The 106,972-nt window shown below is 36.5% G+C and overlaps 2 long non-coding RNA genes across 2 annotated transcripts; one reads left to right on the top strand and one right to left on the bottom strand.

Annotated features, from left to right (window-relative positions):
* Positions 1 to 226: 226 nt before the first annotated feature.
* Positions 227 to 85,836, bottom strand: LOC135314582 (uncharacterized). Its single transcript, XR_010374092.1, has 5 exons — positions 85,643 to 85,836; positions 58,242 to 58,322; positions 14,741 to 14,824; positions 2,891 to 3,011; positions 227 to 349 (listed from the first exon to the last, which is right to left on the bottom strand). It is a non-coding gene; the product is annotated as an uncharacterized LOC135314582 (long non-coding RNA).
* LOC135314581 (uncharacterized) lies at positions 40,656 to 41,632 on the top strand. Its single transcript, XR_010374091.1, has 2 exons — positions 40,656 to 40,804; positions 41,066 to 41,632. It is a non-coding gene; the product is annotated as an uncharacterized LOC135314581 (long non-coding RNA).
* Positions 85,837 to 106,972: the final 21,136 nt, after the last annotated feature.

The raw sequence follows: 106,972 nt of genomic DNA, 5'->3' as shown, positions 1-106,972 counted from the left end.
TGAAAGTTCTCACAAACTCAAATGTGGATATTAATAATCTCTTTTTAAAATGTTTGATGCCAGCCTCCAAGGAAAGTTGAGATACTCAGAGGAAAGATTAGAAGTATAATTATAGTGATATTGATATGGCTACAGCCTTATACTTTGTACAAAATGCGAATGCTTTATCGTTTGATGCAGTTCTTAAAAAGACTAGATAGATGCATATTAATCAAGCTTATTCTGTGCTCAGCAGTATTGTAGTTAAAAAATATCTACTGGATATTTAAGTAATACTTACATTTCCTGCCACATTGCTCTCTGAGGCCCAGATAATCATACTGGTCTCATTTATCACCTCCAAAAAATGCTATATAAAGAAAAAAAAAATCAGACACTTATCATTGCAGGGTTGTAATGTCATTTGAAGAGCAAGTAAAATGCATTCTAGAGTAACACATAAATTTTGTATATTAATACCATTCTGTTCTTACATTTCCTGTTTGGCACCCTTAAAGCAACACATCAAGTTTAACCTTCAGTTTGGAGAGAGCACAGATAAAGAGTACCTGTGCAAAAATCAATAGAATCTGATCCACCACTGTATCATTCAAATTCTATATTGTTCTAACAGCACGGAATACAAGAATAAAGGAATAATGAATCAAGGTCATGATATCTGACAAAGACTTTACAAAATTACTATTAAAAAAACCCTCTCATAAAATATACAAAACATATACATACAGATGTATTAGCTATGTCACATACCAGAATTCTTTGCTTCTCATTATTATAATATATAGTATACTTCCAGCTTCATATTATGCTTTTTTATAGCTTTCTTAGTTTTAGAATGGATTAAACCAATCCTTTCTTTATTCTGATCTGGGGAAAAAACACATCTCTTCAATGCAATTCATCTTTGCCCTGCTTTCCTCTATCTTTTGTGCCAAACTGTTATACAAAACAGTTTTGTCACTTTGGTTATTATTTCCTGAGGTAACATATGACTACTGGACATAGGATCTACAGAAGATTCTGATGTGAGCCAAAAGCACAAAACTTACACAAATAAAAATTACAGGACTAAGGAGCTTCGCATCAAGCTCTTCAGGCAGGCATGACCTCCACCAAAATGAAGTTCTGCTAGCAAATAAAAATGCCAATGGGGAGCTGCATCATGGTCGAAGTCACTTTCAATTTTCAATTCTACTTCACAAAAGGAAGTGCCACACTCCCTCCTTAGGGTTACCTTTGAGTTTCTGCAGTAGATGCTTTAACCCTATCCGTAGGCCTTCAAGAAATCAACATTCAGTAGGAAAAAGATTTTGTAGTGTACTGCCTCCAGGAAAACAAAAGAAAATGAAAATAAAAAACAAACTGCAAGAATGCTTTTCCTCCCACAAAAGAAGTAAAATGAAGGTGACATTCTGGGATGCTAGTGAACTGGCTGCTATTTGACATGGAGTCTTTGTCAAATGACTGACAACAGATTTCAGAAATATGTGAGCAGTAGCAAATATATAGAAGCCTTTGGAGAGCCCTAGAATTTATTTTTAGGTATTTTTATACCAAGTATATGGAATAAATGCATCCAGAAAATGATTTAGAATTCCAGACATACACGCAGCTCTCTGATTGGCATCTCAATAATGCCTAGGAAACACACAGGTTTCTTTTCTTGATTTTTATGTATGGATTCTGCCTCACATTAGTAATGAGCTATCCCATTCCAGCCAGCACATCTCAAGGTTGCATGGAACTCCTTCAATTATTAGTGTCACAACTTGAGCTTCATGCTTTAAAACATCTTATAAACTATGCAGCAGTTACCTAATTTAGTATCTTGTATGGACTATATATAAATATATGTTTGTATACACTGTATGTGCATTTGCTACTTAGATTCTTTTGCCTTTTGTAAAAATAAATACATAGCAAATCCAAACTATTTGTAATTCTACAATTTTAAGGAATTGTTAAATGACTCATCTGTATTATGTCACAAAAAACAATAATAATTTTTAATGTAATTACTCACAGGTAACAATACTTCTATAGAATCAGTGGGAACCTGATAGCACAACATGTTGAAATGCAAAGAATACATTGAGTTTTGTTGAGCTAATATCATTTGTAGGAAGGAAACTCAGAACAATTTTTCCAATGTAGCATACAAATGTCAGAGGCCTCCCCTATGCTATATACACAAAGAGGTGTGTGATGGCCATACCATCTCTACAATATCAGTCCTGCCAAAAGATACTGACTAGAAGCCAAAGTCACAGCCTGTTCTCTAATGAAAATAGGAGAGATGATAAGAGAAGCCCCAGTCAACACCAAATGTACTGGCATAAATCTTTACAAATGCAGTGCAAGTGCTTTAGACTTGTTCATTGTTTACTTCTAAGGCTTTCAAGCAAGCCTTCTTGAATCCACCAGCTTCACACTGGCTTCAGACACATCTGGAACTACTATATTACATATTAAAAAAAATTAAAAAAAAACAGAGCTCACCAAAGTACTTCTGGTCCCTTTACATTTCCTAGAAAACTAAATAAAGAAATTAAATGCTTTACAGAATATATGACATAATGAGCTTTAGTTACAGCCAGACCTGTGAAGATGATCTTTGAGGCTAGTCCTTTTTCCTATTGTTCTCTTGTTATCAAGTTATCAGCTGGGACTTTTCAACCGCACACAGTCAACCAGTTATAACTAGGAGCTCTGCCTTCTCCCCACAGAATATGAATATTTAGCTGGCTTATCTGTATCAAGGTAGATGTTTGTTCAAAGATACAAAGCAAAGATCAACATGCATTATAAAATATTTATGTCATGTTTAATTCTATGTTAAATTTGCATTTGTCAAATCACTACAAGGCCCCTTTGAATGTTTCAAGCTTACCTATAATTGGGGAAACATAGATAAACGTCAAGTTCTTCTAAGTCTTAGTGATCTTAGCGTTAATATGGTGTATTTACAAATGTTTATGTGAGAGATTAATTCTTCCATCTGAAGAGAAAACCTGGGAGAAATGACAATGAAACAATCTGTAAGTTCATCCTTAAAATACTTACAAAGACAGTACTGTATTTACTAGTATATATCAAAACAAATGTGATGTTCATGTTCTTAACAAGGCCAAATATATAACAGGCTTAAAGGAATTCTCTCTACATCAGACTCTACAAAAGACTATGTCAGCACAAATGTAAAGGATTTGAGGTTTTGAGATAAACCAGCCTTGAACAATAATCTTCTGAAAAATCTCAAATTCCAGATGGTCTTTGTGGGTTTCAGACAACAACTGTATTCATACAGCATCATGATGAGGTATCTGGCTTATTTTTAATGGTAAATGTAGATATTGGTACTGTTTTCAATAGTAATTAAAATAATATCCAGCATAAATATTATTTTTAAAAGAACAACTTGAGATCTCCTGTGAGGTCATATCACAATATCCTCACATAGCTCTCAGTATTTTTATATAGGTATTTGTTGAGCAATGCAATAATTTAAAAGCAATTTTGTAATTTATTTAGTCTTCCACAAATGAACAAAATGTATTCTTCCACGTTACAACTTCTGTGATAATGTTCATGGCTAAACATTGTTTTTAGTGCAAATGCAATTCTCAAATAACCTTAAACTAGCACTATTTTTTCTTTGACACAAGTTCTTAATTAATTGAGCTTCTTGATATTATAAGCTATAGAAGATCAACTATATAAAAATGAGATGTCAAGCCTTCCCCATACATCAGGCATAATGCTATTTTCATCGTATCTTTACAAGACATCAGATATGTTGATATTTATGGAGTATACACGGAGGAATACTGCTAGAATTAATAAATAATAAAGCTAATATTTTTTGCAAAAATAAATCATCAGATATCTCATTATAAACTGGGTGTCTTCAGTTGTAGATAATTTAGAACAGTAATAAATAACAGTGGTGATGGTATTATATTCCATTATTTAAAATATCTTGCTACTCATAAGAATGTATTCTTTTGTGTTCAAAATCATGGAAATGGACAGAACTGGTTTAGCATTAAGGGTACTTTCAAACAACTAGAAATGAGGTTGCCTCTAACATGCCATCTAGATGTTACTGAATGGGTGTATATAGCACATACTGTTTCTCAAATCTTTGAGAAACTTTGAAATCATGCTGGGCCGTGTCTTTGGTAAGATGTAGCTCAGAGAAGTTTAGCCCATTGTTCATGTTGTCTCAACAATAACAGACTTCTTCCATCTTGAACTAGGTGTTACCTTACAAATTCTAATGCTGCCACTTTGAGTCTTACCTGTAGAATGGAAATAAAGAATCATAATGGGTGAGGGTTTGGGGGCTTTTTGTGCAACTATTAATTAACAGAAACTTTTGGGTAAGACTTTATAAAGGTCTTGCATAAAAGTTTGTTGCACCTAATGGTACAACAAAAAAAAAAAAAATCAAAGAACTTGGTGTATGTTGATACTTGCATTCAATACACTTAACAAGTTTGTCTCATTTTGGATGTATCTAGGCTTATGGTTCAGTTGTGTAAAATCACTACGAAACTTGTGCAGTGCAGTCTTTTGATCCAGTGCAGTCTTTTGAGACTACATGCCATGTTCAGGATTCTGAGAAGTGCTGTAGGATTGGCCCCTTCACTCTATAGCTAGGATTTTCAAAGCATGCTAGAGAAAGCAGGTATCGAGTTCTCGTTGAAAGTCAGAGAACTGATGCTGAACTCTATTAGACCTCTTCACTTGTAAAATCCCAGACTATTCTCCTTGACATGGGACATGTCTTCATTCTCTTTCTAATCTATGCCTGGTATGCACTGTAAAAGTGTTAAATAACTGATAGTAACATAATTAAGAAAATGTTACTATGGATTATTGTAATTCAGTTTCAGACACTGCCAGTGAAATAGAATACTTTTTTAAAACAACAACTTGCTGCCAAGCACAATGGAAACAGGAATATCAACACGAGGTTATGACTAAAACTCCAGAACCTTCAAAAGTAACTCATGGCTGTATTGCTTTATTTTTTTACAGCTCTCTTACTTTTTCTGTGGAGTTCCTAATCTATACACAGTATATGCCTGTGAGATTTACACATGATTTTAGTAGATCACTAAGCCCATTCTGCTATTGAATTTCTCTGTATGTGACTTAGTGAACAGGTTTTATGTCAAAAGCACCTTAAAAAGAGATAAGCCTAGACAGCATTTTCAGCCTATAACAGATAAGTTAACATTGTATTGTTTAGCTTTCTGGGTCTGCACCTAAATGACAAGGTGATGATTTGTTTAAGTGGTAGGAGTTTTAAATATATACTGAACATATATTATCTAAGAACAGTTTAAAGGGAAGTGGTACATAAAATCGATGTTTAATTGATTAATTTACTTCACGAGTCAGGGACTTATGAGACTAGAAGCTAATATAAAGTAGAAGGCATAAACTAAATTATCCACCAGGTGGATTCCATTACATTTCTATGTCTGCAAAATTAAAATCCTGATAACACAAATAATGTTACAAGAGACAGTAAAACGCCACCTAGCCAGTAGGAAAGTAACAGAATGTTGTTTACTTCAATTGCCATTATTTTCAATGTGCTGGGACAATTTACACACAGTGAGGATGTGGTTCTCTGAAATCTACAAGATATCTCCCTTTATTTTTCCATCATCATTTACTAGGTTCAGGTTTGTTCTTTCTAGCCTATTTTACTCACACTCTTGAGAGGAAAAAACCACAACACATTACACTGAATTTTAATTACATTATTATGTATATGAGCCAAACTTCCATATCCAAGAAACAAACTTCTAAGCCAAGTTTGCATTTAGGATGAAAGGAACAAGCCCTCATAGGTATTTAGTTCCAAACTCCTAGAAATGCCCAATAGTCCTATTAGTGTCCTATACAGCCCTTTTGCCAAGGGTTCTCCTGGTGCAGCGTCTATATGGTAAGTGGGATGAGAACAACATTGAGAACATCAGGGAAGCTTAAAAGAGATGGACAGAGTAATAATAAAAATAAGCATTTTGCTTATTCTGCTTGTGCTATAAGCTGCAAACAATGCCATGACAGGAACTTCCAGAGCTATTTTCAGTGGTCAGTAAGGTTACAAAAGGGGTCTATATAGATGGCTCAGAGCCACTTTCTATTTTAATCTTCCCTTTATTTGCCATTGGACTCAATGCAGCAAAGAAAGATTTTGCAAAATATTGATTCCCACATTCAGAAGCTGGATCTGGCTTTTAGGATCTCTAGTTTCTGTATCTTTCCACATTTGACCCTCAAAGTTCTCTACACTGAAATATAAAGTCTATAGCAGAAACCATGATTCCTACAAGAGTCACATAAGGTGTTTGAACCATATTGGGCAAATAACTGTGCACATAACTATGCACACAAAGAGTCCCACTGAAATTAACAGAGCAGGCAAACTACAAAGTTACATGAGTAAGTGTTGCGGGACTGGGGCTTTGAGCATTATACATCTGCTTCTTCCCAAAAGATGAAGTACATTATCTTTTCCACCTGTACATTGTGTGAAAATAAAGCTCAGGGGAGCAAGCATCCTAAAAAGATAAGTGACAACATCAAAAAGATGCCATTCCTGACAAATATATTCTAAAATTATTAACACGTTCCCTTATGGCCACACAGCTAACATCTACAGATGACCGATATGGAACACAGAGAGAAATTGTACCAAAAAAATGTGTTTGTTATAGATGCAATTTTTAAAGACATTACAGGAAAGATGACAAATCTTTCTTGTTTTTGTTATCAGAAAGAGGTTATTTTGTGCATTTTTTTTAAATGTAGGAATTCTGTGTGTTTATCCAAGGTAAATATGCAAGTATTTATAAAGTAAGAACATGGACATTGTTTGGGATTAAATTAAAACCATTTGCCTTATGCATGCTCATTTCCTTTTTTACTACTCAATTCCCCTATGATGCCATCTGATCACTTCTTGAATGTCCCCTGTGCTTTTGCCTTAACAATCTTGCCTGGTAGGCCATTCCACACGTTTGTGATTCTCGGCATGAAAAAAATGCTTCCTGACATCTGTTCTGAATTTGTTTCTCTTTAATTTCCATTTATGCTTCCTTATCCTAACATCTGTGTCATTCTGAAAACGGTAATTCAGACTGACATTATCTATGCCGTTTAAGATTTTTACATTCCCTAGCTAAAAGCTACTCATAACCATGTAGTGTTTTTGTAGTTCTTATTGATAGTTGGTTTAGAAACAGTTCCTAGTTATTATTCATATGTCTTAGGTTATATTTTGGCTTTGTTATTGGGGGTTTTATTATCTTTTCAGGCACATTTCTTTCAAATCAAAGGCTAGCACTGTACTCAGCCGGCCAATTTCAGCCCATTGGTCTTTCTCACAGCTGTTTTATAGGAAGAAGAGAAGTAGAATTTGGCCCAATAAGCTTAATGGGGGTATCTAGAGGACTGCATATTATGCTAATTCCTGCTGTGGGTTATTAGTGTGCCTTTGGTAGTTCTACAAATCTGGCCCTTAGGAAACTTCAATTGTTTCTCTTGATAGCTTAAACATAGAGGTTGGGGGACCAAATTGTACTCAGTGAATATTATGTTTTGATAATTTCATCCCATTTTGTCCAGACAGCCAGAGAGGCAAAAAGATTATGAAAATTACTCTTACAGTTCTCTCAAGTCTAGAAAAGAATCTGGGACTGCTTTTTTATTCCTTTAAATCCCTAAGACTGACTCAGGTATCTTCTTTTACCTGCCCTTAATGAAACAGATTAATTCCAAGAGATAACTGCCAGAGCCTAGACTCCCAATGAGGAAAGCAATTAACAGCATGTTTAACAGCAATTTGCAAACAGTCCCATTTTATATGGTCAGTAGCTATGATTCAGGTTTTAAAATGTATACTTTCTAGTACTTTTGAAAAAAAATAGAAGTAAAGCAATATGTTAGCTGATTATAGCCTGGACTAAGGGTTTATGCTGGAGAACATAAAACGTCAACTGTTTATCCCTTTTTCATGGTAGTAAAGAGTTATCATTTATACAGAGCTGTGTCTCAAGTCATAGACAAGGTTTGGTTCCAAAATACACAAGCTACATTATTTGAAATTATCAAAGAATTACTAGTACTTTAGGTGGGGTTTTTTAACCTTATTTATTGTTGACTGTAGAATTAGTATCCCTAGCATGTGTCCCAAAGGAGCTACTGAACAATGAAACTGGTACTGCCTAGAAAGGTTCAAACAATAATTGCTCTACATAAATTCCTCCCCAAGTATAAACTTTTACAGAAAGTATTTCTGAAAAGATTAAAAAAAATATTCTATTTTATTCTACCATACTAGTAGAGTGTTTTGGAAAATGCACCTAGATACCGGGAAGATTTTGATGCCTAAGTTTCAGTTTTTCTCAAGTTCATAATTTTCTTTCTGGATATAGGCAGATAATACACTTAAGGTATTATTATTCTGTTTAGTTCTTATAGCAGAGTAAGAAAAGAACAGTCTGTTTCTCTATACTTAGAAAGAGTGCACGATCAGCCTAACTAGGTTACCTAGGTTTTTGTAATGGAAAACTCCATGTCCGTCATCCAAAAACTGTTTATTCTACACAGTAAGAAAGAAGCTAAAGGTGGCATTAATCTTATTTTATAGAGGATTACCTCCATTCATCTAGATGAAGCAGTGGGCTTTGAAATACCCAAATATGACCCAGCTTATGTCTCTAGAATATGCCCCATGAGAGTAAAAAACAAAACCACAAGATACTGTGCAAGTAAACATGGTGGAGGTGTGTGTGAATGTGTGTAGGAGATGAGACTGATTTAAAAAATGAGGTATTCAAGAAGTAAAGTGTCACTTAAAACATGTTTCACATCAAAGTAAAAATCCTACTCTTTATAGCCAGCAGAGAACTGCATATTGAGCACAGTAATGGGGGGAAAGGTAGAAGAAGAAGAAGGAACTGATATCGATATCTGTTTTAATTAAAGGTGAGGGGGGAAGAATTTTTACATATTATCTACAGTTTGTGCAGTAGTTCAATTCCTTTTCTTTAAACAGGGATTGCAAACAGTAAACATGGCATTCTAATTACTTCTGCTGAAGAGTGTGAAGTTTTTTTAACAGTACTCAATATTTTCTCAAGTAACATGAGACAATTATTTTACATCATGTCTTTTAGGTTGCTTAATTTAGGCAGGGAAAAATGGTATTTTCCCAAAACGTTTGATATTCTGGAACACAATAGAAATTCCTGTACCTCTAAGTAATGCCTCCCATTTTAAAAAGCAGGCCTGGGTTACTGACCCTGCTCTAACTAAGCTTCATCCCTGATTAAAAAGTAAGTTTCTTTCATGGTTATATAATTTTAAAACCTATTCAAATGTGATAACATTTTTGCTCCTGTATCTTGGCAACATGATTTATTCCGTTAACACTGAGTGTTACAGTCTGAAAAAGCTGAACCATCTGGGTTGACTTAATAGCCTACCCAGAGAAATAAATGAGAATGGTCTGCTATAATTAACATGTAGGTAAAGTATATTTAACAGATTATTATAATTAATATGTCAGTTACTGATTTCATGCTAAAAAGAGTTGTGAACACAAGATATTAAGATTAGTTACCCTCTCTGTATGTGCCTAGTAAAAAAGCAATAGAATAGATCCAAAGAATCAATAAAATTGTCCTTAACATTAAGAACATCAGGTATGACATTTCAAGCAAAGAGAGGCAATGTAGGGAATTATGGAATAGCAGTAGAAAATTACTAGCTTCATTAATTTAGAATTAACACCAATAAAATTCAAATATGACCTTAAAAACAAAACAAAACAAAACCCCACCCCATCATGAGTGATGAATTTAAACACTGCGAAAGACATCTATCTATGAAGATGGACAGCACAGATGTGTTTCTTAAAGCTCTCTTGGTTTGCATTACATAAAACGTAAGATAGAGTAGAAAGCCAACAAGAGATGTGGATTTGATCAAAACTCCATACAGAATTGTCATCCACACAGCAAAACCTCTGTTTTTTATTGGTAGGCTTTTCTTAAGACAAAAATGCTGTTTACGTTTTTACAGATTACCAAATTTTCAGTGGTTATTTAGTGACTTCCTCAAACTCTGTGTCCCAAGAATAAAAATTTCAGGTTTTTTAGCTAACCCACAAAATGCATATACCTTTATTCAGAGTCTTAGATGTCTTTTCAGCTGAACTGGTATCATATCGCCAAAAGCTATCAGAAAACCAATTAAAACTTCACAATTACTATTTGTGCATCTTTACCTTTCTTATTGTGTAGTAACAAACCAGAAACTCATATACAATTGAAGATTAATATCTAAAACTAATGTTACTCTTGTTTTGTACAGAAATTAAGTGGGGTTTGTTGGTTTTGGTGTTTTTTTTTTAAAAAAAAGAGGTTTCCAGCTCCCCCCTCCCCTTGCATAATTGGGCCTTTGTGTCTCCAGATTATCTTTAAACTCATGTTATTATAAATCTTGTTTATTACTGAAAAGACTAAGGGTCATTTGACAATGGCGTTAGGCACATTACAAATGAAGTCTGTAGGAGAATCCATTCCAAAAGGCTTGCAATTTAAATACGAAAGACAAAGAGGAGATGAAAGGGGCAAATTAAATTCAAATGCAGTTAGAGAGCCAGGGGAATCCTCTGTTTTTCTCCTGACTTTCACTTTATGCACAGACACAAAAGTTAAATGCAATACAATAGTAATATTTTTAAATACATTTGGGATGACAAAATCATGAAACACTTACAAACAAGGCTGTAGAAAATAACACAAAGAAACCTACACCAGACATTGATATTCAGCACATAGGCCTTGTAGAACAATAGGGAAAAGCATATTGAATTTAATAAGGTTAAAATTATTTTTAGAATTCAAATAATGTTTGGGGGAAAAAAACCCAAAAACATTAATTGGCACAACTTTCTGCTAGTGGAATCCTTCTTGGCTATCAAAAGGTTGTGGAGAAGGCTGAACACAAGACTGGCACATTGATCGCAGGGAACATTTGGTGCTTACAGGATTTTAAGATTGCATAGCTGAAAAAGAACGCTACAGTATTCTACAGTAATTGTCACAATTTAAATAATTACTTTAGCTGATTACTGTAGAATAGGAAATAAAATCAGCCAAAAAGATAATTACAGGCATGGCAGAAAAAGTTTCAGAAGCTTCCATGTAGGAATTATGATAAAGGGCAGCACTTTTGCATTCCTTCCCACGTTCATGTCAATACAATGCTGCTGTTAACATTCTCCAAGACTTTCATTTCCAACTCCAAGAGATATTCCCAAGCAATTATATTCTCAGCTCAATCAAATTTGCATTCTAATGTAAAAATGTTAACAATATTGTCACGTTATTATGTAGATAGATTATCACATCTAACTTTCGCAAAGTAACATTAGGGAAGCAAGTATTATGATTTTGGAGAAATCAAATAGATTATAGGATTTATGTCTTACTCTGGAACATCTGGTGTTAGTTTCTGACACAATTCTAAACAAGGTGGATCTGCAACCTCTTCCAAACTTTTAAGCCCACGGTTCTATAATGCATCAAGACTCTTCTGAATTAGTAGAACAAAAATATACAGTGACACCTAAGTGAAAAGCAGTCTAGATCATTAGCAAGTATTCTTGGACATTCTAGAAGTATATTAATGTTGCTAACAACTAGCATCAGGTTTCTCCCTTTCTGTATATTTATCTGCTTTAAGTTAAAATTTAAAATAAATATTTTAGAAACATTTTTTAGTATAAGTTTTTACAAGATTATTGGATGGTAAAAGTTGGCATATTTGCCATAATTGCCTGTTTTTTAATTGTCTTTATATATAAATGCTTTGAGAAAGGTTTTACAAGAATATCACTGACACTGATGAGGACTTTAACATGCTGTGACTACTGTAACACAGAGTCACCATCATATATCCCTTAATATGCATAGGGCACAGGATGAGGGAAGCAAGGTCATATCTGAAGGAGAAAGAGTAACGGTTTTGGGTGAACAGTTTGATTAAAAAATAAAAACAGGCAGGGACTTACTGATACAAAAGTCTACAGTGGCAAAGTGAAAATAGGAGGAACACAGTGCAAAAGCACAGGCTGGGTTTTTTGATTGTTTGTTTTTTCAAACTTAAACCAAAACTTCAGCAATTTAAGTAGCTACTGTGGCAGATATCGAGACTTGCTCTCAACTAACAAACCTCTTCTTTCAAAAAGCATTAGAAACAAGACAGAGAAAAAGGCTTGTGTCCTTTGACTAGTGAAAACAGACATATCAAATCAGACCAAAAGTCCACTAAGCCTCTCTAATAATTCCCCTGTATGTTCTCAAAACTTCCAGCATTTTGCAACTCACCTGCTTCTTGGTGTTTAGTAGACATTTGAATGCATCTAGTCACTTCTAAAATTAATCTAACTTTTAGTATAATGTGTGGAACAAGGCATGAAGATATGACTCCTACTCCAAATAAATTTTCAACCACCTAGTTGACAGTAATTATTTGCTTTCTCTGAGCCACCCATAATTTAATACAACTGTTAAATCTATGTTGCTCATCTTCCTCTGGCTCAAAGTCCTCAACTTACTCCTTTGTACAGAAGCTTATTATTTGTATTTAGATGTTGTTTCAATCCTTTGATTACATTTCTTATAATTCTTTGTGTATTTTCTATTTATGCTACAGTCTTTTTAGTTGTGAAGACTAGAACTGCCTGTAGCATTCAAATGTACTTTCCCCCCCCCCCAAGAATTTCTCATTCACCTTTTAAGATTTTGTGTTTTGTTCCTGGTTTTGACATTAATAAGCCAACATTTTCATAGAATGGCCTACTGAAATCCCAGCATCTCTTTGCTGAGTGGTGATCACATGCATGAAATACAGGGGGGTGCACATACAACCCCGTAAATGATGTTACAGTCAGATCTCAGAGGTCAGTTACTTCACTCTGTCTTTTGTGATGTTTCTTTGGTGGTTGTACAACTTCCTATACTGAGTGGTTACTAGAAAAAGCTGCAAAGAGATTTGCTTTATTGTACGCATTTGCCACACTTTTCACAAATTCAGTGTTTCTTGGACAAATATGTTCCTTGCATTTTAAATAGAAAAGATGTACTGACTCTTATCTTCTAAGACCATTCCCAAATAGGTCACCTGCATTTCCTACTTTAACTCATGCAGTGTAGGATTTTACAAACTTGCCACTAAATCAAAAGCTATTCTAGCTGACTGATATTATTTATTTGTAGAGAGCATATGAGCATCATGCAATGAGTGAAATATGCTAAACAAAGAGCATAACTGCTTTCCTGGGCATATTACATACGGAGAATGGCAAAAAAGGCAAAGAACAGCTACTTGACAGTTCTCTCCAGTAAAGGACTGTAGGGAAGGCTCATCATAATGAGCAATATTGTTATGAAGTGCCTAAGTGTTCTTTGTGGAAGTCAACTAGTTTACCTAAAGGAAAGATACACATCTTCTGTTCTGGTCTGTAATGAGGTTCAGCAGCCATATTGGGAAGGTCCAGTTACATGTTGGTCATACATTGGAAACTTACGAAGAATGCAGATGCCTATCGGACATTTAAAGAGTCAATACTCTTTGCCTGCTGTGCATTTTCACTGCAGGAAGAGGTGAGAATAACAATTGCAGCATGGGCTACTAGCTGAGCCATAATGTAAAGTTCAACATCAGTAGTGTCTTTTTCACTTTATCATAAATTAAACACATGCACTTAATGAGTTTTTATGAAGCTAAAAAGTGTCATTACATGCTACTATACAGGCAATGATCCACAAGTGAAGAGATTTTTCTTATGTCATTGTGCGAATTCCCACTGTAAATATTTTATTTTCTTCAACCAAAACCTTTCCAGAAAGGTTAAGGTTGGTTTTTTTTCTATCAGGTCTTATTCTCTATTAGAAAGATTATATAGGTAATATTTTTAGCAGTATTTTATTCTAGGAAAAAAACCTGAGAGGCATATTCCTGATCGTAAAGAAGACATAGGCCAAGACTCAAGATATCTTAACCTGACAACTTCATACAGATGAGTTGTGTTTCTTCCACAATCAGCACCCCCTTTCTAAGAAGTGGAGAAGTATTACTCTAATTCAAGAACAGAAAGGCTGACATTACAATATGATCCCTATATGGCACAGTTCCAGTATCACTAAAATAACGTATGACATATCTTTGGCATTTGTATAAAGGATCAATGGTAGTCCTTATACTGGATCTGAAGCCCTATTGGAGCAAGGACAATACACATCTAACAATAATAAGATTTATTCTTGAAGACACATCAATCTAAGTGAAAGATGAGAAGAGCAGGTGAACAAAATAAGGAAGAAAAGGAGAACAATGAAAGATAAAAGAAGCAGCATGATAAACTTAGGTCACAGCACACAGCCTGCTTAAGTACCACAAGTTTATCAAGAGTTTAGACAGGCTTTGGTTAAATACCACCAAGTTTTAGCATATTATTTTGGCCACTGGAGAACTCTTGTATTTTTTCCAAGAATGCCATGGTAAAGAATCAACATTGTAAATGTCCATGTTAATAGAGAGTTGCTACTATGACCAGCATGTCTGCACAATTTCATGCAAATCAGATTTAATTTACAGTGCTTTTACTTCATCTGCAATTAAAAGTTGAAAAAATGAAGAAAAAAACCTCTCAAGTAGACGCTATCCATTTCTTCATAAATAGGACACCTTTTCAGAGACTCTCTTTTGTATACAGTGGTAGGGATGAGATCTGTACAAAACACAAAAGGAATGAAGTATCAGTGCCTGGTATTGTGAGGGCATTACCCAGATTCCCTGTCAAGTTTCAGTCCTGTATAGGCAATAATAACCATTACTGGGCTTTTTGGTTTTCAGTCACTGCTGTGACTCTCAATACAATGAATACAACACAGAAAACATTTAAAAATTGATGATAAAAATCCTTTATTTTTCCACCTTTGAAGAAGTGTTGGGAGAGTTTCTGACAAAAGAAGGAAGTAATTTCAATGAAATGGATAATGGGAAGTACATTGAATGAGAAAGAGGATGGAGGGCAGGAAATGCAACAATAAAGTTTAATTAAATTAAAGAACAAGCTCCAGCAGGGAAGTATATGCTGCTTTTTTTTTTTTCCTAAGAACCAACAGAAAAAGTTTAATGTAGGTTATTGAAGATAAAAAAAATAACCATTGTATATTATATATTGATCTTTGACTCAAAAGCATTTGTTCTACTGAATACTCCTCCCCCCCCCTTTTTATTTTTTTAACATTTCACTTTCTGTAACATTGTTGAGGAAACCAAAAGGAGTGTAATACATGGAGGATCTAAAATAGCATCCTCAGAAGTATTACTTATTTTGGGTCATGGAAGCCAATCAATGCCAGAAAGAATAAGGAGGTACCCTTACGAGTAACACATGATTCTGAAACAGGTATTTGAAATAAGAGACCATTCTGATACCAGACGCCACTTCAAGCTACATCCTGTGTTTACAGCCAGAGATCTTATTATTCGATAACCCTTGAGTTCCTCCAGATCTAAGGGAGGGTAGGTAGGAAGGAGTTAAATAATAATAATAATAAATAATAAATAATAATAATAATAAATAATAAAACAGACATCAGTGTTCAGACCCCAGCACTCCTGCAACTGAGACCCCCGCTTAACATTGTCTAGAAGAGGAATAGGTAAGAGCCAGACTTGATACCCAGGACTAAGAGGCATGGAAGCAAACAGTAACTTCTACCAGCTTTGCCTGTATGCCCTAGGGATTTACAGTGGGAGAGCTGCATTGCTAGTTGCCTGGCAATAGCTAAAAGCTCAGAAAGACAAGTCACTTGAGCTGCAATTTGATTTTGAAATTTACTGAAGACAATATTTTTCCCATATATTTAAACTTGTGTCTTTAAAACAATTTACACTCCAAGACTTGCAGTTATAAATGGGGATGGAAATTCAAACTGATTTTAAGATTTGAGTCTGGTCTTGCTTCTTTTTCCTGACATCACCCAAATTTCTATCAGCTTCATTTCGGTAGCAGTATACAGTATGGTATTTTAACTGCCAGCAGTCTGGAGCCAGCACTTAACATACTGAACTGCTGGTCAAACAAAAAATTTAACATTATAATTGAGCTCCTCTCAACAGAGAGCATCACAGACTAGGTTTACAGTGCACCTGACAGAAAATGAGTATTTTGTAGGTCTACTGATTAATTCATAAATAAATATCTATGTGATATAAAGTCACTGTTTCCACTCATGCAACCAAAGGAGCACTACTTACAGAAAGATTACCATACTGTGGTTGAAAGGTAAAGTAGTGGTTAAGAGGATATTCCATATAGACTATTAATCCTTTTACACACACCTAGCTTTTTTACAACTGCTTTCATTACTTTTCTTTAGAGCAGAAGTAACAAATCAACAAACTCCTATGGACTGACCCTTTAGGAGTGTATTACCTGCACTTGCTGCTTGCAAATAGTAGAAATGTTTGGCATATGAAATTTGGGAAAATATTTTTATATAGATATATATATTTGTGTATATATATCTTTCCAAGAAAATACTGGCAGAAAATTTCATATCAATTCTAAATTGTACTAAACAAACTGAAAATAGCTTTTAATTTTACTTGTCAAACTATAAAATTGTCGTATTTTTCCTTAAAATGAATAAGGAAGGTGACAGAATAATAGAAGATCAACATGTCATAAAGGACATAATGATTACTCTATGGAAATTAAAGCATCTTCAATACTAGAGCATCTAGGAGCTGTAAACAAGTATGGGGACAATGCTGTGCAAGAAGTACACAAAACACCCTGTCACCAAGACAATAGCACTGCCATACAAAATAAAGAAATAACATACCCTTTCTGTACCTCATCATGCGGCTTTTAAGAGTATATATACTCATATTTGTGATTCTTGTGAGAAAAACTAACAACACACATGAATATATGTATTTTTAAGCCTGTGGTGCCAAATTTGAATTGTTGATCACACTGACTTTTCTCTGGCCTCCCACACAACTTGAGAACAATAACTGGCAGCTATATCATAGCCTTTGGCTGTACTTCTATGTCAAGTACCACATCTTGCTTGTTTCTTCATTTGGAAAAGTTAACTCTACTTCTCAAAATAAGCTGTTCTACTAAAATGTATACATTGATTATACTGTATTATATTAAGACATCTGGAATCAGAGAGCATATCTACCTGTATCCCACCAGGTACCCTCTGGCAAATCCATCTTTATATACAGAGCACCAGTACAACATGAAGCAGTATCATCTTGTGACCCAAGGGCAATACAGTTGCCTTGATGTGCGCTGCACCTTTCCAATTAGCTGAAGCACTCCTATACTATTTCTAGTTCCCAGGGTGTTAGTTCCTCATATTGTGCTGTGTGATATTTATTTTAAACCTGATGTGATTTATTACCTTTTCCACAAAAGGGCTGCTCAATGTTCCCCACTACTCAGTCTAAGCGATCTGGCCCAAAAAATCCAATTCTCACTGACAGCTTCAGTTCACAACTCATGTGATTACAGCAAGAATGCTAAGCACTTACAAACAGGTGTTTAGTGTCTAAACACTATTCAACATAAGAATAGAACTATCCCAGATTAACAGCTACTCTTGAAAGCTTTGGCTTTACTTTCCACAATGGACTCATTCTGCTGCTTCTCCTCAAGTGAGGTGGAGCTAAATGCAGTCCTCCAAGTGAGTTTTTATGACAAGGATTGGTATTTCATTCAGGACACAGGCTCTAAGACTCTAAGATTTAAAAGCATTTTTTTTTTTCCTGAAATAGGACGCAAGTACTGCATTTTGTAAGAAATTAAGGGTTAAAAGTTAGCATATGCAGGAAGAAATTTATGTCCTTCATTCAGTTCACTTAGACCATTTCTAGTTAACAAGATCAATGTCATTTTGGAAAACAGAAAAAAAAAACAAAATTCTGGAGTTGCATTCTGGGTAAATACAGCCTTTAAAAAAAAATTTAAATTTTTTAAAGGCCTCTGAAAATGTACTCTTCAACTAGCATAGAAAGGGGAAATTGAATATCCTATGTACTCATGTTTCAGAAAGATAAACTGAGTTTTGTGTGAGCAAACAGGCACACCCAGGAATGTTCAGAGATGTGTTCAAGACACTGAGAAACCAACTTACTCAATACACTGTGACAACATGCCAAACCTATTAAGCTATTAGCATATGATTAAACTATAATATCTCTTCCTTTTTCGTGCTGGAATTACCATGATGCACTTCTAATTAGGATCCCTGGATCCTTAAAGTAGATTAGGTGTACATAAAATGCATGCTCTAGGAAAGCCAAAAGGCAGATGTGCTAGATCAGATCAAAGCAAAGTCCCTTCTGATTGTCAGTAGAAACGTAAACATTTAAAGCACATATTCCTGGGTCATATAAAAATAAATATTATCTCCTAATACCTGTTAAACTTGAATAGAATTCAAGGACAAATGTCTTTGATTAAATAAATTGGGTATTTTAATTTTTATTAATACGTAATATTTATATTTAATGATCTATTGTTATAAATGATAAATGGAGTTTCAGCATGCATATAATAAGACACTATTAACTATACCATAACTGTTTTTGTCAGGCAGTAATTTGCATTTAATAATTTCAGTCATTTTGTTATTCAGAATTTGTATTTTCCCTTTTGGGCTCTTTTACTCCCCTGTTCCTCCAAGCTTAGGTTACTTTTTTTCAGTGCAGCAAACTGTTGGGATATAATGGTTAAATAATGTGAAATTGCACTGATGCCAGTGAAATAAAAGTGAGTTCTACAAAACCAAGTTCCTTCCCTGAACATAATAACAGTAAATTTCTAGTGTCCTGTAGTGCAATATCCATTAGATTTATTATGTTGCAATTCCCAATCCCACTAGTTCTGCCTGAGGGTGAGTATATTACATTTCATCACAGTTTCATTTTCTCCTACAGATGAGAAATGGGAATGCTATTGCAGTTATGTAGTATGCATGTGTTAAATCTGATCTCTAATAAAATCAAACACATCACAACTCACAGCACTTTAGCACAGCATCGGCAAAATGAAACACCATCTGTCATCATGTAGAGACTGCCTTGTTGTAACACAAAATCAAACTGCTCAGTGTGAACATTGTTATTTAATAAATGGGTAAATGGAAACTGATAATTATGACCTTATTTATTTTAAATGGCTGGTTAAAGCTACAAAAAATGCATTATAACTTATCAATTAGATGTATGGACATTACACTAACTCCAAGGGCAAATATCCATAAGCCAAGTCAAAATTTTAAATGCATTTAGTGAAAGAGTGAGATAAATATGCGACACATACACTTAAACAAGGACCTGCCAAAATGTATGCTAAAGATAGGAACTGATGAAACAGAAATTCATTGTCTGTACTAATGAGACGATTGTAGTTTCTGATACAAAAACAACTGAAGGCTAAGTTGTTAAAGAATAGTTACTTGTAGCAAGCTGGAAGGTTTAAAAGGAAAATGACATCATACTCTTGTCTGAATGGATTGCAATGCTAAAAGTTAGTCATCATCCCACTAAAAGCTGGACTTCTAGGAGATTCTAGTTTGGCCAGTTTAATTAATATCAGAGTGAAGAATGATGCAACGTATTTGCTGTTAGTATGAATTAATTGCCTTAAAGAAAAAAAAGCATTTGTCTGCTAAACTGTTCCTTTCAATTGGCAACAACAGATTAAGATTTCAGGTTTTTAATTACAAGAACCTGGATTTGACAGTTTAAATGCCAGCTTCTAGTTATATAGGTTTGGTTTGCTATTATAACAAAAACCTGAGTCATTTGTCTTCAAAGGGATCTTCATGCACAGAATACGTAGTTTTCAAAGAGCTGTTACTGTATCTGCAAAGTCAATAACATGTTCTGACAAAATCTTAATAGTCCCACTGCCCTCATATCATATTTAAAGGACCCATGAGCCTGGTAAAATGTCAACAGAAGTGTCCAATGCAGTAGCACTGACATTGTGTGATGTCTAAGGGAGCAAACAGAATGCCAGTAGAATCTCACATGTTTATGAATATGATAATTTTCTGTGTTCCATTGATATTGTATCATGACTTGAACAACCATTAGGCATTCAGCAGAAATGCACCATACTATCATTTATGATTATTTTGTTGATAGTTGGACTCAGGTTATTAGATTAAACCTAAATATATCACAGAATTTATCATCTGTTCAGTTTCATATTTTTCTTCTTCAAGGCTTTTTTTTTTTTTTAAATAGTGTTTCCCTTAAAAAAGATCAATTGAAAAATTCACTCTCCCCTGTCATGAATATGCCATTTTTGGAGCCAGTATGTAAAACAGGTGCAGGCCATACACAGATCCCTGAGGTCCCTTCCAACCTGTGATTCTGTGATTTTTACAGTAAAAATTGGATCCACATGCAGGGTTATATTTTATGTTCCATTGATCAGGATTGCAGTTGCAATTTAAAAAAATTGACAGACCAATAAATATAATCTCAAAGAAAATTCTCAACATTTAGGACGTTAAGAATCAAGGCAGTTATCTCTTCTTTGGCTTGCCCTGTTGCACTTAGGCCTTGAAACACGTGTATGTCGTACAGAAATACCTATAGGCAAGACCCCAATAAAACTTAGGTGCCAAGTGGTAAAATAAAAACAGTAAGTGTCCTTTATCCTGCAAATTCTCAAGGCACTGTATGATATAATAATTTACCCACCACTGAAATGCAGCCACTTGCAGGGAGAAACACAGCAGCTGTTTAACAACCCACATTAACACTACACAGCAGTCCAGGACAGGCAGCAAGGAAGAATATCCTATTGAGATGAAAGTGGAAAGAGAAATTACAAAATCTAACTATAATTACCAGGGTTGGATTTGGGCCAGGAAACAGTCACTATAGCATCCTGAATAACCACAATAAGCCTGCAACTTGGTTTTATAGCTCAGCCAGGAGATGGCATCTCAATCAGCCCAGAGCTCTCTAAGACCATACTGGGACACTGCTTTTAGTGTAGAGCAAAAGGGAAATTAAGGATAGAGTGCCAGATTTGTGTGTAGTTGTCATGGTTCTTGTTGACTAAAATTAGATCTTGAACATTAATTTAATGTAGAGTTTTTGTGTTGATTATATCAGATTAGGAAATTATACAATCATATGAGGCTTTTGAGAATACTGAAATATTTTGCACACAGGGAACACTGATATACTTTCCGTATGTGCTTCATTTATTAAAGCACTTATCCAAGGGAGCCCTTAGAGAAAGAACATCTTTCCAGGGAGACTCTGGAGGTTTGGTTGCTAGGAAGTTACATATGCTGCTGGTTTTAATGAGATTTAAAGTATCATCCATTATATATTATTTTCTACATTTAGGATGTTCACCACTATTTGGCTTATTTTGTAATTCATTTTGCATTTCTGGCATGTAATCTCTCTGCATAGAAAACATCTTTTATAAAGAATTCCACAAGAAATTTCAGAGAGATTACATTTCACATTTTTTCCTCAAAAAAGAAAGCTAATATAGCTTTTTCCTTTATTGACATGTCTGCTGCAGGCATTCATTCATCGAGAATTTGTTTCTACCAACTTAAAAAAGAACTAATCTTTGCCCATACCACAGTAACCATTAATGTGGATACTGTGTGCCTTCTATCCATTCTCTTCTGTTGCATATAATAAGAATCATGCTAGCTTTGTTTTCAAAAGAGATTTTTGAAGCCTGCATGTTTTATTTCCCTAAAAATTACAGGTAGTGTTTAAAAAGAATTTTTATAAGAATAAAATACTCAACTCCTCTTACCTTTAAACGTTAAATAAAGGGACAACCATTACACAAAAGAAATTTTAAAACTATTTAGTTTTAACTGTTCATCTTAAGAAAGCAGAGCCAGCTTTTTTACATGGCCTTCTCTTCATTTACATAATAAGTGATGCTAATCAAAGGTCAAAAAATGGTAGCAAACTTTTCTGTTGAAATTAGAGACTGATAAGGCAAATTATTATGTCAGTTTTAGTTTAAGAAACTGTTTTGATCTGCAAATAGTTTTCCATAGTTTTCAAAACTGCACATTTAATATTCATCAAAGATGATAGGATGTGGTTTTCACCAGCTATTGTACCAGTATTGGATTTCTATCACATTTGGATCACATGTAGAAAGAAGTACAGCTATTTCAGTATTCTAAACACAACTGAGAGGTGTGAAAAAGGTAGTTGACCGGTTATAGTACAAGTTGTACGAATATTCAAAGTGCAATAATAGATATTTGAATCACTGTAGTATCACTGCGTAACTATTATTCAACAATCAAATCCTATTACTCTTCTCTCTAGTAGTTCCTGTCCTTCTCCACACTTCCCAAAGAAACTGCAGTTTCTCCTTTCTCTCCATTACCTACTGAGGCTGTAAATTATGTATCTATGTTGCTAAATTATCATTCATGTCTAGTTACCAAGATCTAAAAGCAACAGGGGCTTAAGTGGGGCTAAATTTCTATGCAATGTGTATGCCTGTACCTTTGCAAGTTCTCAATAAATTGGATTCTTGAGCAAAGCGTTACAAAGCATGCAAGCTTTGAGGTGTGCAGCTTAATATACATGAGGCCACATCTTTAAACTATTCTAGACTATTCTAAATACTGTGATTTTCCCAAACTCTCAAAGGGAGTATCTAAGTAAACAACTTGCCAGGTAACTAATGACACTAAGCTGTTTAACTAATGGAAGAAGAGGAAGATGACTGGAAAAAGACCAGCCTAAAGAAATGATGTGCATTAATATTGTTTGCAGATTAACTGTAATGTTATATCTGAAGAAGCCACAAATATTGGACCAGTAATAAATCCTCTAAGGACTGGGGGATTTTGGGGGGGGGGAGGTGTTTTGGGTAGGTGGTGGTTTTTTATTTGTTCATTTTGTGTTTGTTTGGTGTTTGTTTTTTGTTTGGTTTTTTTTGTTTGTTTCATTTAGGGTTTGGGGCAGGGTGGGGGGGAGGTTGTTTTTGTTTTTAAACAGATAATACACATATATTTGCATGGAGAGTTTCTTGCTTCATTCCTTTCCATAAAGTCAGGCAGAAACATACAGAAATTTCTGTTACTACAGAGCAACTCAGGTGAATCACAATACAAAGCTCAGGAGACCATATCCAGCAATTTAAATGTACTTATCTGTTTAAGATAAAGATGAGACTAAGTGGGGAGCAAAAGTCTCCTCTATGAATTTCAGAAGAAATTTAGATATGAATCATGTAATCCAAAACTATTTCTACAGTTTTGTCCCAGTTCAGGAAAGAATCTGATTTCCAATTAGCAGATTTGTGGTTGAAATTTCCATAAAACACTAGAGTGTGATTTTGTATCCAAGCGGAGAAAATAAAATTCTATAAAGTATTTGCATGATATTTCCACTGAAACATAAACAGAATTCAATCACCTCTAGTCCAATTGTTGAAAAAAAAGAAAAATACAACCCACCAACCTCCCCCCCCCCCAAAAAAAAAAAAAAAAACCCAAAAACAAAACCAACCACCAAACCCAAAAAACACCCAAACAAAAAACTACCACTGTGATCTGGCAGCTACCTAGATGTTTCACAAAATTGATCCATTTCTTAATTATAACCTGATAATATCAGACTATAATTATCTGGATCATCCCATTTACCCTTTTCTAAAATATTGGAAGAACACTGTCTTTCTTGCACCCACATGAAATTTCCTCTATGGTACATGACTTACTGAAAATCAAAATTGATCACCCAGAAAGCTTCCCAGCTGGTTTTAAAATTCCGAGTTGATTTTAAGATATCTAGCTTTAGTAGTTGTTCATTATCCTTTGTAGTTCTTCCTTATTCCAAATCAAACTGTATTTCATTATCACCATATGATGAACACATTATCTTTTTCTTCCATAAGCAGAAAAATTCTGATCAACATTAGTTCTATCACTTCCATCTCATAGTGGCTCAATGCCTTTTGTTTGAATTTTGATTATTCCTAATTCATCCTTTCTTATGGCATATAGCTCTGCAGTCTTAAAATCATCTGCCTGTTTGCTTTCCTTATAGTTTCGCAGCCCTTGTCTTCATATTTGTCGTATTATTTGTTATATCTTTATACTTGTTTCACAGCTTAAAGGGAGGTTAATACTGTAGATAGTACTGCCATTTCTCTTGAATGCAGCTTTTGGACATTCTAGAAAAATGTTTTAAGGAAATTCTAATTACAATTCCTTGGTTTAAAGTACATCATTCCCAGTAATTTACCCTACTGCTTTGGGGGGGAATCAATCATTTTGAACCACCAGATGTGCTACCTGCTCAAATTTATGTTGTTTACATGTTATTTATAGTATCTTATGACAACTTTTGCCTAAGTGACCATATATTTTTCGTTGTCCAACGAGCCGTGTTTTTATATGTTTTAATCAACACGAAGCTAAATATAGATGTGTTTCTTTTTTTGAATGAACACTGAGTTGCTTCAGACTTGTTATGACTTACAGGATTTCCTATTTCCTATGCAGTACATTTCTACTTTATTTACTTACTATTATTATTCACTTAAAAAAAGCACACTTGTTTCTTTCACAACCTTGTGAATCTCCCCTACAACTTGCATAAACTTTCGGCATTCACAGAACCCTTTCGCAAAGGATTCCATAGCTCAACTATCATAGGAAAAACCTACATTCTATTGTCTGCCCTTCCTGATCATCTATCTCAAAAATGCATGCAAAACAATATGCAAATCTGATCTTTAAAACTCAGTTTATACCTGGCCTGGAACATATTCAAATGCTGGGCCCTACCTTTCATTTTATAGCAGGTAAGAGGGCACAGACTATAGTATCTACGTATTACAACAGCTGAGGTACTAAAAATCTCCTGTTACAAACATCTCGTGGGCAATTTGGTATCTTAATTGCTTGATATGTGACAGGCAGTCAGTATTTCCACTGTTTCATCATCACAGTGAGAAGAAAAAAACTTTAGAGGGTTTTAAACCAGCACCTGCTCCTGCCTCTGCTACAGCACTGAAAAAAACCTGATACAAGTCAAGGAGAATAGGTGAAGTGGCTTTTGAGTGTCAGATTTCTGTTTTGTTCTGAGAAACAGAAGCTTAATAAAATTTCATATGAAAAGCTGGCATGAGTTTCACTTACTCTCACTCATAGAGTCATACTCTGCGTTTGCACATGAATTTTTTTTAAGTCCTTGATGAGAAAACTTTCATGGTTATTCCATTAGAGAGACTGTCCATATATCATCCTATCAAGAATTAAGATTAATTTATGTGGGCAATCTCTACAAGTATATTTGTAGGTGCAGGTCCCTTGTGCCCTGTTCCCCGAGTTCAAAACCGTTCTTTGGCAATGCAGTTTCTATGAAATTACTAGATAAAATCTTAAAGGAAAGTAGCACTAACTCTGCTCATTTCTTCTGAAGTCTCAAAAAATCACTTTTTCTCCCATGCTGCTGCAATAAAGCATATAAAATATTTTTCTTCTATATAGTGAATAGGAAAGTAGTTGGTTTGGACCACAAGAGTGACAAAAATAACCCAACAGTAAGAATTGCTACAGCGTAAGCCCATCCTTGCTAATGGTGTTTAACTATCTTGAAGATTCTTTTCTCATTATGATTGCTTGTGCTGGAATGCTGAAGCGTGCTTAATGCACTTTAAAAACTTTGCACAATACCCTAATTTTAAGGCTATGACTATCTACAGTGTTTTCCTCTTCATTTCTAGACTTCGTTAAAATGCTTGATATTACAATGGACAAGTTTATTCTGTGGTTGGAGTTGCATCAAAATGATTTCTACTTTTTGTTGATTCAAATGAGGGAAAATATTTTTATTTATTTTCAAAAAATACAGCGCTTTAGTGTATGCTTTTATAGGGTAAAACATAGGCAATAGCTCTACAAGTTCGAGAGTACAGAAAATACTGTTGAAAAATATAATATTGTAACTCTACTTTAAAATGTCTGCTTATTTGCAAGTCTAGCTTTTGGAAACTGAAAATCAGGACTATTGGCAAAGCAAAGCTTAATTTAGTAACTACATGCAGTGTAATTTGCCCCTGGAAGTCTTCACGTGTTTAATTTTAGAAGTTTAGTGCTAATAGAAGAGGCATAAGACAGTGGAGTCTTCAGAATTCTGCTGATGTTGTCCCCACCATGGATGTGAATGCCACTGAGAGATAAATCCTTAAGTTTCCCCACAATACCCATTTCAGCTATTGGGAATTTCAGGATATTCAAGGATGAGACAGTCTTCAACAGGGGCTTGGATTGTTTATAAGTACTGTAAAATAAAGAGAACCAAAGATGGCTTATGCATGACTGAGAAGATTTGATGGTCTAGAAGACAAGAATACTAGCATTGTCATTCTTGTACACAAGGCTTCTCTAATAAGCAGCCTTGAAGCAAAAGGAGGTACACAGAATACTGTGACCATATTTTGTCTTTTGAAGACAGATTCAGAATATATAAGCCCAATGCCACCTTACAGTAGAAACACTCAGCAAAACTTAATGAGAATGCAAAAACACTGTATTCTCCAGTCAGTTAAACTGAGATTAATCATAGCATTTATAAACTGATTTCTTCCCTACTCCTTGTAATCTCTCTTTCACACCTGCCTTCTCTACATCTTCTACCTGCTTGCATAGACAAAAAGTCTTCCCTGATGTGGACAAAACATATCATGGCTTTTTTTTTTATTGTTACTGAGGATAAGCATTTGCAATGAGATGGACACTGCAATAGTCACTAAACTGCGGAGTCAATCTGAAGTCAAGAGGTTGAGCTTTTCAGAGGTATGTCCCAGCACTGATAAGGCTTGGCTGAGCAATACCAGTACCCTATCACTATTCACATTGTGAACTCAGGTTGTTCCCGATAAGCATACTTGTCAGCTGTTATCAATACAGGAAAATCTAGACAAGACATACAGAGTAACTGAAGCCTTGAGGATCAAGACTTACTAGGTCCATATTCTGGGATCAAGAGAGAGAGAATAAGAGCATTTAAGAACATGTAATAAATCTGGCTGTGGGTGGGAAGATTGTTAGCACTGAGTGCTGGTTTCCAGGCACAGGGCAAACTTGAAAAATCTCAGAGTTGCCTTCACTGGAGCTCTGAATGTCAGAGGCAGCTGAATGACCACGTCTGATAAAATAGTAAGAGTCACAAATCACTTAAGAGAAACTGTACACAGTATTCTAACTTATGGGGGGAAAAGTCTCAGTGGTAACTATGATGAGGTGCGGTTTGTTATTGGTTTTGGGGGTTTCCCCCTACCCCGCCCTGAAAACCCTCAATTTTCCTTTAAACTTGGAGGCACAGCAATGTGCTTAGGTACAGCTGCTGTTTAAAGCATAACATCCTTCCAATACCAGACTAAATTATGAAACATGATATGATCTGCAAAGTACGAACTAAAATGTATCCCATTGTATTAGAATCTTTCCTTTAAAGTTTAAAAGAAATTTGCCACTCCAGTATTCAGCCTTGGCATTTTAGTATGTTGTTATTTTCTGATTACAATATAAACAGAAGTAAAACTTATTTATGGCTACTGCTATTGTGAACTGTTTCCTATTTAGAACTCCCCAGTGGCAGCAGGAGACAATTCCAAGCATTCATGGAAACATCAACCAACCACCATATGATGTATACAAATTATGCTTTTAATTTGTGCATTCCAGTTTCTTTTTAATTTCAAACTTCATTGTTAAAATAAAATTTAAATGACAGTAACAACTGCTGTCATTGCTTTTTATCCTGTTAGTGTTTCCAAAGCTTGCTCTCACTAACTGTGATATTTGCTTTCTGTCACTTATTTCTCCTGACAAATATGAACTTTGCACTCCTGACACCCTCTAACATATGGAAATATTATATAAATTTAAAAACTGGGAAACTGAAGCTGAAAGAGATATTTAACTAAAAGTCACCCTGACAATCTATATTAGCATCAGAAATTAAACCCGGTGCTCAGAAAACATAGTACAGGCATCATATCTGAACACAGATAAATAAAAAGATAATGCCAAAACCACAAAACCATCCTAGCTGCAAGGTAGAATATTTACTGTTTGACCTGCAGCTCACACACTCCACTGTCACACATAAATCATGTTTCTGCAATACAGGGAGATTTCACTTGCAATTGCAGCAAAGCCTCATTAAAATGAACTGGCAGACACAGAATATTTCTGTCTTACAGAAAATTGGTGAAAAGCCAAGAAAAAATTCCCTGCCTACACTTTTTATTCAAAAATTTTCAACCACTCTAGCTGTAATATTTATGCTATACATATAGAAAGATAGATACATCCAAGCTGTAGAACACAAAGTCAATATCTTTCCCACAAACAAGAAAATAAGCCATGTCTTCAGATGCCTGCATGCACTTTTGCACGCTGATTTACAGTTAAGCTGCCACCACAGAAAACTGAAATAACAACTCCTGAATCACAACTCACATTTTTCCAACCAGTTTCTTGAAAGGTGGCTATTAATCCCCCTCAGAGGATATTTGATAGAAAGCAAACTGGTTATTTTTGTAAGCTGATAAACTATCTTCCCTCAATTACCAGAAACACGTACTGTACATTTCACTTGGTTCTTTGTTTGGAACTGAGTTAAAGAATACCAACCACAACTACCTTCTTGCATAAGTTTATTACTCAGCAAAACTATTCATTTTCTTCTGGTACCATAATCCCAGCAGCTTTCACAAGCACTAAGTCAGTTTTAATTAAAACAAAGTTGATTATTCCACCAAGGAATGCCTTTTAGCTGAAGTTTTCAGCTTCAATCTGTCCATGGCAGAAAGGGCCCTTTTGAGAAAAAAGTGTGCTTCCTTTCTCATAAGAAAACACCTTTTGGGATGAAACTAAAAATTTTGAACAACTGGAAAGCTGACACTGGTGCTCTGTTTTCATTGTGCCTGCAAACATGGTATTGTTTGGGAATTACACACACACAAGGGAAATGGTGGCAGCAGGATGTTGTGAGAAGATGCTATCAATTTGTGCAAGTTTCTTTCCTCTGTGAAGGAGTAACTTCTTTCCCTCTCTGAATGTTGCCAGTTGGAGAAGATCAACATCTGAAACACCACAGACTGCACACTTACATTCTCAAAATAGGTCTTAAAATAAATACTTAGTACCCCTTACCAGTTTGCTGTCAGAGCAGCCTTCTTAGCCTCCAGCAGATGAAGGGCTCTCAGCTCCCCAGACCTCAGATAAGGATTTGACCACCATGTCAAATCATGTGATTTTTGCAAATGGATTAAAGACACTTCTTGGTGGACAAGCTGCATTTTAGAGCATTTCAGCAAAAGTATGTCTTGTGACTACATCTACATAAATTATTCCATATTGTTAAATATTGGCTAATAAACTGAATGGTTGTTTCGTAATCCAAAATCTGAAATTTACTGGAGGCTTTTGACAAATGAAAGCAGTTTGAGACTCTGCTGAATATCCAGCCAGTAAGAAACCTCTACATCAGCTATGTTGCTGCTTAGTGATGGAAAAACTGGCATGAATATTTTATGTCCTTAAAGTTCATTTGAGTTGAAGACATGGTACTCGGGGTATGCAGAGTTCAGCTGCTGAATGGCCTTTTTAAATATAGCCAACACCCTCCTGACAGCAGCTACCATCATGTCTAACATACTGTAAGAGCCAAAAATCAGCAAGCTGCAAGCAAGCTTCCCCCAGAGGAGGGACTTTTGCTTGTGCCCATTGTGCAAAGGCTCTGCAGGAGCCTCCCTATAGTGTCAGCTGTCCTAAACAATTCAAGAAAAATGCACTTACCCTGAAATTAGGAAGAGCTGATTGCGGCTCTCTGTACATCCAAGCAAGAGTGGAGACAGATGACTCAGTCACCACTAGCTAACTCCCGAGTACAGAAAGGGTTCTGGGAAGGTTGCTGTGTTTCAGTCTATGCTGAAGCCTGAAACTACATCTGCACTGCACCTCATACACCACAATCTAGTTCAACGACACCTATACATATTGCAAGACCCTTTTTCTTAAGAACTGAGGAGGGAAGGTTTGCTTGGGTGTTTTCTGTTTGTTTAGGGTTTGTTTGTTTTTTGGGGGGGTTTTGGTTTTGATTGGTTTTGGGGTTTTGTTCCTTTAAAGAACCCATTAAAAGAAACCCTAATAAACATTATACTATTTCCAAACCGTCATTCTAATAAACTTAATGGGATCGTATCGTAAGTGTCCAGTTTAAATCTGCATACTTCAAGATAATTGTAGGCCAACAAGTGTATTGAATATCTGTCACATTTCCAATAAAACCTGAGTAAGACTACAAAACTGTGGGCAGGTAAAATTTTATTATCATCTCTATGACAAGAAGAGTGATTGACTGTACAGAGGTTCAGAGTTTGAAGAATGAGACAAAAAGCAAGAACTAAAATTTCAAACTAGCAAATAGGTGATGAAAGAAATGCTCCAAAAGAGAAGGGGAGACTTTATTATCTGTTACCTTGAGAAAAGAAATCAGTCTTCATCCGCCTACAGAGGGGATTTTTAATTCCAGAGAAGTATTTTGTTTAATTTAATACTCTTAGAAATAAAGGAGGAAAAGTAGGCAAGTAAAGATATCTCTGAGGCCTAGGCACAGGCACTTTACAATTTGGGGGTAGGGAAGGGGAAGACAATGAGAATATTTTGGTATAAGCACAAGAAAAATTGCAATATTCTGTCAAGGAAATAAATTTTTCCTCTGCCCTAGTGTTAAACTGTGCTACACTATCTAGGAAAGGGAGGGGTTTGTCTTTCAAAGAGGATTTTAAACAAATTGTGCTGACACCACTGTTTCCCTTTATACAATATAAGGGTGGTTTCTAAAGGTATGAATTATTTAATGGTACATTTTTGAGATGTCTGAGATTTTCTTAGATTCTCTAAGTGCAGGATAACAGCTCCAGAAACAAACTGAACTGATGACAGAAACAAAAAAGAGAAGGGAATTTCTTCCTTCTGGACATTGAGGCCTATTAGAAATCTTTTCCTAATTTTTGTTAGAACTAAACCAAACTAAAATATCGTATACTCACAATAAACATACAAATGAATTTAAATGTCTACAAAAGACAAAATGCCCACAACCTATGTGGGATAGATTATAAAGTCATGAAAATAAACAATTTGTTCAGAAGCTTTGCAATGAACCAGGGAGCCCGAAGGGTAAAAATCTCTGCGAACTCTGAGTTTGACTGACACCTGTTGGGACCTCTTCCTGTTTTTAATCAGTTTATATTGAATACACTTGTTTTTGAACTAACACAAGATAGAAACATGACTTAATCCCTGTGTTATGTTCCTAGGCAGTATGTCACCTAGTAAATTCATAGCTATACATCACCTTTTGTTTGACACAGAACCCAGGTCATCCTTTCACCTTAAGACAAAATTTGCCTCAGAGAGTAAAAAAAGATCTTTCTGCTCTAGATTCATTAACTCCTTTCCTAATCCCTATACCAGCTTTGGCACTGGCACAGAAGTGAATGGTCCCCAGCAATGTTACTGTTCAAAACTTAGTTTCTCTTAAACTGTTCATTGTAATACTTCACCACCCAAGAATAACGAACTTAATTACACACCCGCCTAAGGCAGCTGTGTAATTTATAACTCTGCAGTTAAGAGATGAGGCATGTTGTTATTTACTGGACATGTGAAAACACTCACAGTGTTGAAACACTTACAGCTTGAAATATGCAGAACTCATCTGCTCAGTTCAAATTTAATACTCAGACCAGGTTCATCCAAGTTCCTCTAAAGACTGACTCACCATGCTCATAAGAACTACAGGACATATGCAGTAATCCATGGTATGAGATGAAGCAAGGTAAAAATAGAACAGTTCCCACCACATTATTTTCCTGCAGGATCCCAATGACCCATTTAGTGTATGCTGTGTTCAGTAATCAGAGAAAGAGGAACCTGTTTCAATATTTTATTCTCCTCATTCATTGCAGAAGCCCATACACTTTTTACTTCACACTGTATAAACCCTGCACTGATTACAGAAGTATTAATTTTGTAGTCATCTTTCCCATATAATTCATAAACCAAGTACCAGAATACCTGAAAAGCTCCAAAGCAATAATTTTTCAAACTTCTTCATTTTACGTACAAGAAAAGCAAGACAAAGAAAAGCAACTTGCCTTAAGACAACAGAAAATCAGTGGTGGACTAAAGGTTACATCTTAAGACCACCTTACTCCCGAATCCAATATTCACTGATCTAGACTGTAATGAAGGACAAGGAATTAACAGCTTCTACATACTTCATATTTATAAGTACTTACCATTCCACTAGTCAAGATATAGCTTTCTTAAGTGATACCTGCCTGAATTTGCAGAACCTGCAATATCCAATCTGTGCAAATTTAGCCTCCATGAAAACGAACATGGAACTCGACTTCCATAAAAGCAATCAGCGGCATTAAGAATGATGAGGATAATGCTACCAATACTTACAGTGAATCATACATTTGCAGCCCATTCTAAAACCAGTAAATGGGCTAAATAAAGAGTTTATATTTTCCTTCATGCTCCTTGAAATTAAGGGAAAGCAGATCCAAATGACCCCAGTTAATTTTTGTGCTGTGTCAGGAAAGAGCGAAGCTACATTTGTAAATCCCAGAGAGAAAGCTAAGCATGAGGATCTCGGAGATAATGGGAATATCTGGATTCTATTGAAGGGCATTAGAGAGCAATTATGATCATATTTCAGCCATTATTTGAATTTACTATATTTAATAGGTGGAATTTGGAAAGCAGTTGTATATAGTGAGGACCTAAGCAGTATGAAAAGAACCATGCTTAAATGACATAAAAAGAAAATCTAGTGAAGATAATTTCAGGAGAAAAATTCTGAAAGAATGCAAACAGGGCTGGGTAAAATATAATCAAATATCATACTGAACAAAGTGGACAATATGGAGAAAAAAGTTCTCAGAGAAAGAGAAACATACACTTTAGAGCAATAATTGTGCTAGGATAACATCCAAAATATCCAGAGAGTAAACAATGAAACACAAACTATAAAAGGAAGAGGCAGCAACTGAGATACAAAACCAGCATGAATATTAAAAAAAAAAAAAAAAAGAGGGTGCACAGAATACGTTGAAAGATTATAACTAAAGAAAACAGTTGAAAGGCCAATAGTATACATAGTTAAGACTAAGAACAAAATACCATTCAATTACTGCACATGAAAACCAAGAGATCTGCACAGCAGACGGAACTACCACAGAACTGCCACAGGAAAGAAAATAATAATTTATTGAAACAATAATTATAGATTACTAAAAACCTCAAATTAATTTTTTAATCAATGTCCATAAAGGAGCTCCACAAAGGAACTGGTAGATACATATGACTTCCAGACAACAAGGAGGTAGCGCAGAGGTCTTGAGACAACCAGAAAAATATAGTAGAACAACTTGGAAAAGAGAAAAGTCACATAAAACATACACAAATTAACCTAGAAGGATAGAAAGAACTTTGTAGCTGTACGCTTCTACGGGAGAACTTATCTTGGGCCGCATATCTCTGGGACACAGGGCTCTACCCACCCTGGGGACAGTGATGCACAGACATCAATATGATGGATACAAAATGTCCGTTTATTTAGCTGTGTCACACGCTTATATAGCTCTTGTGCTTCCTGTTCCTGCCACTCCTATGGGGAGGAGTCTATCTTTCCGTCACATCCTGTGATCTTCCGGTCGCCGATCCCTGTCTATTCCCCTACAGAACTTTTATAACTATCTGGTATAAAACTTTCCACTGGTTAGATTAGAGCTAGTTATAACATGAAAAACACTTATTGTACACTGTCCCCTTTTCAACTTAAAATCCAGAAGTATCTGACTTCTTTCTTTTCTTGCCTCATTGACCAGGGCTAACTTACATGCTTTCAGGATAGATCGTTTAAAAATTACTGATTAAAAAGTAACCAAAAATTAGGAAATCAAAATAATATGTCTAAACAAATAATGAAATTGTAATCTTGAGCCAACAAGCTGAGTTTACCTTCAGGAGTAAAAACGGAAGGGGAAGAACCACCTGAAAAAAACCTAGATTTTAATTGAGGAGAGACAGCAGAAGGAATTTAAGTTGCATGAATTTTAGAAAGGTCACTAAGTCTCTGCTTTCTCCTCCATTTTCCCTTTCTGCCCTTCTTTCAGTCTTATATTTCCCTCTGCACCACACAATTGAAAAGAGCATTTGGTCCAAAGTCATTAAGTATGGTATTGGGGTGAGCCACATATGTGGATAGGGAACTGGCTTAAATGTCACAGACAGAAGCTGTTTATGAGACAGAGCAGTCTGGGAGAAAAGGATTAGTGGAATGCCATAAGAATCAGTATTAGGCCGATTTTTGTTCATTTTATATATCGCTGACCTAGGACATGAAATATGTATGAAGGTGAAGAAATTTGCTGATGAAACAAAACCAGAGAATAGAGCTTGTAAAGACAAAAAGAGAATGGCAATAAAATTCTGAATGACAAATAGACTGGGATCACAGGCTGATACTGTTAGTGGTTTCACTGGCATCTGCAATTCATTGTAAAGAATGATAAGGCTATTAGATGACACCAAAAAAAAAAAAGGTAGTGTTCTCTCAATGGCCATATGCCACAAAACATTTAATAGGAGTTGACTATGGTCCTGGTGCTGGAAAGAACTCCAAGACCATCTGCACAAGGATTAACAGTATTTAAATTAATAAGGTGAGAGAGATTCTAGTATACATATAGTAAACAAAAGTAAGACTTTGAATAAATCATTCTAATACTACACAGGGGACTTGAAGCCACATTTGGAATGCAACCATAGTTCTTATCGCTTTAGTAAAAGACTATTCTAAGAGTGAAGATATTAAAAGGGCAATCAAAATGTTACAGAAACTCTAAAACTTAGTCCACAAAAGGAGCGAGCAGCTAGTATTCTTAGAAAAAAGATCCTAGGTGATTAAAACCTTTTTGAAATAAACAGAATATTGAGAATGTAAGGGAAAGAATATATCCACCTAGAGTGAAGGAAGTATAGTGAGTTGAAGGGAATTTAGGAAAGCTATTTGCCTCAATAAATCTATTTACTCATTACATAAAGCAGAGAGAGAAAAACGTAAGTATCATGATGACCAGCATTAATAGAATGGCTCTATTAAGTGATGGTCAGAAGCACTAGATGTCATGCAGCAGTACTGCTGTATCAAAAGTAGTTTCATATCATGCTATACGGGTGACCTGGCAGATGATGGTCAGCAGCACAGCTACCCAAAAAAAAAATAATTGAGAGATCAGAATTACTAACTTACCTACTCCTACTACATGCTTGTCTAAGCCCATATTAATGGCATAGATACTCCATGAACAAGGCCCTATTAATGAGTTTTTGAAATTGCAAGAAATTACAACTCAGATAACATACCTTGTCACAGCACATTCTTTCATATCGTACATTATTCCACAAGAACTACACAATATGCCAGGTCACCGCTTGTCCCCTCAGCTTACTGGCTTTCTTTCCAAGATATCCTTGGTTCTTTTATCCAGGTCTGACTGAACTCTTCTTGGAAATCAGCAAAGGTTCTTACCAACTTCAGAGGAAAATAGGTTGACCCTCAGTTGTTCATGCATATTCTCAAGATATGCAATATCTTCAGAATTACTGCGTGGCATGAATGTGTTAAGGGACCAGATTTATAAAACATTGTATGATTTCTGTTGCAAGGCTGCTAAACTTTTTTTTAAATCTCCTATTTTCATAGCCTGAATAGTCTCTTCATACCAGCCTTAGTAACTACCAAAACCAGCTTAATATTATTAGAATATTATCAACTTTCATTACGTTTAATTTGAGAAGCTGACGAGATAATTTTAAATACATTTTCACCAAAATTAAAATCAGAAATTATAAAATTAATCCTAGAAGTGTCAGTTGTAATGTAATTTCAGTCTCCTTAAAGTAACTATTAACCACTACAACAGATCAGACACCCCACCCCACCACCCCTACATAAGCAGTTTTGTTGTACTCATAAGGAACAAGAATATTTTGCTACTGTTGATTCTCATTTATATTGCAGTTCTCTTATGTATCTTACACAATTACAATGTTATTTAACAAGTTATTTACCGTAATGCATTCTTTTCTATATAAAGTTTGGATTTCCAAGTGAGAATTATAAATATTATGTATCTGATAATCAGAATCATGTGATAATATCTTTTATCATTATCGCTCGCTTTGCAAGAAAATAATTTAAATTGGTAGAGGATCACAGCTCTAGTTAGTGGAATGGATGAGGTCCTTCTAAAGAATGCATTTCCTGTGCATTTATACTCTTTAGCATGGCCATGACTATATTACACATGCACCTAAAACAGGAATTAAGAGAAGACTTCCTTACAATCTAGAGTAATTTCCACTCACTTTATATTAACATAAATGACTTCATAAGCTGCAAAGGTTTGGAGATTCAGCATTTAAGTAGGCTGGGATTTGTCCATGTGTAAACTTTTAAAAATGCTGCCTAATGTGTCTGCAGGGAGAATGCATCACTATTGATAGCAAATAATTTTATACATATGTTTGCTTACAGGCAAGCAAAAGCCTAAGAGACTAGAGTGGAGCATAGTGATACAGACCAGACTTGTGAAAAACTAATTCACTAGTTTTTGATCAGGAAGTAGGTGACAACTGATGACTTTATGCAAGCTGTTCCCAAAGGCATCATGAGATGCCAAATAAAGTACAAAAGGAACATTTAAAAAAACAAAAATAGAGTGTGTGCCCTGAAAACCTTTGCAGTTTTAACACAGGTGTTATTTTTGTATTTTAAGTTTTCCTTACAGTTTACTTACAGTTCCTGCAAGACAACAAAAAGCTTTTCATTCTATTGCAGCAGATCCTTAACTGATTAAGCCATTTCTCTGACTCTCTGCCTGTATATGTCATCACATATTTTAAATGCCTATCACCATTGATATCAAATTCAAAGTATTCATTATCTGAATAATTTCTAAATAGACAAAGTTACCTTCATATTTGTCTTAAGTCTTTAAAAAACCCACCCTAATACCCTAATATCTGCCTTTAAGTTCCTCCCTTTACCTGCTGCTCCTGCTGTCTTGTCTTTCCTCTCTCCATAAGCAATAATAGCATCTCAGTAACACTCTCACCCTTTTCTGTACCATGCCAGATGCAGGGGGAGTCATGAAAGATTGCAAAACCTGCTGCCCTCTTTAGGTGCAACCTCAGGCTGCCAAGAGATACATTTTCCTTTGTCCCACTTCACCAACCTTGAACCACAAGACTGGATCTGGACTGAAGGAGACAGAAGTTCATCGCCCCACTGCCTTATCGCTTTCTACAGAAATCACAGCAGCACTTCCTTTTTCCCTGTCCTCATATTGTTGCTGGCTGATCTTACAGCTTGTTTTCCTCCAATTTCTTTAACAGGCTTCTCTTGATATCAAACCAGCAAACCCCTGATGGCACAGCTGTTTCCTTTCCCTCCTTAAATCATCCACAAGTTCTTCTACAAATAACTTATGTCACATGTTCTTGCAACAAGCCACAAACCAAGAAAAGTTTCATCACCTCACATAAGAAAATTCTTAGATAAAGCAAGTTATTTTTTCCTTCTTTTTAGGGAGCAAAAAATATATTTTGTAAGCTTAAGGATGACTTCACAAGATACCATTTAATCCTCTATATTAGAAAGAACTAGAACAAATCTGTTTTATATTACAGTTACAAGAAGATTGTCACCTTTTAACAGAAATTCAAGTTTTACCTAGAATTCACCACATATTACAAGAACGATCTGCCACCTGGAAAGTGACTTGCATTACAAATATGGTCCACAGTGCTGCAGGACTAAAACTTAACACCTCCAAAATGATAATATTAACCCCAATGCTAAAAGTGACACCAGAGAAAAGTAAGCAGCACCTGAGAGATGAAAAATAGGAGAAAAGAAAAAAGGAAAAAAATCCCCACTGAAACATGTTCATTTACTGATTATTTTGCACCATTTCCAGAGATAATCCTGATGTCAGTGTTAACTAGTCAACTAGCTATTACTAAGCTGGAAGCAATTTTAGCTACTTTCAGTATTTTTGATGAACTAGTGATTCAGTATGCCAGTGAGTGATGAATTTCAGTGGTTTCAGAATGAATCCTACAGTATATTATACATGTCATAACAATCCCACACTCTCCAGAAGTTAGTAGTCATGGAATATATCACACAGTTTGACAACCAAATCTCTCAACAAGATCTACGTTTATCTCCTATGACCTACAAAGCAACTCTTATCACAACAAATGGAGCAAGCCCAGCACATCTCAATGTAAAGACAGATTGAGACAAATCTATCTACTTTAAGGAACAGCCTCAGAGGACTATCAAAGTAATCTAAAGATATATGTGGTCTCCCACAGCAAGATTTTTAAATCTATCTTAACTCAAACTAGTATGTTCACAGCTGGGGGGGGGGGGGGGGGGGGGGGGAGAAAAAAAAGCCTGAGAAGTGCCAGGAGCTAATTAGGAAACACATAACATCTGAGGTCTTACATTCCATGTACTAAATAGCACCCTAACAGCGGGTTATGGTCAACTGTAGTTTCTGCCAGAATTAACCAAGGAAACCACTTATGTAAGTGCATATATGGGGAGAGGTAGCAGTGGAAATGGACTCAAATCCAAACTCAGAAAACTTAGAGAGCTAGCTGCAACAAGCCTCCAAAAGATGCAGCTGTTTGGAGAAACAACTTATACATATTTATTGAAACAATTTTTGGTCTAAAAATCACAGTGAAGATGGAGCAGCTTCTCATACAGTACTAAGAATAGGATAGCAGTCAATATGGATCATGAGACAGAGGTGTGATAATCCAGAGCAAGTCAAGATTCATGTTTTGGTAAATTGTGGATCTTTGATAAGTCTTGTTTACGAGGTCTGAAAGACTTAGTAACACTTAGGCAAATAGCGTCAAATAGTCAGCAGCTATGTCTATGCTAGTCTGAAAGATCAGCTTTTTGGAGAGGTTATAGACAGAGCGAACATCTGCTTCTACATCCACCTACAGAACACATAAAACCAGCCTGTTCAATTCTGTCTGCTAGCATGGTAATCCATTGGGTATGCACAGTCTCATATTCTGGACAGCAGACTCCAGTTGCCACCACAAAGGCTTCTGCCTCAGACAGATGGGTGTGATATTGAGAGCAGCCTCACAAGAGATATTTTAAATATGGGGCTGAGACGGGTCAGAAATCTTTAATCAACAGCAATTACAGGATGACTTTTTGTTTATTTGCAGCACTGCACTGCAAGCTTACTTTGCAGATCTCCCAATGGCAACAGGGTATTTTAATAACCTCAAAAATTAATACTATAGATGCCTTTTTAGAGCTAACCTTGAAAACTACCCAGAAATTTTGTTGATATAGAGTACTTACATCACCAAAACATGATCCAAATTCTTTAAAGTCAAGACATCCATAACCCCCTGTAGTATTTTCTCTACATGTTTTATAGAGCATTAACTGCTACCAGTTCATTTGGAAGATATAAATTATTAGGTTTATTTTACAAAATTGTATATAGTACCTATCTCCATCCATGCTCAAGTACCACCACTGGCAACTGAAAATATTCTGATAGTTTTCCATAGGAATTTGAGGATGTCTAGATGAAAGGATCATTCACCAATGAGAATTTAGCATCTATCTGCCTTTAAAAAGACCAAGGTTGTCTTGATTAACAGGAATTCCTTATCACTGACATATGAAGGCTATTAATGAGTAGCTCAGGGCAGAACCAGCAGAAAGAGTTGCAAGATTGTTTTTCTTAATGTTGACTACAGTACTTTTTTGGTCAGTTCTTTCTTAGATTGCCATTGTTACTTTATTAATTTACATTAAAAAATTATTTAAAACTTCCAGATTACTCTGAATTAATTTGTATATGTATAAATAATATACTAGTGGCAGAATATAGACTGAAATACTGTTTAAATGTTCTGATGCCTGTTTGGAAATGAGTAATTTAAATCAGCCACTGTATGACTGATTGCACCATAAGTAGATTTTGGTTGGGCGGGTCTTTTGTGGGTTTGTTTGAGTTGTTCTTTTTTTGTTGAGGTGTTTGGGGTTTTTTTTATTTAGCTTAAAAAAATTAGAAATAAGTTACAACACTGCAGCTATATTGGAACAGAGAGGAGAAAGAGAGATGTCTCTGTGCAAATTCACAAGCAGAGGAAACACCTTTCAACAACTTAAAACCCAGCTGCACAGCTAATTTGCCAAAACATAGAGTTATTTTCTTTTAAAAAGAAAAATTAATAAAAAATACTCCATTTTACATACAGCCATACATGACCATCTCCCAACTTCTACATGCCTGATAGTTTGAAATGGGATGCTACTGTCTCTGTGCATTTATTTATTTAGATTAAGTGGAAAAAAGTCAAATCACAACAAAGATGGAGTGGAAATCTGTGTGGATCTATGTGTAATTCAAGAGGCAATGCCACAGACAGGAAGAGAGATATTGATGTAGCAGAAGAAGAATGAAGGAAGATGGTTGCAAATATATTTCTGGAGGGTAAGGGGAAAGACACTGAGATTGCTCATTTTTTGGCCTAATGAATAAATCATTTTAGCTTCCTCCCCCCTTGTGCACCTGCTGCTTTGAAAGGCCCCTTCCACAACCAACAACTGAACAGCAAATGCTGCACAATGACTCAAATGTTGCTGGAGCTATGCCAGCAAAAATTACCACTCTTCAAACAAGATAAACATCGTATTACTTCATTACCCTTTTAAAACATATGCAAATTAAATCCATTATTCTTTTTTCTTACAGAAATGAAGTTCCTTTGGCTGGAATTCAAAGGCTCCCTTTGTCATCGTTGACCATGAATGGATGAACTTCATGTAGATGATGCCCATTTCCCATCTTTGAATCAAACATTAATACCATTTGACAGTAATAAATAACATTTATCACAATAGGGATCTACTAATGATTTTCCCACTAAGCTGGCTCATCAGAACCTATCAGCTGACAACTGCATAAATGAGATTAGCATAACAGCTGCCTATGACAAATGTATCTAAATCATTTTTAATGCCAGCTAGCTCTTTGATCTCCCTATCACATTGTTGCCAAAACTAAATTCATTTCTTCAAGATACATGTTGTTTATTACAGATACATGTGTATATCCCACACTATTATGTACTCTAGAGATTTCAGTAATTAAAAGAATTAAAAACACTGATTGGATACTGCCACTATAATGTAAACTTGCAACACTGCACTTCAGAGTACCATTCCACTGCTGGCTTAATTTCCCCCTCCCCTGAATTGTAGGATTCAATGTTTAATAGCTGTGTGTTTCTCTGGCACAAAATACATGTTTTAATGTAAATACATGTATTAGCTTCTCTTTGTGACTATTGCTTACAGAAGCATCATTTTCATAAGATTTAAACTAATTCCCAATAACATGGGACTTGATACTATGCACATATCAAAGCAATGAATCATTGTGTTTGTATAAATGCAAAAGTGATAGGGAAAGGAAAATGCCCTGATAGAGCAAATTATTTGTGTTTTAATTATTATTACAAGCAAGGCCAATGAAACTGTCATACAGTTAACTAAACCCAAAGCCAACAGCTCTTATTGCACCTCTAGAAAAACTTTTTTAAAAGAACTCTAACTTCCAAACACTTGAGTTGAAAGTCAATGCGCTCCTCTACCTGAATTCAGATTGTCAGAAGTCTTTAGGTCTTTAAGGATATGGATGGCTTCTCTGATGTCTAAAACACAGAGGAAAAGATGCCCTCAGGTGCTTCAGAAAATCCCAGTCAGATTCACAACTCTCAGATTAAACCCATGTTCCATCAGAAAAGAACAAACTGGATACAACAAAGCACAGTGAGGGTGCAGCAGGTGGGGGGGAACCCAACAAAAAAATAACCCAAAACAACCCACAAAACAGGAAAATACTAAAAATTGTTTTCCCCTGTCTGTTTCCCCAAGCTATTTTATTGCACCTTAAACTATAATTTCCAAAAAAACTTACTTTCTTAGCCATGCTAAAGATATTTTAAAAAGACTAATTGGGTCTCTTGGTACCTAGACATTTCTAAAAAGTGTCCCTCCTCCCCAGTTTTGGCCATTTTGGAGCCACCAATCTGTTGAAAGCTGAAGAAGAATCTCCATTGATTTACTTAAGCTTGGATTAAGTTTTTGATGACTTCACATATGAAGTAACAGCAGGCATGTCTGCACTTGAGTGACCTTGATTTAAAACCCAACTATGTGTGTACCTTTCCTGGACTGTGTAGCTTTACATGCATTTATTTTGTAGTTTTGTAGACATTAGCATTTGTTTTCCCACCAGTGTTTTCAGGCAAGTTCTAAACAAAAACATTCATAACTATTTATACTTCAACCATCTTAATGGCTATTCTGTGAATAAACAGAAGGCAAACTAGATATCTGTGCTGCATTTAAAATTGAAATACATATCCATTTACCCAATCAGCTAAGTAAATTCTGGAACATGAATCTTTTTACTTCCACTGAGAACCAACAATCAAGTGGCACCAGAGCTCAGTTCTCTTGGAAGTAGCACCAATCCATGGTGGAAAAGGTTTCTAAATTAATGTTTTTAAATGGAAAGTTTGAAGGGCTTTGCATAAGCATGGAAAATGTGCAAGTATGAGAACTAATGAGATTGCAGGCTAAGAACTGCTAAAGTATTCCGGTTACAGTGCTCTGTAGCAAATATCTTGTTTTCAATGCTGTTACAGTCACAAGCACTTTGTTCTTTCTTGCATTTCAATTAAAATTCATGGGATGTTCTCGCCACATATTTTTCAATTCTGCCTTCATTTTCCATATCTTAGAAAAAATTCTGGCCATTATTTTTCATGTAAAATGAACAGAATGTATGGTCTTTTGTCCAAGCCTTTTGTTTTGTGAAGCAGGCCATTTTTCATGGATGAAACTGAGGCACACACTTTCAGTTTTGACAGCATTTCTTATCATTCCTCCCAGTTAGCATTGTCACCTTTCATTATTTAACTTTGAAGTCCAAGGAAGGCTGATTTATACCCATGATGTATAATTGGATGCAGATGGAGGGCTTAGAAAGTAGAAACACTGAATTAAGGCTGTAGTATGTGCCTGTAAGCTTTCTGTGCAAGTCCTCCCTGTGCCACCAGCTAAAAACAAAAAGCCAAACAATTTAAACTAAATGAATCCATACTGTTGTAAGCGCGGAGTTAATGAAAGTGAATACAAAACTAATAAAGTACATTGGTTGTGTTTGCAAGGCAATTTAAAATGTTTTCAAGTACAAATGATGAAATGTGTTTGTATTAATCAAAATCGTCTTTGAATGTGCCCATGGTCAAAAAGGCTTTTTTTTTTAACCTCCACTTCAAATCGCTTTGACACAAGTCCACTCTACATTTTGAAGAGAGAAGCACTTTCGGCAGTTCTTTCATATGATAATGTACAATATATTTTCAGCTGCCTTTTTAAAGTTTAAACAAATGGAAGGCTTATTAAGACGATATCACAATTACATGCAGCTATTTTACTAGCTTTTTTCCGAAGCAAAAGAAAGCAATTAGTTGAGAACATAAATTCATTCAAGACACTTACTGAACATGAGGGAATAGACCAGCAGGAGAAAATAGGCCCGTTTTACTGTTTCATCTGCCCTGTAGAAAGACAGTAAACTTATTCTAGCAGCTTAAAGACCACCTCATATTTGAAAAATTAACTAATATTTCAGAAGGCTTTAAGACTGTTTAGTAAATGGCTAAACACACCAAAAAAGTCACCCTAGTAGTCTTAGATGGAGGACAGCTACACTGACAGTCAGGAGTTACTGTTGAAACAGGTACAAAAAGCATCACTGATGTAAGTGGTCACTAGTTCAGTTCTCACTAGCAGAAGCACAAGTGCACTGTAGTCTTGAAATCCCATTTTACATTCAAATTATGGATCACTGAAAAGTAATCACTAATAAAACAAAATAATGAGATTTTTGCTTCATGCTGAGTGCAGACACCAAATGGAAAATATTAGGAACACTATTAGTGCTTGTTCTATCTGATTTTTCTCTGCTTTTTAAGCATTCAATTCTCTAGAGTGCTGATCACCGCATACCCTGCCCCCAAGCATACCAAACATTTCACATATGTTTAACATTAAGCACATGAATAGTTGTATAGAAGACTATGGAAACATTCGTGAGCTTTAAAGTTAAACACCTGCTCAAAGGTGACAGCATGGAAGGAAGTACTTCAGGCTTAGGCTGCCACTTGAGTCACAATGATGGTGGTAACATGCACCAGAACATGATTCCCAATCACAGCAATCTCTCCCAGCATGTCAGAAACATCTACCCAGATTAAAATCCTGAGAGGACACAGCTGACCAGATTCAAGGTGCACAGGGGCCTGGACAAATAGCTTACCTCCAAGGGGAAGGAGCTGAAGAGGGCAGAAGGGAAGACTGCACAGAAGCAGGGAGATTATTAGGAGATGAACAGGTTCTTCATGGACACACTACTACTCTATTTCAAACCCGATGTTTAGGACACCAACATCTCTGTCATATGAAAAAGCTTTATTTAAGGGGGGGAGGGAATAAAGTCCAAGATTTTCAACAGTTACCGCATTATAGTTAGGTTGCAGAATGACTGTAATCCTTCACTGGACTTCCTCCCAGATCACCTGAGATAATTCTTCAGGTTCAGAAAATTATCATTTTGGTAATACAGATGTTCATTTTTAAGTCCTGGTAATTCAAAATGCAGTTATTACATAATGGTTACTTTGTATCCTAGCTTTACTTTTTATATTCTCATTTGATGAATAAAGTTAATTAAAAATAATTTAAAACATTCATAGAAGTACTCACCCCTCCCCTCTGCTATGGGGGTGGCCAGGAAAAAAGTAGGAGAGTATCGAAAACAAGATTTTTCCACTTTTCCTAGGAGCACATGAATAGAAATTTCTCATGCATTTAAGACAATACCTACATACAAATCTTCTTTCTCTAGAAACAATGATAGACTATTTGTGCTGGATTTTGTTAGTTTTCTAAACTAGTAGAAAACCAATGGTTTTTCTAGCAGAAGCATTTGGCAGGCACTTATGCAGAGTAATACTTCATCTCTCTACAGTTGTCTTCACTTGCAAATCTCAGTAATATTAATTCATTTTGGAGAAACAGTCTAATGCTATTTTTTTCCCCTCTTGTCATCAATTGGGCTCTGAATGTTTCTTTTAATGAATGTGACATAATTCATGCATAGTCACTACTGAACCCAGCAAATTCATAATTAGTGACAATTTTGCACCTGCTGTTATGGGTAGATGCTGTTCAGTTTAATTTAACTTGATACCTTGATTATTCATTGGAAACTGCAGGAGATGCCGATTATCTTGCATGTTTCCTGAAAAGAACATAACAGTCACAACTGGATAAATATAAAAAGCATTCTCAAGAATTTTCTAGTAATCAAGACCCCAGCCCAGTAATACACACATATTGTGTGTACATATGTACACAGATTACATTCATGAACATCATCCTCAAGATGATGGTAGCATTTCGTATGCTTAAAACTAAACATGATAATAAGTTTAACCATATTTAAGTTAAGCTACTAGCTGAAGTTGGAAGTATTATGTATGCTTTTATGCAAGAGATGATCCTGCTGGAATGTGTACCTGGCTGTCTCCAATATCAATCCCACTAGAAAGACGTATTTGTATGTTGAACCACAAATGTCATGTGGTAGCTGGGAAAGTTCTTTCTGGTTGAAAGAAGGGACATCTTAACATATAGAAGAATTTAGCACTGTCATGCTGGATGTACGTGTACTCCTGGCTGCACAGATTTCTTCTCCCTGCCCCTCCATATCCTACCATGTTCAAAGGTATTACAGATATCTGATCAACTGAACATGTTTTTGTTATCTAAGTCTATATCCCAACAGACTCACCACGGTTTTTTTTCTGGAAGCCTAAGCAGCAGCACTTTCAAAAAGGGGAGGAAGAAGATTAATCTTGTGTGTATGGACACACAAACCCAAAACAAATCTTCTGCTACCCCTTCAAGTATTTCACAAACCCAGAAAGTTAGAGGGCTAGCAAAATTTCTGCACTGGTACTACAAGACAGAACAGAGTATATTTGGAGCAGTGCTGATGGGCCTGCTAATCCAGCTAGGCAGATGTCAAAAGGCACCAAAGACTCTTTTACCAAGAATGGGTTGGCATGTAGGAGGCTTCTACAGTCAGTCCTGGATCAGCCATGAAACTGTTGTACAGCATAACAACACATGACTCTCTCAAGGTATTTTCAGCTATGCCTTACACGCCAGCATTCAAAAGCCCAAACACACACAGAGGCCACTACTAGCTGATGATTCCATCTATCATCAATAATCAGGATCTCTGTTAATTTTTTTTTTAATATCAGTGACATTAGTGTTTCCTGCCTTATCAAAGCATTTTTTTTCATCCAGAAGTGAACATTACATGGTTTTATTAAAGAATTATCCTTTCCTCCCCCACACCTTTTTTTTAAGTTCAGAAGTGCTGCTGCACTTGCTGAACCTTTTAGAAAACCTTGTTTCAATGTTATTGTAAGATTTTGCCTAGCCAATAATGACCAGAAATTACTTTTCCATTAGCTAAAAGGATTAGAGAAACAAGCAACATTTTTGCCACTTCAGCTCCAGACATTATTCAGTAGAAAACAAAACACTCAGCACTGTTTACTTGAACAACATCTTGCTACAAATTAAATTCTCATACTGTCCTACCGATGTTAAAGTCTAGTTTCTGCATCCTGAAACATACCAGTACCACAGACTAGAATGGGACGGTTCTGAATCACCTCACTTTCACAGAGGCAAATCACAGCCTCAGGCATTTTTATTGAACTCTAGAATTTCCAGCCACATACTCTCAATGCCAATAATCAATGACTTAAGTGGCACAATGCCTGTCATTTAAGTTACTCTTACACAACAGAAAATGGTGTTTAAATATTTTAAATCATGACCCTTTCCCAACTATAACCAACAAGCAGGAAGGGAAAAACAGAGCATTTCTAATCAACTTTACTGGCTGACGGACAGATACAGAACCAAAATAATGTAAAGAATAAGGTGTTCGCTTGGAAACTGAGCATGATCTTTGAGTACAAATGACATTTAAGACTTTTTAAAAAAATTATTAAAATTAATATGCTAGATCCTCAGTTACTCTTCATGCTAATCCAAAATCAAAGCAGTGACCAACCCAGCACTGGCAAGATTCTTCTTTAATTTGACCAAGGAAACCATACAATGTATACAGATATTGTTTCAGCTGCAGGATTTTGCCTCTTCTCTTTGGGGGATAAAACTCTTCACAAGAAAAGTTAACATAATAAGCTCTGTAAAGCCAAAAATACAGGGCCAAGTAGATATTTAAAAATAAATCTGATTTTCCTGGCTTGGCTTATATCCTTAATAAGCAGTCTAACGACTCTCCAGATAACTGACATTACAATTATCATAAACTGACTTCACTATTAGAATATTCATGGAAAATGCTATCATTTTATAATTATATAGATATAATAGGAATTAGACAATAAAGAACAGCATATTCAAGAATTTCTTCAAATACTAAGGAAATCTATTTAAGTAGATACAGAACCATCAGCATACATGAGCACTCCATGATCTTTTCCATAAACTATTAATTCCAGGATCTCTAAATTAGGAAAAGTATATAATTCTTGAAGAGATAATGGTGTCAGCATCAATAAGGGACATGGCTCAGGACCACTGCCTCCCAGTAAACTAGTACCAGGAACTTAATCTAGGCCATTAAATTTGCCCAGTATGTTATTGTAACCACAAGGCAATCCTTTCTGTGACAATACAGCCATATGAAGACAAACTTAATTTGCCCTAAACAACTGTCTGTATCTTGCAGGCAGATAATGAAGCCCTCATATGCCACCAAGCTACGCACTGTGTATGCTACAAAGCAACAGAGGACTATGTTGAGTGTATTAGCCTAAGAGGACATTTTCCCTGGGGCTTCTTTCAGCCAGAATGAAGTTGGGCTGGGCATAGAAGCTAGGATCCAGTCAGCTGCTCATGACAGCTTGCTTTCTTGTACCAGCCTAACCCTCCTGCTGGTCATGAGGCAAAGCTATAGCATGAGGTTTCCACTATAACATGCACTCAATAGATAAATCTAGGTCAAGAGTCCTAAATTAGCAATCCCTGCACGTACACTCCAATCTATGAAGATGGTTTCTTCAACAAGAAAACTCACAGGTACTACAGTCACACTTTTCAGACAAGCATGATATCCATTTTACTAACTGTGCTTGGGCATTTCTACTTTTTTGCTCAGAACAGTATTTGGGACCTTAATATAACATAGTTAAAACTCGATGAACCAAGTAACTATGCATACAGAATATCAATCTTGCATGCTGGCTCAGCATTACAAATTCAAGTGTCACACAGAAAATAAATTTGCATTCTTGAGTATTCCATTTCAGCTGGTTACTATGATGAACACAGACTCACCAAATACAAAAGAAAACACTGGAAAACGGGACCTTTGCTCTTCAAGCTTCTAATAAATCTATTTAAAAGTGTTTTCTGCTGACTAAAGGACTGATGATGTGGATTAGAATTCAGTTTTAGCATACACCAAAAAAGCTATGAATGTCACAGCTTAAATTCTGTCAAGATGCTAGAATTTAATCTCACTTTATTTCTGATTTGCACTATAAATTATTTGAGAAGATTAAGAAACTCCCCAGAACAAAGAGAAATCACAGACTTTGTTGCTGTAATATAGCCATGAATATGTCCTCATGAGAAATGTTTCCATCCATTTTCAATCATGTAAACATGTGTCAGTTGTTCAAACCTATGGGAGAAAGACAAGCTGCTTCTCCCACTTCATCTGTTGTTCAGAAAGTTGCTGCTTTGTCTTTAGAGCTTTGCTGATGCTGCTTTCAGCAAGCCAGTTCTCCATTGTTATAGCCTGTCTTTTCATATGCCTCTAGGGACTGAAAGGATGGTGCAGATGGTAAACAAACATGCTTTATGGTCTTTGAGCTTAGACTGAGAAATTCAGATTTGCTTTTCATTTCTGGAATGCAACTAAGCAAAGAAATCATTCAAATTTATTATCAAGCTGGTTCTCAGTCCTGTGCAACTCTTCTATGATTGTACTATCTAGCTTATATATTTCCCCTCAGCCTCAGAAAGCTGACAAGTTAAAAAAAATTCATTAGGTACCAAATTTCACCAGGGTATTTCATTCTGCTTACATGGTATAGATGCAAGCCAGAGCTCTAATGAAATTAATTTTAAAAACATAAAGCTTCATATCATATACATCCTACTCACATAAGTGACATGGTATATGAGTCCTGAATCCGCATATACCAGTCTAGTTCACAACTTGAACAAAAGACAAAGCAGATATATGCTTCCTTCATTGCATCCTGTAGCTACCTCATCTGAGACAGTTTATTCCTAAACAGAATGCTGTTCTCAGTCCTATCACAAGTCTAGATCACCTTCAAAGGCAACGCTAAACAAATAGCTCGAATTCTACCAACAGCTATGTGCTTATCTCACCAATGTAGATCTAAGCAGTAGCATGTAATTAGAAAGAAACAGAGTTTTTGGTCAAGTATAACATATTACAGAAAGATATAGCAATGAAACAAGAAAGGACTTGATTCATTTAAAATATCATTAGTATTATAATGAATTTTAGGTAATTACTACAACGTATTACATGCTTGATACTTGCTATATGGTGTAATAAGAAGCACTGAAAACATGCAACTTCCTGGAAAGGTTGCTGGTCCTTATCAACAGAGTGCTGGTGTAGAATTCAACTTTAACTTTGCCTCTGGAAATCCATTCATTTGAAACAGATTCACAAGTGTAACATGGAACAAGGTAATGACCCTAGATCCTTGTACTTTCAGATGTGAGGAGGACAGCCATAGCATTTATCCAGCCTACAAAAATAAAGGGTGTTTGCTGAAAGAGATTAAAACAGCATTCTAGATGCAATGTACATATCCCTGTGTAGTGAATTAGCTCAGTTCCCTTTACGCTTTGCACATTCTTTAGAAGCAGTCCAGATGCCCAGGAGCCTACATAACACAGCCGAAAGATAGAGAAGCTGGAGAAATTGCTTTCAACAGATTTGTTGCTTATTTTTCCTCATACAGAATTTCTCCATGATCCTCTGGAGACTATAAGTTTGTACACAGTTGGTCACTGTCCAAAGCTGATCATATCACCCACAATACACACAGCTTTTTGCTTATAAGGATTTTCTCATCCTATATCCAGGTAATCTAGAAGTGTTTTCAGATTAATAAATGTCCAGAACAAACTCCTTTTATTCAGTCTAGGCACTGGAGTACTCCTATGTGAAAAATGGTAAGGTTTTTGTTGTACTATTGATAGCTGTCGTATTATATTTATCACCAAGTCTTCAATTTTATCTCTAAATTACAGAGCTAGGACATTCTGATAGGCACAATTTCTGCTGCTCAATTTACTACCTCCTGTCAGCCCCTGACCACTTCATGACTTTTATTCATCACAGCTTCAATTTATTCCTTGTGCAGAGTGACCAGAGCCCAGAAAAAAGGGGGCGGGGCAGGCAAGAGAAGATAGCCATGGTTAACTCTTTATGGAAGTAAAGAAAACAAATGCTTACATTTAAAACATGCTCATCTAGCACAGGTCATAATAGTTGAATAAGTAATACATAAGAGTTGACCAAGTTACTTCTCTCCCTGACACATGCTATTCTGCAAACATTAATCTTTTATTTGTTCCTTTTACAAAACTTGCTTTACTGTAAGACTGTACAGAAATTCACTGCATTCCTGCTTACCCTTTACAATACAGACAGATTACACAAGGGTCATACCTGCATCAACATGTTTTTATAATACATGTTTATACAGGCTGAAGCCACTCCCCTACCTCCATAAAACCCATCTCAGCATTTACACTGTTTGAGCAGAAGCTTCAGGAGAACCCAAGAGTAGGAGGGCGCTATGTACTTATTTACATCCCCCATTGCTTAGTTGTGACTAGCCGGAGGAGCTTTCAGTGCAGAAGATTTTTTTGGTGCAGTGTGCATGAGAAGGTGAAGTGCATGCTTCCACAACGTTGGCTGCAAAGATGACTGAATGCCCTGAAGTGCCCCCCCACAGGAGAGTTATCCCTGTGCAGCTACCCATCACCTCATTACCTTGTAACTAAGCGAAGTTTTTTTGCAGAGTGGTTCTGCACAACAAGGATCATGAACAAACACTTGACTCTCTGGAAGGAAGAGTGATTAAAGCTGTCCATAAATCTTCATAACAGATATGGCCAAGCTACTTAACGTAAATCAATGTTTTAAAAGATGGAATACTCCACTGACAAGGGAGTCATAGCCTTTATTGCCCAAAAGATACATATTTCTGGTCTGACTTTAACTCCTATTAGCTTCTTATCTTCAGATCTTCTTTAGCTCCTACACTAAAGAACAAAAATGCCAGGCACAATTAAAGGATTCAAGTTATGCATTACTGTAGCAGTACTATGTAATAACACAAGAGTTCATCTATTTCAAGAGTGAAGCGTATGTACTGCCATGGTTACTGTGTGTGTAACAGAACACTCAAGCAAGTTTACAACATGTTGCTAAACTGACTAAAATTTTTAGCATACTCAATGCTCCTTCCCCACTAATACAAACTCCAAATCAACCTGTTTCATTTATTTGGGCTAACAGCAATGATGTAACAGGAGCTGGCCTATGTGATGAAGCTTTCTGTGAAAGATTAATCCTTTAACAAACATGTAAATAACTCACAAGTCACAAAAATGACACTGCCAAGCAGACATCACAACAAGGAAAAGAAACAAAGAAAACCAAAATATAAACTTCACAACTCTACAAACACACTACAGAAATAAGTGTCAAGACATTTGGCCACATTACTTATTCCTGGGAAACAGACATTGTTTGTCTTTAAATTAACGATTAAAAACTCCACTCTTTAATTATTACTTGATCAGCAATTGTTCCATATCCTAGAAATAAAGAAATCTGACACTATCCACGACTTTTAAATGTAACTTGCAATAGTAACAATGAAAAAATGCAATTCGTCATGCAGAAAGCTTATGCCCCCAAATACCTGAGATGTTCAATGGATCAGGAAATGAGTGCCTATACATAGTGGTTACAGTACTTACACTAGAGACTTTTTCTGTCAAAGTTTCACTTTAGAGAGAGAGATATATACAAAGGGTTTCCCTAGGGATACAAATTGTAAAACTGCTGCAAGCATTAGCCCTTGTAGGTATTGTAAGGAAAGGTGACCAACCAGTGTGAAAAACAGTACTGAGAAACATGTTCTTATTACAAGTAAAAAGAGACAGGAATGTCAATAAACAGACAAGTGGCTTCCATGCATTTTTTTTTTCCAGAAGTCCTGAGAGCCAGCCCTTGCACATGTTTTTCTGCAACATTCATTCTCCAGAGCCCAAAAATGTGAAAAATCCTACATGCATCCAAGGCTGAAATGGGAAAATCCCAACAGATGTACACCCTTTTGGGTTTTTTTTAGAGGCAGGTGGGCGGGGGGGGATATTCCTATGAATCTGAACCTTCTGCTACTCAAAAGTTGAAACAAGCCTGTTACTGTAAGTTTCAATTTATTAGATTTCGTAGCAAACACTTCACAAGGATGGAGCTTTTTCAAAGGGATACTAAAAGCAGCTGCTGCAAATGGGAAAGCAAGCAGTAGGATGTTACCCTACTTAAGTCCATCTTAGGTTGCTGGGGCATAAATTCCTTTCCTCCAGTCCCACGAGATGGGAACAGCATTTCTTTATTCTGAAATTAGTCTTTTATTGATGATGCCATTATAAATTTCTTGGAGAGTGAGTTATCATTGTCACCTGTTGACTATTTTCTTTTGCCTTTGGAGGCTTACTGGGCACTCACATACCAAAGGTACTTACTGAGATTTTTCTCTTGCTTTTGTTTACAATAATTGTCTATAGATTCAGCTTAACTGCTTATTATGGATTTCCCCAGGAGAGGTATACATCTCCAGTTTTCCTGTAACAACACACCAAGCATTTATGTAAAGTACTCCTGGCACATATTTTTTCTCCTGCTCAACTGTTTTTGTTAGATGACTATTTCTATTACTTTTGAACTTGGAGACAGTCTAGGGCTGGTTTTCTCTCTGTCTTTCTGATGTTTAGCAGCATCAAGACATTCTTCTTATTCGTCCCCTTAGGGAAAATATCAACAACTAAGCCTTCACCTTCTCCACACACTGAGGTAGAGGGGAGATGAGAAATTGCCAGGAAAGTCACTACCAATTGTAGGTAGTAGAGCTAAAGATTTAAGATTTTGACTATAGGTTTTCTGCGTTTTACACAATAGGACAATAAGAAAAGCCCATGGACGGTGTTTGCTTCAGAACTGCTGATTTCTAAGCATTGAGAAGTTTTGAACTAACTGGTTTCAGGCAATTCCTAAATTTTAATTTCTAATACAGGAGTTTACAGATTAAAGGCCCTTATTCCCACTCAATTAATTTTGAAAAAGAGGGCCTCACAGAAACCTCAGTGTATCCCATGTTTAAGGGCTTATCAACAGAGAAAACACTGCAGGTCTCCCCCCTACTCCTGGATAAATCATACAGTCAGTGAAAGACCGACTTATTCCTGACTCAGAACAGTACCGCAAGCACAAACACAGGACATTCAGCTGCTCTGAGTATTTAATTTCAGATACACATGACAAGCTCAGAGCTGTCCTAGGAACAAGTACAAAAGTGTATATAAGATAGGCAGGTATGAATCCTGTTGCATTCAGAAACAGCAAAGTGTAAAGTTTTTCTAGTTTGCAGACACAGAAAAGTCATCTCACCCTTCTTAACAGGGATCCTACAGACTGAGCATACACATAGATATCACTGAAGAGCATGCTTTCCTAATATAAGTATCCAGCAAGTCAGAAAATAAGGAATGAAAGGGTGAGACCATGGGGACAGTGAAGAAACAAACTAAAACATCTATAACCTCTGTTCGACAAATAGTCTTACTCAGCCAACATATAACCCACCACATTTGCAAATATGTAACTTTGAATGGAATCCCGGCATAACTGAAAGACAGGGGTAGGTGTGACACAGCAAGTGTCAGACACTATCGAAATAGCAGTTCTTCCAGGCAGGTACCACATACTTGCAGCCCACCCACCCCACAAACAACATATCAGGATCTGTCAGCTTCTGCCTAGTCAGACACACACATCCCACCACTAGGCCTACTTCAGTCTCTTTCTGCTTTCCAGGTTTTTTTAGTCATGCATATATATACACACACAGAGTACATGTGTATATATACATTTTAATAATTTTTTCTGTGTGTGTATATATATAAAAACAAAACAACACACACATCCACACACTACACTTCTATCACAACCACCTTCCTTCCCATCCCCTACAAAGTGTTCATCTTATAAGGACAGCTTTTTCCTCTGTGTTTCTTCTGAAATTGAAACTACCTCTTCAAAGTTTCAGTCTTCAAAACCCCCACCCTTTCTGGGAACTGGGGAAGAAGCAGGTTGCTCAAAGCCCCCAGTCATTTGCACACAGCTTTGGTGCTACCACCCAGTCTCACCACACTAACAAGAAGGCTAAACTGAGTGCTGCTTCATCCTCTGCACAACCAGCAGCTAAACTTTTCTCTATACAGCACTATAAGGCTGAAGTTTACATCCCATGTGACAACTGTGGTTGGCAATACATTGGAAACTGAAGGGAATTTGAGGAGGGCAGAATCTGTGATTGTGTTTAGTTATCATTAACACCTCATTAGAAGTAGGTGAACAAGAAGCAGCTTAACTGAAAATTTTATCAAGACTGCATTGCTAGGATCCAAACTTAAAATACAAGTGCCTTTGGGCACACGAAGGGTTTTATTCAAGTACTGCCTTACACACACACAGACATACACTAAAAAGACAAACTAAAAAGGACATTTTTCTTTTGTAACACAACAATATCAAAATTAATTAATAGCAGTTCAAAAACATAATTAGGTCTTCCAAAAAGCACCCCTCTGGAGCCCTATAAAAACACCACAGGCATATAGATTTATTTTTCATTCAGGAAACATTTGGCTCATTGTTTTTCTCCCCACCCCCTCCTTAAGTTCTTTGTTTAAAGATAATTTGTGTGTAATGCACTAATTTCTTCTTCACCAGTACTTCCTAAGCAAACCTAATCACAGATATTCTTTTGTAACAGTTACATGCCTGAACATGTATCCTTTTTATAGTCTTTATTGGTTATGTCAGATAGTAGAACAAGTAACCATCTTAAGCGAATTTCTATATAGTTGGGGGTGAGGGTGTATTTTTCTATTACCCTACATGGTGAGACATGCACTGTTTCTACAATTCCACTCTAGCATGTATTTTTTGTGTTTATCACCATGCATCGGTTCATACAGATTCAAATCCACATATGAGTACCTCACAGTATTTGTATATTTGAAAGGTTTTTTTACTATACTATCTGTAGTAATGTAACTTACACTGAAAGTTAGCAAAATGAGGATAAAACCTCTGCCTACTAGGTCTATCAACAAAACTGGAATACAATTGATAGTAGGCAGTTGGTATTAGCTGTTCCCTACTGCTTACATCTAAACACAGAATGGTTACTGTGTTCAACCATCCCACAGGCAACATTTCAGAACCCACAATGCAGTGATACATTGCAGTAAGTCCAGGTAGGACAAAGAAGTGTTTCCCTATATCAAAGAAAAGCACGGGAGAGGAGTTGAGCAAATCAATATGATTAGTTTTATATATGCTTAATGATATCTTGTCCTATTGCTCAACAGATTTGGAAGCTGACGTCATCAGATATTATACACCGAAGATGTGCTATGTCACTTCAATATAGAGAATGTTAATGTTGATCGGAAAGTTAAATTAATTGGAAAAATAAACAACTAATGTTTCTGAGGGTAACTTCCTAAGGAGATTAATAACAAGCAACATAAAAATTAATATGTTATATTTATTTACCTAAGTTGAATTCCACCTTTAAGATGGCATTGCCATGTAGTGGTCATAATGCAGGGTCTCTTTATCCCAACAGAACCTCCAGAGGCACTGACTCTCAGAAAGCTCATACAGCTAGAAGAAATCAAAACTACCCTGTCATACTTTCTTTGGAAAGCTTTGCTTTCTGTATAGAATGAAATGGCACCTCCCTATAAGCTCATCCAAGATTTTGCAGGTATATAGACCTACTGGTTGCTTAACAGAAATGCTCTTGAAATGGTAGAAACTCAATTTAGATTACTTTTGAATACATTTAAGCTCAGAAAGAACACTAGCTATAAGACTAGAACATCTTCAGTACCCAGACCTGCAACCCATCCTGTCATCCCCATATTTATGATTGTCATCTTTTCAGCTTCACTTGTTTTAAGGGGTTCCAAATCCTTGCTCACAAGTGCCTGGTTTCAGGTTGGAACCTGAATTATGCATCTCTAAAGCATCTTTATTACGATTTTACACCTATTTGAACTCATATTAAAAACAATATTTAAATGTGCACTTTTTCTGTTCCCATAGAAGAATTGGCAGCAATTATTTTAGGTCCAGCTTGCCTTTAATAATAATCCTATGTGTGAAAGAAGGACAAAGGTAACTTGCCAAAGGTTATTTTAGTAACAAAAAAATAATTTCATGATTGATCATTATACATATCATATTGAAGCATGGAATCATACATCATACCAGCATGGGAGAACCTGTAATAGCAATATGAAGGCACTGCTCAGGGGTTTAGTGTGTAAAGGGAATAACTGTAATGAAAAAGGTGAAAAAAAAACCATAGGAAAAAGGCCACAATTAGGGATACCTTTTGAATTGAAAGAATAAAGACTCAGAAAGTGCTATATTTAAGTACTTTTAAACGTGTTTGAAACTTTTATATCCTGCTCAAGTCCCAGCTTTTAATGAGACACATCAAATGAAAAGGGGAGAGAATTTTGAATGAACAGTCAGTGAGTACTTGAAAAATCAGGAACATTTGAGGGGGTTTAGGGAAAAGCATTTCACAGACCTCTTGGCTACAAAGGTTGAAAATGGCTTTCACATGTAATGTCACTGTTGAAATAGCCGTAATTTCATCTGCATCTTTCATACAAAACTTGTGCAAAGAAAGTGCTATTGATCTAATAGCTAAAATGTATACATCTCACTAGAAATACATGCACAATATTTGCTTTAAACTCATTTAATGTCATAAGAAAGTCCCAAAATTACTCATAGCAATTATACAAGAGATACTGCAATTTCCAATTACAGTGAAATAATATGTACCTATTTATCAATTCAGCTTCAAACATTGTCCCACTTATTTACTTCATTAAAATTGTAGTTTAGACATCGTATGTGCCCATATTCTGTGACAGGTATTTCATTTGAAATGTGTCTCACCTTCATTAGAATACAGCAAAGGCATAAAGTGCATAATCTACCATTCTTATAAGGCAAAGGGCATCTCAGAAACAGATATTCCAGTAGCAAATTGAGCTGGATCAAAATGTGTCAGTTCAATTCACAAAAGTGAAGAGATTTCGTTTTAACATACTTATCTCAATGCTCCACAGGCAAGATTTAAGAACGGATGGGACATAATTTTACAGATACAACAATAAACCTACCAGTAAAAAACTAGATTCTCAAATGCTAAGCATTCAAAACCAGCTGTCATGGCATTATTTAATCAGAAAATTTTAAAAGATCTGACCTCTTTACAATTGTGTCCCTACTATAAGTTATGACATCTTAAAGAAAACTTCTCTACAGACCTTGGAGATATCTTGGAGATACTTACCATGAGAATTTAAAACTTCACCAGTAAAGCAAGCAGCAATTTCCAGTGGCGATATCCAGCATTGTTCATGGTACCACTCTCCTGTTTAAAACAAACAAATAAACAAACAAAACCCAAGTATGAGCGATAGCAAGCAAGAGAAATAATATTTGACCTTGGGTTAAAAGAAGCACTGTCCAATTTAAATACATAATAAGTTTCCTTGTTTTGCATAAACAGCTTATCATGCAAATTCCCTAAAACCCCAATACCAGTCAACTAAGTGAAATTCATTGATATTTCAGAAAATAATCCTGTGATGAATTGATTGATTTCTCCCTCATCTATCATCCCTACATCAATTTGTAGATTTCCCATGTTGCAGACTGGCTGATAAAGGTAACATCTCCAACTCCTTGCTGTTACCCCACAGCCAGAACACCTGATGCAGATGTGACGTTGACAACTGCTGCAAAATAGGGTTCTCCTGCCTCTCGCACTGCAAACCCACTTTACCTTGTCACAGAGATCTAATACAGTTTGTCTGCTCAATCAATATCTTTGGAACACTTGTTCCTCTCTGAGGTTAAGAAATTAATGCCTAGACCCATACAACTGGTTAAAGAGAAAGTTCTGTCCGCTTTTTAGCAGAAGGAATCCAGTATATTTCAAAACATAAAAAAAAGTAGATCAATGGTATATGTCTTTTGGCTTTATCTTATTGAAAACTGATTTACTGTACAGACTACTTAAACATTCTATATTTGTGTTGTATTTAAATTAGACATTATTCCCATTCCCAGCATAGTAGAATGAAATGTAACCCTACATAACTTCACAAAATGCATTCAAAGCCTGTAAGAAATACAGTTTGTGGCTGCGATGCTCATCCTGTGTTTACTGCTCTGTGATTTTATTGTACATTCTTCTGCAAGCTAGCAGTTGCCACTCTTCACTGACTGAATGAACGGTTTTGTTCAACGAGTCTCTCGTTTGATCAGTTATAAGGCCTTGAAAGACATCTCACTCCCTAGCAGAACTACACTGACATTAAATATAGGAAGGCAGGAAAAAAAGCACTTCACTATACTCATAGCTCTTCAGTACACTCACTTACAGTCTCTTAGATGACTATGCACCAGGTACTCTGAACTATTCTGACATATCCCCTCTGAAAACCATTTTTTCCTGGAATGATTTTACAGTGTCCGATAATTAACTTCTCAGGTGTTATGTTTTCAAAATGACATTAAATTCAGGGGATGGAGCACCAGTGACTATGGCAAACACTACACTGCTCCTCTCAGGCTGGCAAGCACACGCAGGCTGACGACTGGAAGCAATGGATTATCTTGCTCCATAGTATGTATAATTCTGTGATAGAAAATACTGCTAACCAAGCTTGAAGAGAGTTTGGAAAGGTACTGAAACCTAAACCAGGGAAGACTTAGAAATATAAAAGTTTCTCAGTTGAAGGCCTTAAAAATTTTTGGCCTTGTTCTGGTAAATAAATAAAAATTTCAGGAGCTATAGAAACAAACTTTTACAATGTGTGACCTAATGCAGAAAGAGGTTCTCAGAAGCTGATTGGAAAAAGCATATTAAACAGGGATTAAGAGATAAGAGATTTAAAGATGAGACAGAGCCTGGAATAAAAATCCAGAACACCACAACTGGAATCCTAGCTCTGCCTGTATTATCACGTGGCCTTTGTGCAGTCATTTAACCCTGACTTGGAGAAGCAGCTTTACTCTCTGTGGATTATCTTCCTACGTACCTATATAAGTTTTTAAGTTAGCCTGAATTTGTGCAAAGTATGCACAATGCATTCAGTATGTTGTTTTACTGTCCCAGAGTTTCAAGCAGTGGTATTTTCTGCACATTCTAACTGTTGGAAGAATGTGAAGAAAAAAGCAGTCCCCAAAGACTAAGATTTTAAATGCATATTTAGCGCTACTACACACACATATTATAAAAAACATCCCACAAGGATCAGCTTTATTGAAATTCTAGTCACAATTCATATTAAGCCAGCTTATTGTTTTCTATTTAATAAAGGAATTACTTTAACTCAGGAACTGTTTGTAAATTTAAATACAGATAAATACAGAAGCTTTTTTATTATTATTATTATTCTAAGTGTAGGTCTTGACAAAGACCAAATTGCAGCATTCGATAATTTTTTTTCCCTGTTCCCATTGGGAACAACAGAGAGTGCTAAGGGAAAGGTAGAGACAGAGTTATCAGAAAAGTTTGCAATTGCATCATTCCAGAATTTGTTTTTGTCTCTATTCTCCACACTGTGCCTTTTTAATATAACATTAATTATATGCCTGCATGATCGTGATTACATGATACGACATTTTCTTCCAACAGACAGACCACATAGCCCACTGAAGACACTCGTATAGCCTGTGGATGGCTTATGAAAATCAGACTTTTTGTTTCCAGTGCTTCCAGGTCATTGAAAATAAGTACAGATTTAACAACAACATTCATTTTCTTCACAGAAGAGGAAACAGAATTTACCAAGTATCATGAATACTGGAGTAGATTTAGCTCCTTCTACAGCTTAAACAATAATTGTGATACAACCTCTGTAAAGATTTATGAGGTCTTTCAAGACCAGTGGAAACCCATGACACAAACATCCATTTATGCAAAGTCTAGCAGACAAACTTTCCCCTCCCTATAACTCTTAAAAGCTGAACAGGTTAATACATTGCATCACCTATTATGTGCGTCTTTTTTTAGTCTTTCAAGAATGAAAGGAAAAGAGAAGATGAAGGACAGACTCAAACAATTCCTGTGTAATTCACAAGTCTGGAAACACAAGCATGTATTGTCCATCCCCACAGGTTTCAACACAAAATTCTATAACATATTAAAAAAATATGAACTGAATTGCCTTTTATAAGATATATCTTTATTTATGAATATATGGATTCCTATTTCATTACCTGAAAGTAAACTATAGTTCAAAAAGGTGACAGAAAAGAGAATAAGTCTAGGAATAAATGACGTATTTGCGAAAGGTGCTACTGGTTCACCACCACAGAATAAGTTAGTAAATTATGTTTGGTTAAACCAACCTCTACAACTTCAGCTCACTACAAATTAAATACAGCATCCCAAGGGAGTCAGAGGGAATATCCTACTGAATTTGAAAGGAATCTGATGTTTTCTATGGTAGTCTCTGACGATGAGACTGTTTTCAGAAACACTATCATGTAACTTGGCATTTAGCAATAAGGCCAACTAATGGAAAACATTACAAAAACATGTTAGCACACAGAAGTTAAAACACAGTTTTTCTATGAACAGATTTTATAGACTTTTACACCCATCATTCAGAGAGGTACAACACATGCATCAGAGTGCCATAAAAAAAGGAGTATAAAGTTAAAAAAAAAGGGAACATAAGGACATGCTAGTATTTTGTTGTATTTAGTTGGGAGGGGGAGTATGTTTGCTTTTTTAAGATCCAATAATGGAAAAACAAAGATATGAAGTTTAAAAATAGCATCTTTGTTCAAAAATACTCACAACTGCTATTGCGATAATGCAAAATGCAAATATGCTGGCTGGATGGCAGCAGGAGATGCCATTTTCCCAAACCTGTAGTTTTCCATAATTCATTCAAATGTATGTTCCTAGTTCCACAGACAGAATTCACATAGGTAGCTCACCTCAAAATGAGAACAATAAAGTAATTAAATTATATTCTAAGTCTTATCAATAGCACTAGGTGCATTTTTATTTGGGTGGAAAAAAACTTTGAAAATTGTATTTAAACTTCCTTGTGAAATACAGCCTTATTAATTATGAAATCCTTCTTGTTCTCAAGATATAGAGCATTGTGCCAACTCAAATGTTCAGAATTATAGCCCACAATTCCTTTCTGTTTGTAGTACAAGCTTTCTGGCACATTCAATTTTTATTTTAATTATTTTATTCTGGGGAACAGAGTGGTCAGATTTATTACCAAGGTGGACTCCAAAGGCAATATTATTATAGTTCTAACAGGTGAATAAACCAATACATTCCTTCAAACCATAAAGCAACTAACTGTACTTGGAGAAAATAGATCTGAAAAGCTGAAGCAGAAGAGTTCAGAGGGGAGCAATAGCCTCATTCCAAGAGCAAAAAGGCTATATAATGCAGAAAGAAAACAGATGATTATTTCTAAATGTCTGCTCAGGTTCTAGAACATACCAGTAACCTGAATTAGGTAAATTATATTCTAGCTTTGATCCATGAAATAATTTCAGTAATTTTACACTCAACTTTTTTTTTTTAAACATTAATCTTTTCATCTTCATTTTCTCCCTGTGACATAAGGGTACAGCCTTAAATGGCAGGTCAAAAGGGTTAAGTTGGTCAAAATTCTGAATGACAATAAATAGTTCTCGCTCAAGTAATTTGAGTATCTTGAGTCAAAAAGGAGGGGAAGGATGTTAAACTGGTAAATAAAATTTATGTGGTTTTACCACATCCGAGTATGATTTACTACAAATAAGCAAAGGTATCATCAGAAAAAAACAGCATGAAATTAATGTTTCACATGTTATGACATCTCAACATTTTACATATCACAAATGCAAAATACACTCTCAGAACCTCAAAAGTGGTAGATATGATGTAATTCTAAACACCAGTAAAACTGAGCCACTTCTGGATTGGAATACAGCAGCAATTCAGCAGCACACATCAGTTTTTATGACAGGACATTAAAAATTACTGTTGTTCATTTCAAATTGCTGTAGATAATTACAGAACTTAATTGCAGAGTTGGAAATACTCCAGATATGAAAGGTGCTAATACCTTTCATCTTACAAAAAATGACATGCTCTCTAATGATTCTAAGTATTACCCACAAGGCTTTTCATACAGTACCTTCTAGCACTATGATAAGGCACAAATTTATGGCCAATTTGAAGAAAAGAGCAAGGTGTCTTATGACAATATCATTACCAACTGTGAGGAGATTTTACTTTAAGGTATTCCACCTAAGTAGATGGAACATCCAGATGCTTGTGTGGATAAGAGTATTACAGCCCAGAGTATGTGGCTGAGTTACAATGCCCTTCTGTTTAAGATAGATAAGTAAATATAGCCCTAAATTGAGCAAGCAAAATCATGGAATTATATGCCGCTTTTCTTGCTTGTTTCTTTTTTTTATTATTTTCTAAAATTAATTAATCCCACATATTTCCAAATCACTCAGAGTATTCTGAAGACATCGCTAAAATACAGTACCAAACAATGTCAAAATGATAGATTACTGTAAATACTGTAAAATAGCAAGTCCAAGAATAAGATGATACATGAGATTTGCTTTTGCAGTCCTAGCTGTATGATCCCAGCAAAGCTACTCAGCCTATGCTGGAAATATGCAACTTAAAATAGCATTTTCACCCCCTGAAAGCCATTTAGGTCTATTTAGTCTTCTGGGAAAAAAAAAAAAAACAGATTGTAAGTACCAAAAGTACCAAAAGTTCCTTCAAACTTGCATCATAACGCTGAACAATGTCATCCAAATAGTAACATGCAGGTATGTTACATTAATACAGCCTTCATTTGGTCACATTCTTATGACCTGTAGTAGCAGTAAATTACTACAGAAATATTCTGGTGGTAAAAACACCACACAGAAAACACAAAAATAAACAACACACTGAAAACAAACGATGACAGAAAAATACTTTTGGATTTCATGAGGTTTTTGAATTTAAACCAGTTGTTTCATGAGTAAGAAAAATTAAACTTTGTACTTATGGATGGCTAGCCTCCCACTGAGTCTTTCCAAGTAGGTATCAGATATATCAAACTCCATATTACTTTCAAACCAAACAGAAGTTTGATGCAGAACATTTTAACATTTGGAAAGCTGAAATGTAGACAATACACAAAAATGCAAGAAATGACAGTTTGCAAATGCAAGCTTTTAAATTAGGAAATAACTGAGTTAATGAATATCCTGTCTCATTCAATGGAGAGGGTGGCAGTTTGCTTAATGAGCAGCTCATCATTATTTTGGTTCATTGACATTGAACCAAAATGATTCCTACTTTATTTATTGCACACTATTTAAAAGAGTATTCTGGCAGTAGTTAATTTTCTACTTGATTTTTTCTTTTGCTTTCAGCAGTATTCTGTCCTATGATTTCACAAGCATGGATTAGTATTGAATTCTCATAATTTTCCCATGAGATGAGGGTTTGGTATTTAGCATGAGATTATTCCCTGATTTCTCATCCCATTCATTATAACTTTTCAGGTAAGACTTCAAAGACAAAAGCCTTTCTGACTACCCAGCCTGATTCATCACCACGAGATGTACTGTGAATGAGGCACAGGTCTCAATGAAAAAGTATGGGACTGTGTAATTAGAGTAGTCAGTGCCGCAGTCACACCAACACTCACCAGGGGTGTCAGCAAGGTTGGAATCCTGACTGTAGCCTGATAGAGAAACCAAAGAACAGCAGTAGCAAACCATCCCAGAAGAGAGTTAGAATACCCTTCAGAGGATCACACAAATTTTTTTACTTTCACCATTTTTCTCCTACCAACCACCTCAGAACTTACTTATCTCGCAGTTTTGGTATGATCTTCATCTCATCCAGTCCTTACTGACTCCCATTCCATTGCTTATCCATATCTACATCCCAATTCTGATCGCCACTGGATTTGTCATATACATCAGTCTTCTTCCTGAGCCTGTTTTCAGTTGCCCTTTGCATGGTTTTCTCCTCCTTTCTTTCTACCCCAGGCTCATTACTTCCACCATTCTTGTACTATGCCTTTTTCCTTGTGGTTCTAATTACAGGTTTCTCTCTTTAGCCTTCTTTAATCTCAGTATCTACTCTTAACAGGCAGGACTGATGGCACCAGCTATAACTTTATTATGCAGTAGGTTATGGTGGCTATAGTTTCCATAGTCTCTCCCTCCCATCCAGAGACTGAAAACTTTGTACTTATTAAGATGGAGTTATGTCCTCATATACTAGCGGATTAATTTTGGAAATCACTGTGGAAACAGCAAGATTGCTACAGCATTACAATGTGTTATAACAGTTTCAAATTCCTTCTCAAGAGATAAGGAGCAATGCTAACAGAAGAGTGCTTCAAACTATTCCCTCCTACTGAAGTTCTGCAAATAACTGGATGTTTGTCAGGGCCAAACATTAAGCAGCACTAGCTGTGGACTGAAAGAAAAAAAAAAATACAGCTAAAGAGAGTTTAAGGAGTTAAGTAAAACAGTAAAAAAGAAAAATAAGTGAGAAAAAGAGTAAATAGGAGTTTCTCCTTTTGGATACCGATTGAAATTTTATTATATTCCAGTGACGTCAAAGTTCCCTCAGCAACTTCTAAGGAAAACAAACACACTACTAAAAGTTTACACTTAGATACATATAATTTTCTATTGAAATTGATGAAAGCGACATATGTAGATCTAAGGGCAGATCTAAGCTCTTTAGTTCAAAAGTTGATGCTAATAAAAAAGCATGCCAGTAGATGCCAGAATTCAGTACAACATAAGAACTCTTTGCCAGAGAGGCATATTTTAACAATATTAACTAACAATAGTTACATTATACCCTACTAAATTAGTGTTGCAACAAATTATTTAACACTTCTCTGACCGGTGATTCAGCTAATCCTCTTCTAGATTTCTTACAGAGATGGCAAATCCATGACACCCAGACGTATCTTTATTAACTTTATAGTTTTTTAATAGAAAGTGACTGGAACAAATCATATTTCTCCCCCCCTCCCCAAAACCGGTTGAAGAACAGACTTCTGCAAGACATCAGGTAGACATGGAAGACTGATGTGAGTATCCTATTTTCATTTGCAGTTCTAAAACATTGAAAATCACCTCTGGCAGAGCAGGAAACACTCTAGCCAGCAGAGTAACTTTTCAAACATCTAGCTATAAAAATAGAATGATCAACTATATTTCCAATCCAATTATTAATAATGATGTTTGAACAATTTTGTTCCAAAAAAGCCTATTTTCACACTTTGTGAAATCTCAGATAGCAGTCACATAACATATTGCCTGTTGAATGACATGTTTTACCCCACATACTATGCATCCTTTGCTTGATATGCAACTCATTTAGCATTACATACAGACTTCTACCGAGTAGCTGGATTTACTGCTATATCCATGTTCACAACACAATGACTGTTGTCAGTTGGTAAATACATAGGTAGGCAGAAGTTTATGGAAACTTTCTAGTAAATATGGAGCAAGTAATTTTTTGCTGATTATTTATCATTATAAAGAAGAATGATAATATATAACTCTACTGTATATTGATTTTAATGATTTGTCTAGAATTGTTATTGCCAACCTTTACACAGTAATAAAAAGGATTGTTCATAAAAGAGTTCTTTGTGAAGCAAAGAGTGTATAATACTCTAGCCTAAGAAAACAGCATGTATTCCATATACCTGCAAAATCTGCACGTAAAGGCATTTACAATAAGACTAAAGTTGGAGAGTAATCCCTGATCAATGAGCCATCCAAACTGCTATAAAACTGGGTTTAGAATAGCAATTAACATTTTATCACATAAGCGTCCTGGTTTGATCATGTGCTATACTGCCATTTTCTGGCCAAGGGAAAAGTGTGGGTTTTAGATTCATATTGCTATTATGCACAGGGGGGAGAAACTCTGCAGTGGGGCTTATTGTCACTGAATTAACATGTTTTGCTGTGGTGTGAAAGATCATGAGCTTGAAGTGGAACTTCTTCCAGGAGCTGTGTAAAGTCCTGTGACCCATACATGATAAAGAAAGACAAAGTATGTTTCACGTGCATATTATTGATACCAGTTTGTCCGACCAAATCACCTCGAGGATGGATGCAGATGGAGAAACAAAACAAGAGTCATGAGGTGCAACTGTAATTTCTCTATGCTGCTTAGACAAGTCCTCCCAGGATGACTCAAGCCCATCTATTGGATCATACACACCGTTCATATTTGTACATCCAGTCACATCCTCCCTGTAAAGTTTCAGAAGATAGACTGTGCTATTTAGCATAGAAAACGCTGAGTTCTCAGAAACTGAAACATATCCCACTCCTTTTAACTGTCATTATTATTTGTTTGAATGACAATGTGTCAGTTATTTATAGCAAAGTACATACACTCTTCTCACAGAATGTTTCTTATTAAAGTATGCCTAGCTGACTGCTGGCACAAAGAGGGGTTAAGAATTAAATCAACCAAATTAAAGTTTGCAATTTTTTCAAAACAATGTACTGTACAGCTTTCTCAGACGTGTCCCCTGCAAAAAAAAAAAAAAAAAAAAATTATAAGTTGCTTTTACATTTTGATAACTTAGTTTTTTGTTTTGGTTGGTTTATTTTGGTGGGGTTTTTTTGTTCTGAAACAGTATCATGATCTCTTCACTGTTTCAAAAGATAAGTTTTTTGTGTAATATATTATGGTGGGATTTTGTGTAAGAACTAAATTATTATTAATTGCCTCAATGGATTGTGCAATTATTTGTGTGATCTCAGTGGAAACAGGCTGAACCTTTAACAACTAAAGGCAAAATTAAATTCTAACTTTTAAATGAGCTCACAAGCATATCTTAGCACATCATAACAGTAAGTAACATCTTAGACAATCCACCACAAATGTACTATCAGAATCAGCAAATTACAGTTAAGGTAATTTCTATTGATGACTGCATGCATTCCCTAAGAAAATTAAATGCAGTGCAAGATTACTGAATGCTGGCAACAGTTTAGAAGAACATAATAAATATTTATATATTATGCGTTATAAAAGGCAAAAGGATTTCATTATGCCATATTACCAAACTTTTATATATATTTCTATCACTTCAATTAGGACTATTTCTTTCGAGGAGAGAGTATGCTCCAAGCCAGTGCTGCTACAGCATCTAAACTCACCATAGAAAAGATTTCTACCTTGGTACATCAAAGTGCTTGTATACATTCAGAGCGCTAACTGGTTAAGAATGTAGGAACATCCTTACAAACTGTAGTTGCTTACTCAAGTACTCCTGTTTCGACTTGTTGTCTATGAGTGTGCTCAAATGAAGGTATTATAGTGTAGTTGGATAACTAAAGGCTGCAACTATATAATTTACCTACAGCAATTTATTCAAGGTTTCATCATCATACTGCTTTGAAACTGAAAATGAAAGAGTTTACATTTAATGAAGACCATCTGAAGTGTCCCTATTGCAGCTGCAGGCTCTACAAACTGTCATGCAGGAGGCAATATGCAGTATTGTAATGCAGATTTGCTTAAGAGTGCATCTGCAGCAACAAGATCATTTCCCATGGTCTTCACTGTATTTCTTCTATTATTCATAGAACACAATGTAAATGAAGCTATAAATTTTACCACATACTAAATGTAGAAAGAAGATAATGGAAATTGTGAATTATGAATGAATCACTGTTACTGTGATTCCTCAAGGATTCTGATGTAGATGATTACATGCAAAGACTTCTTTATATTGATCTTGAAAAATGATTCTGAGAATATTATAATTAATATACAGAATTCAGATTTGGTTTTCATGACAATGCCAAATACAACTAACCAACAAAGGCAATTATATATCAATGCTACCTAGAGGCAAGCAAGCATACTGAATTACTGAATTGGGGAGAGAAAGATAATAGCTTGCAAAAATGTGTTTCCAGCTACCCGCATGTGTTCTTTCACATTTAAATAAGCCACAGGCAAACTTTGTTAAGTATTCTGTGGTGCACACATTCAAATGCCAAGTAGTAAGCAGTAAGATAGTGCCTTTTATTTTTTTGTAGGGTGGCTGAAACAAAATAGTTTCTTTAAATGAAAGTATTCTTCTACAAACTGCACAACCAAAAAACCCTAAAAGTATGAACCTGTCTTTCTCAGTTTGATCACGATAGCAAGAAACATTAATATCACTCTTACCCATTAAGAATAAGTCTCTTAGTGATAAGATCAAAGTCAGGAACTGTTCTGGTTTGATAATGTTTAGAGATCAGTAAAATTATTCACTAAAATTGCTCTAGCTATAACCAACATCAGCAAAACGCTTGGGCTAAGTCTACTAAACCTTGGGGCAAGTCTAAATCCCACAAGATATAAAAGTAGCAAATGTACACTAAAATTAATTGGCTCCTGAAATTCTCACCCTCTGTGAAACTTCTGGAACTTCATTTCTCGTAATAACATTTGGTCTGTTTGCAGCTACAAGAGTAATTGGCTGGCTCTGTCACTCCTTTAAGGAGACTTGTTGACTTAAATACTCCTACAGGAAAAGGATGAACAAGACAATTCTTAATTTATTACCATATACGCCTATGTTCCGTACCAATCACATCTGTGCCTTTTTGTGCATTTTTGGGTCACAGATTTTAGTTACCAGGCAATATAGGCATCTCACGTATTCCTGAGTTCATTAGTTGAGCATCATGGGCAGGGCCCCCAAGTCCTTGCCTTTTTTTTTTGAGATTAGATTAACACCAAGAATAGACAGCTCTAAAGTAGTGAAAGTGAGGGATTAATAGTGGAATTTGCACACCCTTTTTATACTCAATGCAGCCTCTTTAAGTTTGTGCTAAGGCACATAGTGTCAGCATGCAAGCTGACATATTATCACTCTCCTATGGAAAAAAAAAACCTAGGATATTAAATAATGAGGGTTCTTAACCTAAGTTTATTTCAAAGGACTGAAAAAAAAACCCAAACCCAAAAGAAAAAAAAAACCAAAACAAAAACACCAAAATGAACAACTAACTGTAATCAATTATTTCTAACCAACTTGAAAATATTATAACAGACAAGAGAGAAAGACTTGAAAATTACCTAATGAATAGTCTCAGGATGTGTTTTTGGCAAAATACTCTGTATTTGCATGCAGGATGGCATGCACCCATCATAATTAGTACTATAATGATACAAGCAGATTTTCATAATTTTTGTGATTCTAACCTGTATTATTTGTTCACTAGAATACCATATTACTCATATGTTTATGTTCCTGTAGGAATTTTGTTCCACTTCAAATCAACACAGATGGACTTACTTGCACTCACACATATTCTGCTTATGTTAATTATTTTAGTACATTTAAAAAACAAACCAACCAACCTATGTTAACACACTTACAATAACACAAGTTACTACAAAAGTCTAAAAAAATTAAAGCAAGCAGAATTTCAGGATGATTTATAAGATTCCTGCTGTGGCATGAAACACTTCAGAGAAAAAGTAGTGTATGATAGTTAGCATTGCACCACTAAACTGAAAATAAAAGTGATGAAATAGGTTTAAGTGCGTTATATATAACAATATAGAACCACCAGTTACTAGTAACTTGTCATAAAATTCACCCAGCCAGCTGCAATATTCAGCGTCAACAGGTTTTCACTGTAATAGATTTTCATTTAAAACAAACAAACAAAAAACCCACAACAAACAAAACAACCAACCCACACCAAAGCCCAGTAAGTTTAAGATTCATCAACTCTAAACTGCCCTGTTCCCCTTGGTACATAAAATCTGTAAAGCATGCTAGCTACAAACCTAATCTCATTCAAAATAATCCACATAGTCACTGTTCATGAGGTACTTTATAGTACTATGCAAAAACTGCATAAATAAGTTCCAACACGATGGCAATTTAAATATTACTTTCATTTCACAAGTGGCAAAACTAAGAGGTGAGTGAAGATACTGATTCAATATAACAAGAAAACAATATCCTAAGTGACTAAGAAATCACAAGTTCCTTGGCTCATAATACCACCAACACTCTGAGGCCATCTTTTTTTTAAGAAAAGGACCCATATGAATTCATGGGAATTCATTTTGCCTACTTTTGAGTAAACAAGATTATACTATATACATTAGAGCACAAGCCATCACGAAATACATAATCATATAAACAAACATTACATGAGAATGCATTATTCACAAGGGTTAAATATAAATCTAATTTATTAATAATTCATCTGTTAAAACGTATGCAACTTTACAGAATTCATTCTAAAATATGTAATATAAACTTATAGAATTAAATATAAACCTAGGTTTTGAATGAACAGGTAACTTGAATATTAATGGTTTCTAATATTTGGAGTGCTAGGTTTTTTTATATCACAGAATCACAGGTTGGAAGGGACCTCAGGGATCATCTAGTCCAACCTGTCTAGGAAGAGCACAGGCTACACAAGATGGCCCAGCACCCTGTCCAGATGACTCTTAAAGGTGTCCAATGTGGCCAAGTCAACCACTCCCCTGGGGAGATTATTCCAATGGTTGACTGTCCTCACTGTGAAAAATTTCCCTCTGGTGTCCAATCAGAATCTCCCCAAGAGCAACTTGTCTCCATTCCCCCTTGTCCTCTCCATGTGACTCCTTGTAAAAAGGGAGTCTCCATCTTCTTTGTAGCTACCCCTTAAGTACTGGTGCACGGTGATGAGATCCCCTCTGAGCCTCCTTTTCTCAAGGCTGAACAAACCCAGTTCTCCCAGCCTATCCTCATATGGCAGGCTTCCCGGTCCTTTGATCATCTTGGTGGCCCTTCTCTGGACCCCTTCCAGCCTGTCCACATCCTTTTTCTATAGTGGGGACCAGAATTGTACACAGTACTCCAGGTGTGGCCTGACAAGCACTGAGTAGAGCAGGATGATGACTCTCTGCTGGCGATGCCCTTTTTGATGCAACCCAGCATCCTGTTGGCCTTCTTGGCCGCAGCAGCACACTGTTTGCTCATGTTGAGCTTCCTGTCCACCAGGACCCCCAGGTCCCTTTCCACAGAGCTACTCTCCAGCCAGGTGGATCCCAGTCTGTGCTGCACTCCTGGGTTATGTTTTCCCAGGTGCATGACCTTATACTTGTCCTTGCTGAACTTCATAAGGTTCTTGCTGGCCCACTCTTCCAGCCTATCCAGATCTTCCTGCAGAGCAGCTCTCCCTTCTGGAGTGCCTGCTTCCCCACTCAACTTGGTGTCATCAGCAAACTTCATCAGGCTACACTTGATGCCATTATCCAGACCACTTATAAAGATGTTGAATAACATTGGGCCCAATATCGATCCCTGGGGGACCCAACCTGTGACAGGTTGCCACTTCGAAAAGGAGCTATTTACCACCACCCTTTGGGTGCGGCCTGTCAGCCAGTTCCCCACCCACTGCACAGGCCACTTGTCTAGGCCATAACACATTAATTTCTCCAGGAGGAGGCTGTGGGGGACCGTATCAAAGGCCTTGGAGAAATCCAGGTAGACACTATCCACCGTCCGCCCCATGTCAACCAGGCGACTCACTTTTCTATGTATAGAATATGTTTGCAATTCTTATATTAATACTTGTGTAATTCATATTACTTAATGTTTGAAAGTTACATTTTAATTTATATAGAAAGCCAGTTTCACTATTCTTTTGTATCATAGTTTTGGAAATCCTCAGTAGTATTAATATTAATAATTTATTTTTACTTCTCTTAAAAATATCTACCTTTGACCAGAGTTGCTGTATGATTGTAACAACCTGCAATATGCAATGTGCAACTCCTGGTCCTCAGCTTCTGACTACCTCACTGACCGTGAGGTCAAATGTTAAGGGCTAATTCTCAAGGTAGCAGGACAGAAGAATATGCAGACAGCATGAAGAGCCGGATGTCATCACATGTAACAGTGGAGCTATATACCCAAGTCCTCCCCAAAGAATTCAGAAGTCTGCTCAGTCCTGTGGACATCCAGCCAATTCTACCAACCATTTGTAGACCTTTGCTGGTGCTGTTAACACACATGCATCTTCTACAGTCTCCATCTGCACTCTTCCTATTCTAGTAAGTCTTCAGATGGCATAAGTGAGTGTGCCACACCATCTGTCAAAGCTAAGACAGATAAGTGAGCCAATAAGGAGGGTTGCACTGCCAGCCTCATCAAGCTCAGCAACACAGGGTTCCCTTCATGTGAACTTCACCCTGTACCAGAAGCATGTCCTTTCCTAATAAATATGGCCATTTTTATAGACCATCTGTACAAAATTCTAACAATCTATACAGTTTGGAAACCTAGTATACTACAGAAAATTAAATTATCGCTTCCAAGCATCTTTAACAGCATTTCATTGATTGGAGGGGAACTTCTTAGGTAGTAAAATAAGAGAAGCAGCAAGTCTTCATTATTTCCTCCCCATGGCATTCATTACAGTTATAGAGGAAATAACTATATAGAAAATGAATTATGTATCACTGTATAAACACATCCTTTGATCTGGTATAGAGGTACACACACTAGCTGTCACAAGAAATATTTAAACAAAGTGTTTGTCTACTTTCAAGGGCTCTTCTGAAGTTAAACTTGAATTAATAGGCAATTAAATTCAGAAACATCAGATGTAATTAAAAACGTTTCCAAGTAGTTCTGTACATGGTTAAGTGATTCTCACCATATGAACTTTAAAACACAAGAGCCCTAACTACCTCCTGATTAAACACTACTTTCCATCTGTTGAGCTTATAAGAGTGAAATTCAAGAAGATAGCATGTGCCTCCAGTGGTGCTTCAAAACTAGGCCTCTGCTCCAGCAGTAGTCTCTGTTTTATGAATGCAACCATGTATTTACAAATAATGAGCCACAAATGATGAAGAGCTTTGTTGTTCTGAGGCAGATGCCCATTTGCACCAAAAAATAAGTCTTTACAGGAGAATAATTTTTATTAGAATTAAAAGAAAAAACAACCCAAAACCACAAACCCAAACATACAGTACTATCACAGAGCTGCTGTTACCAGAACTTCTTTTTGTAGTTCTCTAATTTAAATTACACCACATACTGATGTAAAGACACTGTTCTATTACTGCCACACAGTGCGTTCCTTTATTTCACGTTTTTCTCCATTTGTCCATAGACATCCATTTTGTAAAACATATTGGCAGTCTTCTAAAATGTGATTTATGGTACCATTTAAGCACTTATCACTTGCTGCTATTCATTCATCAAACCACATTATTCTTCTGGACTACAAAACACTAAGTACCTCAGCAAAGCAAACATTTTTTTAATTTATGGGGGGTTTTATTATTTTTTAGACAAAATACAATATTTTTCCTATTTAATAATAATCGTAACCAAAATAAATCTACTAATGATTTAGATGTCAAAATTCCTTGTTATTCATCAGCAGGATGAAGCCTAAGGCCTTACTACTGAAATAATACAGCCACCTCCTTAAAACGTAAAAGTAGCCTTGATTTCTTCTAGAGACTTATAGAACTGTAAACCAATGAGGCTTTTTTTTCTCCCCCCTCATTCATAAGCAGAAATGATAGTTATATCTACATAAACTAGTATAGCTAGAAAAATCAGACAAGTTTTTGGAAACAACTCTTTCCTAGGCCCCAGCAAAAGCTTTGCATTCCAGAGAGCAGTTTTGCTCCTTCTACCTATACCAGATAGCCTGACTAATATTATTTCTCTTTTTAAGCCTTTTCTCATTTTTATGCATAGACCATTGGAGCTGAAACAAGGAAAACATTACTTTTCTACAACATAATCAACCAGATTAATTCTCTAATGATGCTAACTAGCAAAGTGACAAGCAGAATGCACACCCCCAGCTTAACAACCTTCCTAAAATGCAATCAGATAATAGTTATTTGAAAATAATTGTTACATATAAGAAGCTCTGAAGCCAATATTAAAAGGCTTGCAAAGTGCAGAACATACGTTTTGAAGTACTTCCAAGTCTACTGACATCTAGAAAAGACACCAGCTCACCACAGCAAGATTCACTGTACAAATCAAAAATTTTTATTCTGTTCAATCACACACCACCATACAGATCCCTCTGAAAATACAGCCTATGACCTGCTCTGTGAAACACAGGACATGAAGAGACAAATGTGTAAAAAGAAAGTGGAAGCTTCCTGATAAGGATCTGCACACTGGAATTAGAGATAGCATGAGTCTTCTGTTGGAATTGCAGGAGTTAATCTGCGTAATTGAGCATGATAGCCTGCCATCATTTGAGAAACACATTGATGACATATCAGAAATCAATTCCAACTGTGCTGGCAAGAAAATCAGTTTGGCTTATGGGAAAAGAAACTTATGAGAAATGTGAGACCACAAATCTTTCTATCTCCTATTCTTTTCTTTTATGTGTCATGCAGACATAGAGCTGTATAAGCAAACACATTTCAAAAATTATTTGAGGTTGCTGAGTTACACCACACTAAACTAGTGCATCTTTTAACAATTCTCTACTTAAAAGCAAGAAAATGAATAGGTTAGGATTATCAATCATTAACTGTCAACATAAATGTCACACTAATCAAGTGTAGGTAAATGTACATATCACAAAAAAAACAACTTCAAAGGTATAAATCAGATTTCTAAAAGCCTTTTTTTCTTGCAAACAAAATACTACTTTTTACATATATAGCAAATATGCAGAACAAGCAACAAGTACTAATAATGGTCACCAGCCAACACTGACTTTGTTTTAATAATTTTGAATTGGCAGCATTTGTAGGGGTGGGAGCAGTTACTGAAACCTACTGTCAACCGAGCACGTTATCTGCTTTGTACTAGCAACCTACAGCCACTCCCTAACTCAGTAGTCTGTAACCCCTTTCTTCTGAGCATGGAATACACAAGATGACCGTAACAACTTTTAAATATCTTCAGTTGCAACACCTTTTCATCAAATGCAAATAGACTTTTCAAAGATATCAAAGGCTAGAAAGTTCAGACGAAAAGTGGGAAGACAATTTAAAAAAATATATAAATACAGAAACAAAAAGAAATTACAGGTTGAAGAAAACATCTTTGACACAGTGAGTATTTTTAACAGTATGTAATAGATGCCAGTTCTAAGATCCTTCTTTTCTCCTCCCCTGTGAGTCTTCAAAAGCTCTCTATTTTGAAGCCAACTAAAACTCGAGTCCAGCACTAAATCAGAGAACAAATACAAAAACTTGGGGGACAAAAGTCTAAGTGTACAGAATACATAAATTCTTTTAACATTTATTTTAAATTAGTTTCACCTTGATAATCCCATCAAGATGAACATCCCAAAAAACAAATATTCACTTTATAGCTCTGAATCAAAACAGAAAGATAGCGTAACATCAATTGCCTGACAAATTTTTCACATTGATGAGCAACTGGGATTGCTGGGAAACAATCAACTATCTTAGAGTTTGTTTCTGACACAGTCCAGCATTTGCAGCTCCCAGTCTAAATGGATGAAAAGACTGTAGAAGATGGAAAGTTTTTATTTTCTTGTTGTCTTGTATACTTCTAAAAAGCACTTGACTGCGAGAGGACTCAGCATATGTAAGAATGAAAGGTGGGAAAAGGTGTAATAGTGCACATATTATAAAAGCCTGTACAACAAAAGCACATGAAAGGAGAGGTCCCATATTCCCACACATTTTAAAATGCACATCAAAACTCAAACATTTGAAATTATCATATACAATTCTAGTACCCAGGCTTTGTTATATTTTTGTTTATTACAATTAAAGTTGGAAGTAGAATACTGACAGGAGATGATTAATCACAATCCAGAAGGCTAGATCTGAGGAGGAGGTTTTAAGTATTCCTTCTAAAAGGTTTAATTAAATACTTTGACTTTTAATTAAAACACTAGGCAAATTAATAGACTAAGTAATTTTTCTATTTTCTGCACAATTATTTTGTAACTTACTAAAAGAACACACGCCTCTAGATCCATTCTCATACTTCATAAGCTCTACAACTGCTTCTTTGTTATCCTGGTGATTTGATCAATTTGATAGTTTAAATCAATACAACATGAATTTACTTTGACTTGAAAGCTTTATTAATTTCATTTCAGTGATACTAACTACACTTTGGTGGCACGTTTCTGTGATTTTTAATGGTGAACATACTAAATTAGAATCAGATACTGTGTCTTTTACAATAAGCAAAGTCTAGTTACTTGAGAATACAAATGCATATTAAAAATCCAGTCCAAACCCTGATCTGTTCACCTTTATTAGCTCTTGGTACTCACATTTCATAACAGTTATCCACTTTGAATTTTAACTACAGATAAGCTAATATTTACACTTACAGTGGAGGAACTTATAAACCATACCATTCTAGTCAACAGCTATCTGCTACGTGATGCTAGTAGTATGCACACTTTAACTGAATATATGGACTTCATATACTGCTTAATTTTTATAACTTGTGATCTCTGGAGATTCTCCATGTTCTATTCTTTGCTGTTTGTGAAATTGAAAGCTGAGGATGACAGGAAGTATGCAAGATGAAAGAGGCATCACCTGTAAAATGATATATAAAAGCTATTATAAAAAAAAGTAAAAAGATCACTGGAGTTGTATAACATGGAGAATTTGTTTAACATTTAAATGTGGCTATATTCTCTGCAAGGAAGTCTTTCTTGGGGAAACATCCATCTCTATGCAAAGGCGGACCCCTCCAGAAAGATCCCTCTTTCTTCTGTATGCTACTTTAACAAACCTTGCTCCTCTGATTTTAGCAAAGGCAGCTTAACAACAGGAAGCCTATGCAGAGCCATTGACCTACATGACAAAGGTCTAACAATGAGGTTAATATTATTTAGGTGACATCCTGCACAATCAGCATTAAAACATGAAAACTCACACATTCTTTAGTAACATACCAGATCTTTTCCCCTTTCCCTATTCATAACTCACATACCAACTTCTTGCTTAATGATTACACCTCTGGATTGTTACTCCCTGTTTGATCAGATTCATTGCTGACCTCGACTCTACTGTTGGCTTTCCTGGAAATTGCCCCAGTCTGTTCTTACCAGTAATGCAGGGTACAGAATATGCCTGTGATGTTGAAACTTAGAGAACACATAGACAAGAAATACATATTCACCATTTCTGTTTTGTATATATGTAAAACAGCAGTATCTCTTTAAGACACTCTAGATTCGCTATAATTGCAGAATGACTGAGTGACTGCTAAAGAACTTCAAGATCACCCTGGCATCTCCTAAAAACTTAAAATTGCTGCTTTGGAAACAGCTTCCTTTACAAGGTTTACAACTTTCCCTATCCTATTGCATACTATAGAAAGTAGCTACAAGCCTTTGCTATCACAACATCCAACATATTCCTGGTGGAAAAAAGATTTTCTATTGCTGGTTTTAAATGAAGTCTCAGCAAAGGTATTCTAATATTTGGCTCAAAATACTTTTTTGCAATGTTTCTCATTGCTGACAAATTACTTAACTGGGAAGATTAGAAAAACACTTCAACTCTATTCTCCAGTCTTCCCATCCTTGAGAAATGTGTCAGCCTAAGAAATAACTATGAGGAGCCCTCTGTTAAAATGGTAGCAGTGATGATGCACACTAATTTTCACCACTGTCTCACGAGTATCTTCACACTGAGAAAGGAACCATAGTTTACGTATTGAGAGGAACAGCACAAAGACACTTCCCTGTAGTTTCACATAGGCAGTACACAAGAATAGGACTGCAGGGTTCCCAAACTCTCACCTGAAGTTTCTGGACAAAAAGGGACTCATCTATAAACCCCTACTGCTATACAAAGAATAAGAAAATAATCTGTTCTCCATACCCATCATGAAAAGGACTAGTAATGGGTTTAAATTACAATGAGAAAGCTTCAGCTTAGCCATAAAGAAAAACATTCTATTAGTGAAGACTGGGAGAGATTTCCTGGGGATACTGCAGTCTCTATCATTTCAGATGTTGAACAGTAGCTTAGACAAACACCTGCCCTAAATCTTGAGCCTGGTGACCTTTGAACTGTCCAGTACATTAAGCTTGGCAAGGTACCAAATAAGCTCTCCAAGGTGATGACCTCTCCTACAATTTACATGTGCAATGCTATTCAAGTTACATTAAGAGCAGCTTAGCAGCAGGTACAATATCAAAATCCACATTTTATTTCACTCTCATCCCTAAGAAGTGAGAAATACATTAACATAATGCTGTGGGTTAGATTAAAATCAGGCAGAAGAAAGCAATCCATCACTACTTATTTTCATTTCCAAAATTATACCTATGAATTCAATACCTATAAACTGTGCCTATGAAGTCCATACACTGAGGAATAGTCTAGTCTCAGTTACAAAACCTGAGTTCAACCTACAACAGTGTCATAATTGTTATGATCTGACTGTTACATTGAATGATCAACAAACACATTGGGTAAGAGAAAGAAACATGATGAACTCACTAATCTTTAAGTCAATGTGGGGAAACTAAAAATATATGGACTTCATATTTACATATGGTTCTGATCACCTGTTTTCTGCTTTATGCTCTGTTGCTGACCACAGCAATTGTTTAGACACAGACACAGAGTACAAGAGGAATTTTGAGGAGCAAAAAGTAAATTCTTGGGTGGAATTTTGGCTTGATTCTTACTCTTTCAAGTAATACAGGAGTTTCTTTTGGATAAGAAACGTGTAAGGGAAGTGCATTTAAGACATTTTCCAGCTGTTCTTAGCACTTTCTGAACCTTGGCCAATTCATCAACATCCTTTTCAAAGTTTTAACAGCAGAACTGGACACCAGCATCCCTATATTGGCTTCAGTAATGCCATCTAGAATGGTAGCATTAGCTAGGTACTTGTTTTCAGTACCTCTGCTTACTCGTTCAAGAATCTCATTTGCTTCCTTAATGTGCTGTTTTAGTTATGGTTTAAGACCATGTAAGACTTGGCTGCTGCCCCCCTCACATTCCTTCCCTTTTACACACACCAGCACGGGCATTTTTGACATTGGTAACATAATCTGACTGAAAAGTTTTTTCCTGGGAAGCTGGGAAAGGCACAGCCAGAGAATGACAGAACATTTTAGGCACAAGTGCAGCCTTTGCACGGTTTACGTTAGTCCTGACGGTGCACCTTTCACAACAGGATACTGGCTTCATTCCATTGCCAATAATATCACATTATTAATGCAGCATTTAAATATAAAAAAACCAAAAGCATTACTTGAACTTGCTTATTTTAACACATGGACATACACTAAATATTTTAAAATACTTTTATCTTATTTTGTCTTTGAAAAAAAAAAAAAAGTTATTTTACTTGGTTTTGCATTACCGGTCAAATTCTACCAACATGCTGTTTTTACCTAAACTTTCTGAGCAAAGGGTCATGGCAACCTGAAAAATCATAAAGCTCTCTTAGCTAGTAAACAATATAGAAACTCAGTCACAGGAAGAAAAGGAGACGGATATCCAAGGCTGTTCAGATAGACTTCATGAAGACTTACTAACATGAGGATGTCCTGTGGTTCCATTTGGCCATTCAGTTTTGCTCAGGGTTGGTTTAATTTGAAAAGACACCCAGGAACATCTTTGAACATTATGTGCTTGGTCCTGAGCAAGCAGTAAGGGACTGGAGTAGAGTTCATTAAGGAAGCTGACAATCTTTAGGGAAACTTTTCATTTGTCCTTCTACTGACCACAAAAGCAACACCCAAAGAAAGAGAATGAGCCCAGCGTTTCAAACTTGTATGCCTCTTTTTACAACCTCCACTGAGGTTCTTGTTGTGCTACCCTGAGACTGTATCTGAAATCCCTATAGATCTTTAGACTCATTTAACTTATTGGACACATCCCTTACCTTAAAATGTCTTTCTAAAGCTGTTTCAGCTCATTATTTACTCAGATACACACATACATGCACATGCACAACTAGCTGAACATGACTATTACTTAATAGTCTAGAATTCAAGCTTCTAAAGTAATCTCACTGTTATATTCTAATAAGAACACAGAAAAGAATAGTGAAGTCAGTAACATGCATCAGCAAATGCTTTTTAAGGTAATCCATTATAAATGTTAAACCAAACAGAGTGTAGTTCTGCAAATGAGTTAACAGAGATTTGCAAATAGTATTATCTTGTTCATCATAATAACCATATGTACTATCAAAATTCAGAAGTTGTGTATGCTTTGAAGCACAGTGCTATTTCATCCTTTCCATTTTGGATTTTAGGAAGTTGAAAGGATTGGTTTAAAAAACAACAACAACAACATCAACAACAAACAAAACACAAAACCACCTTCATTATTAGAACCAATCCTTCCTGACTGGGTTTCCAGACACAGGATAGCATCCTGGTCCTTTCTATTGAAATTATATTTTGTTGTCAATTTAAAATGGAGAGAGAACTCTGTTCAATCATCACTGCAGACAGCAACAGTTCAAATAAATAATTACAATTCACTGCTGCATTGTATTGTTTTGGGAAAATTGCCATCATTCTTAGTATATAAAGCACAAGTGTTTTAAGATTATATCTGTCTTAGTTGTTGCGCAATGTTTGAAATGGCCTTCTTCCTAAAATGGGCTTTTTCCACAGCTATCCTCTAGATGCAGCTCTCACTCTGCATCTAAGCAGGGTTTCAGGTGAATTAAAAAGGACAGATATGGCAGCCCTAAAGTAATATATGAAAGTCTTATTGTATTAGTCATTTTTCCTGTCATTTTGTATTAGTGTCATATTAGTCTAATGCAATACTAACATGATACTGAAATGTTAGCATATTACAGATTACTCAGTGTGTCAAGCTTGAGTCTGATGATATTACTTTGCTGTGTGTATTCCAGTGATGAAACCCTTCCCCTCCACTCCCTGAAACTATGCAGGACTAACAGAAAACGTGAGGCACAGGCTGTGCAAGGGTCTATAACTTGCGTAATAGATACTAACATCTCTTGTGCCAAATCAAAGAACCTAACTGCAACAGAGCAGACCATTTTGATTTACTCCAGGAATATGGAATACAACTAAGGTATTCCTTTTCACTTTAAGATGATTTTGAGTCTCTCCATACAAACTGAAGAAATACCATCAAAATACCAGCATTAGGAACTGTTCCTATGATAGGGGAAATCCAACTAGAAAATAAAAGAATTAGATATCCCTTTTGAGTCTTTTTGACATTTAACCAGGAACTATTAAATCAGGTATAAAAAAATCTGTATGTTTTTTCTCCAAGTATGTTTTATTCTAGTGGCCTAGCACCAAGCAGAACCTCAACCACACAACTGAGGGCTAGGAGGTGTGGCTGGGTTTTCCTGGTCAGGTCTTAGAAAACCCAGCAGAAATCACAGAATCATAAAGGTAGGAAAAGACCTCTAGGATCATCAAGTCCAACCATCAACCCAACACTACCATGCCTCCTAAACCATGCCTGAAGTGCCACGTCCACATGTTTTATAAATACCTCTAGGGATGGTGACTCCACCACCTCTCTGGGCAGCCTGTGCCAATGCCTGACCACTCTTTTAGTAAATAAATTTTTCCTAATATCAAATCTAAACCTCCCTGATGCAGCTTGAGGTCATTTCCTCTTGTCCTATTACTAGTGACTTGGGAGAAGAGACCAACACCCACCTCAATACAACCTCCTTTCAGGTAGTTGTAGAATGCAGAGAGTAATTTCTGGTCCAGACAGTAATCCTACTTAGATAACAGCATGTAAACAAAAACAAAATATAAACTCCATCCAGTCAATCTATATTACTGTTCTCTTTGGTGATAACTATTAAGATACTTGTTTGTCAAACCAGTATTTTAATGCTTCCAATGTAGGCACAAGTAGGACTGTGGGTGAAGACCACAGCCGTTACAGAGAGTGATATTTCCTCTTCAGATGAAAATGAAGGGCAACCTATGTTTCTGTTTCAGAGGTCCCCATGCCACTTTCATTTAAGTAACTAAAGTATTTTTAAAAACTCTAAATAATTTTAAGTAAAATATATAAATAAAGTGTTTATTGGAAACAAACACACAGAACCTAAGAAGACAGACCAGAGACACATCTTAAAAGCGTTAGTAAATTAAGCTTGACAGACATTTACAGAGCAACAAGAAACTTTCAGATTTTGAAGTGTTCCCACATGAAAACAGATGTTACTAAGAATGAGAAACAGTTTGACCAAGATAAAATCCAATTGTTCAGGTGAGCACACTAACAACTTTGATTTATTCTAAACTATAGTTAAGTAAGGAAGCATTGAGAAAAAACAGTTTTTCATGTCTTTGCCTACTACAGCCATTACCCTGTATTGCTTTTGCAATAATTACTATGCATTAAATTTCAGTGAAATTACACTGTTTCCCTGGCTCATTAAGTTTTTATGTAATTTTCCTCTACATGTCCTCAGTAACTACTCTCAGGATCACACATAGTACTTTAGAACCTTTTACTAGGTGACCATAGAGTAAGAACCATTCTGTGAGGTTCACATGTACACAGACATATACATATACTCTGACAAGAAGCACAAGAGCAAGCAGCACTTCTGTTTCTTTATTTTTTAAAGTGGAAAATAGACAGAAAAAACAGTAATTAAGAAAAAGAATGAACAACAGAGCCACAACAACCAATACATGCAAAGTTCCGGTACAGTACTTAAGTACATGTTACAGTTGAATTTTTTTTTTTTATTTTAAAGTTTAAGTGTGCATACCACACTCACCTCTGTTCAACTATATCAGAATGATATAAAAAGAGTTCTCTTCACACTTTATACTACAGAGATACAGGCAAGGGCCTATTTACAGCTTTGATACTATCATTTATACTTCCTCACATGTACAAACATGTAGCTATCTGTATATATGCAAGAATGAAACTTTCACAGTTTCTTAGCTACCCCAGATACAGATGGGCTTTTATACAAAAAGCCATCGTTCACTGACACTGAGTACAAGATAATATGACAGAACTGTGCTATTTAGTCTTTAGAGGTTTTTTTTAAGTGATTTTAGACTCCCTAAGTTTACTGCAAGGACTGGTAAAGTCTCAGCCTAGTTTTACAGGTTTAAGTTAAGATTCAAAATATCAGATTTTATATAATCAAACACTGTAGGAGGCTAGACTACCAGTTTAATGACATTTCAATGTACTGAAAGAACTGTAAATGTATGATTTGATGAGCAGAGTTTTATTGGCTTTGGATAAATATTTAAAGCTTTTTAGAGTCCTGTGTAAATCAAAAAACCACATATTTGATCAAACTGCCATCTGCTGGTTATTCCTGGGATTTAAGTGGTTTGGTTAAACACATGCAATTCTGTATCTGAAAATATTTTAACAAGAACTATGAAAAACCTTTCCATTTTCATCACATGTTTTTTGAAGTTTGGTCAGTAATAACTGATTGGCCTTGTTCTAGCAGAAACGCTGTCAGCCGTAGCAGCCTTAGAACTAGGCCTTGCTACAGACATCCCATCACCCTGCATAACCTAACTCATCCTGCTCACATGAACACTCACATTCAGCTTGCCAGGCACACCTCGGTTAGCTTCACCTGTGCAGCCCTTGAAGAGATGAAGGCACACAACAGAATCCACATTGCCTGAAGCAACCATGTCCTATAACCACAGAATTTAGTAGAGGTGCTGACTGCTTGTTCAGCAAAAAGAAAAAAAGTGACAAAAGGAATGAAAAGACTAATAAAGGAGTAGTAACAAATTACGTAAACTACCTCCAAAACAAACAAGCCATATATAACAGTGGAGCAAGTTTCCAAGAACTCATTTTTCAGGATATTAAGGAAATATTTCTCCTTGGAACCATCCAAGGTTATAGCCATCAAGAAGCAAGGCTACTCTGAGAGTGTACTACACAAGTTTAATAACTGCACTAGAATCAACTGCAGACAGAGCACTCCCAGAAAGTTATCATTATAAGAACCAATGGTGGTAGATTAAACTTCTAAAAGTGAGATTTCAAATTAGTTAGACCCTGAAGGCAGAAGCAAAACTAAAATTTTGAGGCTTCCAGAAAACAATAACAAACTAAGCATGTTGTACAAAAGAACCATCTACTGTATTCATCTTCCAACACCCCACTTGAAGGAGAGGGCAAAGTAACATGGTGAAATAAAAGCAGAGAGCCATCAATAGGCAATTGGGCTGATCTGAGAGGCTGTTATAGAGATGTTCATTGAGAAGTGTCTTGCAACTTCTCCGAAATATCTTTGTTCTAGACACTCAGGTTTATCTGTTTTGCAAACCCAGCGTGGCACCAGCTGTTTCTTTCCTTGAGTCCCTGATTTTAAAGTTAAATCCTAATTCACCTTTCTGAACACTTAATTCTAGGACATTCAGAGGCAGAACTCCAGATACCACAGCTTTTACTAAAAGAAAAGAAATTGCCTCTAGGGCATGGGAAGATAATGGTGTGTTGCTATATAAACAAGAGGTCTGCCTGAGGATTCAGTTTAGCAGCTCTGGTTCAAGATACCACCACAGCTCATACAGTCCAGTCTCCCACTCAGAGTAGGACTACTCAGCTGTGGCTTCACCTAGCTGATAAATGTGAGGTTAGAAAAGTTCATATGCACCTAAGTGTGCATAAAAGCTTCACGGAAAAGAAATGCAGCTAACCATGGTATTTGATGGGATCTTTCAAAGGCACGGGATCTAATCTTGATAAGGCAGGGCATCTGTCGAGATGGAGTACCTGTGATGAGAAAATACTGAAAAACAACATCTGCAAATTGATATAAAGCACATTCTTAGAAAACCCTGGTTTCAATCTACTGGATGGTTCCTTTTGGAGTTTGTGTGGATGTCGTGGTTCAGCCTCAGCTGGCAACTGAACCCCACGCAGCCGCTCACTCACTCCCCCCACCCCTGTGGGATGGGGAAGAGAATCGGGCGAGCAAAAGAACTTGTGGGTTGAGATAAGCACAGTTTAATGATTACAATAAAATGATAATGATAAATGATTATGATAATAATGACAATAATGTTAATATAATAAAAAGGGAAAAGGAAGGGAAAGGGAAAACAGGAAAAAAAACACGGAAACACAAATAATACAACCGCTCACCACCCGCCGACCAACGCTGCCCGTCCCCGAGCCGCGATTGCTCCCTCCTCCCCCGGCCAGCCCCTCCCAGGTAACATACTGGGCATGACGTTACATGATATGGAATATTCCTTTGGTGAGTTTGAATCCGCTCTCTTAGCTGTGCCCCCTCCCCTCCCGGCTTCTTGTGCACCCAGCAGAGCATGGGAGGCTAGACATGTCCTTGACTAGTATAAGTGCTACCCAGCAACAGCCTAAACATCTGTGTGTTATCTTAACAGGTTTTTTTTTCCATGCTAATTTCAAAGCACAGCACTATACCAGCTAGAGTGAAGAAAATTAACTCTATCCCAGCGAAAACCATGACAGTGGATTATTAGGAAAAAGAATGCAAATTACCTCACAAGAACATTTTACAGAACAAAAGTGGGTATTACTTGCATACGCACAGACTGGGATGCCTCGGGTGGGACATCAAGCTTTAGAGGTCTTTCATAAGGCTAATATTCCATATGAAAATGAAGTTGGAAGGGGGAAGATAAATGAACACAAATTCAGTGAAGTATCATCATTTTCTTTTGGAGCACAGGAAGGACTTAGGTATGCTAGAGAAAGACTGAAGAAAACCTGGGGTCAAGCAGATAACCCGTGCTCTTATGACAGAGGATGCTGTCCTTCCTTATCTAGGCTTTAAAGTTGTGCTACTTCAACTGCATTTGGACCATATCAGATATAAGCCTAAATAAAGCTAGGTTTCACTGTTATTTAAACAAAAATAAACAACAAGTTGTGTATTTAGCTTTCTTGTATAGGAAGAAAAAAATGCATGAAGAAATATATACTAGCTTAACATACTTCCACACTGATGAAACTTTCTTCACAAGAACTTGGACTGGTAGAAGTATACCACATTAAAAAAGTAATCTCCATAGCCTAAGTTAAGAATGATATTCCTGTTTACTACAATATAGAAGTCAAGTGTAAATTGAACCATAGCAATTTAGCAGAATTCAGAACATAAGATCAGGTTACACTATAATCCTATTCAGAACCAAGTCAGCTATGCATAATTGCTGTTTTTCAATGAGAATGAAACAGTCTGTAAACGTTGTCTAAATTACCATAAAATGCTTGGGGGTCCTGAAGGGTGGGAAGTACTACAGAAAGACACATTATTGTCATTTTACTTTAACTCTATAGTATTTGTATTTTAAATCCAGATATTTTACAAAATTCAAATGAATGAGTGGGCTACATTCAGAGAGATTTTCCCTAATTTTCTATCTCCCCCCACCCCTGCTATCAGTGGGTATGGTTTAAAAGGTGTGGTGTCAGATTGCTAGTCCTGTATGTCTTTTTGTACACTGTCTGAAACTGCAAACTCTGGTATTTCCCAAGTATTACAAGATTATAATTTTATGTCAGATGCTTGCAAAACCTGCAGCCATTTTAGTCAGTAAAGGTCCATAAGGTGACAATCAGAGAAGCAGCTACCTCAAGGGTGTCCATGGCTATAATGGATCTTCATGCACCCCCCTTCAGGGAAACCTGCATGCTCAATTATCTCTGAAATGCCTGTACACCAACACACACAGCATGGGGAATAAACAGGAGGAACTAGAGAGCTGCGTGCAGTCACAGAGCCAGGATCTCATTACAATGACAGACATGGTGGGATAGGTCCCATGACTAGAATGTTGTCATGCATGGCTACATACTTTTTAGGAGAGACAGGCCGACACGGCGAGGTGGGGGAGTTACTCTTTAGGTGAGGGAGCAGCTGGAACATATCGAGCTTTACCTAGGAGCGAAGGAAAAATGAGTCAAGAGGTTGTAAATAGCCTTACAACCGCATACCCTGGTCCTCACAGGGAACTTCAATCGCACTGGTATTTGCTGGAAAAGCAACAAGGCAAGGCACGTGCAATCCAGGAAGTTCCTGCAGAGCATTGGGGATAACTTTTTGACACAGGTGGTGGAGGAGCCAACGAGACAAGATGTGCTGCTGGACCTTATACAAACAAACAAGGAAGGGCTGTTTGAGGATGTAAGGGTTGGGGGTAGCCTTGGCTACAGTTACCATGAGATGGTAGAATTCAGACTCCTGGGCGGTACAAGCAGGGCAAAAAGTAGGATTACAACCCTGGACTTCAGGAGAGCTAACTTTGGCCTCTTCAAAGACCTCCTGGGAGGAATCCCATGGCCTAGAGCTATAGAAGGTAGGGGGTGGTCAAAGAGAGCTGGTCAAATATTCAAGTACCACTTCTTCCAATGCTATTCATTCACAGTGTTTCAGAATCAGATTGGGTATAAAAACTACTGCAGAATCAAGCTGTAGTGAATATTGCAGCTAGCCACTGACCCACTGCAACCCAATAAACATTATCCTAGCTTTGACAAATTAGCTAATGTGTCCATGGAATTGTAACTAATACAGAAAATATCTCTTGCAGTTAACACAGTTAAATTGGCATGTACAACATTTGTCGCAATTCCTCTCATGTTTTCATAGGAATAAAACCAGTGGCAGGGATGAATTGAAGCCTGAATTTTGTGAACCAGGACCTGAAACTATCTTGAGCTTATTTAAAAAAAAAAAAAAAAAGAGGCATAAAGGTTTGGTTTTAAGATCCTGCTTTTATGCATAAGATGTTTTATGTATAACATATAGAATATATACTGTACACAATTATAAACATGTCCATATATATAAGATCTCTCCTCTGTTGATCCTTTAAAATAGGAAGAAGGGGGAGATGGAAAATAATACCATAAGCAGCACTTCTTCTCTTGTTCAAGTTTCTAACAACTCACTCTCTCCTCAAAGTGCCACCAGCAGGAATTTCTCTTTTTCAATTCACCTCAGTTGAAATGAACGTTTGGTATAGGGTAGATGCTAGGTATGGAAGAGTGACAGCTGTTCAATGTGCTAGGTTACAGCCCAGTATGTGACAAATGTGCCCAGGTTTGGTGAGTCGCGATTTGTATTTAGTCTGGCAGAGAGCTACAAAGACTATCAGAGGACTGGAGCATCTCCCTTATGAGGAAAGGCTGAGACACCTGGGTTTGTTCAGCCTGGAGAAGAGAAGACTGAGGGGGGCATCTTATTTATAAGCATTGATATCTAAAAGGTGGGTGTCAAGAGGATGGGGCCAGACTCTTTTCAATAGTGCCCAATGACAGGCCAAGGGGCAATGGGCACAAGTTGGAAAACAGGAAGTTCCACCTCAATATGAGAAAAAAACTTCTTTCCTGTGAGGGTGCCAGAGCAGCAGAACAGGCTGCCCAGGAAGGTTGTGGAGTCTCCTTCCCTGGAGAAATTAAAAATCTTCCTGGATGTGTTCCTGTGCCCCCTGCTCTGGGTGTCCCTGCTCAAGCAGTGGGGTTGGACGAGATGATCTCCAGAGATCCCTTCCAACCCCTGCCATTCTGTGATTCTGTGATAGTTCTAGGGCATATCCTACACAATAAGCATCTCTGAAATTTATTACATTAGCTATATTCAAGGTGTTCCTTAATATTTTGTCCATTCTGGGGAAAAGTTTTCATTATCCTGCTTCCTGAACTTGAACATACCGGTGCAGCACTATCTGTTCTGATCAGCAGAATACCCCAGATGTCAGTTACAACTTTGCCTGCACTGCTACACAAATTACTTTAGGATGCTTTTGATCCACTTCCATTCACAGTTAAAAATGCCAGGGATATTTTTGTTGGTAAGGAGAATTTTTGTAGTTCATAAACTTTCTAGAGTGAACCTTTATAATTTAATGTGAACTTGAGTTTTGGTGAACAATTTTAAGGAGTTCTAAATTGACAGGCAAAAGCAGCATTTAAAAATACTTTGCATTCCTCATATGATTGCATTCACGTACATTGTCAAACAGTTTATGTACTACATTAGTTGAGTCTTTAACTGGCTTCCATCATGGCTTTTTCCCACCACTTATAGCTCTTAATGTTCTTAAAAGCACTTTCATGATATCCTGGAATTGAAAGGGCACAGTGATGGTAAAATGAAAGATGTGATAAATATGCATACCATGGGATTAGTTATAGATTCTTGCAGTTACCAAAGTCCTAATACTTACAAAATTTTTTTCACTTACTTAAAACTTATATGTGTTTGGAAATGACTCAAAGTATCCTGGCAGGAGGGGTCCAGTACTGACATGTATTTGTCAAGTTTAGGGTTAAGTATTTTATGTAATGCCTGGTGCATGGCATTTGGGTGCTTTTGGCAATAGAGTGGCTCTTCTAAGCGTGAAGATCAGCATGGTCCAGGTTTCTTCATCTTTTGGAGGCTTCCTTACGATATCACACTAAGGTTGTCTTTTGGTTTTTAAAGTTTTTTCATTGTTTTGCCTATGACAAAAGAAGTAAAAGATAATGTAGAAAGGGCTTCGCTAGTTTTCCCCTTCAGCCATATGCTTAAATAATCAGGACTCTTGTACTTGCTTTAATTTATAAGTTTCTGTTCTAAACAAACATCAAGTTCATCTGTCACCTAAGTTCCACTAGTTTTCCAATTTCTTTATTTGTCAGTTTATGTCAGTTTACTGTTAGTTTCTATAGCTGGTCACAATGTAAAGATGGTGAAATAGGGATTTGTAAGGTAAAATCAGTTTAATGGAAATTGTATCAAATTACAGCACCGTATGGGACTTCTCTTTCACAATTTGCACCATGTAAAATTTAGCTGTGTATTTCCAATAGGGAATTACTAAACACTTAAAGGCCATATGCTTCATGTGATTACTTTTTAATTCAGAAACAGACCACGATCATCAGGAGTACTTGTCTCCTATTTTTCAAATGTGTTCTGTGGAGCTGTTTCTGAATGTGTAATGTGTGCTGTATGACAAGGAAACTTAAAGAATCTTGCACTGCAGCATGTTTTCCTTGTTTCTTGTCAAGAAATGCTTTTATGTCATTGCAATAAGACAGTATAGAAATTGGAGGTTATAGCATGGTCCCTTTGTTTAACAACGTACATCAATCGTTAAAGCTAAGCTTTCAGTATATTTAAAAGAAAACAATTTTGCAAAAATCATATTGGGGAATTTACTGAGAAATACAGACATTTCTGTTGTACTGTCTCATTGCCTTTTCAGTTCAGTTTCAGGTAATACGTATATTTAAGTCAGTATTATGAGTTCAGATGCTGCTTGGATGCAAGCAATTGGTATCTTTGGATTTCTATTGGGTTTTCATTCTGGAGCCCATACTGTTTCTACAGTGCAAACTCTGATGGATTTGTGATATTTCATTGATTTGCATCAGTCAGAAACAGCCAGAGCATTATTTCAGCGTTTAAGTCCAATTTGTTCTCTCTATTAATCCTACATGTGTTCCATCTGTAATTTCACCTATGTGACTTCTAATATGCAGCCCCTTACATGAATTTTACATAAACTGCTTAACTTTAAGTGATTGTAAGTTGCAGTTATCTTGTAGACTAAGAAATTACAAGAGATTTCTATATGGACGTCATCTTAAAATTTTTTTCATAATCGTCACACTCTATTTGATTGGAGTAATTCCCCCTTATATTTTGAAAGGATCTATGCATATATAAGTCAGAAGGGAATATGAGCAAAAAATACAAGAGCAGTATGAATGTGAGTTCAGGAAGAATATCTATTTAGCATCTGTCCTCTAGCTCCTTCTAATTTCTGTGTGTGTTCGCTAATGAGAAAGTTGGGGTCTCCATGGCAACTCTTCCATTTTGCCCATTCATTTCCTAATACGGAAACATAATTTCTATGCGGAAAACAGAAACAGAAAAACAAATATCCCCCTACCCTTAATTTCCTCTTTCTGTTCTCCCTGCCCATGTCCCTACCTCCAAAATCCATGTAGAATGGTTTGGCTAGGAAGAGACGTCTTGGAATACCTTCTTCCAGTGGTCCTATGCTCAAGTTACTGATGCCTAATGTGAAGTAGGTTTTTTTGTGTGCCCTCGGTTTGAGCTGTCTTCTACCTGAGTGAAGGGTATCTGTTCTGTAAAAGGCATCCTCTGAGCCTTAAAGGATGGAGCCCTGAGAACATTTTACTTGACCAGCTTAAGTAGGAGCTAACAGGATATCCACTTCCTTCTCCGATACCTGAAACTTTTGGATTTGCACAAAACCCAGTTTCAGCTAGAGTTAATGCATGTGAAAATAAGAAAGGATATAGTCTAGTTAAATAGCTCAAAGTGTACCTAGTAGATACTGCTGTTTAAAAGATGAATGCTTTTTCAGGGCAAGTCCATCTTTGGTCACCGAAGGGAGGGAATATTAGGAGAAGTTATGGGTTGTTACCTTGTAAAAAGTTAAGTAAAAGTTAATTGAGGTACAACAAATGCCATGTTATAGTTCATCTATTAGTACAGCAATGTGATGAGATGAATACGCATGTTGCAATATATCTGGACATAGTGTACAGTATAATTTTTCTAGTACCTTTTATTGATGGTGACCAAATGCTCTTCTTTTGTGCATAGTTATTTAGAAAAAAAACCCAAACACCAACAATTGGAGTAGTAATAAAAATGGCACTTTAGAATTTTGCAGGTTATCTTAGCACTTACTCTGCTGTGAAGAGTGATGGCACTTTTTGTATTCTTTAATTATTTTCAGCATTCTTGGATCCAAATGTGATCCAGAAAGATAGAATTATCACTTTCTAGTCAAGTTATACAAATATGCAATGTAGAAGGAATATTAGGGTCATACTCTCTTCATTATTTGCTTTAGTCTTATTGTAGTATTGGCTGATTGTTTGGGAACTGAAATACATGGAAAACGGTTACTAGTTTTACCATGACAGTATAATTAGGAAATACATGACTTGGTAGAAAATATATGAATCTACCTTCACCATTTATTCAGTGTGCTGTTTTGGCTGAGAAAGGGTTAATTCTCATCACTGTAGTGCCTGTAGTACTCGGGGACCTTCCCAGCTTCCCATGCTCTGCCACGTGGGCAAGAAGCCGGGAGGGGCGGGGCCACAGCCAAGACAGCTGACCCCGACTGGCCAATGGGGTGTTCATTCCATACCATGTGACACCATGACCAGTATATTAACAGGGGCAGTTGGCACATAGGGGTTGCTCTGGCTCAGGGGACTGGCGGTGTTAGGTCAGCCAGCAGTGAGCGGCTGCGTCACGGGCAGGTTGTTTTGATGGTTCATTCCCCTCCGCCCCCGGGTTTCACACCTCTCATTATTTTCATTTCCATTGCATTATTGTTTGTTATTGTTTTACTTTAATTATTAAAGCATTCTTATCTCAACCCACAAGCTTTACCCTTCTGATTCTCTCCCCCATCCCACCTGTGGGGGAGTGAGCAAGCGACTGTGTGGGGCCGAGTTGCCAGCTAAACCACAACATTTAGACAAAAGGTTATTGCTCACCCACATACTATAAACAGTTTACGCTTAAAAGTGTATGGAACACACAAAATGTGACTGTTAGAACATTTTGAAGATGTTTTGTGCATTAAAATATCCTGAACAAACTGTTCTTGGCCAAACCATGAAAATCTTATTTGGGTTTTGCATAGGCTTGAAGACTTACTATATGAAATATTTTTTATTTTGTATATAAAGATTTTAGTCTCTCTGACTCTTTAATGTGTAAGTATACTTAGAGTTTGTGTTTAGGTACTCATCATTTACTTCACATAAGCTATGCATGTAATAATCTCATCCTAAAATTTCATCAGGTCACTGATGGGAAGGGGCATTAAAAAATAAACAAAAAAAGCCTGAAACAACCTAATAAACTAAGTCCCTCTGCTCCAAACCTGAAGGTTACACTTTGTGCGACAGACAAGGTTTCAGATGAGAAGCAAATGACCAAAGTCTATATAAACAAGTAATATCAGTGTAGACTTTTTCTCTATCATATACTGCTGCCAAGGAGTCTAAACATTTTAAAAGAATCAAAGAAATTTGTTGAAGCAGATGTTGTGTTCTGTGGCTATTTCTGTACTGGGGCTATTCTAAAACTCTGTATGAAGATGTCCTTGGTCTTTGGAAAAGCTCAATTCCTGGTTGTGCAGTGTGTTTTCAGCTGAGGTTTTCAAAGGAGTCAGTATTTGCTGCTTATATACCTGCAGGAAGCCTTTAGAAGTTGTGGTTTAGTCCCAGTCAAAAACTAAGCACCACACAGCCGCTCGCTCATTACCCCCACCCCTGTAGGATGGGGTAGAGAATTGGAAGGGCCAAAGAAAGCACACTCATGGGTTGTGATAAGAACAGTTTAATAATTAAAATAAAACAAAAACAAAATATAATGAAAAGGAAAATAATGAAAGAGAGGTGAAACCTCAGGAGGAGGGAGAAAAAAAACCAAACAAGTGATGCAACAACTTACCACCTGCCGACTGATGCTGCCAGTCCCCAGGCTGTGATCGTTGCTTCCTCCAGCCAACTACCCCCGGTTAATATACTGGGCATAACATCATATGATGTGGAATATCCCTTTGGTCAGTTTGGATCAGCTTTCTTGGACGTGCCCCCTCCTTTTCCCACTTCCTGTGCACCCTGCAGAGTGTGAGAGGCTGGAAAAGTCCTTGACTAGTACGAGCACTACCTAGCAACAACTCAAACATAATTGTGTTAACAATATAATTCTCATACTAAGTCCAAAACACAGCACTATACCAGCTACAGTGAAGAAAATTCACTCTATCCCAGCTAATGTCATGACAGAAGTCCTGGTCAGTATTTTGTCTGGGCCTTCAAAATCAAGTGGGATAACTATCATGCATCTCATCCAAGTGAATTTAAGTCTTGAGAGCGAGAAATTATGATTAATTAGTGAACCCTGACTATCCACTCAATACCATAATGCAGGTATAAAATCCTCCTCATCTTCCCAGCAGACTGATGGTGGGTGTTATTAACTGGCTGCAGCATCATTTTCCCTGACAGCACAGTCTTCCCTAAGGAATAACAAATTTTGACCCAGGTAATTCATAAACCTCATTCCTATGAAGCGAGAACACCACTTTATATCTGGCCTTTGAAATATGGTGCATGTATGCATGGCTGATTTGCGCACTGATTTTCTTGAGTTAGTATTTTTAGTTACAATTCGTGCAATTTCTCCTGCTGCAGTTTCAAAGAACTATCACAGAATCACAGAATGGCAGGGGTTGGAAGGGATCTCTGGAGATCATCTCGTCCAACCCCACTGCTTGAGCAGGGACACCCAGAGCAGGGGGCACAGGAACACATCCAGGAAGATTTTTAATTTCTCCAGGGAAGGAGACTCCACAACCTTCCTGGGCAGCCTGTTCTGCTGCTCTGGCACTCTCACAGGAAAGAAGTTTTTTTCTCATATTGAGGTGGAACTTCCTGTTTTCCAACTTGTGCCCATTGCCCCTTGGCCTGTCATTGGGCACTATTGAAAAGAGTCTGGCCCCATCCTCTTGACACCCACCTTTTAGATATCAATGCTTATAAATAAGATGCCCCCCTCAGTCTTCTCTTCTCCAGGCTGAACAAACCCAGGTGTCTCAGCCTTTCCTCATAAGGGAGATGCTCCAGTCCTCTGATAGTCTTTGTAGCTCTCTCCCAGACTTGCTTGAGCAGTTCCCTGTCCTTCTAAAACTGGGGGACCCAGAACTGGACACGGCACTCCAGATGTGGCCTCACTAGGGCAGAGTAGAGGGGGAGGATAACCTCTCTCGACCTAAAACAAACTCCTTTCAGTGCACCCCAGGATACCATTGGCCTTCTTGGCCACAAGGGCACATTGCTGGCTCAGGGTCAGCTTGCTGACCACCAGCACTCCTAGGTCCTTCTCAACAGAGCCACTTTCCAGTAGTTCAGCCCCCAGCCTGTACTGGTGCATGGGGTTGTTCCTCACCAGGTGCAGGACCCTACACTTGCTTTTGCTTAATTTCCTTAGGTTCCCCTTGACCCAGCTCTCCATGTCTCACTAAATGGCAGCACAGACTTCTGGTGTATCAGCGACTCCTCCCAGCTTGGTTTCATCAGCGAACTTGCTGAAGGTACACTTTGTCCCTTCATACAGGTCATCAATGAATATATTGAACAGGACTGGACCCAGCACAGACCCCTGGGGAACACCACTAGTTAAGGGCCTCCAACCAGAATCTGCCCCATTGATTATGACCTTCTGAGTTCTGTTGTTCAGCTGGTTCTCAATCCACCTCACTGTCCACTCATCTAACCCACACTTCCTAAGCTTACCTATGAGAATGTTACGGGAGAGAATGCCAAAACCCTTGCTGAAGTTGAGGTAAACAATGTCCACTGCTCTCCCTTCATCTACCCAGCCAGTCACACCATCACAGAAAGCTATCAGGTTCGTCAGGCATGATCTTCCCTTGGTGAATCCATGCTGACTACTTCCGATAACCTTCTTTTCCTCTACATGCCTGGAGATGACCTCCAGGATGAACTGCTCCATCACCTTTCGCAGATATTACTTGTTTTGGAATTTCCCTCTCCTCCCCTGGAAAGAAAAGAACAGTTGCAGTTGCAAACTTTGTATGAAAGTTATGAATATCTGAGTAGAAAGAGAAATTATAACAGTAATCTAAGTTATTATTTCATAGGAGAAATTTGGTGAATAGTATTTATGCATAATCAAATTTCATCTTTTGCAGAGCAAGACACCTTACAGGAAACACACTAAAATTCTAATTATGTGGTCTATAAGCTAACAATGTGTGAGGTAGAAAAAACCCAAAACACAGCCTTACAAGGGAGTATTTCCTTTTACCAGCAACACCAACAGTGGAAGAGAGGTTTCAGACCTTGCTTCTGAAGGACTATCTCTGTCCACAACCTACTCCTGTTTAAAGGTCATTTGTTACCACCTACTGTAAGTAAGGAAGCAGGATTGCTATTTCATTCGAGGAAAAGCTTTTACTTCCTCCTTCCTTAATAGCAGGATACAGATCTGGCCACTTTTTAAAAAATGAAATTACATGTACCAGTGTAGAAAACATCAGAAACAGTTATATTGATAAAACAATATACCCTATATTAAAGATATATATACTTCACACTACTTTATATATATACTTTATATACTACAGTTTCTTTAACACCTGTCAGTGAAAGGGAATGCCTTCTCCATTCTTTTTTTCTTCTTGGGTAAGTAATCACAGTATCATAAATGTGTGCCTCAAAGTACATTTATATATAATCTAAATAGAAGTATCATTACCTCATTCATCTTTGTTCCCTGCAATTTAATAGTATTCCTCTTCCACTTACTATACTATAATTAGAAGACAACCAAAAAAACAAACCATGATTAGCACCAGAGTTATTCCTGCCTATTAGAATGGATAGATTTTTGGGACAGATAAAATATATGAAAAAAAAAAGAAGTAAGTAGAGCTGAGGCAAAATACCGTAATCTGTCAGTATATGCAAGGCTATTATGAAATTGTTGTAAAATATTTATAAAAGAACATGAATTTTTCAGGTCTCATGCATAGAATATTGAGCTATTAAGTGGTCTTTAAAATATATAATTGGCATGTTTCCCTTAAACATTAATATGCTAATCATAATGTATGGGAAATTATATGCTTGGAATAAATATTTGGAGAAATAGGCATTAATAGAACTTAACATCCTGCCTCAAGTAGTAAAATAAAGAGAGAGATTGTACTGGAGAGTGATAATCATACCTTCAAGTTATGGTTAGAATTCCACTAAAAAAAACAAGTTCTCTAAAATAATTTTAATGAGAAACCAAATTTTAGAAAACCCTTATAGCTTTGAGAAACAATTCTGAATAACTACTTACTAAATCACAAGGCTCTTGCCAGTTAAGTTACAAACAAGAAGAGGGTCAGTTTCATTCAGTTAATACAGTTAATAATAATCTAGGTTAAAGCCACTGTTAGTCTGTGCAAAGTACTGGCGATAGTTTACAGAAAATATTCTATTGCTGTTCATAATAGAAGCAGAAAAAAATTAAATTCGGGTAATAAGTACCACCTTTTTAAAATTGGTTATGTAGTTATAAAGAGAGGGGATACACAGTTGGCATTCAAAGCCTGATTATATAGTAGAAGCAACCAACAAAAAACTTTTTTAAAGCACTTTGAGAAACCCAATCCTAACTTATTGGTAGGAGTCCAAAAATGGAAATATATTGTAAATGGCAGCATCATGTTTGATCATGCATGCGTGACCTTAATATGTCATCTTACCCACTTTAACACAAGGAAGATTTCTCAAGATATCAAGTAACATATATAAGAGGAGTACATAATTTTTATTCCATATATATATTTTTCATGTATTAGACATACATGTGAGTATATACACATTCCATATACCTACACTATATACACTATGAGTGTGTATATATACACACACACAACCACTGAAACAAATAGCACAAAATATTTACATTGTTATGCCTGAAATGAAGTGCAATAAAGACAGGGGAAAGTGGGTTGTCAACTAGCTTTAGGACCCTAATACAAGTCTAGCCCACCATCCTGCTCTGTCAAGGAAAGTTTAGATTCTTTACCAAGCAGATCTTTCCACCAGAGTTCCTTAATAAGCAATGCACAGGGATTATACACAGAAGTCATCCATATGGAAATCTGACACTGCACAGAAAATAAGATTACCTCTGGCCCCAATCCTGGCAATGAAGTGCTGGCACAAATACTTCTACTGCTGAATTAAGTAAATGCATTGCTTCTCAAGCTGTACTGACACTTTACACTTTCACATTGCTTTTTCATTCTTGTCAAACTAATGCATTTCTAGACCACTTTTGCTTCTTTGTGTTGTAGCTTCTCATAATTAAGAGAAAGTACTTTCCATAAAAATATTATTTTCTCAATGGTGTAACATGACTATATTTACATAAAATAAATATTACATATTTGTTCATCCTTGGCTGCTGGAGGATTAAAGCTTTTTAAATATTTTAAAGTTATTTTTGTTGATAATTCAGTTTTAGTATTTAATACTACATATATTCATTATTTATACTCACATGAAATAGATGGAATTGAACAAGACTCCTTCATTTTCCCTCCACTTCTGCCACAGAATCCTGATATAGTGAGCAAGAAATTTAACCCTAATTTAAGCACCTGTAATTTGTATGCTGCACTCACTTGTCTAAAATAAAGTAGTTAATTCTGTTTTGTAAAGAGCTGGTCGCTTATCTGTAAGGAAAGTGTAAGAAGTGTAAAGTACCACATAGGAAACAATATAGATTATTTCATGAATCACAGAAACATATGTAAAAGTGAAGAAATATGCCCTAATATTGAAGCCAGTCATTCTGTTATAAGATCTTGTAAAGCCCATTTTAAGCAACCATTCAAATATTTAGAAAGAATACTTTGGGCAATGCATAAAATAGGTGTGGTTTTTGTATACTGCAAGCCTTATTTATCATTTATTTATCAGCATGTTTGTGGATACCATTCTCCATTAAGCTGCTGAAGCATCAAAAACATGTATGGCCAGAGCACAGAGTACTACATCACAAAGAAAATAATTTAAAATACAAGCAATTACATCACTAAAACTCCCAAAGTTACATTTATGGGCTTTTTTTTACTCAACTATTAAACAGATTCCATCCTGAAAATATAAACGCAGTGTTCTTCAGCCAGCTATTTACATCCTGATTTTTGCTTCCATCATGGGAGTTCTCCAACTGTGGTCTGATTGGCTAATCACAATTCTTTGGCTGATCAGTAGTATAACCTGACAGGCACTACTGAATAGTTCTGCTAACTATAGCCAAGAATATGTATTTATTTTCATATTTTTAAATAGACTAAAATATTGTCTTAAAACAGTGACAGGCAAGAGTGGAAGTTATTTCAAGTCATATTAATGGTTTTATTAATCTTATAATGTTGAGAAAAAAATGCATGTAGGAGAAAAAAAACTCTAAAGCTCTGAAGATTTATAAGCTACATATGAATAAACAGGCAAATTGTACGGACCTTAAAGTTACTTGAAAATCTACATCTGACTCATCAGAAAAGGTCAAGGTTATTATAGAAGACCCTAGAAAGTGAAATCTTCAGAAGAACAAGCACAGGTTCATTATTATTACACTTTGAGTAACATTCTGTGCGTAAGGCACCAATGTTACACAAGATTCTCTGAGAGATATGGATATTAGTACTTAATTTTAAGACTAACTACCAAAAAATCTAAAGCAAAAATATATTGCATGGTTGGAAGTAATGACTACTACTTAGGTATTAAATACTTCAAGGCTCAGATGCTATTTGTGTTATAAACACTAGCTTATATATAGTCATGATTCCTTTACTTTCAATATAAAAATATAAATATATGAAAAAAGGAAATATTTTTTCCAATTAGCATGAGCACACAGCTTACATACAAGACAGTGACAGTTAAACCAGTTTTGTAAAGCAAGAAAAAAAAAAGTTGTTAGTGTTATTTTTCTTTCAACAAGACGAAACCTCAGGAGATAGTGAAGCCCACAACACATAAAGAGCCCGTTTTCAGACTACAGAGACTTAAATATATTGACCAAGAACACTGTTTAACATTACATAATCATTCCTATTTTTTCAGATATCTGGAAGTCTCTTAATTACATTTAATTTATTTTAGTTTAGAAAAAATGTCTCCCCTAAGAAAAACATTGGAGAAAAACTCAAACGGCCAGACTATTCACTCAAATTGCCAAATTATTTACAGAATCATAACATTCTGGGATTTGAAAATAAATTAAATGCTGGAGAAGAGTTCTTATACAAAACGGTAATAACCTGTGAAATTTCAGAAACCCAAGAACAATAATTACATGTAATTGAGTTTCTGAATATTTGAGCACAACACTGACATCAGTATCTAGTCTTCAAAAGAGAAAAGCAGGAGAGCAACACTTATGATAAGCTAAACAACACATACTTTCAATTTTAGAGCCTCATTAAAACTTACTAATAAAGCAATTAGAGTAGGAACTTATTCTGAGGAAAACTGCTGAATGGTTTATGGATTTTCTGCTTTTCTAGACAATTTTACTGAGACTCTTCAGGAAAATAAGCAGTATAGGTTGCTTATAAGAAATAGCAAGAATAATAGATTTAATCTATAAAGCACTTTCATTTAAAAAACTGAGTTTACTCTGTCTGCCAGTCAAGACTGGATGGAATGCAGGATCCCCAGCCTTCTCTGCTTTGCTTCTAGTACATCTAAAATGAGGACTGTCTCATCTTAAAAATAGCAGAGAAACAATAGTCTAGATCTGATCCTTTGTTTATGACTATGTTTGTTTAACAATATAGAAGTAGAGGTATCAATTTACAATTTTTCTTCTGTGTAAACAGTGACTGCTCAGTGCTTGGCCTTTAATACTTCATACACATTGAATTAGTATGCAGTCATCCACAAGGTAAAATCCAGTTTCAGCATATTATATATTGTTAAAATATGCTCAATTTCAGAATACTATACCAGCATTATTTTATCAAGGGTCATTTTAAGATGTATAAGTATTCCTAAACACTGATTTTAGTATGACATTGTATTCTTTCTCAGTTTGAATGAGAGATGGAACAGCTCATTACTGTATAGATATCAGCTTGTATCGCCTTCAAGAACCTGGAAAACTGTGGCTCTTGAATTTGAAAATTACTAAACCTCTAAAAAGTAGAAATCTAATTGCTTATTAGGAGATTATCTTGCACCCATTTTAGGTGTTTAATATACACCAATCTGAACCCAGTATTATGTCAGTTAAATAAACTTTCCTTCAAGTCTGTCAAAGAGCATCTCCAATGAAGGTGGCCAGAAACAGCTTTCCATCACTACAAAATAGCATTCTCCTACTCTATCATTTTTACTGTCATTCACTTTTCTTCAATTATTACAACAAAAGCTCTTTCAAATCGTATAAAGTGATGCTATTTTCTTTTTGCAGCAAGCAGCACTAAGAGAAAGTAGCAGTGATACTAAATATTGTCCACAATTGCTATGTAAATATATTTATCTGTATGCTGTTGTCATGGAAGCTAAAGATCAAGGCATACAAGCTATACACAATAATTTATATTGATTTGAAAGAACATTTGAAGGAAAAATTCAAATGTATAATTTGATAAAAATCAGACTAGTTTCAAAGGCACTAGTTACCCAAGGCATGATTGCAAGACAGTTGTATTTCAATCAATATTTAATTCATTACTTGCATCCTCTAGGTTCTATTAATACCCAGAGTACGTCCAATCTAATAGCTCAAGCACTCTCAAACTTCTGGCAATTTTTTATCCTGGCATTAGGCCAATTTAACAGTGTTCCAAGCCACACAAAGAGACATTTGCTGACATTCCACATTTGTTTATTTTTTGTAAGGCAAGGTTGTTTACTTAAGCCTCTTGTTTTGCAGCTGACCAATTTTCTAAAATGATGAACTCACATGCAAGTTTTACTTCCCTCAACACACATCTACTGTTCTTTTATGAGTTACATTCCATTTGTTCCATTTTTAATTCTATAAAAATGATCACTATCACAGTGTTTTAGGTAGTGATCAAGTCTCTGAACATTTCTTTACAAAGAAATTGTCCTCTTTTATTCAGGTGTGAAACATAGTTTTACCTATGCATATGCTTAACCACTGTTGCTGGAGACATGCTGAGTGCCATATAGCATTTATTTTAGACTTCTTCACAATACTGAACAACCCATTATTAGTGCTCTTTTAGGAATGTATGCAGATTCCGATTTTTTAATCTACAGCTAATTACAGAATAGTGACTACTTTTGTCAATTTCATCTTCATAATACTTTATATCATTTAAACAGTGGAGAAATGGATTTCACTGCTAATTTACTTCACTTTAATAGAAATAGTTATGGAGCTAAAAATATAAGGACAGTCTCTTTATTTCAATGTTTACCCTTATTATTTGAAAAGAGAAGGAATGAAGGGAAGAGATATTTTTTAAAAAAATCAAGTAGCATCTTGCCTTGAATTCTTCCCCTCAAACAGTTCTTCCTAGATCAAAATCTTAAGTATTTCAGCTCCACCTTCTTTCAATATTCCAAGCAAAACATCTGAAGCAAAAAGGACAACTGACAGCTTGGATGAGAAACAAATACTTTCACATTTGGGACACAGAAGATCCACAGCCAATGAATTCCAGAGTGAAACATCCGTTACTACAAATGTTTAGTTAGCAATCAGCTCCTATCGTAGTACACAACAATGAACTCATGCTGCATCATTAAATACCAAATTTGTCATCACCAAATTTCATCTTGATGACCCAACACTTTGAACACAGCACTCAGATAAGCAGTACTGTAAAGAACCAGAAACAGCAAAAGATGTTTCATAACGTTGACAATGAGGATGTAAAAGGCTTAGAACAGCAGAAAAAATAGCTTAAAGAAAAAAAGAGGGCTGATGATAGTCAGAAGTCACAGGGAAGAAGGAAGACATCAGTCCTTCTGATGTCTTCTGATGAGAGACATTTTGATAGGAGAGGAATAGCCTCACAACACAGGATAGACTCAGACAGAAGGTGGCACTGGAGAAAGAACTAGCTCTGGTCTTGAAGACAGGAAACTAGAATGTCTAAAGAAATCACTTCGAGACCACATTTTCAAGACCAAAATTTTATACACATACTCGCTCAGAAAATTTATGCATGTATGCAGAGAAATACCTTACCTTTACATTCTGGTTTTGCTTTTCAAAGATTATATGTGTTAGGATTCTGAGTCATCCATTAAAGAGTCAGTATTTTAATTAACAAATACAAGAATTAAGCTCTTGACCAGTAAAAAAAATCTTAAGCCTGCATATAGAATGCAAAGAATTATATGATTTTTTTCTCAATACTGAATTACCAGTTCTATTTATCAACATTAATTGCAATTTTTCATGCAAAGTGATTTAAACTGCAGTGCACAGAAGCCCAGAGCCTTCACTATGTTTAGATTTGTACTTCTACATTTTGCTGCATTTCCTCTTTGATCACTATGGTCCCTGAAAATGTCCATTTCTGATCTTGGTCTGCTCCCCTCTGCTGTAGAGAGCTCTTTCTGTGGAAGTTATATGACCTTTTGACAAGTGACCAACACTGACTTAAAGTTCCTTGTTAGGTCTCCACATTAGCAGTCTACTCTGGGGAAAAAAAAATAATCCGTGATAACTAGTTAGCTGCTCCTCCCACCATATAAGTGCTTTTCAATTGTTTTATAATGCAAGTTATCTAATAAGTAAAAAGAAAAGTTATGATACATGATGAAGTCCAAAACTGTGGTCAACCCAATTTATCTAGGCATTATGGCCTAGGCAATTGGTCTGTGCAGTGGGTGGGGAACTGGCTGACAGGCCGCAACCAAAGGGTGGTGATAAATAGCTCTTTCTCAAACTGGCAACCTGTCACAAGTGGAGTCCCCCAGGGATCGATATTGGGCCCAATGTTATTCAACATCTTTATAAGTGGTCTGGATAACTGATGAAGTTTGCTGATGACACCAAGTTGAGTGGGGAAGTAGGCACTCCAGAAGGGAGAGCTGCTCTGCAGGAAGATCTGGATAGGCTGGAAGAGTGGGCCAGCAAGAACCTTATGAAGTTCAACAAGGACAAGTGTAAGGTCATGCACCTGGGAAAACATAACCCAGGAGTGCAGCACAGACTGGGATCCACCTGGCTGGAGAGCAGCTCTGTGGAAAGGGACCTGGGGGTCCTGGTGGACAGGAAGCTCAACATGAGCAAACAGTGTGCTGCTGTGGCCAAGGCGGCCAACAGGATGCTGGGTTGCATCAAAAAGGGCATCACCAGCAGAGAGAAAGAATTCATCATCCCACTCTACTCAGCGCTGGTCAGGCCACACCTGGAGTACTGTGTACAGTTCTGGTCCCCACTATAGAAAAAGGATGTGGACAGGCTGGAAGGGGTCCAGAGAAGGGCCACCAAGATGATCAAAGGACCGGGAAGCCTGCCATATGGGGATAGGCTGGGAGAACTGGGTTTGTTCAGCCTTGAGAAAAGGAGGCTCAGAGGGGATCTCATCACCGTGTACCAGTACTTAAGGGGCAGCTACAAAGAAGATGGAGACTCCCTTTTTACACGGAGTCACATGGAGAGGACAAAGGGGAATGGACACAAGTTGCTCTTGGGGAGATTCTGATTGGACACCAGAGGGAAATTTTTCACAGTGAGGACAGTCAACCATTGGAATAATCTCCCCAGGGAAGTGGTTGACTCGGCCACGTTGGACACCTTTAAGAGTCGTCTGGACAGGGTGCTGGGCCATCTTGTGTAGCCTGTGCTCTTCCTAAAAAGGTTGGACTAGATGATCCCTGAGGTCCCCTCCAACCTGGATTCTGTGAATCCGCTTTACATTACATTAATGTTTCAGTGCTGTTTGGCCAGTGTCAGAAAACTCTGCTGATTAATACCTGCCATTTAAGCCAGTCCAGGATCTACTAAAGTCTCCCCTGACTGAGCTTGCTAGATGACTCAGGCATATTCTCTCCACTCCTCCCCAGATCTGTAGAATTCATTCATCTGATAAGGTGAGGTTTGACAGAATATTTTAAAGCCCTGTGCAGCAGGGAAAATTACATTGTTTTTATTGCCTACCTGTATTCTGGGAGTTTCTACTCAGCCTAGCTGCTTTTGAGGCTAATAAAAAAAAAGTCCACAAAGGCTTGGAATTTTTTTCCTTGACATTACTTATCTAACACTCAATTTTTGAGCTGTCATTATTTCTTTCTACTGCAGCCTCCCTGCTGCACACTTCAGCAGCCATGAGCCAGCAAGCAGCAGGAACAGGCTGGTCCATTTGAGAAGATAAGCTAGGCAGCAAGCATATCAGGACGGCAGGCACAGGGCAGCACCCTCAAAGGGTGCAGACCACAGTAGCCAAAAAAGAAGAGTGGTGCAGGTCTGGTGACAGTAATCAGGGTCAGCTGACAGTCCAATGGGTGTCGGAACAGCCACAGTGATGAGGCAGTCTGAGGTTAAGCCAGTGAGTCAGGGTCAGATCTGCTGGTCAGGTTGCGTAACTGCAACATAGCCGTGGCGAAGAACAAGGGCAATGGCCTGAATTCAAGTCCTGCTTCTGAGCTCAAGGAAGCAGACCCCAATAAGGCTTTGCACAACTCTCGCTAACACAGCCATCTGAATTGAGGCCAGAAAGCTAAACCACATCAGAGGTGGGCCTCAAGCCTGTGCAGCTAAACCTATGCAATGGGGGTGGGGTGTGGGGTGGTGGTTCAGTGCCCACGTGCTGAACATTATAGGAGAATATAGGTTGTATCTATTTTAAGATTTCTTTTGTTACTTCATTATTACACTGGAAACTAATCAGATATTACATCTAGCTCTAGAGCACTATAAAAACTCTACAATTAGAAACTTTAAAGACTCTTCCCATCTCAGCTTAGTAAAGGAATAGAAAAATGGTACTAGTGACAAAACTACAGAATGCGAACAGAGAATGATAACCCAAGGGTGAATCACAGGATTGTGCCTATGACATATATAGAAAAAAATCCTTAAGAGAACAGTTGGAGGTCAGCCAAAAGTCTGGCCTTGATTATATAAGCACTTTAAGGCCTTTTATCCATGCATTTTGATCCATCCAGCTTTGGTTAGGTGACTATTGTTATATCCATTAAAATGCAGTGATCTCCCACTGAACAGAATTTCCCTTAAAATGTTAGTAATGGTCATATAAGTTTACTTCAAAATATTACATTCTTCTAACAACAATAAAAGGCAAAATGCCAATCAAATGAAAATGTTCTCACTTCAACAATAAATAAATGTGTTTAAAGTGTACAAAGATAGCAAAAATTGATTTTGGAGTGACCAATTCCTGAATTGAAATGAATATAATTATGCAATCATTAAGTTACTTAATGGATTTCATTAGGCT

The sequence above is a fragment of the Phalacrocorax carbo genome, chromosome 8 (assembly GCF_963921805.1).
Source record: "Phalacrocorax carbo chromosome 8, bPhaCar2.1, whole genome shotgun sequence".
In the NCBI taxonomy this organism is placed as follows: domain Eukaryota; kingdom Metazoa; phylum Chordata; class Aves; order Suliformes; family Phalacrocoracidae; genus Phalacrocorax; species Phalacrocorax carbo.
This window is presented reverse-complemented; position numbering and strand designations above follow the sequence as displayed.